The following is a 144,179-nucleotide window of genomic DNA, read 5'->3' as shown; positions in this document are numbered from 1 at the left end:
CGAAGCAAACAACCCACATTGCGAGCCTGAAAAACGAAGTTTGGGGTCTCGAACCGCTCATGTTAGAACCAAAAGAATTGCTCCTTCCTTAGAGCGCACGTCACCCGCCAAATCAAAAAGAAGGCCCGACGCTTCTTTGATATCATGTGCTTTTCGCTGCATTTTTAGCATAGCATGCGTGTGATGATTCTCGTCGGACAGTATCCCGTATCGCAAGCAAATACAATTCGTTTTTATAAACCTGGTTAGTTTTCTTAGGCCTGCCATGTTCCAAATAAATAGAAAATTAAAATCATACCATTGTGCCAACGATTCAAACTGTTGCAGACGGCATACTTCAGTCATTCCGTGTGCGTTCGTCATGCGTTCGTCGTCTGCAGCAGGCATCTCAAGACTTCTCAAGGATCGGAAGCTGTCGTCGCAAATATTTCAGAAATAACCGATTCTGGGCAAACTTCTGTCTTGGTATAAGTTTGAAATCTAGGCTTCCTGTATCTATTCTTCTTAAACGTTTAAATTCCGCGTCCGATTTCTGACCGTTCAATCTTACGGAGCGAAGTCAAGTCCCATGTATTGGTCCATAACAACGCCTCTATACTCCGCTCACACTTAAAGGCCGACCTACAAAATCATTCCCCACAAGGCTGGAAAATCCTTCTCGCCACCCTTCCGATTTCCCCCTCTCCCACTCTTATCTTGAGGGCCGGGGGGGGGGGACTTTTTTTGGTGCTGCATCTTATGGCCGGATAAGCCGGGCCCGGCTCACCCAGCCCCAACAAAAGGAGTCCCCCTCCATCAAGATAGCAGTGGGAGAGGGGGAAATGGGAGAGGTGGCGAAGAGGGTTTTCCTGTCTGGCGGAAAAACTTTTTGTAGGTCGGGCTTTAAGCTGAGACTAGAAGCTCCGCCTTTAGCGCGGGCTTTCTGCCCTTCCTAAGAGGACCCAAAGCACTGCGAAAACCAGCGAGCTCGCGCTGAAGGTGGAGCTTCTAGTCGATTATAGCAAGGGTTTGTTTGGAGCAGTGACGTCACATTTAAAGGGTCAATTGGTGATGGAATTGGTGTGTCTCATCACGTATATTTTCCTGCTATATTTAGCGAAGAAACTGAACGGTTGTATTGTTGATCTTCCCCACTAAATTTAGCTTGGAAATTGGATTGGCGTCCAAGTCACAAAACTAATTCTCCAGCTAAATTTAGCGGATAACTGAATGGGTGTATGGGTCAAGTAATGCCAATTTCCGGTAAATTTAGCGAAAAAACCGAATCGTTTTGGCCATACGAGACGCGCATTTTACCACTAAATTTAGCGGGGAAACTGAGCTGACGTGTAGATCACGTGCCATCAATTTCCCCAAGGTGCATAGGTCACGTGACGTCAACTTACGTCACGTGACGCCACTTTTCCGCCAAATTTAGCGGGCAAACTGAAATGGTGTATAGGTGACGTAACGTCAATCATTCCGCAAAGCGGCAAAACTGAATTGGTCTGTATGTCGTTTCGACTTTATGTCACGTGACATATATTCCCGCTAAATTTAGCCGAGGAACTGAATTCGTGCATCAGTCTCGTGATGTCAATTTTCCCGTTTAAATATAGCGGAAAATGCACGGACGGATAGACAAAAGTTTGGGTTTGGAGGGGCTGGGGGGGGGGGGGGGGGGGGAGGTAGCGTGAAAATGCTTAAAAAAAAGGCTCTTAATGATGCGTATCGAGCATGCCGTACGCTCAGCGAGCGTCCGCCAAGACTGTCGTCGCGGAAAGGTATTTTCCTATCCGGTTGATGGCTAGCAAGCGTGACGCTTGAAAACGCGCCGTCAAAAGAATGATGAGTCCCACATACAAATAGGCGAAATCGGCGCCATTGTTTTTCTATTTGGAGCCAATCACATTGCGGCATTGATCGATAAGGACGCCTATGAGCGAATGGGGAAGCTAGAACCGCGGACATAAGAATCTGCATCCTGCGTTTTTCTCAATTGCTCTCGGTCCTGACCAATGTTACTAAAACCTTCAGCTGGGAAACTCACCCTTAAAACCTGGGCCGCAGGCGTCCACCGAGACCGAGCTAAATACGATAACAGCGCCATCCTTTAGCGACGAGTTGAATCATGAAAGTTGCTTTGCGTAGCTACTGCGACATGGCCCTGCGAGATGGCGCCACCGGCCCTTGCGCGACTCGACGTGCAACCGTGCAGTTCCCGAATCGGGCGCTGCGCAAGGAGGATAGGAGGGTGGGAGAGGGCATGGACGTCAGCCGCGTAGCCTCCACAAGCCATGCAAATACTTTCCATGACGCCTCGCCTCTTTCTCATTTTCCTCCTTACTCTCCTCACTTATCAGGCCAACGTGACCACATCACGTGACCGTAGCTAGCCTTCAATCTGATAAAACCAACCGGACGGAGCGCGCGCAAGCCTGCAAGGAATCCTTCTATGATCAACCATCCATCTCACAAGTGACATGTCACGCGCACCAACTGACACAACATGGCAACAACATTGACCACAACATCGTTTAAACTTTTTATGACTAGGCTTCACCAATATTGCAACGTGCCCCCTCCTAGTACTTATAACCTCCTTGGCGCTGCGGGAGAAATGGCGGCGTTGCGATCGCCATTAGCTCGGTTTTCGAGTACGGATCGGAGCCACTTTTTCAAAGCAGGCTCTATGGCAGTTTCCCAACTGAGTGGTTCTAGTAAAGTTGATCATGACTATGGATCTTTTTCGTTTGCCCTCGTCCGCAGCAACGTAGTTGACAAATCTAGTACGCGAGATAAACAAACAAACAAACAAACGAGGCATTACAACCTGGAACGAGTAAAATAATATATATAGAAAGGAAAACAAGAATGATAGAGAGTCGCGATTAAAACGTGAGCTTCTTCCAGTCGTGTGCCGAGAGCAAAACGATGTTTTCCCGCATGCTGGAAGTTCCGCGATTGAAGCAATCAGCGCCCGCGTAGAAAAGGTCTCAAGTGAGTTTATGTAGTGCTTAGTCCGGACGGCTACGCGAAAGCAAATAATAATAAAACAAATTGTAGGCTGCTAAAAAAATGAAGATAGCGTGGCACACCTTAGTCCTTATCGCGTAGAAAAAACAACACAAATTTCTTCTGACACGTTTTACATCGTGGAATTACAGGAATGGTCCTTCTAAACCCTTTGCAAACAGCAGGGTTCAACGGACCTTTTTTTTTCCAAATTTTTTCCATGTTTTCTTTAATTCGTTCAATCGATGGAGGGCACTAAAATCCCCCTCGTATCGGATAGGCGACTCCAGCGTAGCGTAATAAAATAATGGAGCATTTAAGAAAACAAAGACCGACAAAGACGAACGAGGCAACCGCGAGGTGGCGCTGCGAGCGACAGCAGCGATATGGTCCACGTTGCGGTCCATTTATTTTTAGCGGCCGCGGCGGCTGCTCGCGCTTTCATGCGACCCTCTCGGATCCCACGTAGAAGAATGGAAAACTTCCTCTCAGCTTTATCGATGGATATTACGCTTTCCGTTCCAATTTCGACGTTAGGTCGTGCATTCGTCCATTGTTTCTCTTTGTCTGTCCCAGTTTGAGACAGACTTACGCACCACACAAACGCTGCTTAACGTGTTTTTTTTTCTGTGACCACTTATATGTTGCTATCGCGCTCTATTAGCATACATATATTGTGCGAGGACCTGTATTACTATACAATAGTTAGGTGTGAGAATCGCTGCCTCGCACGATCGCACGTTTGCATTGGGCGCGTTAATCGGGGTGGAGCTTTTACACTCTTAACAAAATGGACCCTCTTCAAAAGTGGTCACTGGATTCTGGGAAAGCAGTGCCATCTGTCTTCTCTGCCTGCTAGCCGGACAGAAAACAGATACAAACATACAGGCAACCAAACCTCGCAAGCGGATTGACTGACCCGACATAGCTGCCCACGGCCCCCAATCCCCATTTCGATCCATTCAAATCTTCGGAGCTTCGAAATGGTCGTTCTGAGCCAGTAGCACCAAGATCGCTATAAAGCATCATTGTACACTGAAGGCGTTCCTCACCAATATAAGCGTTTTTGGCGTATGCAATCCGCATATCAGTCATGCTTATCCCCACAGATCTCTTACAGTGGTAAATATCTCGGTATACACCAAAAAACGCCTCTATAAGGCTACCTGCCACCAACAAACTTAGATCGGCTCAGCAAACAATGAAGAGGTAAAAAAAGAAGCTGTCCACTCAATGAACCAAAATGGCGACCATACGTCTTGGCGCTACTTTCCTGGGATGGCGACCGCACACGGCGAATGAACCAGAATGGCGGCCATACATACTTGGCGCTACTTTTCCTATATATGATCCAGTGACATTCTTGCGCGCCATCTTGTTGGGGCAGTGCTTTCATTATCCGAGTCCGCCATCACATGGACAGGTACTCGGAGCATATATATTGTACACGAGGGTGACGTCAGTGTTCGGCGAGAATTCGGATCTACTCACACGCTTCGTGCCGCAAGGAATGGCGACCAACGACGTTGCTCGACGGGTTAACGAAAAGTGTCTATTACCCCGCGTCCGAAGCACTTGGACACAATTCACGCTTGGCGTTTCTTATACGAGTGCCGCCAACCATCGTTCTTATACGAGTGCCGCCAACCATCGCTGCGGGAACGCGCAATACGGGTTGCACGAGGCCTCGCACGTACAAACCGAAGCAAGGGGCTTTACGTGCGTGAAAGTTCGCGCAGGCGTGCAGAACCCGGGAATTCCATGGGTTCCACGTGCGGTGCCTAAATCTACGCGTCTCCGACTGGTGTGTTCACCGCGTCCAAAAAAGTGATCCCTCGATTTCCGCCTTATGACGTCATACAAGTGTCACGCTGCCGCCGGCCGCGATCCTGGCGGCGGTGTTGGATGTAGCAGACGCCTGTTCTGCTGCAGGTCGCTCTTCGACAATCCACGGAAGCTTCGGCAGCCAGGAATTGAGACGCCGTGACGACAGCGACACTTACGTTTGCTCGTGCTTTTCGCCAGAAATTCTACGGCCAACCACCAGACTAGCGACATCCGACAGCGTGACACTTCAGCTTCTGTGACGTCATTTGATGCCGCTTGGGGGCCAGTTTCGATGCACGGGCGGAGTAGGACGCTAAACACAGCGGTCGGGGACGCGTTCCAGACAATGTACAGTTCGATGTCCACCCTTGCCCGCGTTTCGATCTTTATGAGCACCGTATTGACGTCGTGTAACACTGTATACTGCGTGATGCACGTTAAGGACCTCAGGTTAGCGCGGTGGTCCTATATATACCGGCCGAATTTCTCGTCTACGGTGAAGACAACAGACGCCCACTGGTGCTCAGTGCTCACTAACTTCTCTCTAAACAAACACGCAATACTAAAGCCATTGTAATCTAAAGCAGACTGACGAGCCGCAATTTTTATTGGTTCGGCAAGGGTTCGGGTTTACGGCTTTCGGTTGCGTTCTGGTTCAGTTCCGGGAGCGAAAATAACGGTTCAAACCGGTTCGAACCCGTTTGAACCCGGTTCGCTAAAGTGAGATCATATTGTCCGCGTTGTTTAGGAAATTCGCGCTATTTCCGCCGTGAAACAAGTACCTATATAGTTTTTTTTTTTAGCCTTTTGTTTAATCCACTTCGATTTTTCAGGTGCCAAAATGAGAAATTGCGTTACTAGTATTTAATTTCGACGGAACAGTAAAAGAAAATCATACAATCAATTTGATTGCATGGAATTCACAGAACCGCTTCAGACCGACACGGGTATAGACAATACTCAAAAATACGCCAGCTGTTGAGCCAATCTGCGGAAACGTGCTTTTTTTGTTCGTTTAGCAGTGTGATACACGGGGTTGTGGGACATGCCAAAAAAGACTTTGTGCTCATATGATAGATCTGAAGGCAAAAACACAAAATGTGCAGAAGATCGAGAGATAATAAATGATATTCTACTAAATAATCCCGTACACAACGCCTTACTACAAAATGAAATACATAGAAATGCAATGATATTCCCAATTACGCATAAATAAGTACAGACAAAGATTCCTATATTTCTAATATAAATCACATTTGGACATCGGCTTGCATGAGCTCGAAACTTCGTGATATACTGTCTTGGGGGCGGTTTTACGTGTACTTGTTTTGGGCATTCACGTTACAGCTCTGCTTTATCATGCGCTCTAACATATTATTAGGCGTCCGCATGTCATCGCAATACTTCGATATATCCATACTGCACAACTTTACAATTTGGACATCTATTTTTGATAGTGCTGCGAACATCACATTTTACCAGGAAACTCAACTGTTTAACATGGTTTGCACGGGACCTCATCGCACTATATGCTGGTGGTCATTCCGATTTGTTTTCGCTAAGAAAATAAAATCTGGTGGTGCGAAATGCACGCCGCAGAAGTAACACGTATAGAGGCAAAGCCGCCACAATAGCAGCTAATGTTAGGTCAGTGCAAGTCATGCACTCTAAAAAAAAAGGGTATCACCTTACACCCTTTTGTCCCATGTAATACACCCCAAAACTTCATTTCGACGTACAGCGCCCTATAGTCGAACAGACGGCACCAAATTTTACCAGAGGCTTGATAACGGTGCGATATAACTTATTAAATTGTTAAAGTACGTATCAAAGACCAAAGAAAGAAAACACGGAGCTTTTGCAGTACGGCGAAGAAAACTCAGATAATCTTTTTTGTAGTCAATAATACGTACATCAGCTATCTTAATAAATTGTACCACACGGCTATCAAGCCCCTCGTAAACTTTGGGGCCGCCTGTTCGATTATGTCGAATTGAAGTTTTGGGGTGTACTATATGGGACAAGGGGTGTAATATTACACCTTTGTTTCTGAGAGTGTGCATAGGAGTGACACAAATTATTCCTGCTCCGTGCATCTTCGTGAGGAAGGTCGCGAGCGTCTGGCACCACAAAAAACGCGCTCTTTCTGGCAAGAGTGTTTTTGCAAACAAAGTATTTTCCCTGGCCAAGCTCTCCTCTATGTTAACGTAGCAGCTTGGGCGAGCTGGTTGCTCATTTTTACACACACTACAGCGCACTATAGCAAATAACACTCACTCCTTACACACGAAAAATAAAGCAAAATTTTCAAACAAACTGAGCTGTGCCGTGGATGCGCGGAAGGGCTCCTCGCCCTCCTCCATTTTGGGGGTGTTAATTCGACAATTATATATTTGTGTCACGTGTTAACACTAATCCTCCAAAAAATGTGAAGTTTAAACAAAATGCGGAGATGGAGGAAGCTTGGGGAAGAACGTTGTGAGAAGGACACTCCTGGGAGACATTAGAGCGGCTGGCAAAAGTGGCGCCATTCATGGTTGTTGAAATGCTCGAGACACGTGCCTGCGCCACTTCTGGGAAGAACATGGCGTCTGCAATCACGCTCAGTGCAGCTGCTAGTGCAGCGCTGCGAACGCACCTTGCGATACTTTTGAAACTTGAAGGGGCTATACTCGACTCGGACACATGACAATCGAGTACGTCACAGTGTCACGTGATTCATGGTGCGAAGTCGCGATGTCATCTGATGTACGGTGCCAACAGCGCTGATGAATCCAGTGACGTTTTCAATTTGAATCGACTTGACGCAGTGAGTCACCTGATGTGACATTACTTGCCAGCATATCTTGACACCGTGACTTCACGTGACTACACATAATTAAGCATAGTATACCAATACAAAAGAGTCACGAAACCCAGATTTTCTCATACATTGGAATTATATGTATACAAATCTGTAATGTATCGTGATATATATATATATATATATATATATATATATATATATAGATAGATAGATAGATAGATAGATAGATAGATAGATATATATATAAATACAGCTGCCAATCTCTATTCTCAAATTTTCAGTTTGTAATATTAACAACAACAAAAACAAATATATATATACAGGGTGTTTCCTTTAAGCTTAACGTATTTGTTTAAAAAAAGCCGTGAAAGTTACACTTATGCCGCTTGTGGAGGTGATTTATACGGGCAGGGGGGCATATTATAGGGGGATAATTGTAACGATCAGTTGTCTAATTAATTAAATTCGTTAATTAACTTTTTCATAATGCACATGGACATATGGTTTTAATTAGAAACTTGCTCAGCGTCATCGAAAACCACTAAATCAGTCATTTTCAGAAAGACTTTCGGCGCGTGAGAAGCGTTGTACTAAAGTTACCACTTGTGGAGTAGGTACGTACAAGGCTGGGGCTAAATAAGAGACGGAAAAATCGCGCGGGCGCCTTATCGCAACCACTAGCTTTGTACCTGCTCCACGAGTGGTAAATTTAGTACACTACTACGCTTTTCAAGCGCTGAAATATATATATAATTTTTTTTTTCAGGTTCAGTTCCAAAATGGCAGCTAAGATTTCGGTTCGGTTTAGTTCCCGTTCACCTAAAATAACGGTTCAGTTCCGGTTGGACACTCTCCTAAACCCCGAGATACGAAGGAAAAAGAAATGGACGATTCGACGGTTCCGGTAGAGTGTACTATACCTGTTTTCACCTCAAGAACCGTAGTAAAAAAAGTCCGGCTCCACGCGGAGCATTACTGATTTCCCTCTCCATCTTGATAATTAAGATATATGCAGGTGTATTTTAGATTACATATATGCTATCTTACCAAGACGTAAGAGTTTCGAACGCTAAAAGCATCGCTTTTTCCCCTGACAACCAAATCTCGTTAGAACTACTTCGCGCCGCGTATGAACAATGCGCAAAACTTGCTTTTTTCTTGAGGTGAAAACAGGTATAGAAGGAGCGAGTGGGACGAGCTACAGGCTCCGGTCATGCTTTCACTTGCAGCTCAAAATGTGGAAAGCGATCAGGTGAAACTAATCTACTTCGATCGCAGCGCCACCTTCGCTGCGATCGAGCGACGACACAGGTCAAGGTCATGTAGGCAATATAGCCCCTTAGGGGCTATATCGTGTTTTTTATGATTTTGACGTCAGAGGTAATGTCAAAGCACCACGACTCGACGACGTTACGACGTCATCGCCGACGACGTTACGCGACTCCAAGATGGTGTCGTAAGGCCGTCGTGACATCGCGTCGCGTCGAGGACGACGCCGTTTGGCGACATCATGTCGCCCTTGTAACGTGGTCATGACTTCGCGTGCCACATCGAGGACGATGTGAACGTGGCCGTCGATGCGACGTCGACGCCTCACGCAACGTCAAACATCGCTATGACGTCCCGTTAACGTCGTCCTAACGTCACCGTGGGCGTCAACGTCACGACAAAGCCTTGACGGCGTGTAACGTCGTCGCCTTCGCCAGTATCAGCGTCGACGCGCAGTCACGACGAAGTCTTGACGTCGTTTAACGTCGTCGACGATGACGTTGATGTCATGAAGCTGTCGGGACGTCTTCGCGACGTCGAGTGCCGTCATGTCGAGAACGACGTCCACGAACTGGCACCAAGCGTCCTTATGACGTTGGATTGACAAGAACGCCATCATCTTCACGTCCCGTGACGTTGTCGTCGTCGTCATCAACGTCAACGCTGACATCGTCGTCGTTGTCAGCGGAATAAGACGTCAGAACGCAGTCTTGATCTCGGGTAACGCACACTGTCAACGTCGATGACGACGTTGACGTCAAGGCGTCGTCCTGATGTCAGATGGCGTTGTGACGACAAGTCAGGTCGCGGTGACTTTGTATACGTGACGCGTGGTGTCTAGGTTGTATAAAAAATATAGTCCGGCGTTCTATCGTTTCTGTGGCCTCGACCAGTGAGCCGGTCGAGCTTGGCGTTGGAACGAAACGCGTTTTTCATAAAAGAGACTAATACGAACCACTTCGCTCGTAGTGCCCGATAGGGCGCTACGAGCGAAGTGGCTTGAATTTGCTGTTTTTTTTTCCACATGCGGAGGTACCAAAAAAGCACTCCGGTGGCCTCACTCGTTCTTTCTAGTGCACTCTAGTTTGGGCGGAGTTGTCCGTTAGATTATTAACACAGATTGGTGTTTTATCAGCCGATTATCATTGAGTTCTGTCACGTTTGGTTCTGACAACAAAGTCTTGCAAACAGCGAATGAATTTCTTCCTTCTGGTCCTTGAGGGGACCTCTGAAGTATTTAAATAAATAAATAAATAAATAAACTATATACACGTTTCTCATTTGGCATGACAAACGACTGTGTAGCTCATTGCAATAACCTCGAAGTAAACAATGAAATTCCGTTTGCCATTAACAACCCCCGCTGTTGTCATGGACACTCAAAACACGCAAGCTTACAGGGAACTAGGAGGTAGAATACTGCGACCACTGCCGCTGCTTACATTCCGGCAAATACGAAACCCCTCAACCCCCCCTCCCCAACATCTTACCATACACCGTTTCCCACCCCACCATACACCGGAGGAAACGGGAGCCCAAGAAAGCCCAAGAAAACCGTCAAAGACCGTCTCCTCCCCCTCCCCCTTTCAATCGCCCCTCTCCCTCACCCCAATCCCTACCCGTCTTACTTTATAGTTGTTGATAGCTTTTGAGTTTGCTCGTATGGCTGAAGACGCCGTTTCGAACACAGGGAGGGGGGGAGCGGTAGAGATACAGTCTGGCTTAAGAGCGTTTCTGTTTTTTTTTTTTTTTCTTTTTCCTCTCGTTGGTTTAAAGGTCTGCCACGGGCACAAACACACATACGCGCACGCAGAAACGGAGAGAGATGGTGCAGTGTAGCAACACGGCGTCGTCTTCTGTGGGTCTTTGAGAGCAGCTGCTTGCCGAGGAGGAGGTGATTTCCCCCCTGGTGTACACCTGAAGGACCAAGCTCGTGGGAAAAAAAGACTCGTCTCGTCACCACCAGCACACACGGACTCCCTCTCTGTCTCCTTTTCTCCTTGCCCCGGTTGCTTAATTCGATTAATCAACTTTGTTGCCAATCGACTGAAAAAAAAAAAAAAAAAACTGGCGCGTGTCTTTTCGCGGTTTAAAGAACAACGAAAAATGAGTTTGAGGCTCCAAACTTCCATTCGAAGGTGCAGAAACAAAACCAAGATGATTTAAATGGTGCTTTAATGATCAGATCGCCTTTACAATGATGATTTAAATCGAACGTTTAGCGCAACAATAACCCAAAAGCATATTTGTATTTATGGTTTGTCTATCATTTGATGCGTTCTCTGTGCATTTGTTTTGTACTTAAATCGAGGAATCATCGAGCAAGAAAGATTTATACGAGGATGTACACGAGCATAAAGCAGGGGTCTTCGGCAAATCGGAGCGTTGAGCTTTTTATCTTTTTATCCATTTAGTTCGTCCGTCGCGTAACGCCTTAATGCAAGTAAGTAAAGGCCCGTTCACACTCTTGCGACTTCTCAAAACTGGGTTCCTTAAAACCTTTTACAACAAGAGGACAAACTCGCGCCATCTATTGGGTAGCACCGTAGCAGTGTAAACTTGGCGGTCCGGCACTTTTTCTAATTCTCTCGCGCATTATCCTTTCTTTCTTGGCTCGAAAAACTTTTGTCAACGTTATAAACGAGCCTTTCTTATAGGAATTACGCACATTTGACCTCGGAAATTCCGCAAAACCTTCGCTCTTGTGAAACACAGTTCCAGGGTCACCGCATAGATGGCGTCAGCGTGCCACTGTGTTCCCTCCTCCTAAGAAATTTTTGAGAAGTTTTAACAGATCTCGTCTCTCTCGGTCGCACTCGGTTGCAAGAGTGTGAACGGGCCTTTAGAATGCGAAAGAAAAAACCTAACACTAGAAAAACAATGTCGTATTGCAAGACAATCAGAGTTACAAAAGAAAAAAAAAAAAGAAGCACAGATTTTTTAAACTAAAATACCCAGCTGTGCTTGTTTGACAATGGCGGAATTTACGGAATAAAAAGTATTAATTAAGCGGTACTTAAAATTTACATGAATTCTTTCTTCCGCGTTGTTTTCAGTAATCGGACGGATTGGTGACCAATTTGCCATGTTTCAAGATAGATCTAGTGACTAAGAATCATTATTTTATGGCTAGAGTGATTTAAATAGAAAGAATCCTGTTTCGATCCAATAAATTTGATGTAAAACAGATAAACATAATTTAAATGTCATAAACCTGATTTAGGTTACTTGATTTAAATACCATTTAAATATAATAACCGTGATTTAGGTGACTTTAAAAGAGCCATTATATTTTTCCGCCTTGGTTGCGATAAAAAACCAGACTGGTCCAAATATTTGCCTTTGAGTGAGATCGACGGCGTTACACGACTCCTTAGGTTCCCCAACGACGGTTGCGCAGACCTCGATTGCCGTGGCCACCACCCCACCACCTCGTCGTAGCGGTCGTGACGCAGTCTAGGAGCTGTCCAGAAGGCAATGCCTCCCAGATAAGGACTGGTTCACACAGACACACATGCGACTGCTTAAGACCGCGTGCCATAAAGCCTTTTGCGATCTCTTACGACGACAGAGCACACTAGCGCCATCTATCGGCTAACCGTGGAACACTCAGTTTTCGTGTGTATATTTATATATATTGTTTTTTCTGGGGGGGTTATTTTTTTGTTCTTGGCTCGAAAATTTTTTTTGACGACGTTATAAACAACCATTTCTCATAAAAAAGCATGCGTACATTTGATCTCGGAAATAGCGCTAAACCTTCGCTCTAGCGAAGGTGTTGCAGTTCCAGGGTCACCTCCTAGATGGCGCCAGGCCAACACGCGACGCTGACGTCACGCCACTGCGGTGGCGCTGCTTTCGGCAGGGCGCATGCGCAGACGCTTCACGAGAATCTGGCTCTCGCGCACGCGCACTGCCCATACCTCGTGAGGGCTTGTTTATAAACAGCGCGTTGGCCTACAAGGATAGAATTAACGCCAGAAGCAAGGCCTTCGATCTACAAAGATCAGAACCACCCAATCATCAAGAACATTCGCAGAAGACAAATATCGTCATAACTACTTAGTCTTTTTCGCTTCTCAGGCCTCATCCCTTCTTCATTTCCCCCTCATCCCTCCCTGTTTTGCCAGACGGCCTCAACTAAGAAGCAACGACAGAATCAGCTTTTATTTTCAATAAACATGTTTACTACTATTTACTACTACAAATAAGAGTCTAAAAGAGCTCGGTCCTAAGCAAACGCCGGTGTGTTAACGGGCCTTTACAAGACTGTAGTGCTGACGTCACGCGCCGGAGGCCAGTACGGAGCACGGATTGGGCAAAAAGGCCGCGCCGGAGCTCGGCCGGGGCACGTGCTCAACCAGCGAGGACGGAAATCTTAGACGAACGCTGATGCATCATTCATGTTCAATCTGTGGCCCTCAAGCTGCGGTCACACCGCCCGTGTATCACACCAAAGGCACAATGTGCCCGCAGACATGATTACAAAATTATTTATTTATTGATTGATTAATTTTATTTCGAGTGACCCACCAACAGCTTAACGCCTCCTTAGTGGTGCACTTATCAATGAGTCAATTAGTAGCAAAATCTTAAACAGGATAAAAACGAAATGAAATTATGCCCGGACACTCCTCACGCATGTTCCAAACATGTTTCCTTCTACACATGAATGCTTGGAACATAACTGCAGACAGTATTTAGTATGACCAATGTGACAGGTCCATCGTGCAAGAAAGAAACATCACCTTAGACAGCGTTTACAGCCTGACTTTTGTATGGTAGACGTAGACATCCCAGGAGGATGGGGGAGCTTTTTCCCGGGCTGCACAAACACTCTCCACCTTGGCGTGGGATCGCTTTGCAATAGTCCCTTTGCAAATCTACCAAACGAATTATGGGAATCCTCGGTACGCTCCTACCGTCGTCTCTCCTCCCGCTACCACGTGACATACGTCAGCTGGCGCAGGTCACCGAGGCAACAACGCTCGAGCAGCCGAGTCGGACGAGCGCAGGGAAATCGGGGAGAGGGTATCGCGTTGGCTTCTTGCGACGCTGACCCTTTCTCGTCCCTCTCCATTGTCCCGGCTCCGTCGTCTGCTACACCAACGCTTTGTCGAACTCTGCCACGGTTGCGGTGTAGAATGACTACTGAACAAGCCGAGTCATCAGCTTACACGAAGTGATTCGGCGACACTGCACGACGTGAAGGATACGGTACAAGTATGATACGCGGCCAACGACGTACGATGTTCCGGTAATGGCTACGACGGCTGCTGACGGTAGTCACCGCGACTCACGCGCAGTTGCGGAGGCGAAGCGAGAGAGCGCGTGATTTGTACCTCGCGTTCCCAAAATGTCCTGCCGTCGTGACGCTGCACGTATTGCAACAGGTCTATTGGTGGTATTTTCTTCGCGTGTCTGACAACTTTACAGATTTTGTTCAGCGAGATGCCGGCGGTGGCATCGAGATCGTCTAAATTATTGTGGCTTGCGACGTTGCGCATGTCGCCCGAGGCACCCGAAGGAGTCTTCGATTCTCATCAAGCAATAACACCTAGTAGACAAAGCCTGCGCATGACGTCATCGTTAGTGGATCCCCGACCCACCCCAAGCAGGAAACAGACGGGAGATTGACGAAAGTTTGGGCCGCGTCACAAACGTCGCATTCACTGGCGGCCATATATCTGTGTGCACGACTGATGCGCGCGAGATGATGGCGAGCTTCAACAAATCATTTGCAACGCGACACCATCAAGATTGCCGGTCTTTTATAACAGCTTAATAATGTGAGCTCGTTTTGAGCATGACCACTGAAGCAGACGATGGAGCAGACGATGTCGCAGACGATGTAGCAGACGATGGTGCTCATCCGGGCTACCTAGGGGGCGCTGGAGGATCTACTAGTGATGACGTTTAGAGGAGGAAACGGACAGGCCTTGCCTTCTAGGCGGTATTGTCTTAGCAGCCTATTAACGCGAGCTCGTTTTGAGCATGACCACCGAAGCAGGCGATGGAACAGGCGACGACGCAGAGCAGACGATGGTGCTCATCCGGGTAACCTAAAGGGCGCTGAGAAAATCAACTAGTGATGACGTCTAGAGGAGGAAACGCGCAAGCCTTGTCGTTTAGGGGGGCATTGGTTCAAGCCGCTCCTCGCAGAAGTGGATTTTGATTTCACGTTCTTTGTGTTGCATTCACCCAATCAAGAAGCATGTTTGTTTTAGCAGAAAGCAGTTCGTCGACTTCTACATCTAACAGCGCTGGGGCAATAATCACGTATCGCCATTTCATGTAAACCTCCATTTTTCTACTCTCGTCAACGCGCACCGAGCGCTAATGTCGAGAGTGTGACCGCTAAATGCGTCTGTTAACCGTGACATTCCTTTCGGCTCTCCTTCCCCGTGGGAATACCCCTGGAGCGCCAGCTTGGACATTTACGTGTACATTTTAAAAGATCCCAGAAGTGACCTATAGCCGTTTAACTGGTGGAGGCATTTGCCTCCACCAAGCAGACGCAGCGCAGCGCCAACTAGACCGCGGCAGCGTCTTCACTAGCAGACATGTACACGTTACTGAATCTAAAGTAACTAAATGCCGTTCCTTACTCACTCAAAAAGTAACCAAGTAGGTTTATCGTTAATATTCAAAAGGGAAGGAGCTCGAAAGCAACCCTTTATTTTTTCTTACTCAGATTATGCCGTTTTTATGAAGCAGCGGCCGCTTCCAATATATCTGGGCGTTTATAGTCCCTAGCTTTTTAACGCGTTCAATCATTGGGCGCATCTTTTTACGGTCTATTCAGCATTTTCTTGTCGTGCAAGTTAAAGGCGCGAGCTGGAGGGAGATGTATAGACGATTGCAAGCTGGGCGACTGGCCGCCGCCATGTCTCTGCTCGAGCAGGCACGCCCGTGCGATTACGAGCTTGCCAAAGCTACGTTCACCCGCGCGTTGCACGGGCTTGCACGCATGGGGCACCACTTGTGGCGCCATGCTTGCAATTGTCTATAGACGCTTTGCAGCAGCTGTGCATGGGCGCCGCCATAACTGACCTTCAGTTTTTGTTTCCCCTTATTACGTTTACTTCACTTCATTATTACCATAGCAGGCTAGGTCATTGCCATCCTAGATTTTATTCTGTCTTTCTCCCCAGCATTGGCCTTTGTGGAGGCTCGTCCACACCAATTTCAGTGGCTCGGTATTTCGGTAAAACAAGAGAAGGTCAGCAATGGCGGCTGTATTTTGGCGCGTGTGTAAAGCGTCTATACGTTGGGTAGATTTTCCACTCCAGAACTAATTAAATACCGTTACTCGTCACTCCATCACAAAGTAACAAAACTGCGTTACGCGTTCTTCCTCTTAAAAGGTAATTAAGTCATTACTTCGATACCGAGAAGAACAACAACAAGTAGCTATATGCTGATCATGCAATGAATGCAAAGGTGCAAAAGCACAAGAATAACGATGCTACTCCCTGGAGTTTTGACCTCCTTGTTCCCCTTTTCCAGTGATTATTATCGTTAGCTATAGATACAAGTAACGCGCTACTAGGAGCCTGACCACCAGCGCGTCTTGTAGCATCTTACAACAAGCGCGACGCTAGCACTCGACGTCACCAAGGCGAACGCGTCTGCCACTTTGTAGCGTTTCGTCAAGTTTCAGCGCGTTCTCCGCTCGAGGACCTACTAATGATGACGTAATGCACGGTCCTTGCCTTTTAGTACTACATCAAAGCAGTCCGCCTTCTTCGTTCGGTACGAAAATATCGCGGAAAAGGGGGCAGATATATCGCGCGATGCTTCCCGTTAACATCCACACAACCTTTTTTTTTTTTTTCGTTTTACAAGAGATGCACAATTGACAAACAAGTGGCGAGCGTAGGGTTGAAATCCATTGACGACTCCGAGGAGGGCTTCAGATAGGTTCGATTTTATTACGCGGGTGGTGATATCAAACGCAGCCACTACAATAGAGAGCTTTAGTAGATCGTTCCGATACCTCCGATGATGGCACCCGATAACGATACGACGCATGCGCAAAGGCGGCGGGCGAGTATCAGGTATTGTTATCCTTGTCATCCGTACGCTCGACTATAACTCACGACACGTAAAACCCGAAGGTAACTAACCAAGCGAACTTTTAGTGTGTTTTTTTTTCAAGCACCAAAATCCAGTATTTTTTTTTCCAACTTGTAAACTACATACCAAAAAATTACTCGTCATTATTTGTGGATCAGTTATGGCGGTACCACTTTCAGAGTTGGTGTGTATGGCGCGTGCTTTGCTCACCTTCCGAGGCGATGGACGTCCGCGTGCTGAGTTGTGATCTAGCACGTGCGGGCTGTGAGTGCGTAAGCAATGGTTGATGTCTCGTTAATACGAACCCGGTTAAAACGAATACCCCGCTATCTCGAAAATATTTTCGGGGAAGAACTGGATAAAAGCGATCTATGCATTTTGTCTCGTTATTAAGCGGATACTTTTCTGGGGGAACGGGGGTGCCTGTATCAACTATACATGACTATATACGTAACCTTGGGAAACAAAACGTATATTAAATCCGCCAACTGAGTCACGCACTTTTTTTAGTTACTGAAGGGAACACCGATAAAACACTGGAAAGTACACGCAAAGCTAGCGTCGGTAGAAAACTATAGCTAAAGAACAACAGCAAATTAACGTTCAAAATAATACTTTTAAGCTTTGCTGGCTCATCGGTGGAGGGCGACATATATACTTGAGAGAAGTGAGCGGCTAAAGAAAATCGGATAATAAATAGAAGTCTAATAATGCAATAAAAGAGTATAATAATGTAGAAGACCCGAGACGAGGGAGAGCGAGAGAGGACAACATGGCACGGAAGTCTCAAACACGGCATCGATTTGTGCTTGGGACCTTTGTGTCGTTTCGTCCCTCGATTTTGCTTCCGATTTTGCAGCTGCGACGTTTTTCTCTCATACGAACCGCGTCAGACTGAGAAATTGCAAGTAAAATCGCACCATGTGAATCGGGCTTCAGTCTCGGGGTTTTTGGTCTATTACGTTTAACAAATCACCAACTCGTTCGCCCAGTAACTTTCTGTCCCCTAATAACGTTTCAACGATCTCCACATCGAACCGTTTCGGTCGGAAAATAACCAACGAAAGGAATAAAGGCCAAGTCGGCCCATATAACGTTTTCGTGGGAAAAGCTCCCGGCACCTTCCTTCCCGACCGGCAGATGCCTTCGCTGTGGGAAAATACGAGTTGTGGCACCGATTGAAACCAAAGTCTCCGAAAAACCGCAGTGTGCCTAGATTTCAGAGTGTCTCCAGCCGCTCGATCGGCATCACGTGGTTTATGAGCCGGGTTTGCAACGTAAGCCGCGAGGGGAAGCCGAAAGCGTCGATTGCTCGCAAGGGCCTCCAACCTTTCACTCATCCTCTCTCTTCTATCCACGCGGGCAACATGCGCACGCGCATGAGCAACCAAGTCGAGCAAGAGGTGTCCACCCTTAAACTGCGAACGCTCTCCATGGGTAGAGTTGCTCTCTCTCTACTTAATCTAGGCACTCTACAAAAACCGTTCCCGGATCGCCTCTGAGCAGTCGGCAAGCGACCGGTGCGCAGCGGGGAGACTGGGGTAAACGAGGCAACATTGTGAACCCCACTTCCGGCCCGGAGCTGCTCTCCTCGACTTCCGGTCAGGTTCGGAGCCGAGGAGGAGGCCCCGGCAGCACCGGAAGTTGGATCGGGAACTCGACACTTGAAACGAGAGGTCGGTGGGAAGTCGAAGAAGAGAGCCCGAGTAATAATAAATGAAAGGGAATATAAATCCCCCCGTTAAACGACGGTGTTCCAAGAAGCAGAAAAGAGCCGAAGAAATGTTCGGGATAAAGTGACGAAACCGATGTTTGATTTGAATTGTTGTCCCCCGCTTCGCTAATATTTATTTTGACTCGTTTACCTGCGGCGTTGTTGGTGGTTGAGCGATGAAAGAGCTCCTTGCTTGCTTATCTTATTTGTTTCCGAGTTCATGGTAGGTGTGAAGCAGGTCCCTCGTTAGGCTGACAGTGCGGTGACAGCGAGGCGCTTGCCGGACCAAGCAACCGCCTCCCTCTCTTTACTGGCGAACAAACGCTTTCTTTTATAGAACAGTAAACTCCTCGGTCGCGTTAGAGAGAGAGAAGAATGACAGACACATCTTGCGGACAAAGCGTAATTCAAAGCTTGTCTTCATCATATCCGATGAGCTCCGAGACGCACAAATGTGTTGTGAATCAGCTGGACGCGTGTTGTGTGTCTTTGACGTCATGATTTCACGTAATATCATGACTTCAAGGTCATATACCTTGATCTATGTGTTGATCGAGCGTAACGCCGACGCGGAACGAGTCGCCTTTTCTGACAAAAGCCCAGCCGACTATACCACACTTTTCGTTAATACACCTTTTTTCTGGCGACCTTTTGCAAGCTGGAGCGCGTGCTCAAATGACTGGTCACGAAAGAACACGAGTCCACAGCCAACTATTTCGCAATGTGCATCGAAAGACAATGAACCCGACTACAATGAGTCGACTGCCTCGGCTCGTATCACAGGCCGTTGCGTATACGCTGGCCAAGAACACCGTCCGGTTCCTCGGGAGCTCGGAGCACGTGGAGCGAAAAGCTCGGCCTGAACTGCCCGATCTCGGTGAGCAGCGTAACGGCGAGTGCTCTGGTAATCAATATACTGTGTGATGCACGTTAAAAACCTCAGGCTAGCAGTGAAACTGCACTGGCTAAATTCCTCACCTATAGCGGAGACATCAGATGCTCATAGCTTTTGGGGGCTGAGTCATTTCTCGCTGTCTAAACATATTCAGAACACAAATCATCCGGCTTCTTCGTCTAACCGCCGGCATGCATGCCCATCCCGCCATCCGTGTCGACGTTCCGCCTTGAAGAACGTAAGCTTTCTGTAAGTTTGCAACTACAAACTTCGCTCGAACGATAACTATGCTAATTTAGTTTTCTGTCACAACTCGCCATCATCGGAACTAGGGGGTCTCCAAATCCTGGTCTTTCGACCGACCCGCGGCTGGCCACGGACCTTCCAAAAGAAGCCCAGCCCGCGGCCCACTCACTGCAGACCCGACGCACGCAAAGAAAGGGCGCTGCGACGCGTTTCAAATGTGCAAACGAAGATACCAGAAAGAACGAGAGAAACTGCATTGTAATGCTGGTCCTCTCGCTATAATATTTACTAAAGATTGTCATCCAGCGTCTCCGGTCTTAGTCCCTTCCTTAGTGTCTCTACGTGAAAATTTCTTCGCGTGAAATTAGGTGGAGCTACACACGCTTGAAACTCGAAGGCGCGATTTCGAAAGTGTTCTTTAGTGACCACAAGGCGGTGTTCGTTTGTGTCCATTAACATTGCATACCCACCCAGTTTCGTCGTTCCCCGGATTCCAAACTTGGACGCGCGATTTTCCAAGTGTTCTTTAATTACCACGAGACACTCCTTGTTTGTGTCCAATAAAAGTGTTTATCAGGTTCACGAAATAGTTTCCACTTAACACACAGTCATTGGTTCCAAAACGCTATGCAATTTTCAACCGGTGTGTTGGTTAGTTTAGTACGAAACGCATTTGCGGATTCTATAGGGTCCGCGCTCGCATCTTTACCCTTCATTCAGTCAATCTGCTTCAAAATGACACCTTAGCGCGGCTCCGACGTCAAACCTCAGCTGTCGCCGTGTTTCACTTTACGGGTAGCGTAAGTGATTTTATTTCCCCCCCCCCCCCCCCCTTTTTTTTTTTTTTAAATTACGGCACACCTTTAACGCCTCTTGTTTTTGACATTCTGGCACGAACTAAACGCTGCGGAACCCTGAGACACGTTTCGGACGTCCCCGAAGACCACAGTGTGAAGCGTCGCATCTGACCGCGCACGCAACCGTATGCTTCTCCATTCCCGCGGAGCGGGCCGTTTAAATCGACTGCGACGAGCGATTCTTATCAGTTCTCGTTATCTACGCCGTCCCCCACACGCCCAAGACGACTCGAGGCAACGCTGAAGTGTCCCAGCTGCTGTTGTCGCACGGAGCTTCTTCTTTTTTTTATTATTTATGTATTTTCCCCCATATCGCTTTCGTTTTGGCCCAATCGATCACTTGGTACGCAAACTTACGTTTCTGACGTCGTGCCAAAGCTGGCTGTGGAAGGAATGGTCAAGGCACGCGCAGGTGCTCCGCTTTCCAGAAAAGAAAAAAAAAATGCGCAGTGCCATAGCCTCCTTTATACTGCCAAAGCCTGGCAGTTCGACGACGGAGCCATAGAACGCCCAGTTGCAGATTTAGAGCGCGAGGATCTGGCAGCACAGACCACTTCTCGAAGTCTGGTGTTCAGCGCACAGCTTTGGCAGCGGCGAGGACCCGAAACATGGTTTTCAAACCTGACGAGAAAAGAAGCTGTAGTGCGAAGAACGCGAGGAGAACGAGCGGAGATTTCATCGCTCGGGACAAGTGTGTTTCCGCGTCTCGCCGCAGCGGGGCGCCCGTTGTCTGCCGCTCTTAGGAAGCCTTCATGTGCGCTTTGCTAGGGTGATGCCACCCTTTGTAATACCACTCGCCGACAAACCAGCAGCCATTTTGTTCCTCGGCGATAATCCATGGGGCTTATAACCCTCCCGGAAACAAGCACCTTATCTCAGAAGTTCGGAGCAGCGTTGTGGAACCCACGGAGGGAGGGTTAGCATTTTCCCCCTCGGATGGGATTACCGATGGACACAAAGGCCGCTTTCCGGCGCACGGGGAAACAATGAGAGAAACAAAATGGCGGTGGAAGAGGGTCTGGGAAAGGGAAACAGGCAGTTGGCATCACTCTATGCGAAGCGCACATGAAGGCACCCTAGCCGCTCTACCTTTTCACTTTCGAAGGCCGCGTTTCGTGGCGATTTGCCAGGCTTTGCCAGCATAGAGGCGGCTATACTGTGCCTGTACCGCCTAAAAGTCAAGGCCTGTGTATGACGTCATCGTTGTGAGTCCAAAGATGACGTCAAGCACAGGACTAGTCTATGGTGCAAGTAAATCCGCCGGAAGTATCAATGCCTGTCCCGTTAGTCGGGCGTCTGCTGGTCTTTCTAGTGCGTTCAGATGATGTTCTGGTCCATGCTTTTTCGTGTCTTCGAGTGAGTTTTAAAAATCCAGTTTTGAATTAAATCCCGAGAATATAACGAACTTGAACGAGGGAGATATACACACTTGATCGACTAGAATCTGACAATTTTCGCATCGAATGGCTTCCCAGGAGACTTCTCGGGTCTGCATGCATTGTTTCAGCGCAATAAGCAGGCTCTCTTGCGATGATCAGAAAAAAAAAAAAAGGCTCGAGGTACACCTAAGCACTTCTTATGAGCTGTGAATACGAAAGCATGCACGGCCGCTCTTCCGCTCCCTTCTTTTGTCGACGGTCGAGCGCGCGCGCGCTGGCCTTGGGCGTGGAGCGGTGGAGCCGCTGCCTCGCGGACACGCAGCGCCATGGGGTGGCGGACGTTGTAACTGGCGCGCAGCGGCCAATGGGAGCCTCGTCGACACGCGCCAGCCAATGGGACCGAAACCAAAATTCATCAGCTTTACTGCCCTGAACGCTGTTCAAAACAAGGTTATATTAAGACTTCTGGAATGGAGTTGGCGCCCCGTAGCTAAAGCCGAAAACACCAACAGTCGCCATTTTACTCAAGGCAGAAAACGGATCGACGCGGTCTGCGGCGTACGACTGATGTGATCTTCGCCTTGAACTGTTGTGATGTGCGGCGCTTCATTGAAGACAAGTGTTTGTAAAACAACTGTAGCCGTTCCCGAAGGCGATGGTGGGCGCCCCTGCGTCGTTTTAGTTTACATAAATCGCGCGAAAACGGCAGGAATTACTTTTCACATGTAAGATATTCGCGACTCCAGCGACCTATAGGGGGCGCCACCGCCAAACAAACATGGCGGCTGAGTCCAGGTCGCGTCGGCTCGGCCGGGCCGCCTGAACAGGTGGCGCGTTCAGTTTAACAGATTTTCTTTTGTTTAATGCCCAATTTTATAGGTATTTGAACTGAGACGGTTAAGTGTAGCCGGTGCAGATAAACTTGCAAAGCATAGTTTTGTTTTGCCGGTGTTTTTTTTTTTTTTTTGTTCTTTTCGTGTCAAACTTTCGTTTCGGAGATTTCGTTCAAAACCGAAACTATAGGCTCCGGAGAGACGGTAATATACTAATCAGTTTTGATCATCTAAGGAAAGCGGCGATGACTATAGAATTGTTCCACAAAGAGTAACTTTTCAGCTAACTCGCATGCCTCGACCATGCGACTTATCTGTCCGCGAAATCGAGCTTTTGTGCGTATCCGCGTTACGAAACAGCTCCAGTCGTCTGCTCGGCCAACAACACAGGCTGCAGGAAAATTACGAAAATTAAGCAACCGCTTCTTGAGCCAAGGACCATGTTAACCCGCCGGCGCCCCACTAAGCAGCTGATACTCGTATTTCAATTCAGGTTTTAGTAGCAATCGAGAAGTCATTTGACGAGCGGGTTATGTATTATATTACGTGCTATGGGGGGGGGGGGGGGGAAGGGGGGGGGCACACTAAAGCGATATTAGTATATCCTTCGGGTTGAAATATGAGCTTAGTTGACTAGCTATTAGGTGAGGTGCTGAATAAAAGTATATTTGACAGACGGAGACGTACTACTTAAACTTAGCCAAGTGATTCTATAGCCGGCAGCACGGAGGCAAACTGAAGAGAGTCTTCATTGAAGATCCACGCGGAACCTCTCTGCATTGAACTTTGCTTCAAATCCTGAACGGAGAAATTTAGTATTTTTTGTGGCCGGTCCACCTGACCAATGTAGACGTATATTGCTGCTGGCTTCGACGTCCTCGTAATATAAATATTGGAGGCACGATAGGTCAAAATGTCGTGACAGCATCTAACGTTGCGAGACCTGTCTCCCACCTTTTGAAAACAGATAATTTCCCTCATTCATCATTTGAAAACAGATAATTTCCCTCATTCATCATTTGAAAACAGATAATTTCCCTCATTCATCATTTGCAGCGAGCAAGTTTTCCTGAATCAAGTAATTGCGAAATCAGCCCAACTCCTTCAGTGTGGTCCAGAGGCTTTTTTGGCGAAAAGCAGCCAAGATGAATAGCCAACGCACCGACCGGCGTGGGTGGCTCAAACTTGAAGCTAACCGAACGCAACCAAACTCAAAAAAAAAGCAGCTATCGAACTTTCTCATTCACTTGACTGCAACATTGATGTTTCCTCCAGTATCAGTTACCAAGCAGTCGTCACTCTGAATGTGATTCGAGACAGACAAGAAATCAAAAAGTTTTTCCGTGATTCCTCCCCATCCAAGAAATCGAAAGCACGCGACCGTGTGCTGTGAAGTGAACGGGCTTTCAAACACGTGATGGAAGGAAACAATCTACTGAGGCTTCACCACACTAATGATCACTCAGGCGAACTTAAGAAATATTCGTACCTTCGTCAAATTACCTTGTTCGCCACCGCGCCGACAACACGTCTCCGCGAAAGCCACCAGAGACGCGGAGGGGCGCGGAGCGACCTGGACCGGCTGGTTCCCGGTTTTCCCGCTTGGCGGCGTCCGTTTTGCTGGAGTCGCGAATATGCAACAAGCACGTTGCAACGAATCTCGTTCGCTCGCTATAGCTTACTACTGCATGTGGGCAGGCTTACTGAAGAAAGCTCAATGAATGTGTGCATTTGAATGGCAAAATAGAGCATTCGTGTTCATAGAGCAGCTAAGCGGAGCATATAGCTACTCTGGCCGATCACAATGAATAACGCTAGCTACTCATTGCGATCGATGTGAGCCCCGTTCGCACAAAAACCCATAACACTTCCTAAGGCATGTGCAGATATTAAATTTTGGGTTCGAAGTAAAATTCAAAGTGAATAGTGGTTTTGGCCAAATATTATTTGGCCTTCGCACGCTGACCTTGGACGCTCCGTGTTAACGGCGCGCTGATGGACACGCAGCGCCATGGGGTGAGCGGTCGTGGAAACTGACGAACGCAGCGGCCAATGGGAGCCCCGTCGACGCGCGCCAGCCAATGGAACCGAAGGTGAAATCCGTCAGCTTTACTTCGATCGGGGAAATTAGGTGCCGTTTTCGCGCTTCAAACTGATGACGTCACCTCGCTCCATGCAACCAGTTAATGCTTTCGCATTAAAAAAAAAAAAAGCAAAAATAATTAACTTTTTTTTTTTAGAATATAGCTGCCGAACATATGCGCTTGCATAATAACCACAGTTTAACTTTGAAGATTTTACTACAATGCAAATATCAACAATCACATATCAACATTTCCTTTCTCATATATACATTAGCTGCGCGCGTGTACCAGACCACTATGAGGGTGTGTTTTTCGCCTAAGCGCGCGGCTCTGCTGCGACGAAGCGAGTCGCGAGATCGCGGTGTCAGCTCCGCGGGTATTGTTTCTCCGCGGTACACCGGTGCTTGAGGAGAAGCGCACTCAAGGGGGTTTGACTTGAGCTACTTGGTACATATTGGGGTAGGGTCAGCTGAACAGTTACAACGTAGAAAGAACCGAGAGGAAAAGACATACACACCACTGACTATCAACTTGCTTGCTTTAATACTTCGTCTTCCTCATATGTAGACCTTGTTCTCCATATGAGGAAGACGACGAAGTATTAAAGCAAGCAAGTTGATAGTCAGCGGTGTGTATGCATTTTTTTCTCTCTCGGTTCTTTCTACGTTGTAACTGTTCAGCTGACCTTATCCAGTCTGAATATCGCAGTTCGTTTTAAGGAGGCTATCTAATAGCGTTTTATTAGAAACAACTCTATGAAAATTCGGATATTCGCGTAACCAAGCTCTTCGCACATAGTACTTAGGCATCCCAAAAAAACAACTGTGCTTTATTCATTTTCCGTGGCATCGCAAGAATGACACGTGCCAGACACTTTCAGTTTCCTTTTCGAGAACAGCTTCCTTTCGGCGCAGACATGGAACCTCCAGGAGTTATAGAGGACGCCTAAAGAACGACGTCTAGAATGACCTTAAGAACGGCGTCGTCCTTGAGCATATGATTGAGCGGCGCTGCTTGACATATTTTTATGGCCATCTTTCGGGCACAACGACGCCACTTTATCGCGTAATAAAACAGTAAGGCTTTCGCACGAACAAAAAAAATGCTTTTTTTTTTCTTTTTGTAATACACATTTTTAAAAGCAACAGAACGCTGCAGGCGCACCTTCCAGCGCCGCCTCTTTTTTGCCCGGAGTTAGATGGCCTTCGATCGGTTAACCTGACTTCACCCGGTCGCATGGGGAAGTGTGGGAGACCGCGCCATTCCAAAAGTCTTATTATTTACCTCCTTGGTTCGAACGAGCTCTCGGAAGAGTTGAAAAGCCCGTCCAGCGCTCACTTCCGGGACCAGCCACTCACTTCCGGTGGTTTAAAACCCGTTTGCCCAATGCGCCATCTAGCCTCCCCAATAGTGGAGTGGTCTCGATAGCAGAGACGCTGTCTGCAGAGGCCACTCGGGCGCTAGTCGATCGCGTCGCAGCGCTCGCCGTGCTCTGTGTCCTCGCGTATATACGTATTACACCGTGGTCCCGGTTAACGCCCCCTGCATACTTAATGCCTGTCAGACTGAGGAAAATACAATGGGGGCCGCCGTCCCACAAGCTGCGCGCCGCCGCCGTTGCTTCAGGGTGGAGGCGCCACCTTCGTTGGGGCAGGATAGAGAGCCTAGATTGAAGAGAGGGACCACCTCAAACCATGGGAGGTGTTTGCAGTTTATTAGCGGACCCCGCCTGCGGCGATCGGTCGCAAGTGCGCATGTGCCACGTTTTCGCATGGCGATGAGTACGAGCTGCTTCTCGCAGCTCGTACTGCAAAGGCGGCCCATGAACCACGTGACCACAATCGAGCACTTGAAAACTACGTAATCCCAGGAGGGTAACGCCAGGGCCTTGCGAGCGACGCGTCTTCCGACGTTAGATAAGTCAGAAACCCTAGAAAATATAACAATTTTGAAAAGCACGCCAATTCAGTCACTGAGGCTTTGAACTGACACCAACTCTCAGTTAAGAAACTCACCCTTGAAACCCGGACCGCTCGCGTCCACGGAGACCAAACTGGATTCGATTACAACGCCGCCCTTTAGCGGTGAGTCAAAACATGCAAGTTTCTTTATTTGGCTACTGCAACATGGCACTCCAAGATGGCGCCACTGGCCCTCGTGCAACTCGACCTGAGCAGAAACTTGCAGACGTGCAGTTCCCGGAATAACCGCTGTGGGAGAAATGGCGGCGTTGCGATCGTGTCCAGTTCGGTTCTCGAGTACCGATCGGAGCCACTTTTTCAAAGCAGGCTCCCATGGCGATTTCCCAACTGAGTTGTTCTAGTAACGCTGACTGACACTAAAGATGGGAACGATGGAGGTGTACGTCGGTAGGTATGGTAGATTACCCGCCTGGTAACGGTAACAGTGAGGTCACGCAATGACATTGTTCCGCGCATGGAAATGATCTGCATCGAACATCGTACCTATTTTCTAAGAGTTCCTTTATTAAACTGTTTTAAAACTAATTATAACAGTAATACAACGGTTAAACCAGCTGAACTACGAAATTAGGGAGAAAGGAGTAAAGACAGGTGATCGCTGGACTACCAACTATTTAATAAAGATTCTTCGTTTTCCTCTCATTGTCTACTGGCGTTGTGGCTACCTTCTCTTCTTCCTACTTGATTTTTCTGTTCCATCTCGGATACTGGTTTTCCGGAGGAATCTTTTTTCGCTTTCCTGTAGCGCAATAGATGGTGTACTAACGCAATTTTCTTCTTTATCTTCTATGGCCAAGGCCTCAAGTATTTCACGGGCGAGCTGGTCTTTGTGGTGAGCTAATATGGTACCCAGGTCGAGCTTGGCCTCGCACGTGCATGCTCGACAATGAGCGGCTAAATGCCCCGGCCCTGTTAGGGCTCTTATGTTTGCTGCATGCTCACGTGCTCGATCGTTCACGCACCTTCCCGTTTGTCCAATATACACACGCCCACATGACAGTGGTATGTTATACACTACTCCCTTTTTGCATTGGACGTACTTATTCTTATGTTTGGTGTTGCAAGTGCCGGTGTTGTTGGCCTCCCCTAGATTAACCTTCCGGCACATGGCATATCCCTTGTTTGGTGCCGAGCACACTACTTTGACGCCCTGCCTTGTGGCGATCTTTTTCAATCTATGTGTGACTCCATGAATATACGGAACCACCGCGAAAGGTGATCTAGGAACCTTTTTCCGTGTGTTAGAGTCATTCTTTTGGCTGGATCTCTTGATGTTTTGGCAGAGGTTTTCACATATGGAGGCTAAGAAGGGTCTCGGATACCCGGCCTCATGGAGTCTGGAGACTTGGGTCTTGAAGCTTCGTCCCATCTGATGTGAACATGTTTTTCTGAGGCTAGCTGTGAGAGCTGTGGTGGCGACCCCTTGCTTTACATTTTTCGAATGTTCTGAGTCAAAGGGAAGGAACCCTTTCCCCGATCGCGTTTCGTACCTCCAACAAACGTGTTCCTTTTGGAAGTCTAAGGCCAAATCCAGAAACCTGATAGACTTATCAGCGGGAAGCTCGCATGTAAAGGTGAGGCCCATGCAATTTGTTTGAAAATCCCTAAGAGTGGTGTTAAGGCATCCGTCTGATGTTTCATCAACTGGGGTGGTACATAAAATAAGAAAGTCATCAACAACATAGTCATCAACAATTTCGTAGCTCAGCTGGTTTAACCGTTGTAATATGTACCACCAACTAGCTCAGCTTCTACCCCCTATAACAGTAAATTGTGTGCATTTGGTTTTTAAAGATTCCTACCGCGGGTTTTCGATTATGGGTTGAAAGCACTGGCAGGGATGTCCGAACACCAAGCTCTGGTGTTAACGGTGATACTCCGTCTCATCTTACGATGTACCGCGATGGAAGCCACGAGCTACACGAGCCAATCCATAGTTCGCACTTTGTCCCGTGACTTCACGCTCTCTGCGTCGCTCCGCCCAGCCGGAAAGACACATGACGCCAGCGCCCTTTCTGGTCCATCGTAAAGAGAAAGTGAAACCCAAAGCTGCCTTTGTTTCTGTGTCACTCTTCGAACGCGTTCAAACAGCTTTGTGTCTACACACAAATCATTCCAACAGGAGCCCGGTGTTTTGACGTGCCCGCGCGCTCTCATCTCCTCCTTTCTGTCGGTCTCTACCCGTACAGAATACGTTATTCGTGACGCATTTGATCCCCGTTGTGCCTTTTTCCCTCTAGGCCGCGGACGTTTTCGCTGTACATTTCAACAGGCGCGATGTCCCCGTTTCTAGGTCACGTTTCCGCCGCTGGGTGGCGTCAAACGTCCGAAACTTGTAGACGCACGTTACATCATGTCACGTGACGCGACACAACACGCCACTTGACACTAATTGCGTCACTTCTAAACAGCTTTTCCGTGTCCGTCATCTCTTACGAGTTTCTCCTTTAACTAGGCCTCTGCGTTAGGGACACTACAACGAAATTTCGGCGCTTGTTTTTTGGTCTTTACGCGTTCAAAGGAGCAGTATCACATCGAACACACCAACATCTTGTTAAAGGTGTAGTGCAACAATTTTAGTGTTAAAAAAATGGGCAGTTTAGATTTTTTTTATATTGTTTATCCAAGTACAAGTGACCAAAACGCGTCACCTTGCCCCAAAAAACTGCTACTCCGCTGCGTAATCGAAAAAAAAAAAAGTGTTGATCATAAGTTGCGCGTGGTGGTTACGGGAACTACGATGACAGTTTATAGGTGTATATTGTATGGCTGCATGTATGTATCAGTAGTTGGTGTCATGTACCCTTTCTTAGGAAGCCTTGTTAACGCGTTCGTTTGAAGTTGTCATTCATCGTTTGTCCAATACGTTCGTTCTCACTAATAAATCTTTGAGGATTCTATCAGGCTGCAGCCTTTATTTCTCTGCACTGCACTTCGTCAGTGGTCGTTGATAGATATATAAGGATATCTCAATAATATGGACGCCTCCGTTCCCCCCCAAAATCGTCCATAATGTGAGTTGTCCATATTAACGAGACTAAAATGCATGTATTTTCCCAGTTCGTACCCGAAAATGGTGTCCATATACGAGGTATCCAAACTAACAAGGTCCATACTGACGAGACATGACTATATCAGTGATGTGATTGGCCTAAGCCATTTTGGAGCACCTTTTGGAGCAGCCAAAACAATGTTTTGGAGCAGCAAATGTGGCCTTTGGAGCAACCAAAACAGTGTTTTGGAGCAGCAAAAGTGTTTTTTTGGAGCAGCCAAGACAATGTTTCGAAGCAGCAAAGGTGGCTTTTGGAGCATACATTCTTAGAAAATTAAAAATATTCGTTATAAGTGCTGTACAAACGAAGGGCACTTTGTGCTGTGTTGCGTTCTGATGTGACGTGTTGTGACGGAACCTGCTGCTAGTATTTTTATTGCTGAGACATCCCACAAGTGTACAGGCATGCTGTAGGCATTGCCGAGCAATTCCGAAAAACCGCTTGCCACCGTTTTACTAGTTCCCGACATGCCAGATTTTCGTCAAAGGTAAGCAAACGTAAAACAATGGATTGCAAGCGTCTCGACATGGTGCCTCTGTCATTCAATCATGTTTGCATGCACGTGAGAGAAACTTCGACAGGCATGCCATTGCGCGTGCTTCGTCGCGCGAGCTGAGACAACGGCTGTTGGATCGAAACCGAAACCATGCCACTCCGCGCCGTCGCCAACTGATTCCCAAAATTGTATGCAAAATGTGACTGTCGAGCATACGTCAAAAAACAGTCCAGCGGCGCGGGGTTGCCAGGCCGGCGAACAAGGTACAAACGCACACACACACACACACATGCGCACGCACGCACACGCACACACACACACAAAAAAGAAAGAAAAAGAGAACCTCAGCGCATCGTCGCAAGACATCGCAAGCCAACGTTAAAAAGTTCTTGGAGCGCTTTGTGCAACAACTGAACTCGAGACAACCGAGCGCACTGTGCGGGCTCAGCGTGCAGACATTGCCTTCTTTGCTTTAGCTCACTTCTCTTCACCAACTTTCTTTCGCGGTAATTTTTCATGTACCGGCGTCCCTCTCGAAAGAAAGCCCACCGAGAGAAACCTAGGTAATCAATACTTCGACACAGCAGTCTGAGTTAAGAAGGGAGTTTTGTAGTAACGTATGATTTAAACAAGAACAGGAATGTTGATGAACATGCGGCGGTACTTAGTTTCATTTTAGAAAGCGCCATATCTGCTGCGACGTTGGGACGGCAGCACGTACCCGACGTCGCGCGACCATGGTGACTGGAAGGCAGGGACCAAATATAACGAAAATGAACCCTGGAGAAAGGAAACGAGAGGGACAAAGGACAAACATAAATCTCCAAACACAGCTAGGTGACTGGTGAGCGACCGAAATTTTCGTCATTCTTGTCCAGCTCGCTTGCACCTTAGCAATTAATTGCATTATAATTATAACCAAATATAGTTTCCCCATGCCGTTGCTCTCAGGAGTGAGTGCTTCAGCTCACAAAGTAACTCCCGCCGCGCAAGAACGTGGTCTCCTTTCACAGCATCACCGCGTGGCTGGTACCCGGCACGCTAGCGTGGGAGCCACCGCACACACCCGCGTCTATCGTTGAAAATATTTTTAAAAAAAGATGCGAGACGAGACCCGCAAGACGACGAAAGCGCGAAACGCGGGATGCCGGGAAAGCCATGCAAGACGGGATGGACAATTCATGCAGGGTACTTTGTGAAGGGCGGCTGCTTGCACCACATAACACACGCATGCTCAATTACGGAACTCAGTTTAGTTTCGGTATTGAAAACCGACCGAAATTGGTTTTTTTTTTTTGGCGCAGGACTGGCGCAGCAATCACATCGCTGCTATATATATAGATATATATAGAGAGAGGTAAACTACACGATGCGTCATGAGCCCCCCGACACGTCGCCCCTACACATCAGATGTACTTCCGGAGCACCTGAGGGTGACATTTCTTGGCCCGTTGCGCTCACTCTAATAACAATTTCATGGCACGGCTAGACAAAATATTTGCAGGATATTAAGTCACTTCCAAACTATTAACACTGCAAGTTGGGCTAGTTGATGCTCATGCATGGTGGTAAATTTGCCAAAAAAAACAAACAAAAAAACACAGGGACAGAGAAAGAAGTACACCTGACGAGGAATATGCCTCGTCCTGTGTACTTCTTTCTTTGTCCCTGCGTTTTTTGGCGTATTTACCGCCATGCAACATATTAAGGATAGAGTAACTTGAGCAGAGTATTAAAAGCATAGAATACTTTTTAGTGCAAGCCCCCAATCTCAAATATTTGCCCATCTGTCCATTTCCCCAATACATTCTACAAGGAAATTCAGGTCACGTGACTCAAACACCACTTCAGTTTCCCCACTATATTTAGCGAGGAAACTGCTGTTACGCGACCTATTGGTCTCGAGATCGACCTAGAGGTGGCGCTACTGTCGTGCTATCATCATCATCAAAGCGGGGATAGAAGCATGACTGCCCCTTAGGCTCTCCACGTCCGCGCGAGACACGGTGTAGATTCTTGCGTTTAATTTAATTCATAGTATCGGTGGGAAAACAATTTTAGCAGAATATAGTGCGGCACTGTTCGGTGCTTCAGTGAATATTGAATCGTGTTACCAGCGTACAGCCCAAATTTTAAAAAAAGATCGAGGTGCACCAGGCATTTCTTATGAGCTGTGAATGCGAAACCATGCAAGCCGCTCGTCCGTTCCCTTTTTCGTCTGCTGCATACTTTTCGTTGCCGGTCGGCGCGTTTGCTCCCCTGGTGACCTTGGATGCTCCACGCTGATGGACACGGAGCGCCATGGGGTGAGCAGTTGTGGAAACTGCCAAGCGCAGCGGCCGATGGGAGCATTGTCGACGCGCGCCAGCCAATGGAACCGAAGGAAACTAACTGCCGTTTTCGCACTTCGGACTGATGACATCAGCTCGCTCCATGAGACAGTTAATGCTTTCGCATTAATAATCGCTCGCGCGGACGCATCGTCTGCTCTGGGCAGATGTTGGGAAGCATAGATCACCACGACGGGTGCCTGTCTTCAGGTAAATCGCACCATTTATGTTAAATATTTGCTTCTTTTAAAATAGATGTATCGGTTGACCTGCGTCGAATCTCAACAAAACAATAATTTTAACCCGGGTAACATAATACTGGCACTGTGGGCTGTCAAATTGGTTGTAACTTTTAGCTTTTGCAGTAATATAAATATTTCACATGAAGAGAAGTTTCTGCTGTATTGAGAATTACCGTGCTATTGAGTTCCGCTGCAGCCAATGTTTCCCTTTACTGTGCCATTATGTGGGTAAGTTTTTCGGAGTCTGAACAATTCTATGTTGCGATGAGGAGAAAGTGCCTCTCCTAGTTACGATCTGCAAACTGCATGCTGACGAGACAACTGAAACAAACTGTTCTAATATATCTGACACGAGTGTAATAAACGAGTGTAACCGAGCACCGCAGCAACGTTCGTGTTATCAGATGCTTTTCTCAGTAGTGTGGGTTCACCCGCTTCAATTATCTTGCTAAAGGCTGCGGATGTCAAGAGGTTAATACTATACACTCCGTGCGACGCGACTGGCGCGCGGCCGCGCGGCCGGTACCGAAGGTAGGCAGTGAGCACCCCAGAGAAAACGAAACCGAAACCGCGCCGCGTACGTTGGTACGCGTTGAAGTCGGAGTGGTGCTGTTGTGCTGGGTTCACAGCTCTGGGTTCACAGCTTAATGACGCAGCCTATGCTGCGTCATTAAGTGCTCAATAGTTATGCGTCGTATATCGTGGAGACAAAGTTTCACAGTTTTTCACCTCGCCGATGTTTTGTGGGACAGCGACAACGATGGAGCCGTGCCATACGGCGCGAGAAATTTGGTGTCCCGATCATGTCTGCCACTGTGTAGACACGGCTGACAATTTCTATACTGCCGCTTTGCGCTCTGCGTTTGTTTTCGTACCAGTAACGCCTACATGTGTCAGCGCCGATGGGACGAACTGAAATGCCATCCCACACTCGCGGGTATGCAGTGCCAATTTCGTTGGAGGAATGCCCTCCAAAGAAGTTTCGTCCCCATCGTACGACTCGATGATAATTCCGGACAAATATGGCACGCAATCTGTACTTCATGAAGAAAGATTCGAACGGTAAAAAAGTGACAAATATAAATCTAAAGAAAACAACCATGAAACTCGGAATCACTGGAGAATCGGCGTTTGAGTATGGAAGTTTATGTGGTGTGCTTTCTTTCTTGATCAGCCTCCTTTTGGATGTGGAAACACTGACACCCCGAGTTCTGTAGACAACAATTTTTTTTTCTCGGCTTTAGAGCCACCTATCGCAAAGTGGTTCGAACTGGAAGTACTGTGCACTGGTCCCTCCTACCTGTAAAGTGTGCACCTCCCACGATGAGTGGTATTTTCTGACAGCCTTTGACGGTCAAAGCCAGTTCCCATTTAGTTACTCCGCCCAAACTAAATTTCCACCTGGTTTCGCTATGCCAACTATTTTTGTTATAATAAGTGTTGTGCCAAGTGACGGTCATGTCAAAGTACCTGTGGGCCGAAAATCAGCACCTCGCACAACAGGTTATTACACAACAGCTGACCGCAAAAGTCCTTGGCGGCCAAACCGTGTGTTGGCCGACAACTTTGTTTTCTCGGCTTTGGAACCACCTTTCGTAAAGTTGTTTCAATTGAAAGTACAGTCCACTAGTCCCTTCCTACCTCTAAAGTCCCCACCTCCCCCGACCAGTGGTATTCTATTGACAGCCTTTTCATGGTCAAAACCGGTTCCCATTGAGTTACGCCGCCCAAACCAAATTTTCACCTGGTTTCCCAATGCCACCTTTTTTTTTTTTTTTTGTATAATAAGTGCTGTGTCATGTTACTGTCAAGTCCAAGCACCTATGAGCCCAAATCTGCACTTTGCACAGCCCGCTATAACACAACATTTTGGGTCCAGTATTGGATATACCGTACAGCTTTATTTCTTTATTCGTTAGAAACAACTTTCACGCCTGCCGTTTTAATGAAACTTGGCACACTTCGTGCAGAAACTTAGTGTACATCTCACTCGCCTCCAATGTCATCGTTCCAGCAGTCCTACGTTTACAGCGACGAGCGAAATAAATTTCCCACTCAAAGCAATTATGGTGGCGGCCGTCTTGCTTTTCGGAAAATTGCTTCAACTCCTTTTTTGGCCGCAACTAGAGAAATTACCCCTAATAACGACTAAAACTCAATATATAAGAAGAGTAGAACAGCTAAATGCCTTTGTTAGGTCTGCCCCAGCATTCATGCAACGTCACCCTCAACGTATCGGCTCAAAAAGCAAAAGTTTCGTCCGTGCGCGCTTCCGCCGCCACAGCTTGGCATGCGAAAAGGCGCCGCAGGCTGCTGAACGCGCCTCGCGGTCGAACGCCAGCTCCTCCGCTAGCGGCGCTGCGCGCGTTTTTCAAAGCGCCCTTTATAGTTCCCGCACGGAGTGTATAAATTTATGGCTAAATAATATTCTATTTGAACCGAGTTGACTGTGAAACTCCAACAAACGACTCGCACCGTGACACGGACAGCATCGGCCGCAGCGACACTCTTTTACTGATGAGGGCTAGCGACCTTCTTGAGACCTTCCGATTACCCTCCGCCCTCACCTAACGGATATGCGGACTGGGAAGTTCATCGATTAACCCTCAGATTATTCAAATAATGCTCTAATTGCAATATTATTATTTTTTTTTTGCAGTTTAATAAGAATCTTGTGCTTGAGAAAGTCAGAAAAAAGTAAAAAACAATGCCTGCTTTAATATTTACGGCATATTTCTTTTAGGACACAAGCTTGCACGGTAAACCACTTCAGCATCCTTGCGATTGTCATAGAGAATGATTATACTGTTTAAATATAAACTTAAGAATTACTTCACTTTAAAAGGCTTCCAGTGTTTAAATTTCTCTAGGCGTGTCACAACAAGAAGTTTAAAATGGGAACGCAATATGCCATTTATGACATACTAAAAATAGTAAAAAAACGTGTAGTTTAACGAATTTCATGTAATATGACTGTAGAATAATCAATTAACTGGTTTATTGATTGATTAGTCTATTAAAGGGTGGCAATCAGTCGAGTTAATTTGTTAATGAATCCCCAGCTCGCCTCAATATTCAATGTTTTATAAAAGCTGTGGATTGTGCGAGATAAAAAAAATATGTAGGACCAAAGGTTGTACAATCCACAGCACTAATGTAACAGTAAGAAAGCACAAAACAAACAGAGGGACAAAAACAGACATGTACAAGCTTTCAAAGATGATGGGGGCTGAATGTGGGATAAGGGGCGAGTGGGGTCGTACGATGGGTGCTGGGGCAGGGGGCTGGGACGGGACACAGCACTAAGAATATGGAAGCATCCAACTTAGTATTTCTAGCTTCGCTGAATTTCCACGTGTGGGAAACGATACAACAGAACCTTTAGCAAGGAAAAAAGATGACAAAAAAATCAAACATTTAATGAGGAGGGTCTAGCTCGGTCGGAAAAGGGGCTTGCATAGCCCAGATCCATGCTTCTGAATCTGCACCGGCAGCAGACGATGCACGGCGCTATCCCCGCTTTCGCATGTTTCCAATTTCGGCTGCACAATGGCAACACGGTTCGGTCTCGAGGCAAATACATCAACTCAGTTTCTCCACTAAATTAAGCAGGGACTTGTCACTTGATGTCACGGGATTTATTTGAATTCAGTTTTCCCACTAAATTTAGAGCAAGAAATCAACGTCACACGACCTAAACAATTCAGTTTTCTGGCTAAAGAGAGCAGAGTAATGACGTCATCCCCGTCAAATCTAGCGGGAAGACTGACATCACATGACCTAAAGACCAATTCCCTTTTCCCGCTAAATATAGCAGGAAAATTGATAAACAATAAAGGTTCTTCACTGCCGAAACTACTGCTTAATGGCTTCCAAACAAACCGAAACAGTCGCTCCATAAATACTGTATTCCATACATTAGAGGACTTCAAAGATGAAGGCGACTGCCCTTTCTTTTGTTAAGCTACGTACAAGTCTGCATGCGCACTAGCTATTCTTTGTTTCGCCTTACAACGGACCGCAAAGGATGCCACGAGCCACAGGGATCAATAGGCCCTTTCCGAATAACGCATAGATTATGTGCGGCCGCCATTGGTTGGTCCCGCCCTGCGAGCATGCATGGGACACGAGCGCTTTGTCAGCATTCGGAATGCACTAGAATTGAAACACATTCCACTCGAGTGCTGTGTCCGTGCCTTCATCGCAGACTCTGAACTGATCGCAGGTTTCACGTTAGAAGCGACAAGACCAACTAATGACAGCTGCGCATAATCTACGCATCATTTCTCAATTTCGAAAACGGTGTATTGGTGTCATGTGTTCTTCCGGAGCAACGCGGGGAGCGCAAAGTTACTAGACGTGCTACAAGCTACAGATTGCCTCGTGTAGCTTGTAGCGTCCATTGCGGTACATTGTAAGGTAAAAACAGTATACCATCGAGCGCGATGGTGTGCGTAAATCACGTTTTTGAGGTACGCTTGAGGCGTTGGACTGGTCCAGACGAATGTCCGAGCATATATAGGACTTATCTTTTATTATTCAACAACACGAAATGTCAGTCATTTCAGCCACTGTAATACACCGCTTAGAACACACCGCTTTTACGCACGGTTAACATGGTTCAATGAATGCAGCAACAGAAACTGTACATGGCACATCTTTGTGACCTGAGGGGTCTAAGAGCAATACTAAATCCATTCGTCATAAAAAAGACAATACCAGATCGAAACTGGCTGAAGAAGTGAGATGCTGAAGCAATCTCTTTGGCTTTACTTGAACCCAATATAATAAACTAGTCTAAAAAAACTAAAAAACTGCTCGCCTACTATTGTGTGGCGTCATTTACGTGCCCTGTCGTAAACACAGGCATCAAGTTAAATCAGTGACTCAAGATACAAAAGCATAAGGGACATACAAAGAACAAGCAACCATGTGTAGGCAAAATAAATAAACTTAGGTACTATGCTGTCGAAGATAATGCTGTGAGCACGTGGCTTCATCTAGCGTCTCATTTGCATGGGGACGCATGCAAATCAAAGGCTAAGTGGAGACAGGGACTCGTGATATCAGTTTTGTAAGCGTTGCATGCTAAGTGATATGCAGTTGGCAATAATGCAGTAATGGCACCACCAACCGTCAGCCCATCAAGTTATTTAGGAACACCTGTGTTGGAAGCTGCACTGACTTACGTAACGCCCCACAAAAGGTGGCATATTTGGCGTTGCCTCTACATGAACCGAAGCAAAAGCTCAAGTAGCTTTGGTTGGTATCATACTGCACAAGTGTGTGTGCAAATGAGTCATGTTCGAAAGCAAGGAACTCGAGCTAATACATAGTAACACTGTACCTTAAAAGAAATAACAAAAAAGCCAACAGGATGTTGAAATGTGACAGACAAGTGCCAACTCTAATGCAAACAGATCTCCAAGGACCCAACAGTCCACCGCATCTCGAAGTTATGGTTGCGGGACCTCACACCGAGTGTTGCGATTGGACGTTGAAGGCCGGTTTGCAGATCTGCACCTCGGCACGCTCGAGTGCGTCCGAGTTCCCTCGCAACTATGCGGAGCGCAAGTGCGTCTGCTTCTTGCACGGGGGTTGCGATGATGTCAGAATGCCGAGCTCTTATTGGCCAATTGAAAAAGATAGAGGGTAGACTCCAAGGCATCTAGCGCTGAGGTCTACCCACTATCTTTTCAATCAAAGTTAATCGGAGCTTGGAGTCGTTTCGACGTCACCGAAACACCCGAGCAAGAAGCAGTTGACTCGCTCTCTGCATTATGGCGAGGGAATACACACGCGCCACCTATCGCATAGCGCTGGAATGATTCCGACTTGCGTGCATATTTTTATAATTTTTTTACGCGTCAATCCTTTACCGCAAGCTTGAAATAATTCTGACAAAGATACAAGCAACTAATCTCTTAGTGCACAAATTTTGTCTTGCAAATACTGCAAAAACCTTTGATCTCGTTACACACGGATCAAAATCAGTTCCAGGACTACCCGGCAGAGGTCGCTGGCGTGCCAATCTGTTCTCTCATCGTGATGAAGGAGTGTCGTGCACCTGCGCACACTCAAATGGAAATGTGTGAGCCAGTCTCAAAATGCAAACATTGCTTCGGCGCCCCTTCAAACCCAGCTCGATGGAGACGCTGAATACTGCGACAGCCTCTACACGTTCTCAACACTCGAACCCCATCGTAACAACTGTGCCGGTGCACGACAACTAAAACATACAGTCCAGGATGAAATGGGCATTGTCGCCGACGCCCTGAGGAACGCGGGGCTCGGCGAGCCTTGTGCATCTAGCCATTGCTTCTGAACCAACGACACGGTGGCACCGGCCGGTAAGGATGCCAAAGAACAAACCACAGACAGAGTCAGCCATGCCCTGCATTCGTCAGGCTGTAAGCGACCGTAGTGGCACTATCTTGGCAAAGCGATAAAGAACGGGTTTTAAGTGTCGACGTCCTTTCTTTCCTCGTCCTGCGACGCAGTGCTCGGCCCACCCGCGCCGGGCCGGACAACGCGATTTTGCAGCTTTGCACGGTAGACACGTTTGAGCGATGCACCGACTGACAACCCGAAGAGGGGTACGCACAAACAAAACCGGAACGTAATGCCGCACCGACGGCAGACACCCGTTCCTGCAACGACCGCGGTAAGTAGCGAGACAACAAACACAGACGGGCAGCAATTAAAACAGAAACGAATGGTCACCGTTCCAACCTCGGCCTGCGAGGTCAGGAGGCCGTTAGTAGCATTGGCACTCTCGTAGCACGGTTGACGAGGCTGCGTCACGCCCGGGGCGCTCGTGTCGCGCTCTACTCGAGGCTTAGAGCACTTCGATTTAGACTCTGTCGTGCCGCCAAAACACTTGGCAAGTTTGAGCGAGATTCCACTGCCAGAGCACACGACGGCATCCGAGCGCTTGAACATTGCTGCACTCGGCGTCTGAGCACTCTGGATGCTCCAGATGTCCCTTTAAAATTCTGGAGTAGCTATAGCATTCCTTCACGCTCATTCACTTGGAAAATAATTACCTAAGAGTCGAGTCGCTCTAGTTGCCGACAAGAGTGAGAACGACGGGACGCGTCTTTTGAATGCCCAGCCCCTGGCCCAAGGCAACGAAAAACATTGGCATGCACGCCACTTCCTCAATTCACGTCCAGTGTCTCCTTTGTGTAGAAGCACTCGAAGTTCAGACATTGTTTAACCGCGTCGAGTTGAAGCGCTACACGGCGGAGCGGTCGACGCGGTCCGATGCGTCGTGACATACCCTCAGAGTATGGCTACTTGCAGCTGGCACACTTTTTCACTCAAGATCGGTGCAGAGTACAGAAGTGCAGAAGGCTCAGAGAGTACCGGAGGATCGGCTCGTCGAGTAGAACTCGTTGAAGTCGATCCTGGGAAAAAAAGAAAAATCGCCAAGTGAGTTGTCGGCCGCGTTTCTATCATTCACCACGTCCAGTGTGGTGCACCGGTTTACAAGTGCACAAACCCCCCCCACCCGAGATATTTTCCAAGTAAAGCGCTTCCACACTCGTTTTCACCTCAAGGGCTGTGGCAAAAAATTGGTCGGCGCAAAGGTGTACTACGCTGCATAAATATCGGTAGAACTACATGTGGGGTGCACAAGAAACGAGAGGGGGTGATATGAGAAAGGCCATGCCACGTCCACTCGTCCCATATGCGTTGCTTGCTGCAGCTGGAGATATGTCCGCGGACGTGTGCCGCATGACGATGGCGGGTGCGCCAGAAATGAATGCCCGAGGCTCGGAGTACCGTAGAAGCAATTTTGCAGATTCCCGCACTGGCGTCTCCGAGTCGCATATGTGGAATTATGAGCCAAATAATTCAACGGAAAAAACCTGGGCGTGCTACTGGGCCACTTCAAACGCATTATATGGAGTTTTTTCGGGAAGAAGCACACACGGATGAAAGGAGCCGTCGGCACCTCCGTGGTAGACGCGATAGCGCGTTTGCCACGTCATTAGTGTACCACGATGCAAACAGAGCGTTGTGACGCAAGAGAGCTCGCAAGTTCTTGTTTTGTTATTTCAGCAATCAAAATAACTTCAGATTTATTTTGACACGCGTGACGTCACTTTGGTGACCAAGTTTTCATGATGTCGACTTCCCAACTTTGCACCCCCTTCCAAGTGTAGAGAAAGACGTAGTTCTACGTCCGAGAGTCTGGCTTTTCGCAGAGCTTTACCAATTTCCCTCTTTATGTAGAGAATTAATATATACGTACAGTAAACTTTCGTTAGTTCGACCTCGGTTTTTCGACTTTTCGTTTAATTCAATCGTATTCAAAAGTCCCGGCGAGCGCCTATACATTTTTATGGGAGGAAAAGTTTAATAGTTCGAACTCAGGAAGAATCTGCATAGGATAATTCGCCCGGAGCGAATGCACGCGGGCTCACATTGCACGGCACTACGGCAGAAAAGCCACCAACGTACGGCGAAACGCGGGCCTTTTGCTGCAAAGCCGAACGCACGCAAATATGCGTCTGCTCCCTCTACACTGTTGGATGGACCGTAGCGAATGACACAAGCCAGTGCAACCAATCTGGCGTGGAGTAGCGCGGAGAACATAGCACGTGGTCGGGAGTGAAGACAGCGCGTGCTCTCGCATTTTCTGTAGCATTGTGTGCGGTCCATCTTGAGCGCCAAAAAGCATGAGTTCTTTTTCTTTTGTGTTTTTTTTTTCTCTGTCGTTGACGGTCTGCCCGCCCGGCGGCAAAGTTGACTCGTAAAGCTTTCTCAGCGCGCGCTCTCAAAGCACTTTTCTGTAGCGTCGCGTGCAGTCCATCTTGTGTGCCAAGAGACGCAAATTCTTGTTTCCTTTTTTTGTTGTTGACGGTCTGGCTGCCTGGCACCAAAGTCGGCTCACAACTTATTTTTTTGTGTTTTTTTTTTGGTAGTGCGCAATATTTTGGAGACGTGATGTTTAGTTACGCTGCTCTCCGAAGTATGCTTTTGGACACGTGTTTTAAACGCGGACGGCGGCAGGTCATCCGTGAGTACTTTGGACGATAAAAGAAAGTTTAATTTTGACCGTTTTCTGTCCTTCTTTTAATTCAATCATTCGAATAATTCGACCCAATTTCAAAGTCCCATCATGGTAGAATTAACGAAAGTTTATTGTATGTGCATTTGTAGATTATATATGCTTATCTTATCAAGGCATGCACGTTTCAAATGCCAAAAGCATCTCTTCTTCCTCCGACAGCCAAATCTCATAAGAACCACTTTGTGCGGCGTACAAACAAAGTTGCTAAACTTACTTCTTTTCTTGCGGTGAAAACGAGTATAGGCTTTTTTTCAATTTGTAGCCATCTGTAAAACAGCTGTTCCAAGAAATCAGGAGGCAGCAGCACATTCGTCTAGGTTAATTCTCCCATGCTTGCAAATAAGCTCTCCCTTCCGACCTGCTTTACTACCAAGCTTCTGCACAAACTCAATGTCAACTAGGAACTTAATTCCGACACCCAGAGAGAAAAGAGAAGGCGTATACGAAGCGAGGCCAGGTCGCAACAATGAAGCCAATATCATAGAGTATTAATGCCCCCGTGATTAAGAAAAATACTCCCCAAAAATGTATAAAAATACAAATACTAAATAAAGAAACAAAAATGTATTTAATTACAAGTACAAAGAATACAAAAAATACACCTCCACTAAAAATTAAAAAAAAAAAAGAATACCGTATTTACTCGCATAATGAACGCACTCCCAAGACGGGTACCAACATTTTGCCTTTCCTTTTTCCCTTTCCCATAATAAACGCACCTCAAATTTTTGGATCCACAAGCAGTGATGGAAGTGTCATTTGACCTTTTGGAGCAGGCCTTGTAGCAGGCGAAATGTTGTTTTGGAGCAGGTAGTGGCCCTTTTGGAGCAGGGTCCGGCATATGTTGGCATATTACTTGAAAATGAAATAATGCTGCATCGCTATATAAAGCCCATCTCTATTATTGGAACACAGCGCCTGTCGCCTTTTTAAGATAGGATATATAAAATTCAACAAAGTAAACACAAAAAAAAACATTTTTTTTAAAATAATGTTTATCTGCGCATCAGAAAAAAAAATACAATTAAATATGTCACACTGAGTTCTGCTGGTACAGGATATTTAGTTTTATCAGCCTGCACTTCTTTTAAGGTATCTGCAGCAGCATCTAACGACCCTCACTGTTGTGGAATGTTTTAGTTCACATTAGAGTTGTCTTTCGGGCAGCAGCTTCAAATATCGCGGTATCTGATATTCGCTTCAAAAATTCCGATTCATTTTCGATGTGCTGGCGAAGTCACGATCGGATCACGGCGAGTTAACCCGTTGAGTGCGCTCCTTGGCATGCACCGACGCGCTGCAGAGAAGCGACACCCGCGGAGCAGACACCGCAGTCGCGCGAGTCGCGCAGTGCTTTGTGCTTCGAAAAGCACGGTGAGGCTTTACCAGCACTACATCCAGAGTTTGGTGCAACTCAACTATAAACCAACACGCGTCCCTGACGTCATGCAGCTGCGGTGGCGCTGTCGACGGCACGGCGCATGCGCAGACGCTTCACTTCACTCGAATTCCGTTTCTGCGCGTGCGCAGTGCCCACACCTGGTGTGGGCAAACGCGGGCTTGTTTGTAAACAGCGTGTCGGTCTATACTTCGTTTCAGCTTCGGTGCGAGCGCAGCCGAAGCTACAAGCGCGCGCATGGAGCCCGTAACGGTGCACACACTGCACGAGCCCACGCGCGAGTCAGGAATGCATAGAGCATTGGGCTCGCGCTAGCTTTGACTTCGCTGGTAGCTAGCCCACGGGAACAGGGCGGGCCAACATTAAAAACATCCACAAACTCGGCCTTTTTTTTTTTTTTTTTTTTTTTTTTTTAAATAGGCTGCTTAGTGGGACGGTTCTTCGCTTACCCTCTGCGGCTTTGGTCTCAGATGTTGCTAACGTTGTTCTTTTCAATGATGATGATGATAATGCGCCCTCGCAGTTTCGGTTTGCGTAACAGTTGCGGCGCGCAAAATACCGCGGTACCGCCACGCGCTCTGATAATACTTCAATTTTTATCTCTTATTGCTACATCTCCTCTCGGCGCGGGCATGGCGCAATTCTTTGGTAAAATGACAATTTGGCGCTACATGTAGCAGGATTGCGTCCTTGGAGCAATTTGGCGCAATTGGCGCAGCACTTCCATCACTGCACAAGTCTCGAATCGCATCCAATTTAGCTAGCCACCAAGCCAATTTTCTTTTGCTACCAAGCGGTCAGGCCAAGTCGAGCTAAGCCAAGCTGCTCTCGTAATGGCTGCAAGTGTGTAGTTGCGGAAGTGATCAACCATGAAATCGAGAGGCGCACACACTTGACTAAGAATCGCCCAACCCCGGACATTCTTCGCCTATCGAATGCCCTGATGTCAACAAACGCCGTCGTATGAGGTCCACTTTCGAACAGTGAAATCGTGAAAGTGGTTAGGCCTAAGAATGGTCGTGTTTCTCTCCGTGCCGAGTGAGCTTCGTAGGGTGCTTTTCCTTCGACAAAAGGAACGCTGAAAGCGCCCTAAAAAGGTTCGCAGTTTATAAAGCATGGTTACTGTGGCACGCTCCCGGCCAGCCATGGGTGCACCTCCATCAGTGGAGACGTGCCACAGTACCTTGCTGTGTCATATTGGCACCTAATATGACATTTGCACAAAGTGTGTAAATGCAGAACTTTTACCCCGCGTCAATTTTTCGAGGGAAAAAAAGTGTGTTCAATATGCAAGTAAATACAGTATATATATATATATATTTTAGGAGGAGAGTGGAGGTCAGTCACCTGTGCAGCATCTCCACCAAGCTGTTCCCACGGCCCGATCGATCTCCGCCCAATCCCTGACGGATGCCCTCCTTGAGCGTCGACAGCGAGGTGTTGAACGACTCCTCGACCTCCACAATCTTCCTGTCGAAGGGTGTCTCGGGCCTTGCGCTGTCTTCGTCTTCGGCTATGTACCCGAGCTGGCTCTTGGCCGCTTCACACTCCGACGCCTGCTTCTGCTGTGGGCCAAAAGGAGAAGGCGAGCTGACGCCCCACTCCCCCAAAACACGCCCCACTCCCAAATGTGAGCTCCCCCTTTAGACTCCTTAGAAGAGAAGTTCTCGAAACTTTCTGCACTAAGGAATCGAGTGGAACTGCCTTCCGGCACCTTTTGTAAACAACTCATGTATTTATCAATTTAAAGAGGCAGAAACGAATAATATTTACTAACGTCACACCGAACTGACTATATTCTAACCAAAGTGTTTACCACATTTTCTGGTGTACAAGTAACATTTTTTTTACGAAACTTCCGTCGGTGCTCTTTATAAGACGATGCAACTTATATGTGCATTTTAGTGTTAGGCAAATATTCGATTTCAAATAGTAGTTCCGAATAACACACTACTCGATATTCGCTTCAAGATGAACTGCGATGTTCATATTTTTCCAAGTTTTGGTCGTGGCGAGTTACCCCGTTGAGTGTGCTTCTTATCGTGCACCGGTGTACTGCGGAGAAGCACCGCCTGCGGAGCTCGCTTCCGAAAATGTTGCTTCTCCACAGCGCACCGGTACTCGGTAAGAAGTGCCCTTAGCTGGGTAACCGGCCGCGATCAACACTTGGAGAAGTAGGGATATTGCAATTGCGTGCTTGGAGAAAAGCACACTTTTGAAAGCGGGATGGTGTTTGCACATGCCTGGTGCATTTAGAAAGAAACGGAAACTTTGTGGGTGTTGATAACTACTCTACAGTAAAATGCTAAAAATTAAGCTGTGGCTGTTATGCAAGAGTACGCATCTTAGGTACGACACCCTGACAACCTGCATTCATTATTTGTGAGTATTACTTTTTTCACTTTTAAATCCGAAATTGAAGAAAGAATAGTTGGGTATAGCAAGAATTGTAAATCCACTCAATTAGGTATAGCTGGCCATCTCTATAGGCTTAATTTCATGCCAAATTCATAGTTTACTTGCCATACCAAGGCAGGGCTTTCTGAGGTGACAGTTTATAAATATAAAATTAAAATTAGCCTATAAATGGACATGTGGAAGCTTAGGAACAACTTCCACGAGTTTAGCTTAGTTTTCATCCAAGCGTGGAGCAACAGTAGCAGAAGGCTTAGAAAAACTATTCAAAACTCGATTTGAAAATATTTGGCTAAAACCACTCCTCGCTTCGACTTCAAAATCCACTATTTGCACGTGACTAGCTATTTGCACGTGACCTTCATACACGCCTCCCCTGAATAAAAGATTCAAAGCAAATAACCAAAATAAAGCGTTCACGAACGTGTGTGCAAGATGCCATTTGTTTTAGGCTTTTGCTTTAGAACAGTTACTGCTGCAGGGGCCGGCGCACGTAAGGCACTTGAAACATCATTCCCAGCATTCTCCTTGATGCTTGGGTAATTTAGCAATAGGTCTATTCAGTAGATTAGTTATCATTCAATAGGCACCATTTTCAAAATCAGTAGACTCTCAGGTAGGTAATAAAAATTTCTCAAAAATTTGCCGCTGTGCGACCCGCGTCGGCTGCACCGCCCTCTTTGTCGTCATTCCAAGCGCTTGTGCACCTTGTTTCCTTTCCTTCCGCTCTCCCAGTGTGCTTGGATCCGCTAGAAGCCCTGGTGCACGGCTTCTAGCGGATCCAAGCTGATCCACTAGAAGAACCACTGGCTCTGCATTTCACCGAACATAAAACAGTAATAATGAAGTCGAAACGCAACCCGAAAGGCTCGTGGGAACGCATCTCCACCGCTTAAGTCAACGGTCCATGTCTGAAAGAGAATGTGTGGTATGGAACGTGGTTATATACGCATTTGAGCATCTGACCGCAGTGCCCTCTCGTCTATAAACGTTGAGCCAATGCATGCAAAGTTTAACGCGATTATATACGCATTTGACCGCAGTGCCGTCTCCTGTATAGACGTTGAGCGGCTACATGAAACGTTTCATCCATGACATCCCCAGCTCTTGAGTTACTACCAGATCTCAGAGCCCCCTACTCGTCCCGCATGCTAATTCAAACCAAATTCGTAGCTTCCTGGAGTTTGAATTAATGCGAGTCTACAGGGGCTGTAGCATGAATGGAACCTGGAAGTGACAACTTTGTTCCGGTTCATTTCCCTTAATGATTATTCTGCAATTACCAGCAGCTGAAGAGTAATCGGTGGAACCTTAAAGCTTTTCCACAGATTAACTCTTCAAGTTATTTACGAGAGTACGGCACTATAAAAAAGTCAGTTTGCTCAGGCAAAACGCTTTACTACTCCAGGTCCTCGACCCGAACAGTGTCTCAAATGGCCATACCAGTATTGTAAGCATCACTAAAGTTTTCCCCACCATGCCTGCATCTTTGTTGCATCAATCGAAGTATGCAGATGAACGAACCATTCTGATAAATGGGACTAAAAATAAGAAAGCAAGTAAAGGACAAAATTCGGAAGAGCTGGGTTTTAAGCTTTTCGTTACCTTATTACCAGCAGTAAGGAGATCCGGAGTTTGAATTTCGGCTCTGCCAAATTTCGTTTCTCAGCTGCTCTCTTATCTTTATTCCAACTCTCCACTGCACTTCCTCATCATGTCAAAATAAATCTTGTTGATCCAAGTAAAGATTCGATCGAGTAAACTAGTGACCAACGGTCTCTGGGCGGCCACTCACTATGAAGGAGGCGAAGTCGAGGCACAGCCCAAGGATGCCGTAGATGACCTTGAAGACCGGGTAATTGGACAGCATGCACAGGCTCATGAAGGAGTCCGTCAGCTCCGTGTGGAGCTGAAGCACTTCGTCAATCGTCTGCACCTGCAAACCCGCACCGTCAAACTCAAACCCGAGGAAGACTGGTTTATTCCCAGTTACACTACAACAGACCTGTGAATAGAAACAAAACACTCGCAGATATCATAGGTCAAAGGCAGATTGCTCTTCAGAATCCTCGTAAACTAGTAATCCAGTCAAACAAGCAGTGAAACATTACGGGCCTTAATTCCATCATTAGTCGCTCTGGCAAACTAAGAAATAGGCAGCAACCTTCTCAAAAATCTTCTAATGAAAAAATATTTTTCAAATTTGCTTCGAATGCATTAGACGTCACGCGACATGGTCAACGTGTCAAGCTGTGATGTCGCGGGAGCGTGTGACTTGATGCCACGCGACATGGTCATAGTGTCGTGTGACCCAGGGTCACGTGGCATGGCTAGTGACGTGACGTCAAGTTGTAGTGTCATGCAACATCGCGTCACGTGGCACAGTGTCACATGACACCGTGATGTCATGCAATGTGGCATCACGGCACAGTGACACGTGGTGCCACGCGATTCGACATTACGCAATACCATGACTCGATATCTAACAACATTGAAACCAGCAGTGCTGACATGACCTGCCATAGAGTATGCACGGAGAGGGGGAAAAATTTTTGGGAGTAAGGGTACAGTTAATAAACAATCCACATTTTAGAAAAGCTCCATCAATTTATGCGACACATAAAATACAAAAAAAAACAACAAGGCAACGAGACGTCTGGCAAACGAAATGAGCTCACCCTGCCCATCTTGTCCTGGAAGACGTGCCAGGAAGGTTCGACGACCTCGACGGTGATGAAGTACTGCAGGTTCTTGACGAAGTCCACCATGCGCTGGCGCAGCCCAAAGGCTCTCGTGGGGTACGGCGTGCCGTGGCGCTTGCTGCGCTTGTCCAGCACCCATGCCCTGGCGGGAGGTGCCGGAGAGAGAGCCGTGAGGGGTGCAGCAACTTCTCCGGAAGTACCGTCAACAACCTCACCACAGTTGTACGGTAAACGACGAAAAGTGTGTCAACCGCAGTCATTGAAGAGTTTTAGAATAGCGTACGCAGAAGATTTGTGTATGCAAAGAATATCGTCGTCGCCACTGCCCTTGCGCCGAACGGTCGAGCAGAACGTGTCGCTTTTCTCATGAAACTCGGCTCTAAAATGCACTCTGCGTTAAGACAGAAATTGGGAAGCATTTAGAAAGCACGTCTTCAGTCGGATATTAAAATGCGGCAACTAGACTCTCTGCTGCCACTGAGAAATCTGGCCCGTGCAGTACAACAGATGAACCCGGCGGGGCCTTTTGAGGTGTGTTACACAGTGGTGAATGCACGAAAGCATGCCGGCATTGTGTGAGCATCCAAACCAAGATTCCTGGGTTCAATCCCCGGGAAACCACTGCCAGGAGATACTAGAAAATGTGCAAATAAAAATCATTACCATTATTATTATTATTAAGTGCACTGAGCTGGTTTGGTGTGCTAACACACAGTAGCTAGTTTCCTTCCCCCAGAGTTATTCTGGCAAATATGCAAAGAGAAAGTGCCGAGAATGCTGCAGCAAGGACAGAGAAATTCAACCAAAGGAAGTAGCAGCTAGGATACACTTGCGTCTAGGCGACTTCAAATAAACATGCACTAGCTTACATCACCAAGGACAATACCAGAGAAATAACAATGACATTATCACCTGCATCGCCAAGACATGCTGGCAAGCTTAAAAAATAAAAGTCACTCACTTTGATAGCATCCTTTCCACATGTGTGCAGTAGAACAGGTATCTGAATACCATTTGGTAACAGCCCAGGCTCTGGAAGGGGCAAAAAACAAACAAAGTTGAACTCCAACTGTATGGTTATGCAGAGCTGCACCACCCATTTAGTGCCTTGTCTTCTTTTTCTGTTTATTTGCTACGCTAGGCCATTCAGCATTAGTTCTATACTTCATTTCAGCTTCCGTCCGAGCACAGCCAAAGCTACGTGTGGGCGAAGCTAACCACACGCCGGCAATAGGTCGCGCGATCTCGCCTGCACTTTTGTATCCCTCCGCTGCGCCGCTGGTCGTCCGCGCCGCTCGCGCTCGCCGAGTATTTTGTCTGCTACGGGTGTATCAATGGTATCGTCTGCTACAGGTTTAAAAAGTGACCTTTCACGTTCTGAAATTTAGTCACAGGGGATGTCAGTATGTAGGCTGGCCGCTGGCGTCTGTGTCCGAGCTTTCCACCTGTTCGGCATTTCGGCATAGTTTCGAGATGTAAGTGCACATTGCAAGGTGCCCAATGACCCGGCTGTTGATGTTTCCTTTTGTTGTCTGGATATACCAGGGTTTGAGGAGCAGTCCTTTCCACCAGCTTCTCGGCGTTCAATGTGATCGGCAGGTAAAGGCGTGCCCTGATTTCACCGCATATCAGGGAATTGTAGTGGCCCGGACGCTTTTCTTGTTTACAACGCATTCGCGGTACGACGCGGCCGAAGTCTCCTGCCGAAGTGGAAAGTAGACATTCATCACGACCTCTTGCGCCTGATGCCCAACACGCCTTTGCAAAAGGACGTTTTGAAGCGACTCGGTGAGGAAAGCAACGAACAAGCAGCGAAGCACATGATTCGGCCATTACGGGAACGAAATCACAACCGAGCGCTGCAGCCGTGTTGCCAGCGGATGTATGTGTTTTCACCAAACCACATGCATTTACATATATTAATTAAAACGTAAACTTCAGCTATTTCATTCCTTTAGTTGCAAATCATTCTCAGCAGTACACATCTGGAATATTGTGCGACATTTACGCACAAAACAGTTGTTTAAAAAAAATTACTTTCGCGGACTACTTTGCGATGCGTAGGAATGCTCTTCTCGAACTTGCGAACCCTTTGGCTGCACTCGGACGAAAGCTGAAACGAAGTATACTTTACTCTTCATACATAATCATCGTGCACAAGACAGTTGTTCAGATTCTGCAACTTCCCTCAGTTAAGATAGAGCCCTTGAAGCCACACGAGGTCACATACGAGCTGGAGCTATCGAGTTTTAGTAGACCGTTCCGAAGCCTCCGTATCATTACCAGAAAGATCTACTAAAACTCAATATAAGCTCTCTGCATGGGTGTACCTTTAGCATTATCTGAGAATGTTTTGTTTCATGGACCATGTTTCATGGACCAGGCAGGAATGGCCTCCATACCACGATTACTTAAAACACATCGCTGCACTCCGTTTCATCTTACAATGAATCGCGACGGTCCCTATGAGCCATCCCCAGTCAATCCAGCATTGTAGACGCATCGCGCGACTGTGTGCCTCGTGTGTCGATGCACCTCTTCCCAAGGTAACGTGACACTCACGCTGCATGGGAGTGGCTACGCTGGCTCGAAGTGTCCACCGCAGTCTGTCGTAAAACGAAACAGAGTGCGACGGGATAGAGGAGTGGTTTGTGGTTATATGCGTTTCCTCTCCGACACAACCTGGTGCAATAAATCAATGTTTGCTTCCTGAGAATGCAACACCAGCGTGTAAAAATAATTAAAAAAAACACGATGTAAGTAAGGTAGTAGCAGCTAACAAAAAGGAGTACTAGGAGCATTTCATTGCTAGTTTGGGCTTTGCGGTGGCATGCCAATGACACGGCAGCGTTGCTAGTATCTAACGAGGTGTCAGAGAAAAACGATCGCAAATGCAGAATGATAGACATCAGGCGTTTCATATTTCCTTGCACTGATCTGTTGGTTTTTTTTTTTTCTGTTTTCTGTAAATACCCCCTCCCCCTCCCCCTCCCCCTCCCCCCTCCCCCCCCCCCCCCCCCCCCCCAATATTAGAAACCCCGTGCAAAAAGATGCACGCTCTTGCGCCTGAAACACAAAGGTAAAGGGGACGACTTGCCGTGGTGCTGAGCACTAGGTTGAGAGGCCAGTTGACTTCGTAGTTGAGCGTGAAAGCCTCATGGCCACTGATGCTCTCCTGGCACACTGTCCCATGGACTGCACGAGCCGCGGCAGAAAAAGAAAACGACACACATGAGGAAACGACGTTGACCTTCGTTTGAGAACGGCAACAAATAAAAAAAACACAAATGACAAGTGCAAAAAAAAAAAAAAAAGGCGATGCCTTCTTTTTAGTTTCTGCCAAAGGGAATGCGATAACATTTGAGATCCTTTGCACCTCTTCGGAAGCCCGTCAAGCTCGGTGCTCTCGGTCCGCCTCGGGGCGGCACCGTTTTCGCACAAATTCTTCGTACATTGAATGGATGTGTAACAAAGTACACCAATCCACATTTCCTCGTTAAATTTAGGGGAGAAATAGGATCGGTGGATGACTACGCGCAAATTCAGGTTTTCCTGCTTTCTTTTTCGGTGGCAAACCACATTCCGGTACATTTAGCGGAAAAATTGAATTGGCGTGCCGTAATGTCTTGAGAAATAAGCCATTTAAAAGCGAAAGCACATCTGGTGAAAATATGGAGTGAGCTAACTTTCAATGTGCGATCAAACAAAGTTTAGGAAAGGCTAGTTTTGGACCCTGTGGCCTGCGAAACTTGCGATTGAAGGGAGAGGCGATGAACCGAAGACGACTGTCCTTTTCAGTCAGCAACGTTCACTTATCTCCCGTCGCGGCTAAGTGACACCATTTGTGCCGAGGTCACCATTGGCCAGGGCCCTGCAATTACAGTGGGCTATCTTTTGGTGTTCCTGCCAAAAACAGGGGGCGGGTCATCTTTTGGGGTGGGGCATCCCTCGAGATATTACGGTATATTTATAAACCGCTTCGGGTTTTGCGCTAAATATTTGCAACTCCAATGCCCTATAAGGTGGTGCGGTGGTAGTTCCAAGATGGCGGAAGAGACTGGGATTTATTTTCCAGGATTTCCCGTCTGCCTGCTCACCGACGCTCATCAGCGCGCTAAAAATGATTTCTTTCTCTACAAATGCGAAGCGGTTAGGGCAGCATATTACAGGTGACGGAGATGTTGATGAGCGGTAGGAAAACGAGCATGCTGATATTTAAAAGTTGCAAAAACCTCAACTCTCAAAGCTTTGTGGTGGGCGAGCGCGTTTTACGCACCGGCCACGTCACTGTTTGTGGCAGAATACTTTTGAGGGTGATGGAGATATCGTGTTAGTGCTTTGCCTGATCATTAGTGCTCTAAAAAGTGAGCCGCGCACGGCGACCGTCAAGCTTTGGAAGATCAGCGTTTACAGTATTGATGTCTTGGTGTCACAGGCTCACAACTCGCCACTCACCATCTCGGTTTTAGTGTATTGCAACACGTGATCGAACTGCTCTATGGTTATTGATAGGAAGTTTGTTACCGCACGCTACCGTGCGGTGTAGCATTATAATTATAAAGGAAAAGCCAGCATCAAGAACCCATTGTTGTGAGACTGTTGTAGTTTTTCTGCTACACACTGGTATAAAAGATGCTCAACTTTTTACAGGTCCAATTTCGAAAGAGAACTTTCAGCCTTTACACTCTGGTGAAGAAGGGAGATAAGCGGAGCTGCTTCTGTACTTGGCGATGGCTTTCCAGGCGAGCGATCTGCTCTTCTTTTGCAAGGGAATTCGAAGCACTCGACGAAGTGGAACTTTAAGCAATAGCGGCTTCGCGGTGGTTGCGGAACCATTCACGCTGCTCTGCACATCACCGCTAGTTCCCCTTTCACTTTTTTTCCTCTGAAGAAAGGTTGCTGCCATCTATGAGCTACGGCGGCAACTAGTTGTCTGGTTGCCGCCATCGCTCATAGATGGCGGTAGCTGTCCAGAGTTCGGTGTCATCATTTCTAATCCGGCGGACACGATCCTGGGGAAACTAGCCCTTAACAGCTCCGCTGTGAAAATAAGTTTGGCTTGCACGGTATTTGCAACACTCAGCGAAAGACACACTTGCATGTGCTCGGATTATACGACGTAGAGGGCTTCTGCATTCAATTCGATAAATTGTTTTTTCTTTAGAAATGTGTGGGAACCTCCCAGGACTCTCGACCTCCATCACATTCAATAGATAGCCGAATTAACCGAGGCCGAGCTAATGCCAGTTTGCCACGCTAAGCTGACTGGCGTTGGACCGTACGACAGAAAAAGAATGTGCGTTCTTCACTTTCTCGGGTAAAACCTATCGTTGCAAGGACCCCTGCCCCCTCACCTGCGCTGTCGCTCGTCATGATCTTCTCCACTTGCGTCAGCAGACTCCACTCCAGCACCTGGTGCCTGCAAAGCGGGAAAAGACATCTCTACAGTGCAAGCAGCGACCGCACGTCTCGTCCGCAGCCCTTCCTCCGTTTGGGCTATGGCAAAACCCCCGCCACTTGGAACACGGCAAAACTTCCGTCACCCCGACTACAGTGTCGGCTGCGTCCACCTCTGCTGCCGTGCCACCGCCGGCACTGCGCTTCACGCGTGTGCTACCGCCAGGCACCACACTTCCCGCGCGAGAGAAAAAGCCCCGACCCCGCGTCCTCACTTGACGCAGTCCCTGTAGCGGTCGCTGGCCACGCTGCTGGTGGAGAGCGCCAGCTGCAGTAGCACCTCCAGCCGGGTGGGCACAATGTCGTCGAGCTCCTTGCTCAGCTCCTCCTCCGACATGTCCATGAACTGGACCACAAAGTCTCCCTGGTCCATCAGGAAGAAGTGCTTCACCGACCTGCAAGGGGCACCGGTCCCTTAGCACCAGGTAAAACTTTCGCTAACTGGAGCTCGGGACAAACGCTTTTCATTCGTAAATAAAACAGGTGTCAATCTGCGTTTCACGGACTCGAGACAAAGCGCTGGCCTACGGGTCCCTGGGTAGCAGGTTCGACTCCTGGCCAAGGTGCCCGCAATCCAACGGGGTGTCATCACGGAGAAGACGCTGCTAACCGAGATTTCGGTTGCACGTCGAGAGATCACTAGGTGGTCCACAATAATCCTCGGTCCTCAGGCGGGGCGTACCAGATTCCCCTCGCCGAAATGCCAAATTTGCATTTATGCTTTACGGCGATAGCTGTTATGAAGACCTCCCAGCTGCTTTTGCAGCGTTGTCGTCTCAATAGGCCGAAAAGTCGAGTCGAACCCTTGGTCGAGAGGTGGCGGGCGCGCTTGTGCTTGGCGTCTCTAGGTTGCGGGAGGAGACGGGTAACAAACAATTATTTGTCCTCACCAACGATGTTGCGGGGCCAGCGCCTGCCTAGGAGTGTTTATGAAAGAGGAGCTACGTCAAATAGCGTCAATTCTCCCATGGATTTCAGTGAGAGTGCACGAGAAGGTCGCCCCAAACTTGGGACACATTCCAAGGAGGAAGTACAAGACTCGTCGTGTCCAATCAGGGCGTAAACGTCTGTGCCCACCGACTTACCGTCGCCCCTTCTTTGCACACTGCGGCGAAAAGCTGCAGATGTTTTATGTGGGTGTCACAAAATATGACCCCCCCCCCCCTTCCCCACAAAAATAAAATTGAGTTTGTGAAACACGTACGTGAAACACATTGTGAGACACATTGTAAAACAAATTCTGGGTTGGAAAAACAAAACAAAGAAGTCGCCCCTTTGTCGTAGTAGCGTGGCAAAGGCAGTGGTAACACAGAATGTGGCGTGTTAATGAGGAGAAACTGTGTACACATGTGGAGACTGGATGGTGCAAAGCGGCCCTCTGTAGTGCAAGAAAAGCGCGCGAGTGCTCTGTAGATGTCTCACATGTGGGTGCCACCTACTGCGGTTGCAGTGCAAATGCTATTTTCTCTAAGCCTGTTGAATTGTGAGGTGCAGTAGACTGTGCATGAAGAAAACGGAATGATTGGAACGCAGCGGCACCGAGTAGAGCCTCGGCGCCGGCTCGCGGCAAAAGAGAACCAAATACTCAAAGCAAAACGGCGTCTGCTTTTTTTTCTGGTGCTCTCACTGTGCTTTTTTTTCTGGGGAAACTTGGAGCAGGCTCGTTTCGTGGAGCAAAGCGTCACTGCATGTCTGAACACGAGATGTTTTTCTCCCACTGCTGGGAGTTACACGGGGGCACTCGAGGAAGAAGTTCGGCCGGCACGGCAAAGAGACGAGAGCTGTGGCAGCGTTTGACTGGCAGCCGGCCTGTCGATTTCTGTTGCTGGCACCTAACCGGATATGGTTAGGCATCAGCCAGATACCAGATCCTACAATAAAAGTGTTGCTCTTAGATGTTGACCTCGGGATAGAAGCATGTTTCAGAATTGCCCTATCAAGTCTCGTAACAAAAATATTGTTCCAAAAAAATTGCACGGGCGATTACGCGATTCAATGAGGATGGACAGCATCAGCTGGTGCCTGCACATCAACGTCGCTGTCTCTCACGGGCGCATTTATGGTGTAGAGCAGTGTCTGCTTTCTCTGGTGTGTGCTTCGGCTGCCCATCCTTGCGCGACAAGCTTAGAGTGCCGAGCAGATACCAAATGCTCACATCTGGCAAAGGCGGGTTGCATACCCATCGCACGTGGAGAGATGCAGTGCTCGTGCAGCACGAGCACTGCATAGGCACGTAGCCCACACCCTGAAGTCAGTCTGCTCACTGTTCAGGCATGATGACGGAAGAACCTTGCGGCAAGCAACAGGCAAAGACACTGGCTCAAACGAAAAAAACCAAAGCAGATTATGCACAGAATGACTAATGCATTCGATCCCAACAGCCAGAGTGAGACCCAGCGACCGAAAGCGAGAAAGAGCAGGTGGCACCCTCTTCCGACTCCAAAGCCAATTGACCAACTGCGATGAGCGCTCGCATGCCTGCAGATGCTTCATTCATTTTTTTCAACACTGGGACTGTCCAGTACAACAAGCTTAACACAACTGACGCTGCAAAGACATTTCTTTTTCCATGGAAAGCTTATTTATTAACACACACCATCTCGTCTAAGCAAATAAAAAAAGAAAAGACTTCTTGGAGTCAGGTGTTACTTTAAAAAAATGCAGAAGAAACCCAAAACAGAAAACAAAAGAGAAGAGATTGAAAGGGAAACAGACCAAAAGGATCTCACCTCAGCCTTCCCATCAGGTCAACCTTCTGCATGAGCAGGTCCAGGAGAGTGCGGCTGGCTAGTTGGTACGACCTCTCTATCTTCTCCCCATACTCGCGCTCGTCCACAGAGTAGCACAGGCGGTCTTCGGGTGACGACTTCGGTTTCTCGCCTGCGTTCACACGGTCGCCGTTAGCCACCGACAGAGTTGGCAACGAAGTAAATGCGCCATGGTAGAACCTTTAGACCATTATGCACCAACTAATGTTTGCAGACAAAGGAGCAACGGAGTGTTGGCAAGCCGGCAGTTCCCCGTCAACAAGCCATTGGAAAGCGATGTAGTTGGCATTAGTGCGAGTCCCTGTGATCGTTGTTTCATTGGAATTGCCAATTTTACTTGTTCCTAACAATGACAGGAACTTTAGTGGCCTCAGTAAAATGAAGAGGCTCAATACTCCGCAAAATTTCACACAAATAGACATGTACGGCAATCCATTCCGCGTGGATGCTGCAGAATGGACGCAAAAGCCCAATTCACATGATGAGGTTCTGCTCGCAAGTTTCAGTAATGTATATATATATAAAAAAGGTCATGATTGATCGTAATTTTGGCTTTTCTAGGATGCTTATAGCACACAGACTCTGTCTGTACCAGAAAAAAAATAATACTGATATCCACTTCAAAATTCCCTAAGGTCGACGGCGGCAACTCATGTGTGCAGACGGAAAGGTGCGGCACGTGTTTGGCTGCTGAGGACTCACCGCACTGCAGGATGACGTTGTGGTACTTCCCCGTGATGAGGATCTTGTCCTGGATGGGCCTGAGAAAGTCCGGCACCATGTCGGGCCTCAGGGCATAGCGGCTGTTCCAGTAGCTGACGCGGAGCACAGTTAAGGAGCCACCACTCCAGCGCACCTTCAAAGTCCGTCGCCACGCTTTTTCGCTCGACCCGTTAAACGACGCCGAACTTCCCAAAAAAGTTTTTGAAGTGCCTGGATAGGACAGCATGTCACAAAACGCATTTTCTAAAAACGAAAACAACCGCTAAAGTGGAAGTACCAGACGTAGCGCGAAGAAGAAAGAACGAAACTGAACCGCACTTCCACGAAGTACGTACGCGAGAAGATGGCGGAAAAAAATTACGCAGAATGTGCGGTGCGTTTTAAGCTCCTCGCACCATCGGGGCGACAAAAGTCTTGCGGCCACAACACCAACCGTCACTGCACTAATCAAGGCCGCTGTGCCAGCGCAGGGGATACGGCACTACGATGCAATTTACTTATAACGATACCACATGTAACAATGTATGACTTATAACAGTCGGTTTCAGGAGTTTCTAGACTAAAAATGCTCAGTTTCTAGTCGAGGTAAATTGTTTATCGGTTATAACGATTAAATTTTCAGGTTTTCTCATCCTCGTTCCAAGTGGATCGCACTGTGCTATGGCGTCTGAAACGAGTCTCCCACGGGTGTGTATACCGCGCCCAAAAAAGCGGTCCCTCAATTTCCGTCCGATGCCGGCCACGATCCATGTGGCGTTGTAGCAGCGGTGCGGAATGTCGCAGATGCCCACTCCGCTGCAAATCGCCCTCCGGCTCGAGTCCACGAAAACTTCGGCAGGTTGTTTAGACACCACGACGACAACAACGCTCGCATTCTCTCGCGCCTTTTTTTTTTTTTTTTTTTTACAGCGGAGCTGTTATGGGTTAATTTCCCCAGTATTGTGTCCGCAGACAAGCAGTGTGTCGACACAAAACTCCAGACAGCTACCGCCACCTATAAGCGACGGCGGCAACCTTTCCAGCCTTTTCACTCTGGTTTTCACAGGAGTGGAAAGGCTGAATTTCTCCAGGCGTCGTTCTAGATTTCGTCCTCGAGGTCGTCCTAGACGTCGTCTTTGGGGTCGTTCGAGGGGTTGTCCTCGAGGTCGTCCTAGAAGTCATCCTTGAGGTCATCCTAGATGTCGTCCTCAAAGTCGTCCTAGAAGCCATCCTTGAAATCGTCCTACATGTAGTCCTTGAGGTCATCCTAGGCGTCATCCTCGAGGTCGTCCTAGAAGTCACCCTTGAGGATGTCCAAGGCGTTGTCCTCTAGGCACTGTCTCAGACATTGTAAAGGTAACAGCTTCGCTAGTGTAACAGCGTCGCTGATCCTCCATCTTCACGTGAAGTGGAAGGGCTCTATATTTTTCCGGAACTTCTACGTCCAACGGCACGACGCTCTGGCTTTTGTGACGTCCTTCATTGCCACTTCGGGACAGTTTTCAACGCGTGGCTGGAATGGGACGCCAAACGCGTTGGTCGAAGGCTTCTTGTAGGCACCCCAGTACAGTATAGACCAAGAAGTGTTCGCGCGCGTTGCATGCCGGTCACGGGCCGGCTTCTTCTATCCGCAAACATGGCGTCGGTTATGATTGTCGACGTAGACGGCGTGGTGGAAGCTCATCGTTCCACGTACGTAAAAGCGCTATCCTTGACTGTGAATTTTCGTTATGTGTCGCTATGATAACCCAGCACGTACAGTCGGGGACAAAAGTCCCCCGGACGCACGAGCTGCGACTGAAACGCATTGCTCTGCCATCTGCCGGCAAGTCGCCTGGTTTCGAGATCACACAAAAGCGCATGTGCGTCCTACTGTGCCGGCAAGCATGTGCGTTTTTCCACTTTTCTGCGGCACGGCGCCTAACTCGGAGTCGGGCGCGTGGTACCACCTCAGAGATAGTGTTTGCGGCTGGCGAGCGTCTGCTACACATTCCAAAACTGGAGATACCGCCTGCAGCATTGCGCCGTGTAGGCGCATCTTCCTTTATAACCAGCTGAGCTTATCGCTCAGTTGAGCAGCCGTGACTCTTTACTTGTTGTTGTTGATTTTTATTTGCATCAAATACAGCGTACGGTATAGACCACTTACAACGTAACCGCTTACAGTGCAGGACCGGGTATAACACGGCTTTTTTAAACCACCGGTTCGCCTCCCATAGAACTCCATGTATTTACATACCGCTTAAAATGCAGGCGCGCGAAGGGAAATACCGGTTATAGTGCGGTTTCTGGAAGAGCCCGGCAGCCGTGCCGACTGACCGGCACAGCGAGCACGCTTCCCTTTGCGGCGCTAGATAACGGCTCGAGCCGCGAGCGGCACTCGCGGGGCAAGGAGGTTGCTCGAAGAAACCGGGAGATGCGAAGAGAGAGGCTACAGTCGCCATAGCGACGGAGGGACGCATGCACGTGTCGTTCTCGTGCGCGCGTCCCTCCGCTGCGATGGTTGGAAACAACCGCATCGACAGACCAATCGCAGGTCGAGGAGAAGTGTTCGCGCGCGTTGCATGCCGGCAGTGCGTACACACTATTGGCTCTCTCCTTTCCCCCCCAACCTCTATTACAACGCTTCTCCTCTTCTCCGGTCGCGGGCCGGCTGCGTCTATCCGCAAACATGGCGTTGGTTTTGATTGTCGACGTAGATTGCGTGATGGAGGCTCATCGTTCCGCGTAAAAGCGCTACCCTTGACTGTGAATTTTCGTTGTGTGTCGTTATGATAACCCAGCACGTACTAGAAGGGAAGATCCACCTACTCGTGCGGCGATGTCGTGGCGGCACTCTCAAGATGGCAGAAACGCCCGTGTCGTCGTGTTTGTTTACTTCGACTAGAGTGGAGCTTTCTGTGTTTTCGAACATCGCCCGGATTTCTTATTTGGAGCATTTCATGCCTGTGCTCAAATTGAAGGTATACTGGCGCGTACCGTATAAAGGATGCGAATTTTCACGCGTTTTCATCGCCGGAGAAAAGTGATTAGGGTTAGCAATCCTGAACGCTCGCAACGTCCGTCCGCAACCCGCGACGCTGTTAAAAGGCTGCGCCAGGCAAAAGTCGCTCATTTCTTTAAAAATGTGTGACACACTTGAGACAGAACTGTTCTAGTCTGGTGAAATAAAGACTTTCCTCAAACTAAGCTTTATTTTTCACCTAACATAAAGTAAATTCTTTAACAAAGGTAAGTAGTCTCATGGCATGTATTTTGGCCTGAGAAATTAATGTTTTGGTTATAACGCGGTACCGCTTATAGTGCGGATTTTTGCGACTCCCGCGACATACGTTATATGCGGTCTACACTGTACATGATACTGGAGGCGTGTGGAAAAAGCGGTCACAAGACCAGCTTGGCAAAGCCACAGGCCCCCACAGTGACATTTGCAGCACTAAGAAGAAAATAATAGGTGCCATGTCAGTAAGCGCTATCTCTGAGGTGGTACCACGCGCCAGATTCCGAGTTAGGCGCAGCGCCGCAGAAAAGCGGGAAAACACACATGCTTGCAGGCACAGTAGGTCGCGCATGCACTTTTGTGTGATCTCGAAACCAAGCGACCCGCCGGCAGATGGCAGAGCAATGCGTTTCAGTCGCAGCTCGCGCGTACTGGGAACTTGTGTCCCCAACTGTACTAAAAGGGAAGGTCCACCTACTCGTGCGGCGATGTCGTGGCGGCACACTCAAGACGGCAGAAACGCCCGTGTCGTCGTGTTTGTTTACTTCGACTACAGTGGTGATTTCTAAGCGTTTGTGTTTTCGAACATCGCCCGGGTTTCTTATTTGGAGCAGTTCATGCCTGTGCTCAAGTTGAAGGTATTACTAGTGCGTACCGTATAAAGGATGCGAATTTTCACGCGTTTTCATCACCGGAGAAAAGTGATTAGGGCTAGCAATTCTGAATGCTCGCAACGTCCGTCCACAACCCGCGACGCCGCTACAAGGCTGCGCCAGGCAAAAGTCGCTTATTTCTTTCAAAATGTGTGACACACTTGAGAGAGAAGTGTACTAGTCTGGTGAAATAAAGACTTTCCTCAAACTAAGCTTTATTTTTCATCTAACATAAAATAAATTCTTTTACAAAGGTAAGTTGTCTCATGGCATGTATTTTGGCCTGAAAAATTGATGTTTTGGTTATAGCGCGGTACCGCTTATAGTGCGGATTTTCGTGACTCCCGCGACATATGTTATATGCGGTCTACACTGTATTATTGGACGAGAGGTCGGCGGTTCGATTTCTGCTGGGTAACAGTCCTGCACAAAGAGCTGGCCATGGCATCCCATTTCCGTAACATTTCGCAATGCCCTAAGCTTGGAAGCAAACCCTAAAACACAATCTGCGTTACAAAAATAAAAAAATTAAGTGTTTTTTAAAATTTCTTTTATTTTGAAATAAAAGTGCACGTTTCAAAATCGCTTGAACAAGTTTTACAACGTAAATATTGTGGTAAAAATTTTAAATTTTCCTTCAGTGAAAATTTTATTCTGCGTTAAAAGTGTCTATCTATTTGCACTTAACAACAAAAAATGTTCTTTGGGGAGTTTGGCGTCACTTTTGTTAAACGTCGATGTGATTTACTCTCGCCCTCGGCTGGTATTCGAATCAGCCGAGTGAGGATGCGTGGACTGGAACTTTGGCTTGGAAGCTTATAAAAGCATATATAATAATAATAATAAATATTTATTTTCAAGTGCCCAAAAACAACCAACAGGTCTTTTCTTTGGTACACATAATAAATGAGGAATTAAAATAACAGAGACACGGCAAAAATACACAAACGTTACGAATTGGCAACAAGTAGTTTCATTTTCATCGCGAACACCCGAGAGTCGCTAAATATATCCACTTCAGCATTGTTGATGCGGTTAAAAAGCAGTTGGCAGCGTGATAAAGGCGAGAGATCACAGACAGTATTAATGTAAAAAGTACAATGATTTCTAGTGGGTCGGGAGGGAACATGTAAATTAACATCACTTCAAAGCGAGCCACAATCAGATACACCGTTTACTAACTTAAAAAAAAAGACTAAGTCACGTTCCGCTCTTCTTAAAAAAGTTTCGTTGACAAGTTTGTCAACGAAACTTTTTTAAGAAGAAATGCATAATCAAAATAGAAGCGACGATAAGAGTATCGATCATACACAATGCGTATTAACCTCTTCTGTACATTTTCAATGTTCAATGCCTGAGTTTTATTTAACGCATTCCAAGCTACTGAAGCAAATTCAAGTCTAGACCTGACTAGGGCACAAAATAACCGAACCAAGGAAGCCGGGTTATTAAAGTGCTTCGTAATACGAGATAGAATACGGGTAATACGAGATAGATATGTATAGAACAAAAAAATACGGTACCAAATTTTTTGTTCTATACAACCTGCATAAGTAGGGTACTGTGTTTTCGGATAGATCTGAAAAAATCCAAAAAACACTCACCAGTAATTTTTCGTTAATTCGGATTTATCCGAAAAACTCAGAATTTCGAGGTCACACTGACAAAATAAACAGAAATAAAGACGGAGTTTTACAACAAAACTTTGTAAGATCACAATGTCAGTGGTCCCGAGGAGATTTCACTTCAGTTTTATTTGAATCTAGAACTACTGACAAAAGGGTTTTGCCTTTAAGCACGTAGAGGTTCCTTCGGGAAAACGGGTGACGGTACCCGAACCTTGTTTATTTTGTTTTCGATTTTTTTTTTTTTTTTTTCAATTTAACATTTTAAGATAAACTCAGAATTTCAAACCATTGGGAACCTAACAAAAATAAACTCCAATAAACCCCGAATACCCAGCGAAAAGTAAACTCCAATAAACGCCGAATACCCAGTGAAAAATAAACTCCAATAAACCCCGAATACCCAGCGAAAAGTAAACTCCAATAAACGCCGAATACCCAGTGAAAAATAAACTCCAATAAACCCCGAATACCCAGCGAAAAGTAAACTCCAATAAACGCCGAATACCCAGTGAAAAATAAACTCCAATAAACCCCGAATACCCAGCGAAAAATAAACTCCGATAAACCCCGAATACCCTGCGAAAAATAAACTCCGATAAACCCCAAATACCCAGCGAAAAATAAACTCCGATAAACCCCAAACACCCAGCGAAAAATGAACTCCAATAAACCCCGAATACCCTGCGAAAAATAAACTCCGATACACCCCAAATACCCAGCGAAAAAGAAACTCCGATAAACCCCAAACACCCAGCGAAAAATGAACTCCAATAAACCCCGAATACCCTGCGAAAAATAAACTCCGATAAACCCCAAATACCCAGCGAAAAATAAACTCCGATAAACCCCAAACACCCAGCGAAAAATGAACTCCAATAAACCCCGAATACCCTGCGAAAAATAAACTCCGATACACCCCAAATACCCAGCGAAAAAGAAACTCCGATAAACCCCAAACACCCAGCGAAAAATGAACTCCAATAAACCCCGAATACCCTGCGAAAAATAAACTCCGATAAACCCCAAATACCCAGCGAAAAATAAACTCCGATAAACCCCAAACACCCAGCGAAAAATGAACTCCAATAAAGCCCGAATACCCTGCGAAAAATGAACTCCAATAAACCCCAAATACCCAGCGAAAAATGAACTCTGATAAACCCCAAATACCCAGCGAAAAATAAACTCCGATAAACCCCAAAAACCCAGCGAAAAATGAACTCCAATAAACCCCGAATACCCTGCGAAAAATAAACTCTAATAAACCCCGAATACCCTGCGAAAAATAAACTCTGATAAACCCCGAATACCCAGCAAAATTGAACTCTAATAAACCCCAAATACCCTTCGAAAATTAACTCCAATAAACCCCAAATACCCAGCGAAAAATGAACTCCGATAAACCCTGAATACCCAGCGAAAAATAAACTCCGATACACCCCAAATACCCAGCGAAAAAGAAACTCCGATAAACCCCAAACACCCAGCGAAAAATGAACTCCAATAAACCCCGAATACCCTGCGAAAAATAAACTCCAATAAACCCCGAATACCCTGCAAAAAATAAACTCCAATAAACCCCGAATACCCTGCGAAAAATAAACTCTAATAAACCCCGAATACCCTGCGAAAAATAAACTCTGATAAACCCCGAATACCCAGCAAAATTGAACTCTAATAAACCCCAAATACCCTTCGAAAATTAACTCCAATAAACCCCAAATACCCAGCGAAAAATGAACTCCAATAAACCCCGAATACCCTGCGAAAAATAAACTCCGATACACCCCAAATACCCAGCGAAAAAGAAACTCCGATAAACCCCAAACACCCAGCGAAAAATGAACTCCAATAAACCCCGAATACCCTGCGAAAAATAAACTCCAATAAACCCCGAATACCCTGCAAAAAATAAACTCCAATAAACCCCGAATACCCTGCGAAAAATAAACTCCGATAAACCCCGAATACCCTGCGAAAAATAAACTCCGATAAACCCCGAATACCCAGCGAAAAATATACTCCGACAAACCCAAAATACCCAGCGAAAAATAAACTCCGATAAACCCCAAACACCCAGCGAAAAATGAACTCCAATAAACCCCGAATACCCTGCAAAAAATAAACTCCAATAAACCCCGAATACCCTGCGAAAAATAAACTCCAATAAACCCCGAATACCCAGCGAAAAATGAACTCCAATAAACCCCAAATACCCTTCGAAAATTAACTCCAATAAACCCCGAATACCCTGTGAAAAATGAACTCCAATAAACCCCGAATACCTTGCGAAAAATAAACTCCGATAAACCCCAAATACCCAGCGAAAAATAAACTCCAATAAACCACGAATACCCTGCGAAAAATAAACTCCAACAATCCCCGAATACCCTTCGAAAATTAACTCCAATAAACCCCGAATACCCTGCGAAAAAATAAACTCCGATAAACCCCAAATACCCAGCGAAAAATAAACTCCAATAAACCCCGAATACCCAGCGAAAAATGAACTCCAATAAACCCCGAATACCCTGCGAAAAATAAACTCCGATAAACCCCGAATACCCAGCGAAAAATAAACTCCAATAAACCCCGAATACCCTGCGAAAAATAAACTCCGATAAACCCCAAATACCCAGCGAAAAATAAACTCCGATAAACCCCAAATACCCAGCGAAACATAAACTCCGATAAACCCCAAATACCCAGCGAAAAATAAACTCCGATAAACCCCAAACACCCAGCGAAAAATGAACTCCAATTAAGCCCGAATACCCTGCGAAAAATAAACTCCCATAAACCCCGAATACCCTGCGAAAAATAAACTCCGATAAACCCTGAATACCAAACCCCGATAAACCCCGAATACCCTGCGAAAAATAAACTCCGATAAACCCCAAATACCCAGCGAAAAATAAACTCCGATAAACCCCAAATACCCAGCGAAAAATGAACTCCAATAAACCCCGAATACCCTGCAAAAAATAAACTCCAATGAACCCCGAATACCCTGCGAAAAATAAACTCCGATAAACCCCAAATACACAGCGAAAAATAAACTCCAATAAACCCCAAACACCCCGCAAAAAATGAACTCCAATAAACCCCGAATACCCTGCGAAAAATAAACTCTGATAAACCCCAAATACCCAGCGAAAAATAAACTCCGATAAACCATAACACCCAGCGAAAAATGAACTCTAATAAACCTCGAATACCCTGCGAAAAATAAACTCCGATAAACCCCAAATACTGTAAAACGCTTAATGTTCGCGAGCCCTCAATTTTCGCGAATTGAAGAATTTGCGAAATTTAAGGGCGCGCGAAAATTTTGTTTCTTAAGATTTTCAATGCAGGCGTCTGGAATTCGCGAAATTTAGTGGTCGCGATTATGTCATCTGTGACCGATTCGCGAAAAATAGGGGCCGCGAAAATAAAGGGTTTTACAGTACCTAGCGGAAAATAAACTCCAATAAACCCCGAATACCCTGCGAAAAATAAACTCCGATAAACCCCAAATACCCAGCGAAAAATAAACTCCGATAAACCCCAAACACCCAGCGAAAAATGAACTCCAATAAACCCCGAATACCCTGCGAAAAATAAACTCCGATAAACCCCAAATACCCAGCGAAAAATAACAGTGATGTGATTGGCCTAAGCCGTTTTGGAGCACCTTTTGGAGCAGCCAAAATAGTGTTTTGGAGCAGCATAAGTGGCCTTTGGAGCAGCCAAAACAGTGTTTTGGAGCAGCAAACGTGGCTTTTGGAGCAGATATTCTCAGAAAAAATAAAAATAATCGCTTTAAGTGTTGGACAGACGAAAAACACTTTGCTCGCCGCAATCAACAAATTATAGTCAAGTTAGACCACCTGGGAGTCTTTCAACATGTAACTGAAATGCCTTTGACATGACACATTTTGCAATGCTTCAGTTAAATTATACAGATTTATGTACGCACTATAGTTAAATAAGAACCAAACTGCACATATTAAAATTTATTTGAAAACGACCAGCTTAGTAGTAAATAGCACAGTATTAGATAGACTAGTTATATAATAAATGGAATAAGTCTCCAACTGATTAAACATGTATTTACTACAATGCAATGCAAAATTGTCACGCGAGCGGAGATGGCTCTTCGATCGAAACCATGTCACTCTGCTCCGTCGCCAACTGGTTCCCAAAATTGTTTGCAAAATATAAATTGTCCAGCATACGACAAAAAACAGTCCAGCGCTTGCCAGGCCATCAGGCAAGGTACAAGCTAAACACACAGAGAAAAAAAAAAGGAACCTGAGCACATCGATGCAAGACATGGCAAGCCAGGATCAAAACGTTCTTCCGAACTCAAGGCAAACAAGTGCGCTGTGCGGGTTCAGAGTGCAGACATTGCCTTCTTTGCTTTAGCTCACTTCTCTCCAACAAATTTCTTTCGCGGCAGATTTTTCACGTACCAGGGTTCATCCCGAAAGAAGGCTCACCGAGAGAAACCTAGGCAATCAATGCTTCGACACATCAGTCTGAGTTAAAGGTAGATTTTTGTAGTAACGCGTGATTTAAACGAGAACAGAAATGTTGATGAACTTGTCGCGGTACTTATTTTTATTTTGAAAAGCGCCATATCTGCAGCGACGTGCGGACGGCAACACCCGACGTCGCGCGACCACGGCGACTGGCAGGCAGGTACCAAATATAGTATTCCCACGGCTGTTGCTTTCTGGAGCGGGTGCTCCAGCTCACAAAGCAACTCCCGCCGCACAGAAACATAATTTCGTTTCAAAGCATGATGACATGGCTGATACTCGGCACGCTAGTCTCGGAGCGTCTGCACACGAACATGTCTATCGCTAAAATTAAAAAAAAAAAAAAAAAAAAAAACGCGAGACAACGAGAGCGCGAAACGAGAGACGGCGGGAAAAACCACGCAAGACGAGATCAACGATTGATGCAGGGAGCTTTGTGTCGGGCGGCCGCTTGCGCCACCTAGCTCACACGTGCTCATTTACGGTACTCAGCTTAGTTTCGGTTTTGAAAGGCGACCAAAATTGGTCATTTGGCGCAGGCTTGGCGCAGATTACTCATATTTTGGCAAAATGTAGCAGGATGTAGCAGGGTTAGCCCCTTGGCGCAATTTGGCGCAATTGGCGCAGCAATCACATCACTGAATAAACTCCGATAGACCCCAAACACCCAGCGAAGAATGAACTCCAATAAACCCCGAATACCCTGCGAAAAATAAACTCCAATAAACCCCGACTACCCTGCGAAAAATAAACTCCGATAAACCCCAAATACCCAGCGAAAAATAAACTCCGATAAACCCCAAACACCCAGCGAAAAATGAACTCCAATAAACCCCGAATACCCTGCGAAAAATAAACTCCGATAAACCCCAAGTACCCAGCGAAAAATAAACTCCGATAAACCCCAAACACCCAGCGAAAAATGAACTCCAATAAACCCCGAATACCCTGCAAAAAATAAACTCCGATAAACCCCAAATACCCAGCGAAAAATAAACTCCGATAAACCCCAAACACCCAGCGAAAAATGAACTCCAATAAACCCCGATTACCCTGCGAAAAATAAACTCCGATAAACCCCGAATACCCAGCAAAAAATAAACCCCGATAAACCCCGGATACCCAGCGAAAAATAAACTCCGATAAACCCCGAATACCCTGCGAAAAATAAACTCCGATAAACCCCGGATACCCAGCGAAAAATAAACTCCGAAAAACACCCTCCCAATTTCACGAGAAATAAACTCCAAAAACACAGAATCATATGTATAAGTGACGTCCTTCTCCAAACGGCGGTTTTCACAAAAAAGGTTATATACACGAACTCATCTCTGTTACGTCACAACGCGGCGGTGGCGCGTCGGACGCACTTCCGGTCCGGGGCTGTGGGCGGAAGTGCCCATTTGAGACGTGTATTCCTGCGTTGTTTTGAAAATAACCGGACAAAAATTTGCCTTCTCGTCAGAATGCTGCGACTGGGGCTGTACTAAGAGTGTCGAGAAAGGTTTGAAAATCAGTTTTCATGCGCTCGGTTCGTCCGAGAACGCGGATATGTCCTGTGAAAAGGGAAAACCAGACGCCGTCGGACCACGATTGCTTGGGCGGGAAGCATTTTGGGTTAAATTCACGGATACTACTGGCCATCAAATTTTTTTGTTTTGTTCGAAAATGAACGCCGGAAAACCGTCAAGTTGTACGGACCACCTGCGAACTACGTTCAGTGCGTCTTCAAGTTCAAAAGGTCGCCTGATCGTTCGAACTGTCGTCTGCTCTTTCAAACGTTTCTGCTTGTCGTCTGCTCTTTTAGAGGACACCAACCCGTAGACCAAACGTGGGCCTGGTACTTGCGATAACAATTAAGTGCAGGCCTCAAAAGACTTAAGTTTGAAGGTTGGTAAGCAGGCTCGACAGTAGATACAAGAAGATGTTGATCCTTGTTACCACTGGCCATCACCGACTTGTTATGCCTGATTCACTTGGTTAGATTCTGCATGCGATTTTCAGTATCGACGTCAACCATCTCAGCTATGGTTCACGCTTTTGCAGTCCGAGCGACGTCGCTACTGAAAATTGCGAGCGAAATCTCATCATGTGAATCAGGCTTTAGCGTACGTTCTGCGGTGTCCATGCGGAATGAATCGCCGCATATCAGATTAATCACGCGAAGTTTTGCGGTGTAACGAGCCTCGTTAATTTTGCTGACGCTACTCAAGTAGTCAGACATCGTTAGGAGGACGTAGAATCAACAATTCCAACGCAAAAAAGAGCGCGGGGACTCACACCGGCGCCGACAACATCGCATTTCAATGGTTTGTTTATGGGCGACAGCAAACTTTTTGCCCACACCCCCATCGCGCATGCGCGGCGCCGGTGGCGTCCGCTAGGGGCGCTCCGGGCGCTCCGGTTTGTTTGTAAACATGAGTTGGTGTATATAGTACAAGTTGCACTTCTTTGTGCAATCGGCGGTGTCACGGCAGCCGTGGACTTGTGCCCCCCATGCTACGAACAGTCTTCAGAACGCTGAAAGAGCAGGCCATCGGCAGGTGCTCCGCCGTTTCTCGTAAATTTCGATACGGCCCACATCTCGCACAGTTAATGTCGATACTTAACGTAAAATATCGGGCAAGCCCCCACCTCATTTTCATTGAAAACTGAGTTAGTCTAGACATGGCTCGTTGTTCGGTCAGATAGGGCGCTTAGCACATAGTTTGCAGAATTCCCAAGTTTGGAAACTGTTAATAGTGAGCACTTGAATGAAGCGGGCACTCCTGCAATATTTTACGTTATAAAGAAAGAAAACAAAAGGTATGAGTCTCAACTGTATAAAATGCACTGACAAAAACTTGAAAAAAAGAAAACCGTGACTCATGAAACGGAAAATATGGTATATTTGTAGATACACCACCCTTTCATAGTGACTAAAAGGCAGTGAAAATCTGTCGTCTGCGCATCTTTTTAGAACAAGGTCATTGTCATCTCAGCAACACGAGACAAAAAGGATACTTGTCGCTCTGGTCGACAGACATGTCTTCTTTTTTCACTTGGCTCTTGTCACAAACCATAAACTGCAAAAAACAACAACAAAAAGGTTTTCGGGCGTTTGTAAAGTGAAGCTCCAGATTACGACCCCGTACTACAGTTGAACCTCTTTATAACAAACACTGTTATAGCGAATTATCGGATATAGTGAACTTATCACGAAGTTTGGTTGGTCATGCTTCGTTTGGATGGGAGTTCTAGTTATATAACGAAACCGAAACCATGAAATCTGACGTGCTATCGGTTATAGCGAAGCAATTCCTGCTTTTCTTGCGTCACAAAATATTACGAAGGTTATTAAAAAGTAGAAAAAATACAAAAAATAATTTCAAAACGAAAAATATTGAAAGTTTAGATCGCCCGATGTGCAAAAATGCGCGTTTCGGGAGGTAGCGCCACCTATGAACCATTGCGCTGCTGCTGGCCTCTATGCAAGGCATCAAGAACCAGTGCAGACTAAAGTCAACCGCCAACCGCACCACTCGTAGCGGAGCTGCAAATGGCAATGAAGCAAAAAACTGTCTTTCTGGAGACAAGAATGAAGGTTTCGAGGGCGGTGGACAGCGGTCGGAAGAAAAAAGACATCACTACGGACTTCGAGTTCACACCAAGCACGATATCTACCATCCTGAGTGCAAGGAAGAAGATCGAAGCCTGCTATGCAAACAACACTGTCAAGACTGATAGAAAGAGTCCTAGGCCTTGCCTCGACCCAGACGTGGAAGAGGCTTTGTTTTCAAGGTTTAAGGACGTAACGGCGCGAAATTCGCCAGTGTCTGGTCAGCTTCTTCAAATGAAAGCAATCAGTCTGGCATGTCTGTCAGGGCATGATGATTTCAGCGCGAGCAGCGGTAGGTGAAGAGGCACCATCCCAAAATTACTTTTTCAAATAAATGGAATAATAGATCCAGCTAACGTCGTTTCTCGTGTTGCGAATTGATATCCTCAAGCTCCGATATATTTTTGTTTAATGCTGCTTAGTGACAGGTAAGGATCTCGTGGTCCGCGATAGCGCGTTTTTATATCTTAGTGCTGCGCACGTTTCTGCAGCAGCTCGATTGCGGGAACGTTCGCGTCAATTTTTGTGTGTACTTTTATAACGAGTAACGCACATAGCAAACAAATTTCTGCTTCCGATGCTAGCTCGTTATAACGAGATTCGACTGTATTTAGATTCATTGGCAAGACAGCTTTGTCAATGAGCCCAACAAAAAAAACTAGTTTCTGTAAGACTGACCGAGAGTGCCTTATTTTCACTAACAGAAAAATTTCAAAGGACACATTGGATTCATCAGTTTTGTAAGCGACTTATAAAACCCTTCTTTTTTTTTTGCTTGACAAGAACTTCGCATTGCAGAAGTCACTAACGTAACACTTAAAGCTAAGTCAAATCAATCAACGCGGCAGATTTTCTAACTTGATCGGTTAGTCTAACAGAATCCTCCCCAAGATTTGGCAATTACAAACAATATCAGAAACCAACCTTCCATGTGTCTGTCTGTCTTAAATGTCCCTCTTTCCTTATCCAAAACATAGAGCAGTTTCCTCTAGGATTCAACACTGAAACAAGCACGCTGGAGCTAACTGATGCAGCCCGTGAAACCGAGATTTAACAAGTGAATTCAACAAACTGCCTGGACACACAAAAGGGGATAAAGTATAAAAGTTCTCACCTCATGGTTAGGGTCTCTGATGTGCCCCCTGTACACCCAACGCTCTAGCATGTCAAAGTAGGACACAGAAGCCTGCAAAATATATTTTCACAACACATTTCAGATTTTCTGTTCAGGCAATCCCCCCCCCCCATAAGAAGTCACCAATACGTAAAGTGCCTATCCCACACCCCCGCAAGTACCACAATAAACAGCCCAACACCTGCAGACAGTAAACAGTGGTCTCAGTTGAAAACAAGAGATGCAAAAAAACCTCAAATGTAAAAGCATTAAACAATACCACCGTGAGGTCACATGATGTCATGTTTAGGCATGGGCGAATAGAGGATTTTGGGTCCGAATTGAATTTGAAGCGAATAATGATTTTGGCCGAGTAATTTCGAATCGAATAGTTCCAATAGTGCAAGCAACAAATACCACAATATTTTTAAACTATAGTTTTATACTTGCCCTTATTTGTTATTAAAAGTACTCTAATTGTCAATTTCAAGTGTATTAAGTTTGGGAGCCCGAAATGGTCAAAATGGTCGGAAGCTTGCGCCACCTGGCCAGAAATCCAAGCCAGGCTAAGTCAAACCCGTTTATATCGAACTCGCAAAAAGAGTCTACCAGTTCAATATAGTGGGTAATTCAATATAAAAGTTTTAATGAATTTGATTCTCAAAAATCCACATTCTGCTAAAATATTACACAAAGAAGTAGTCCCGCATCTTCTGCTGCTTTTTCTTCGTTGCATCGGCGATAACAATATTTTTCTACGCTATCGACGGACTCCCAAACGCTGAGGCCGCTCGCTGCCTTCTGTGTTCGCGCATTATCGCCGAACTATGCCGAGAGCACGGAGCACGTCCGAGCGGGAGCACCTTCTCCTGCAGAGCACCGTTTTGCTCTGCCAGTTGGCTTTCCTCTACAACAGGTGGCTGCGTTGGGGGAAATTCAAGTAGCAAAGCAAGATGGCTTCTTTTTTTTTTTTTTTTTTTCTGGGCGGCAGCGCCAATTGCTTGGAAGAAAAAATATTATTCTCTTTTGCGGACGGAGTGGGGAGAGAGAGCCCGGAGGACCATCTCTCCGCTGAAGCTATATTTTCTTTTCTTTCCTGCGGCCGATGCGGCCGCCTGGGAAAAAAAGAAAGCCAGCGTGCTCTGCAAGCTGGCTTTCCCCCAATGCGGCCGCTCGCATTGAGGGAAAGCCAGCTTGCAGAGCAAAACGGCGCTCTTGGCAGTTCGATATATTGGTAGCGGCTGCTATTTTTGTTCGATGCAACCATAGTGTTTGCTATATATTATCACAGTAACATTACTGTGCACAAAGATTTCTCGATATAAGAAATAATTTGATGTAAACAGGTTCGACATAGTCGGGTTTGACTGTATTTAGAAAGGTTGAATAATCCTATATTGTCGAATATTTATATATTGTCGAATACTTATATTCGATTCAAAGCAAATGCCAAATAGAACAGAATTCGATTGGCTAATTGTAATAACCGAATATTCGCCCAACCCTAGTCATGTTACCATGTGACACCACGAATAGGTCACATGATGTTTAACGTCTTCTGAACAAATTCATACGATTGCTTCTTAAGCACTGCATTCTATGCATCCTAAGACTTTAAGAGATAAAGATTGCAACCACTTCCCTTTCAGCGAGATAAAATGTCGTTGTCGTGATGTGTTTACGGGCCACAGGAACCCATCTTCTCCAAAATAATTTTCAGCATTGCACAATGTATCATTGTGCAGTTCTTGCATGTGTGATCAATAAACTCCCATTTGTCACGACATTGGGCAATGACCAGAGGTACGTGGAAGGTTTGATTGGAGCTTGCATTGTGTAACTAGGCATCTCAAATTATTGATGTATCCAACGAATTCGTGACCCCTCTGAATTCAATATATTTGGGTTTGACGGTAGTGCTTTGCTTAAAAAAACATTGCTATGACAAAACTAATTAATGTAACACCCTCTTCTTTGGGCTGTACAAGAACAAAAGGGGAAAAGGAATATACTTGCAGCTTTTATTAGATGAAGGCAGATGTCCCTGGATTTGGCATCCCTGACAAGAATGAAACGAAAACAAAACGTTTCTGTACATTCAAATGCAGAATATGCAAAGTGCCATATGAACACACTTCAGATTACTTTGGTCTGTACTGGAGTATATAGCATTGAAGAAATAAAAAACAGCTTCAGCTTGCATGACATTTCTTTAGAAACAAAATTTCTACCATTTTTAATTAACATTTTAATAAAAGAGTGTTTAAAAAACAATAGAAAAATTGGCTAATCGATTTTTAACATTTTATTTACAACTTTTGACAAAAAAGAGATATCTTAAATCTGACTGTAGTTATGACATTAGCATAACAAAGAGCACACCTGTGCCAAAAACTACCGGAGATGGGTAAAAAACAAAACAATAATCTCTCTTTAGGAACCCACTTCCACACCTAATTGAGCTACAGAAAATAAACTGAAGAGTTATTTCTGGATTGTGCTAAACAAGAACTTTAGAAGTACATTTCACTCGAATGAACAAGTAGGAAGGGCCTGAGTGTCGATGCACTCAAGTGTGCTTAGGCACGTGGCAAGTGGGCACAGAGGAGATTTTCTGACCCGACACTACATGGCTCGTGACTTGCATCACGAGCCATTTACACAGTTGCAGATTTCCACAAAACGGGAGGACTCACCCCGTAAGCGATACGGTCCTTTTGTGTAAAGCTCCGAGTATCTTGCCGCCATAGCAGTTCTCCTGAAACACGAAACGTACCCTTCTCTCAGCGTGTAACCGACAAACATGATGTTAAACGTGAGTGTTTCTTTCAGCAGCCCACATCCCCTTTTGTTCTGCAACACGAAGGGAATGCACGTGAGGAGGAGAGCAGCAAGTCAATAAATCATGCATAAAAAAAAAAAAAATTCCAAACACTCCCCAGGGAGAATTGAACCCAGAGCCCCTGAGGCTGCGAGTCCAACGCTCGACCACAGCACAGTGGTGGAGGGTTCCGAGGCAATGTTTAATAAATGTGTTTCTTTCGCTAACCGACACCACCAAACGCGGCAGAAAGGAGAGAACGGCATTTAGCTGGGGACAGAGAAGTGAGGTAGGCCCGATACGCTACGACTGAGGCCAAGCGAAGGAACGAAGTCTCGACGAAAAGGCGGAGCAAACACGACCGTCGCCGTCGTCACAACTCCCAGCTGGGGTAACTTACACGAACCATCCCCTGCAGAGCGACCTGCAGAACAGGTGTCTGCTGCATCCAGCCCTGCCACTGTGCCACCGCCAGGATTGTTGCAGGTAACGAGACACCTTAGCAACGTCATAAAACATTGCTAAACGGTAAATGCTCCAACGCACAAACCAGTCAGAGATGCCTGCAAGGCACCGTAAACATAACCAGTCTCGAGCAAGTTACTTATAAAAAATAATTTATTAGTTACTTCCAGAAAAAAAAAAAGTAACGAAGCTACCCTTAAAGTCACTAAACAAAAGAGAGTAACTCGTTTCGGTTATTCTTTAGTTACATTTCCATAACACGCCCTGGGAATACTAGGTTTTTAGCATCATATTCACACACATCTATAGACGGTTCGCGATTCATGAGAGACCATATGCCCACAAGTTGGCGCAAGGCGGGTGCGAGAACTTGAGATGTTGAAACACATCGTCTGGAGACGGCAAGGAATGACTGGATTGCACTCATCCAATGACATCTTAACCATTAAAAGAACTCATAAGTTGTGTTAAAAGTGAAATCATTTCTTCCGAAAAAAAAAAAACAAAAAAAAAACTACAGATACAACTTTCATTTTTATAAAGAAGTAATGCGTTAAAGTTGGGGGCCACCAGAATAGTGACAAAGTCAGAGCGACGGGTCGGGTCGTCACCAGAGTCGGGCGTGACCGACCTTGCGGAGGGTGCGGACGACGGAGGCGAGCGTCTCCATGTACGCCAGGGCCGGCTGCACGTAGAACCACATCTTCTGGAGGGTGAGGCCACCCCTGTTCACCAGCTGGTGCTCCAGTTGGGCCACCAAGGTGAACTGGTCGTGCAGCAGGTGGCGCAGGGCTGCCGCCAGCGCCTGGTTCACCAGGCCCTGCCCGGGCTCCCACTTGTCTGAGGCGAGAAGAGAATGGACGGCAACCTCCATTTCCAGGGTCCCACGATGCTTAGGACGAAGTATTCAAAGGGGACGTCCGAACGACATTGGGTTAAAATGTATCTTGCTTCGCTCAAGCTTACTGGCACTAGTGCGATCCAAGGATGCTCGCACATGATGCTGCTTACCAAGAAACTTCTTTGTCGCCACGATTTCAAGGATGAACCTGCTTGCTTGCGGATGACTGTGTCGTTTATCGTAAAATGACGTCTTGCCACAATACTATAGTGCTACAAAATGACCTTGACTTTATTATTAGCTGGTGTAATATTTGGCAAATGTCCCTCAAGGTTAATAAATATAAATACATCTACTTCTCTCGTTCCTACTTCCGAGCCTACGCTCCTCTTAATAGTGTTCCTTCAGAACAAACACATATAAATATCTCAGTGTTCTCCTACCCACAAACCTTTCTTGGGATAGTCGTGTTCATTCAGTAGTGTTCTGCTAACCGAAGATTGGGTTACCTCCTCCGTAACTTCACATCCGCCCCTTCTAACTTGAAACGGCTCTTTTACATTTCTTTGGATCAATTTAAATTACAATATGCATCTTCAATCAGACACCCTCACCTTTCTATGTTAATTGACAGTTCTGAGACAGTGCAAAGCCGAGCTGTCCAATTAATTCAACCTGGTTATTTACGTTTCATCAGTGTTTCCCTAACGAAGTCAAATCTTTCTCTCCCACACGACAATAATGATGACTTTCAACCCGGAATTTTTTTTTCATCTTTGCCTTCTGCAGTCTTTTTCGCCAGCGCTAAATCAGTGTCTTCTCTCTCTTCCAACCTACTCTTCGGCAAGACTAGACCATTGCAACAAACTAACGGGCTGCAATGTTTTTCCACAGCGCATCACAACACTCTTCTCCCCGACACAATTGTAGACTGGAATGACCTTGCCGAAGACACTGCTACCATTGAGGACCCCCCTCGATTTTGTGAAGTCATTTTAAACATTGTGATTTAACACCCACTCCCCTCTTTAATGCTTCATGACCCTGAGGGTAATGTAAATAAATAAAGTAAATAAATATTTTCCTTTCAGTCCTTATCAAAACTTGATAACAGGGGTGAAACTCATGAAATGTACTTGGAAGCAGCCACGGGAGCAGCTGAAACAGCTGTTTCGGAGCAGGTTGGGAGCAGCTGAAACTACATTCTGGAGCAGGCTAGGAGCAGCTCAAATCAGTTTTCATTGCACTTCTGCTTGTGTCTTAGATGAGCAAGGGAGCAATTTCAATTCTGCTTAGCAGCACAGATGAATATGAGTGGTTTGGATCCTAGGTAGATACGATAACAGTGTAACAGATGCGAAAACTTGGCCTTAGTGAGAACCAAAAAGCAAGTACCATATGTTTCTGAGGATAGTGTCCTTGATATTTTCCGAGTGGCTTTCAGCTGCTCAAAATGCAAACCAGCACAGCTAATAGCACAGCCCATGCGTGCTCGACATGGTAATTATATGTGTGAACCACGTGACGTGCGTATGCAACGGACATGCAGTTGCGCGGAGGAACAGGGCAACAAATTTTGAGTTTATCCTATTGTATATCTCAATGTCGAAGCAGCAGACTATGATTAACGGAGCTATCGTATTCGAAGCGATGAGCCAGAGCAAGATTAAAGTAAGCCGAGCAGATCTACCGCTCGCGTAAGAGCTGCTGACCGGCGAGGCTTCGGATCGGACTGCGTTTCGGTTCAATCAATTCACGATTTATCTTGCAGGAATGCGGTTCCAACTTCTAACTATGAAGCACTAAAAGGAATCTTTTGCTAATGTGTTTTCAACTGGCTGACGTCCGGAACCCGGGCCGCAGAGCCTCAGGCAATCTGGCGCCTTAATGACTCGACCTCACCTCGGCCGACTTGCTTAACCGCTTATGGTTGATTAAGAATCCAGTCGCAGGTGATGTAGTGCTTGGAATCCAACCCCCGAGTTTTTTCGCGCGCTACCGACTCGGGATACACAGGGAAAATGAACGGAACAAAAAATTGCAAGGCCGACCAAACTAAAGGCGCTTATTGTTGCCAATTGAGTAGGTAAAAACCGAAACCAAGACAAAATATAATTAAATAAAATTTTTTCACCGCACGTTGTGCGATTTGGAGCACAATGGCACAAGGTATTGGCTGTGGCGCAGTTTCCACAAAATGGCGCAGGATGGCACAGACAAATGAGCCTGGCGCAAAAAGGCGTAAATGGCGCAGCCTGGATAAAGACACGGGTGCCACATTACTGACATGGTCAAGGGTAGAACCCGAAGCGATGATAGTCAAAGGCTGCTTGCACACTGGGCACCAGTACTACATGAGCACTTGATTTAGGCCCCGGGTTCCTCAGGGATCTGTTCTAGGGCCATTGCTATTTTTAATTTATATTAACGCTCTCCCGGTTAACGTCTCCTCGTCTATGTGCCTGTTTGCTGACGACTGTGGCCTTTATCGTGAAATAATAGATAATCATGACACCAGTGTTCTACAGTCCGACATTAACACTATCATCGAGTGGTGTGATTTATGGTCAATGAGCCTTAACACTAACAAATGTAAGTCTATGCGTGTATCTCGACAATCTTCTGACAATCCTAACTATTTTCTTGATCAGGTTTATATGGAGCCGGTGTCGTCTTATAAATACCTCAGCGTGCACATAACATCTGACCTTTCATGGAGGAATCATATTCAGTATGTTTCCTCTAACGCTAACTGCATGTTAGGTTATGTTAAACGAAATTTTTCATTAGCTCCAGTTGCACTAAAGTTGACTCTTTATAAAACATTAATTCGTCCAAGGTTGGAATATGCAGCCTCTGTCTGGGATCCTGGAGAAGTCACCCTCATTACTGCATTGGAAGCAATTCAAAACAGATCAGCTCATTTCATCCTTTCTAACTACCACAACACTGCTAGCGTGACTGCCATGAAAGCTACTCTATCATTGCCGCCTTTAGCCTTGCGCCGTAGCATTTCTCGCCTTTCTTTATTCCATAAGATTTATTTTCACAATTCTATCCTGCGCGACAAATTAACATCCCGTCCTTTTTACGTTTCTTCTTGCAACGATCAGAATCACAAGATTGGTATTCCAATTTCTAACACAACAACATTTCATTCATCATTCGTCCTTCGTACATCACGAGAATGGAACCACCTTCCCGGGACAATTGCCACCATCACGGACGTGACCTTTTCAAAACTGCAATTACTAATCTTTTATTTGTTGAGTGTGTTTAACTTATTTCAAGGCTTGTTTTCCTTTTCTGTATTTTTCTTTGCTCTCCCCCTCTGTAATGCCTCTGGCCTTGAGGGAAAATTAAATAAATAAATAAATAAATAAATAAATCTCTCGATGAGCATTCAAGTAGTGGCTCGAGCTCAATCCTTCCAATGACGAGAATTCCCGGACTCTATCAACGTGCAGAGCTCGGCAAGTGCCCTGCACTCTACCGACCCCAGAGCGCGTGTGGTTCTGATAAAAATCGGCGGCATACAACTAGCCTCAGATCATGTGCCTGTTTGTTCTGGCTGCGAGTTAAGGGGGTAAACATTGCTTAGTTTTCTCTCTTTTATGCCACTGTCATTGCGTGGAAAGAAAAACAGACGCATGCTTCTTAGGTTATGAACGTCAAAAATTAATTCCAAATAATATTTACTATGATTGGGTGTCGATTGAAAAGTTTACCCAGATTAAACGCTCCCTTTTAATCCATTAAGTAATCAATTTATCGGTTTGATTGACCTCCCGAGCATAATAGCTAAAAAAAAGTGTCAAAATACATATATTTTTTTTCCTATTCCTTACTATGCCATCTATAGTAGAACGTGCGGTCTAATTTAAAAAATTGACCCGCTAGAATAAAAAAAAAACACAAGGGAAACCATTATAAGAACAAAATATTTTGTAAAATATCTTTAAGCCTGATAATACCTCCAGCTTATGATCACAAAAAATCATAAAACATTCTGCCGCGGAATACAACGGAGCTACAGATAGACAAGTTATAAAGCAAACATTCCTTACTTTCTTCCCGAAATTTTTGAACATGTTGTATGCTCAAAAATTAATTGATTAAAAACTGATCGCGATTAAAGCATTACTTAATTGGAAGGTTAATCAATCAACCACTTAGCCCTAGTATTCACTAAAAGAAAATCAACTGTTCCACTGCACCTTCAAGGGGCAGTCGTTTCAATTTGTTTAGAAGACATTGTTTTGGGGAGTGAACAAGGACATATTGTTTTCTAACTTCCCTGCTAAATTTAGCGCGGAAATTGACATGACGTAACCTGACGTCAGTGGGAAGTCGTGGTGTCACGTCCCTGGTAAATTTAGAAGGGAAATGCACGGATAGACGAAGGAAGAACAAATTGCTGGGGTTGGGAGTTCCATAAAAAAAACATTCCACAATTAAGAAAAAAGAAAAAAAAAAGGAAGGAATGTTTAAAAGATACTAGGATTGTTGAGGAGTGAAGAGCTACCAAGCTAGGTACGATAACAATGAGCGACAGTATTGTTTTAGTGCAATGTTGCAAATCTTGTGCACATTGGCCAAAAAGATAGATTGATTATGATCCAATCCAGGAGATTTTCGATTAGATAATTCAATTACTTGACCTCGAAACTATGTCAACGCTTGTTTACGAGGTAATAACAATTTTCGACGTCCGAGTCACTGCATTTTGCGTACCGGATACGATAACCACACTACCTACAGGCCGGAGGACCGTAGTTCACGAGCAGGCTGCGTACCTTCTAGTTTTAGCCGAAAAACATCAATAAACATCTGCTAGTGACAAAAATACAAAATCGGTTAGAACCGAAAAACACCAGTCGTTGAACGTTTCCGCCCTAGTGACTGCCACTTTCTTTGAAACTCCTCCCCGCGAAGGTTCGTCAAACGTGTCATTCGTTGGATCCTATGTCCTTCCAGTGTCTATTCAGAGGTTGCTGTGGATCTTGAAAGAACTCTGCCATAATCAGCGTGGTCCACAGCCACTGAACTTGGAGAACACGCCTCTTCGCCTGGGGAACGGAGATGCGTTCATTGTTATCCGTTTAGTTTTCAAAAGCTTCCGGGGCTGCAGGCCCCGGAAGCTTACCCTGTCTCGGGTCCAAGTGCAGATTGTTAATCCGTGCGTAGAAATGAAGCTGTTAGAGGAATTGATGCCTTATGAAAGTAGCTGTCAGCTGGTCGTTTGAAACAATCTGCAGTATGTTGCTTTTTTTCTTACCGCCAGTATGTTGTGACTAGCGTCGTTGATCCCGTGTGTTTCGCTAACTTAGTTTACCCGACTGGCCGCCAATGTCCCAATGTTAAGGAATTTCCCCTGTTTGGCGCATATGTGAAGCGGGCATTTTCGAAATTGTGAGTTGTGACCTGCAGGATGCGTGCCACCACGACGGATGCAAGCCTCTCGAAGTATGCTTGCGTCCACTATAAAAACGGAGTGTAAAAACAGATCCTCTCACGGGAAGAAGAGTGTATAAAATATAAAAAATAAAATCGGAACTCTGAAGTGGGGGTGTCCAATCACATTTTTTTTTATTGATAATTGCCGATTTTAGCCTTGTCATGAACGCTCCAATTGAAATACACCGGTGTTTCAAAAATAAATACCGAAGAACATTTGCCTTTCTTTTTCATTAATATACACCGGAAAATACATACCCTATTTATGAGACAATTACTATTAATATTTCATACGTAAAATTCAAGTATAGTTCAAATATGAGTCTAGAGACTTGTCTAGTCGCAAACAGACACCCCTTTCCAGCTAAGGCAAGTCGTGGCCCTTGTCTGTAATAATTTAAAAATAAGTAACAAGCATGAATTCTGCGACAGGCATACGATCGCAACTTAAAATACAAAAACTAGCCACCATTTCACTTCATCCTACATTAGAGATATTTGTCCGTAAGGGAGTTTGATGGTTAGAGGCAGTCTTTCGCAAAAAGGGCTAAAGAAGCGTGACCCCCGAAAACTCCAAAATGCAGTTATAATCAGTAAGACCACGTGCCCGATACTGCAACGAAATGTCGGGACGCAAGAAGAACAGACCCATGACACCGGGGGAAAAAGACGCAGCACTGACCTTCGGCGAATTGCATGACCGTGGAATAGCTGGCACAGAGGGGCAGGATTCGTCCGGCGATTTCCTTGAGAGAGACGTCTGGAGGGCGCAAGGCGAAAGAAAGCTCAAGAACATCTTAAACAGACGCGTCAAAACCAAAAAATGAGAGAGAAAAAAAGAGAAAAAAGAAAACTAACTGAATTTGGAGACTAAAGACACACAAACACATCAACTGGATTAAAAATGCACATAAAGACTGGTTACCCAAAATGTCTATTACCGAGAAAAAAAAAGTATGGCAAATTGCTAGGCCAGCGGTTCTCAAATGGGGGTCTGTGGATTCTATGGGTTCAGCGAAGGCAGTCTAGGGGTCCGCAAAGCCCCGCTTCATCAGGCAAGCCCAGCAATAAGAGTTCTTTTTGTCAGATTAAGAAGAAACATTCCAATTTTCGGGCGAGTTTTCTCGTCTGTATGCCATGAGAGAAGTCTACTTCACACCCGCCCATATACACTTATTAAATCATTATCATAATTAACCTATACATTTCCCTTCCCCTCATCAGGAACGGGGTCCTCCACCATCTCCGCCGATCCACAAGGGGTCCGCCAAACATCAATGGTTGAAGACCACCGTGCCAGGCAATTGTGTTGCACACGCGAAATGTTTTAGCATAACAAGCGTTTATGTCGTCGTATACAGCACATCTAGCCCATTCAGCCAGGCACCTACGTTCACGGCACTGTTCGTCGGATAAGTGAATGCATGGCAAGTGTACGCTTGAAACGATAATTCCGTTGATCTTCCAGAACCTTCCAACCCACTCCCCTTCCACCTCGCCATCCTTGCCTACCTCTCTTCCCAGTCATTTGACTTCCCAGTTAACCAATCAGCCTCAGGGCTCTCTCCTCCTTTCCCACCCGTTAACCAATCAGTGTCGAGCCTCGCGGCAATGCTTTTATCCAGGCTTCACTCTTGGACTTCACGAAATGCCAATTGCGTAGCCGAAGAATGTTTCACATTAAAGGGAAGCTACGGAGCTTCTTAAAAAAAAATGAGTTAGAACTGAATTCTAGTGTATTTTTACCCCGTGAACCCGAATACCCAAGCCATTTGCTGCGCAAGTATTGTTAAACGCAAGAAAAACGCGAAAGACAGCCGCTGCACGTGACGTCATCGACGGATCTTTTGGCTGCCCAAGGCTAGGGAGGCGGGGCTTCAGCCCTATTTTGAAATTGCTCGTATGGCTCCCCGGCACGTCGCATTGAAATATAATTGTGATATCTGTTATTCTAATGGCCGAATGAATGCAATTCAAGCGTTTTTTCTCAAACGTAGAAGTGCCCCATCTTCCCTTTAAATCATAGAACAAATAAACGGCGAATGCCGGAAACACGGACGCCCGAGAATAATCTAGATTCTTGGTGCCTCGGGGTCGTGCTCCAACCTCTGCAATCATCCACTTTTTGCCAAAGTTTGACTGAAAAGTTGCAATTACAACCGCAATGGGATCGATGCTAAACCTGACTCGCAGATGCCACTCAGGTTGCTGAGAGGAGGTCCTCCGGTTCTCCTGCCTTCAGCGAAAGCATTTCACCTTTGATAACACTACGATGTCTTCAAGCTTTGAGCGTTCGCGCACAACCGAAGTGTGGCAGAAGGCAACGGGCGCAACCTGGAGGCAGGACATAGTCCCATCGTTCTCGTCCTGTCAGCAGCCCCGACGTTCGAACGCTACGGGCAGCGTAAGTAACGAGGTGGCCACGCTGCGGGCGGCTTTTCAAAAGGACGCCGTCACAAACACAACAGAGACACCGGCGACTCGCACTGCGGTCTAGCGATGATTTTTGCTCCGCCGCCTGTCGAAAGATATGCATGCGCACCGGCTGTGTCGTCGATGGAGAACACCCTTTTGCCATGAGGGTCCAGCCGCGAGTGGATAGAAACGCCGTCGCAACCCTGGAAATGAAAAAAAAAAAAAAGGGTTTTACTCGATTGTGGCATTGTGATGTTCATTAAAGAGACACTGATCTCCCAAAAACATTCTTTTAAGCGTTGAATAGGACAGCCGTGCCCCCCACCTCCCCCCCCCCCCCCCCTTCTCTCCCAAAAGTCCTATCTAGGTGCTTTAAAAAAAAAAATGTGAATATTGGAAGTCTAGTGTTTTTTTAATGTGCACGGCCATCATCTCAAATAAAAGTATTTTGCTTTCATGTTTGTTTATGGTGCTGAACATAAAGGAAGATCACACGGAGAGAAACACAAAAAAGGCACACACTGCTGGACTAGAAACTGCTTATTAAGATTATTGCTTTCTTTATCTATCTATATTACATGTAATTTAATTGATATAAAAAAAAATGAAAGACATTTACAAATCTCTGTAATGCGAAATTAGAGTGCAGCTCTTGAGGAGGAGAGGGGAAGGTACGGAGGGGAGGGTATGCCCCTCCTCCTCCTAAGTACCGTTTCCTCCTCCCCTCCTATTCCTCCTCCTCCATTTCAGTTTCCCCGCTAAATTCAGCGGGGAAAATGACACCACATGACTTGGTGCCATGTCACCTACGAACAAATTAAGCTTCTCTGCTAGATTTAGCAGGAAAATTGACACCATGTGACCTTAACACCAATATCAGGGAATGGAATTGGTGCTGAAATCACGGGACATCAATTTTCCCGCTAAATCTGGAAGAGAAACGGAATATTGGTCTTGAGATCACGGGACGTCAATTTTCTCGCTAAAAACAGCGCGGTTACGCTGACGGCGACGTTGCTTAACCCCGAAACAGGCCCCTTAGAGCTGCGCTCAGAATGTAAAGTTAGCAGTTGCCAACACAGCACTCACTTATGAGCTTAAAGGGGCCCTGCAATCATATTTAAGCGTCTACCTTTTTTGCAGTTTCCACGTCTCTTGGGGTTCGGAAAAGCCAGCGAGCACGGAGAGAGTAACTAAATATCAGTGCATCATATTTTAACCTGACGACGCGGAAACCTCCTCCACCGACGGTGGCGACCTGTGGTACCGAAATCGCGCAATATGTGACGTCTTTGGTCCTGGGCTTACTACTAGTCAGAGCCGCTAAAAGCTTTGTTTTAGTCGAAATACAAAATATAAGTGGCGCGAACCGTTTCAATTATCTATAAAAGTAGTTTTTGTTCAGTATTTTAGATAAGAAAACAAAGAAATGCAGTTTATAAAGTATGGAAACAAGAAATGACCCGTCGACATACGCGCCAACAAGCGGTGGAAGAGGCGGTGCATAGTAGAAATGAGTAGTGGGATCAGGCGCAGACGCGGAAAGGTACCGGATGTATGCGGCGCCGCTGCGGGCGTACGGACTGGGTGATCCGACCGGCTCCGAGCGTTCCGAAGGCCTTCGGCGTGCAGCTTTGTTTTGCGGTTTGACCGTTTCGCGGTATGGCAGCGCGAAGTGGCTCCCATTCTTAACTGATCTTTACTTCGTGTTTGATGTCGTTTGTGGGCAATGAAGTGTCATGCCGAATTAGTGTTTAATCGCGCAGTAAATGCAATCAGAGCCGCTCTGGCTGCCCACTGCATACAGCCTATCCAAATTATGCTTTAGTGGCGCCCTCTCGCGCCGTCGACACAGGGTGCGGCAGTTGTCAGCGCTCGCCTAGCTCACTATCCCTCCTCTAGTTCACGGCCATACAAGCAACCAGGGACGTCATGAAGGAGGTTATTTTTTGCTTGTTTTTTGTAATTTTAATCTGCCTACAACTTTAAAACTAAAGCGAAATTCGAGAAAAGAAAAGTTTCATTAAGTTACTACGTTCAGTGCGCTCAGGTTTGGTGCAAATTAAAAACCAGTAAAAAAAGACCTTGCAGGGCCCCTTTAAAAAGATCTGTCGACATCAGGTGGGGAAGAGATCCATGATGCAAATCTCCAGGCTCCAAGATGCTGGTCATCCCAAAACACTACTGGTGTCGATATGCGAAAATATCCACAAAAAGATTGAGCGCCAACCTGAAGGCAATGAGGGAACAAGAAGCCTCGAAAACCTTTTGCTGTATAGTACCCTATATGCTGGGATCTCCTGCTGACTAAAATAGAAATCGCTGGCTGGCAGGGCATTTGGGTGCTATGCTCTGCACCAAACAAAGCCTATTTCATGGGTCGTGAGGTAGACAGGAAGGTCAGCAAGAAAGAAACAAGCTGCGGCACATCTCACAAGACCAAATAACACCCAATGTGAAAAGGAGGTTTTATATCGGATCCCACTCTCATCCGGTCGTAGTTACAATGGACAGAATGGAAGGTGGATCAACGACCGGACGAGAGAGCACGCGCCTTCAGCGAAGGCTATCACAGCAGCAGGACAACTTTTAGCCCGTCGTGCATGCAAGTGTGTGGCAAAGTTTTCTAACATTAATATTCCGGCAAGAAACTGCAACAAGTTTGTTTGGGAAATGCTAGAGGCCCTTTCCAGTGACGCGAAGGTAGACGAATGAGTGGAAGGCCACACCTGCTGTGGAAGGATGAAAGAAGACAAAGACGTTCTGCTTGCGAAGGGCCACACTTAGTATGAAAGAAGAGAAAGATGTTTTGCTTACACGATAAAAAAAAAAAAAAAGCAAGAGAGGGAAATGGTTTTTAAATAAATGAAACGTAATACAGATAGATAAAGAAAAAGATGCTCTCAACCAAACAGTTGCTAGCCCAGCAGTGTGTTTGCCTTTTCTGTGCATCTCTATGCGTCCTTCCTTCATATTCAGCTCGAACCATAAACTAGCAGCGAACCAACTAGCTCAGCTTAAAGCCGTCGCATTGCTTTCTCAATCTGAAACGAAGACAAATAAATCACCACTCGGCCAATGAAATGCGTGTCCGAGGATGAAATATGTACATGTGTAGAAATTTACAGAAACTTTCTTGACATAGTGGTGGTTCGTCGCTTTATTGAATCCGTTCACGGAATTAACCGTGAAAGAAAACATGCAAAGGAGCTTGGTTAAATGCGCACGTGACTCCCTAAATAAACAATTTTAAAGGCAAGAAACAAACCGCTTGATAAAGAGAAACGTGCAATGAAGAATTTTAAGCAGCCGACATGTAACAAAATGATCTCTGTACTTCCATTTGCTGACCACATATTAGGCATCGATGGGAGACCAAAACAGCCATTCTGGGGTCTCCGAAACTTGGCCGAGCGGATTGCATTAAAGTAAGTAAACTTATATTACTATGAATACCCGGGTGCCAAAGACGTTCCAACTCACAATCATGCAGTTCAGCAAGTCCTTGATTAGCCTGTACTCCTGGGCCTTGATGGGGAGTGCTCCGATGGGTCCGCCCTAGAAGGGACGTGCAACAAACTGGGTCATCTGGTCAGTTGACAATGCCGAAATTCCCCGACGATGCGAGGACGGCAGGGAGGAGCTTCAGTTGTCCCGCCTCCAGAGCGAACCAACCTTCTACCATCAACAACGCTTCAATGTCTCGTGCAGCTCAAGCGAGCAAACGCAGTTGAAGTGCATGCTGGAGGCCAGGTGTCCACAAGACACACCTCATCGTTCTCATTCTGTCAGCAACTACCGCTATATCCCAAGAGATGCCTCCCCCCTCCTCCTCCTTTTCCCACCCTCCCCTCCCCTCCCCTCCCTCCCTCCTCCTCCCTCCCTCCCTCCCTCCCTCCCTCCCTCCTCTCCTCCTCTCCCCTCTCCCTCCCTCCCTCCCTCCCTCCCTCCCTCCTCCCCCCCCCCCCCCCCCCGATGGAGCTAATAACAAACCAGGTCTATAGGGAGTTTTCTGCCAAAGCATTTTACGCCTCAAAAGAGGGACGCTCACCTGCGTTGGCTTGACGGGCGCAAAGTCGCTTCCAAAGTCCCAGGAGAACATCCGCAGCTGAGGCATGCTGGGAGAGGCAGGGGGTTCTGGAGTCGTGGAACGGCACAGAACGGCCGTGGAACACCGGTGGACAAGCAACGCCAAAGAGAGGAGCGGGAAGAAAGCAACGAAAACCATAGTGTCTATGAGAAGCACCATATAGACTTCTCTCGTCTACCTTCATCCCCGGCCACGTGGTTCACATATCCGGTATGGGGGACGAAAGAAAAGCAAGACGTTACAACCCGGTATAAGTAAAAAAGCAACCCTTCCCCCCCCCCACCTATCGTGGCAAAGGTGGTGGTAACACAGAATGCGATACAGCGTCAAGCAACATGCAGTTTCAGCACCACTGTTCCTGGCACCACGGCAACTCCAACAAAATACACACACGCAAAAAAAAACATGCGTGTTCAGCAGGAATGCTAAAAGCCTGGACCTCGCTTGGCACATTGCCAATGTTGCTCTATGTTTGACCCCATGACGTGACCCGAAGATACAGTGTTTGCACGATTCTAACACACTTTTTTCACCAAAATCAGTGCCCAAAACAACACGCGTGTTACAATCAAAACCAAAACTGAAGAAAAGCGTAATACTCGGTAGAAGGTGGCTAGCCCCATCACCATCGTGATCGTTTGTCTACATTTGCCATTTTGGTATTCGTATCATGCGCATTCTCTCACATCTATAGACTTGTGTCGACTGTATTAACATAGAAAAAAAATTCCACTAGGGACTTTTATTTAAACAGAAGGCCGTTGCCCCAGAGGGAAAGGATAACGACGGAGCGGCACTACGTGGCCTGGCGATCCCAGCGAGCTCGCAAAATGTTGTTTGGAAGACCACTCTCCCAAAGGCGACAGTTGTGCACTCGTACAAGCGCAAGAAGCTTTAGAGAAAAGCAGGGATCACCTCTATGGACAGCAAAGAATCATCGTTAAACTCTGACAACGGCGATTTGTGCATGGCATTTAATTTTGTACTGGCGTTCGTTTTATAAAATCAATTCTATGAGGTATGTGTTCAATCTTCATTCTTTTACCTGTGCGGTAGAATCGGCCACAATGCACTTTTTCAATATCTGATATCTAAATCTGCCTGCACGTTAGAATCCGGGGATCATTAGAATCGTGCAAACACGGTAACGGTAACTCAAACCTACTCGAGCGAAACACTTGGCCGACGCTCATCGAATCGGCGAGGAAAGGAGCACGGCGTCGGTGCTTATCCGCCACTCGTGATCAATTGGTGGGGAGACGAGCGCTGCGCCAGTGGTTGGCTGGCAGTTGCGCTTTCGTTTTCCGTCTCGGGCACGTGAAACCGAAAACGGCTAGGTGCCAGTCACGTGTCACATTCTGCGTTAAAAAATATAGAGGAAGCAAAACGAAAACAAGCGACAGTCGCAATGAAAACGTGAATACCTCCCAGCTATGTGGCTAGAGCAAAACAATGTTTTCCACCATGACAGAGGTTCTGCGATTCAAGGTGGCGATTCCCGCGTAGGAAATGCCCGTACTCGGTGTTGACTATTTTGTGCTACATGGTCAAGGCTAGCATAGCCTCTGTAGTGCTGTAGCCCCGCAGTGCTGCAGGAGCATGTATCTTGCACTAGTGTCTCATTCGCACATGCTCGCCTGCGAAGGAGACGTCAAACGAAGCCACGGGCGCACGCAAGTAGCTTATACGGCGTTGTAGCACTGAGGAAGCTCAGCTAGCCTCAATAATGTGACGCAAAGTAGTTGAGGCCGAGCATTATGACATTGTTTTTTCTTGAAAGGGGGCACCGGGAATCGCTGCAGAGGACAGGAGGCGAGGTTGCACGAAAAAATGGCCTAATCTCGAAGGGATCGACAATCTGTGACGTTTTCGTAACGCTACCCTCAGGAATATTATGCGAGAAAGAAATGAAAAATTCTGCAGTTTTTTTTTTCTTTGGGAGGATGGGGGAAGGTGGAAATGAATGGGTGGGTGAAAAACAAGTGAGTGTCACTGCACATGGTTTATATGCCTGCCCGTTTTTTTTTTTTTTCCCCTTTGTGAAATTTGGATAAACGAATTTAGCCACCATAACATGTAGTTAGTAAGATATTCTTGAACATTTCTTTGTTTGGAAAAGGGGGGGGGGGGGGGGGGAACATGGGCTGAAAAGTTTGAGAGCCAGATGCAATGGTGAGTGCACATGATTGGCATGCAGCATCATTTTGCAATCTTTTTTTCCGTCCATTAAATATTAGTGTTTCGCGGATATTCAAAACGTACTTTTGAATAATACATTGTTCAATATTCACAGCGATATTAATAATTTTCTATGTGTTGATTGTGGCGGGTTATCCTCCAGAGCGTGCTTCTTACCAAGCACCAGTGCACTGCAGAGAGGCAACACTCCTGCATGCGAGCTCCAAGGTGATGCTTTTCTGCAGCACACCGGTGCTCAGTAAGAAGCCCACTCAATGGGGCTGAAAAGCTGCGGAAAACACTTCAAAAAGTACAAATATTGCAGTCACATGCTTAGGAGGAAAGCCCACTTTAGAAGTGGGACGGTGGACGCGCACGCCTGTTGTGTCTAAAAATAAACGAAAACTTTCTTGATACCGTATCTACCTTTACGAGTCCAGCTAGGTTTTTATTTAAGCACGGTGCACCAGTGCAAGGCTTAGGGAAAGTATTCAATCTTCAATTAAAAAATATTTAGCCAAAATTACCATTCATTTCGAAATCAAAACCTACCATTCAAACATGCCTATTAAATATGTTTAACGAGAATAGTTGCCATAAGATATGGGCACCTTACGGTACACAAAGATGTTCGACTGTCTTTTTCAATAATTCGCCCGAGACTAGGAAAATAAATAAAAGAACAAACACACATAACATTAAAAGGCTGGTTCAGACATCTGCTTTTAAATGTGACCGAGAGCACTGCAAACAAAATAACACCTTGGCGTCGTCTGCTAGTAGCCCTGACCCACTTCCGGTCTGTGCATGTTCTTAAATTTTTCATGCGTTATTCTTTCGTTATGGGCTTGAAGTATTTCTGGTAAGGTTGCAACTGACCATTGCTAACAGAACAGCACTGCCTAGATTCCATCTTGCAAATACTGTAAAAGTGCCAGCCTAATTCAGGGCCGGAAGCATTCAAGTGCCATTGGGCGCGTTCAGTAGCGGCCCCGGAGTCAAGGAGTCACTGACTCCTTCCACTGGACGGCCAAAAGTCACTTCCGGTGCACGTAACTCCGGGGCTTCGGAGTCAAGCTCCGAAGCACCGAGTCCGGAGACGGTGCACGTAGAGTCAAAGGAGCTAAAATGACGTCATTTCCTGACTGGTGACAATTTCCGGCGTTAAAAGAGGAAAAAACAAACAATATGGCGGAATAAGCTGCTTCGGTTCTGTCGCGGGTGCGCGGTTTGCTCGCTTTTGTTAATGAAAAGTGCTCAAGGTAAGACGAATAACGCGTTCGATTATCTTTTTCAGGTAAGGCTCTTTCGGAAAATGCATTGGACCGTATCTTGTTTGGTTTGAATGTTCTAATAAACAACGCAAACGTTCATTTGACGCCGTGTCTTGATCACCGTTGCACGGAAACTTGGTATGACGATAGTCCTGTCCGCGCTCAACAGAGCAAAACAGGGTATAAACGCGACTTTGGAAGCCGGTTGGACACTCACGCAGAGCATGATACCGATTAATGTTTTGTTTGCGTAGCTAAATCGGGGTGCACGTTGACTGAGGCTCGCTTCGGCCGACAAAACCTTGATCGCCGAGCGCGGCCGAACTTCCCATGTGTATACGAATACATTTTATAGGAAGTTCGTTACGAAGGGCAGAACAAACTTATGGCCGTATAAAAGTATCGCAACCGGCGGGGTAGATTCGCTGAGCTCTGTATTTTGCGTGTACTGACGACGATTTTTGTCGGCTTTTATAACAGTAGTTGCCTTTGCGCCGCCAAGCGAAGGGCTCGATCGCGTTGCATCGCTTCGAACAGCAGCGCTGATGTGTACAATCAACCGCTTTTTCTTCAACGACCTTGTCAAGACTTCTTCAATACCGGCGTCAAATAAAAGCGATCGTGCTTGCCATCGTCTGCTTCCAGTTTATTCGGAGACCGTCTGGCACAGGGGAGGAAGCGGAAGTTGCGTGGAAGCAGGTTTGGAGCCGCGGGTTTTTTTGCCGTTCAGTAGGCGCTCCGATGACTCCGACTCGAGGCACTCCGTTCGGAGGCAAGGGAGGCGCTACTGAACGCGCCCATTGGCATACAGGCGCCATCATGCTTCAACTCCGAGCAATGTGTCACGGTGGGACCCAAGAGTCATAACACGGTCGGCAACACTTAAACGCGAATATCTACTAGCCTTTAGGCCTGAGGCGTCCCTTGTACCTGCCCGTTTTTTGTTGCTTAATTTTTCCAGTCTTGCAGTGTTTTCACCATGTGTCAAAAACTAAAAGCATCCAAAGTTCCCTTCTCCTTTCTGGAGCACAAACTGTTCGACGCACGTCGCCAACAACCGGCAACCAGATAACGTGCGGAGACTTACCACTTTTGCTGTGGCGCTCCGCTGCTGTGTGATACGACGACGACGACGTTGAACTCGTCCGAGTCTGAACCACGCTCGCCGTCTTCTCTATCTCCTCCTTCAACTGAAAAACAAACAACCAAAATAAAAAAAAAATGTATGGCAAATTGCTACGTAGTTATGTTGCACACGTGAAACATACTAGCATCGCAAACCTTTAGTGATACTCCGAGTTTCAAGATGCCAGACGCCTATGTTCACGGCAGTTTTCATCAGATAAGTTTAAGGCATAGCATGTGGACACTTGGTGGTTGCTCCTAGAATGAAGCAATACTACCACTAATCAACTGATAAGCCTGGCTATCTTCAGAGCCTTCCAGGTGCACACGGGTGGCACTGGTTTAGCTACTCCTCGCCCACCCCTCTAGTCACGTAACCTCGCCGTTAACCAATCAGCGTTGGGCACCTCACTCCTCCTCTCCCACCTGTCAACCAGTCAGCGTGGAGCCTTGAGGCCACGCTTTTATCTGGGCTTCACCTTTATCTGGGTTTCATGAAATGCAGAACACCTAGCGAAAGAATGTTTTACGTTAAAAGGATAAAACAGAGAAACAGCCTTGACTGCACTGCCACGCGAAAGGAGGACCTCAACTGCACAACAGACTGGCTCCGACAAGACGCATACCACTGTCAATCTTTTTCCCAGTTCCTTTAACTTTGCACTCAACTCAACTTCGACCGTCGCATTACAAAAAATCACGGCCCTTTCTCGGACACCGAGTTAGGTTGAAAGCATGAAATGCTTTCGTTGAAGACCCCGCAGCCGTGCCAAGCAAGGACTTTGTGCCACTGTTTTAACAGGATTACAAGTACCTTGCTGACAAACGACGACTCCCTCATCAACGAGCCGCAGTCTAGGTACGGCGCCTAGAAAGCGTTCTGGGCCGGTGCATTTAGCGTCCCGTACCGCCGAAGCGTCAAAAAATGATGCCCTAAGCGGCCGCAAATTATATCGCAGCAGCCAGAGTGTTATGATGTTAGAAGTTTGCGACCTAGGAGTTCCAACAAAACAGAAGTGATTGCAAGCGTCGCCGTTGCAGTGTCCCGACTTCTGGCTCTTCCGTGAACCGTCGAGTTGGAAAACCACCTGCGGCAGGGCACGCGTCTGCCGGATCCACTCAGGGATTGCGGCGCAAAAGAGCACGAAGCAAAAGTGAAATTACTGGGCGGGAAGTCCAGGGACCGTAAACAAGGACGCAGCACACGCACCGGTCCGCAACACATTCCAGGCGTCACAGCCTTGGTGTAACCCGTATTTGACGGGTTGGGGCAAAACAAAAGCCGACTACACCTGGCACGACTGCAAACGGAGACGCCCGTACCTTGAGAAGGTCCTGCTTGCCGAGGTCATACTGGTGCGCGCCCATCTCTCTTCCCGGCTTCTGTTCCTTGGATGTCGAGTTCTTTGCTGCCCTCGCGACTGCGCCGCCATCGCCGCCCTGTGCCAGTCGATTCCGGTCATCCTCTCGGAACTTCCTGCGATGCACAGCGGCATCCACCGTGGCCGTCTGCCGTTCTTTCTTCTCCGCCGCGACGTGCCTGCCGGTTTCCGCCTGCTTCGTGGGGGAAAGGAAGGGCAATGGGTGGAAATGTGAGGCAGCACAGAAGTGGAAGGGGATTGCCCGTTTCTACCCAAACAGCACTGTACTGGTGTACAATCGTGTAGTCACTACTGGCTGATGAGCATTACACCAGGCTAGCAGTGGTACAGCACTGGCCTAATTTCTCATTCGCAGCAGAGACACCAGGCACCCACTGGGGCCGACTAACTTCCTGCTGTCTATGCATACACACAACGCAATTACTTTTATGCAGGAGCTTATCAAGAGATACATGTACCATGGCAGCTCTATCTGAGATGGGCAATCCCCCCAGTCTTTAAAGGCATAGACCAGGGGTGGCCAGGCTGACCCAGCCTAAGAGCCGCAAACAAAACCACGAAATTTCCAAGAGCCGGGGGGGGGGGGGGGGGGGGGGGGACTTGTTTAGAGTAATAAACGAAACTCGAATTACTTTCGATCTATTCGAGTTCAAAGAAACACAAGACTGCCAAACCTCAACATGTCTTTCGATTTAAAACCCGTTTCATTTCTCTTTTCGGGGAAGTGCTCATGTGACCGGGAGGGAGGCGGGGGGTGTGTGCGTGTGTGTTTGTGGGGGGGGGGGGGGGGGAGGGAGGGGCGTAGGGGCGTAGGGGAGGGAGCCGCGAGCCGCACTTTAACACACAAAGAGCCGCATGCGGCTCGCGAGCCGCAGCTTGGCCACCCCTGGCATAGACCAACACGCTGTTTGCAGTGAGTCAGCGCTTGCCCACACTAGGTATGGGCATTGCGCGTGTGCAGAAACAAGATTCATGGAAAGAAAAGCGTCTGCACATGAGCAGCACAGACTTAAGGGCCACTGCTGCGGCGTGACGTAAGAGATGCGTGTCGGCAAACACGCATCTCTTAACACAAACAAACCCACCTTGTGTTTGTTTTATTTCGTCTTCATTGTTTTTGGTACTTTTATAGCTTTTAAGATCATGAACCAACTGGCCTAAATCCACGTCAAGGAACACACATTTCTTTATGTCGACAGCCAGGGGACTGCTTCCAGTCTTAGCATTGAAGAAGTGAAGCAGTGCAGAAGACTGCGGACCCAGAAAACAAAAAAAGTTGGTACCAAGGAGTACTTGACACTTACATATGTATCACAGGATGGCTCAAATTTTTTAGGGCTGTGCTTAGACTGGAAGGATGCTTTACTGGGGGGCAAGAGAGCCAAGGAAATTCGGGAGCTCGGGAATGCACAAGGGCACTTTGAGGAACCCAGATTGAGAACCCACACACTATATTCCACTTCATCTTACAACGAACTGCAGTGGACGCTAAAAACCATTCCAGAAAGTCCAGTGCTGAGAAAGTGTTGCATGGCTACATGCACCGCGAGTCGCGCGCCCTTCCCGAAGGGCTCAAGGGCAAGCGACACCTGCGCGGCATTGGATCGGCTTTGTTGGCTCGTACAGTCCTCTGCTGTCCGCCGTAAGGTGAAACGGAGCAAAGCAACGTAACAGACAAATTCAGGCTTACCTCATTCCGCGCAGCTGGCGTCGTCCGCCGGTTCATGGTGTGAACAAAGTCGGCGTTAAGTCGCTGAAAAATAAGAACAATACACTCTTTTTGGAGATGCAGGGCCATCTGATAGTTCAAAAAGCAGTTTCACTTTTGAGAAACTAAAGGCGGTCATGAAACTGCATGTCATTGGGCATCGTCAGTCTCGAGCGTAAGCGGCAGATGAGAATTGGTTCCTCGATCACATCGTAATTATCTCTCGATCTGTTTCAGTTTTGACGGTGTGAACGCAAGAACTGACCGGCACAAAGCACCGACCCATTCTTCAAAATGAACGCTCACGCAGCTGTTGTTAACTAATACATGCGTCGCATTGTATTGACATCTCGAAGGGACAGGCCTCAAATATCCTTCGCTTGATGCTTGGGAGAGTTGGTTGAACATGTTACTGACTTTACGGCACACAAATAGCACACACACTAGTATTTGGGACAAAACACAACACTGTGTGTATGCTGCATCTTGTCCTAAATACTAGTGTGTGCACTATTTTTGCGCTGCAAAGTCAGTAACTTAGTAGTATCGTCAACTACTTCCTTCATCAGCATCAAGGCCACCACTAGTTTGGCGCAGATGCCATACACCGAGGATGGATGCTAATGGCCGTACCCTTTATAACGGAGGGCAGTAACGGAGGGCAGCTTGCGCCACCTAGCCAAAAATTAAGAACCAAAAATATGATTTCTTTCCTTTGTCAATTTGCTTACCCTCCGCAATTTTACAACTACTATAATCAGGCGGTGTGGGATATCACCAGGATGACCTTGGGAAGATCAGGCAATCAAAACAACTAAAAACATCACGTCCTCTCTCCCAGCGAGAGTCACCAATTTTCCTCTAGTAAAACCTAGTCGGCATTACCCCGGCGCTGGGCTCGCTGGGAGACAGGGGTGGAGACTTTGGGCCGGAGCCACGCAGGAGGGAGTCCCAATTTTCCTCTGTCCCGCCTGTCCCCAACGTGTCAGTCAGTTGTACGTCATTCAATTCTCCCTAGATAATTTCCACCAGTCTTTCAATCTCCTCTTCGTTATTAAAATGCCCTTATCATCCATTCTCATCTGCAAACCCCAGTGCTCAGGCCAAACCCAATGATCCCCTACCAAGAGGGCGGGACCAATCCCTGTACACCTTAACACCACATGTTCTCTTGTCACGTCTTCCCCTTAATATACGGCACAGCACGTTTCCATTTTCTCAAACTTTGTCCTATATGTCCTAGACCTCAATACTCCCGTTCTAGCCTCGAATAACAACGAGCTCCCCCGTGAATTATCATACCAATATTCCTTCCTTATTTCCTGTTTCAGTCCCCTATACATAGTTAAAGCTGATTTTCACTGCATTCTTTCCTCCCACATCTTTCTCTTGGCTACTTTTACTTCCTTTTTCAGAGGTAGTCTGCCTTCCACCAGTACTTGACCGAGATGACGATACTGATCAAAGTTGCCGGACTGAATTTCAAAAAGGGTTTATAAGACACAACCTTGTCCTGGTTTCGGGACGTCGCTTGCTATAGTAGGGTAAAACATAAAGATGGTGCGAGGGGGAAAAGGGCGCGCACGAGAAAATCCGTTGTGTAAGGCAGGTCGCTCCTTTCCTCTTCAGGTTTCTTAGTTTTCACCCTTTTCACCCTTGCACTCTCTTCGTTATGTTGTATCTGACTCTGACAAAATTACAACTTTCAGCGATGGTGGTACCACGGTATGAGAATTGTGCTAGCTAGTTAGTGGACGACAGACCTCACAATAAAGATGTTTTTAACACCTTCCTGGCATAAAATACTGATATAACGATAGAATATTCCTCGTGTTTACCAAATGCAGAAGTTGAACTTTTTATGCGCACCCTCTACAGGCTCCCCCCATCAGAACAGATTGACACAGTGGCATAGTATTTGTTGTCATTGCTTTTTATGCTCCAAACTACCGATAAAAAAAAAAAAAAAGTAAAGACTAAATATGTGCAAAGATAGGTGCTGTCAATGTTGATCGTGCGGGACGGTGCTCTCCAAAAATGCTAACAGCTAGAAGCAAGGCCGGGGGGAGAAGCTGTATGCAAGCACGGAATCTTACTGGAAAAAAGTTGGCTACTGACGCGTCATAGACCTAACCTTGTACTGTCGTTCTACGCAGACCATCCAGACGATGGCTAATTTGTTAGTCACCACTGCGCCTCCTATAGGTCGTGAAAGTTGCGAATAGTAGTAACAGAGATGTTTGCACCACCTGCCTGCAATAGTTTCGGGTCTATAAAATAGCACATTCGTGCAAATGCTAAAAACGAGACATACGAAAACGACTGGTTTTGCAAATGCTGCCGAGAAAAAGACTGCACCCGAACATTCACACGATGGCCAAGGACCCAAGACAAGACAGAACGAGAACCCAAGAAAGAAAAACACAAACGCTGACGCAAAAGTCATCAGATTGCCAAATGTGCCAATGCGGGCCAGGCAAGTGCTTCCGCTGTCGATGTTGTCAGTATTAAAAGAGAGAAATACTGAACAGCGAAAGGTCACAATTCCACCCAACGCAAAAACAAAAACGTCCATAACAAGCAAACTCGCGTAGAGGTATACAATATTGAGCACTATCAAGCTCGCGCCCAACTAATTGAAGACGATTGGAACGTGTGGCTGCCCCTAGTTTCCGCTCAAATCCAACACATATAAAACCCGAAGCAGACTAAGGCCGATGATACCGTCTTCGATTTGCTCAGCTCCGTAAGAACACGAACACTGACATAAACGATAACAACAACAAAAACATGTAGTCCTCGAGGGTCCCAAACAATCTATGTGGTGGCGTTCGTCACAAGCCCGCTGCGAAGCTACGAACCCGCGCTCTGAGGCTCCACTATGCAAAGAACAAACGATTTTTTTACATGGTTAAACAATAGACAACGGGTGCTTCTTGAATAAAACGAGCAATATTTGTTTTCGTTGCATGGGCGCTTGGCCAGCGGAAACGCACATTTGAACCTCAAAAACAAAACAAGTTCTCGAAGCGCCAGGTCTTCCACACCGAGAAGTCACCCAGTAGTCGCGTCTTTTTTGATGACCGGTGTAGCAACGGTACATATCAATTTATCCGGGTTCGGATGAGGGCAGCACCGAAACCAGTTAGGCAGTCAGACGCTCGAAAAGGAATTTTAACTTACGTTGAAATCGGTGAGAGATCTTTTAACCGCCTTTCATATTGATCGCGTCCCATGGAGATGGTAGATTCGGCCGATGCAGGGACTCGAATATTTCGTCAGTTTAGTACGCAAGGGGTGGCCAGATGTCGCCAAATGGATAGATAAATACCAATAAATACTAGTGGTGCATCACCTAGCCTCTCCTGGACTTTACGTTAGATTGTATGCTAACCCATTAATTTTCTGTGCAAATTAAAACTTCCTTACATATGTGCCACCACGCTGGATCACGCATCCCCACACCGCCAGAGCGGCCTCCAGGCGGCCATCTTGCATGAACAAAATCACATTTTCGCGAGCGTTGCAGAGGCCGCCGGCTTCGTGCTCAAGACAGGTTTTCCACTCGTTCGTCGCCATTCGCCCTGTGAAAACGATGAAACTTGCATTTGAGATCACGTGAAAATCGTACGAAAGGTCAGCGCCGCAAGAAAAAGATTCGTCGAAAGCAAGTTTCGCCGGTCTCGCGGCATGATCGAAGCAAGGGACTCAAACCGCAACCGTAACCGGAATGAAATCGTTATTTGAAATCTATGGAAACCGTCACCGTACCGTGAATTATTAGGGAGTTTTAGGTAATCGTTTTTGCACACCCGATACGGTACGAAATGCGCATGTCAGTCTTCAGATATAGCGCATGCGCAGTTTTGCCTGGGTTGTGCAAAAACGGTTCCCTAAAACTCTCTATTTACCAATAACCGATAATAACCGGGAAATACAGGGTGTCACAAAAGAAAATTTACACGGTCTTTTTTACCGCAAAAATAAACTAAGCATCGCCGAGCGCTCATTCTCCGCCCAAAGGTAGAGCTGGAGGTCACAACCAGATGCCAAAGTTTCAGCCCGATCCGATAACTTAATCAATAGTTATAAGCGATTTTCTGAAAATTTCAATGGGAAAATGGCGGCCGACGGAGTTTTCAAACACATGGGGCTCTATGGCGCCAGAAACCGAAAACGGGCAAAATTCGGCTCCATTTTCCCATTGAAATTTTCAGAAAATCACTAATAACTTCTGATTAAGTTATCGGATCGGGCTGAAACTTTGGCATCTGGTTGTGACCTTTAGCTCTACCTTTGGGCGTAGAATGAGCGTTCGGCGATGCCTAGTTTATTTTTGCGGTAAAAAAGACTGTGTAAATTTTCATTTGTGACACCCTGTATATATCAGTTTTTTTCAAGAATGACTTCGAGAAGGAGGTGTCGTGTCCATTTGACAGAGTTACCGTCAGCGGGTGATCCATATAATCAAGGTTAGGGGTGTCGCGAACTTTTGTCGAACCAGATTTTTTGGTCGAACTTTCGGGGTTCGGCTGGGTCGAACCGGTTCGACGAACCTTCGAACTTTTCACCAGATTCGACCGGTTCGACTTTGTGGACCTTGATACAAGCATGTCTAGGTTTGGAGAATTTCTTTTTTTATGCAAAGGGTTATTTTATTGTGTGAACAGCTGCAATTAAAAGAAACTAATTCAATTCACTGAAGAAGTTAATAGCTTAAATTTTAGTACTGTATTGACTGAAATAGCCGATCAGCGCTGCACTTAATTCATCTCTTAGCCATTACCATCCAATCCGAAGCCAACTGGCCAGCCTGTCGCGCATGCGCACACAAGTCGAACCTCAATACAAGGTCGACGACACCCCTAATCAAGGTACAACTCGTCGAAAGCAAGTGTCGCCGGTCCCGCGGTGTGATCAAGGCTTCCTTGGCACGCCGAAGCGCCGCGGCGAGTGACGACGAACGAGTAGAAAACGTGTCTTCGGCACGCTGCCGCCGGTCTTAGCTACGCTAACAAAAAACAACAAAAATCTCTTGCAAAATGGTGTCCGGCGGCCGCACTCGCGGAGCTGGGATGCGAGATAGAGAATAGGGGTGTCGCGAACCGGCCGAGGTTCGAGTTCGACCAGGTTCGACTTTTTCGAACCTTTTGCGCAAATTTCGACGAACCTTGTATTGAGGTTCGACTCGTGTGCGCATGCGCGACAGGCTGGACAGTTGGCTTCGGATTGGATGGTAATGGCTAGGAATAAATTAAGGGCACCGCTGATTAGTCATTTCAGTTAATACAGTACAAAACAATTAAGTTACTAACGTCTTCACTGACTAAAATTGGTTTCTTTTAATTGCAACTGTTCATAAAATAAAATAACTCTTTGCATAAAAATAAATTCTCCGAACCTAGACATACGTGTATCAAGGTCTGGCCACACTGTCCGCAAAGTCGAACCGGTCGAATCTGCTGAAAAGTTTCGAAGGTTCGTCGAACCGGTTCGACCCAGTCGAACCCCGAAAGTTCGACCTAAAAATCCGGTTCGACAAAAGTTCGCGACACCCCTAATAGAGAACAGTGGGTCGCACTAGTGCCACTACGCCAGCTCTGAGCTAGCTACGCTTCAGAGTAACGACACGGCCATATTGTGGCTTAAAATCATAATTAGGGGTGTCGCGAACCGGCCGCGGTCGAGTTCGACCAGGTTCGACTTTTTGGAACTTGTAGTGGAAAGTTCGACGAACCTTCTATTGAGGTTCCACTCGTGTGCGCATGCGCGACAGGCTGGCCATTTGGCTTCGGAATGGATGATAATGGCTAAAAGTTGAATTAAGCGCAGCGCTGATTGGCTATTTTAGTAAATAGAGTACTAAAAATGAAGTCATTAACTTCTTCATTGATTAGAATTATTTTCTTTTAATTGCACCTGCTCACAATATAAAATAACCCTTTGCATAAAAAAAGTCCAAACCTAGACATGTTTGTATCAAGGTCTGACCACACTGTCCACAAAGTCGAACCGGTCGAATCTGGTTAAAAGTTCAAACTAGGGGTGTCGCGAACCGGCCGCGGTTCGAGTTCGACCAGGTTCGACTTTTTCGAACTTTTAGTGAAAAGTTCGGCGAACCTTGCATTGAGGTTCGACTCGTGTGCGCATGCGCGACAGGCTGACCAGTTGGCTTCGGATTAGATGGTGATGGCTAAGTGATGAATCAAGGGCAGCGCTGATTGGTTCTTTCAGTTAATTCAGTACAAAAAATTAAGTTAACTTCTTCAGTGATAAAAATTTATTTCTCTTAATGAACCTCTTCCAAAACCGACGCGCCCCATCGCGGCGAAATACCACGCAGTGCACTCTGGGAACTAGTTGGCCACTCAGTTTCGGTTTCGACTGAGCAACTTCATCTCATGCTATCACGCCGCGACCGAACGCGCGGCTTGCGTTTTCGATTATCTGACTTTTCACGAACGTACAATACACTCATTCTCGATCGATACAAAACGAAGACCGGGGTACTTTCCTTGGTTCCCGAAACACCGGATATTCTGCGTGCGTATGCGAACGTAGTAAGTCGTGGCTTAGTCACCTCACCCCACGAGTGCATCTTTGAGCTCAATGTCAGTAATCCCGTGTAGTACCAGTGAACTACAACTGAAATTTGTTCGTCTGGAGCCTTACACGCATTTTATTTGCCAAACGTCCGCTTCTTGTTACTTCATTGGGCGAAAAGCAAGCCGCATCCTCACAGGGTATCAAAGTTGAGGCCAGCGTTTACGCATGAACTTTTAAGGAAACGCAATAAATTCGACCTCACTACTGCACGGAAGTTACTATGATGTCTTCCTCGTGTCATCGTATATCTCCCACTCAAATTTTATGCTGATAGAAGATTAACTTTTCGCAAACGCTGAGACCGGCTAGCTACGACGGAGGCCCTAACAAGCGTCCCCTACTCCTCGGTAAGCCTTTTTGGACCAGCTTTTACTGACGCCCGAGATCTGTGCCGGGAACGGGTTGTCTGAAATTATCTCGGCATACTCAGGCAGGAAGAAAGAAAACACATAACAAATATTATGGCCATTAGCAACCGTCAAATGCGCTTTGAATTCGTTCGAGGAGTTGTCTGAAGAATGTCGCACCGTGCGCCGGACGGGCATGAACCCCAATGCGGTGCGCATAGGGGTTCATGCCCGTCTGACGCACTTCCGGTGAACGGTGCGACATTCTTCACACAAGTGCTCGACTTTTGCATTCTTAAAACGGTCAGTATGCGCGAATGTGCCTATATGATTGGAGGATAACTTTATGCGCATACGCGATGTTGAATATTAGTGAAATGCAAGCGGGTGGGGACTTCACTTCGTGCAGTGCTGCGGGTCAGTACAGATAAGAAATAAGAAGTGTGTTAAAATTGAGCTTTTCAATGGCACCTCCGAGTTTTACCTAGCATACTCAGGTACATTAAGAAAAACAGTAATTGCAAAAAGAAATATTTCGTCTATGGACGCACGAAGCAAACAAACTTCCTGATCAACAACACTAATGTAAAGGCGCGAGCTCGATGTATGCATACTTATTGTTTGCTACAGCTTTTTGATTCGTACACAAGCAAGATCCCCGAGCTTCGCAGCGTCAAGACTCCCAGCACTGGCTCATCCATATACCTCGATTGGAAGGCTCAGGTACAAAAATACATACCTAACAGGAAGGCTCAGGTACAAAAATACAACAAGCATGTGTTAAGACAAGCTCTACGTCTCGGGCTTGTGCTAAAGCTTCGAGGTCTGGCCATTTAGGTTAGTTTAGAGACCACAAATGACGCTCTTGGGACCAGAAAACAATATCTTATCGACGTGTCGATCGATACCGAAACCATGCCACCCCCCTCCCTGGCCAACTAGTTCCCAGAGTGCAACGCGCGCCGTGTTGCATGCAGGGCTTTATGGAAGTAGTCTATTGCAACTGTTCATAAAATAAAATAACCCATTGCATACAAAAAAAAATTCTCCAAACCTAGACATGCTTGTATCAAGGTCTGGCCACAGTGTCCACAAAGTTGAACCGGTCGAATCTGGTGAAAAGTTCGAAGGTTCGTCGAACCGGTTCGACCCAGTCGAACCCCGAAAGGTCGACCTAAAAATCTGGTTCGACAAAAGTTCGCGACACCCCTAGTTCAAACGTTCATCGAACCGGTTCGACCCAGTTGAACCCCGGAAGTTTGACCTAAAAATCTGGTTCGACAAAAGTTCGCGACACCCCTAATCATAATTGCCAGTAGGGGTGTCGCGAACCGGCCGAGGTTCGAGTTCGACCAGGTTCGACTTTTTCGACCTTTTAGTAAAAAATTCGACGAACCTTGTTTTAAGGTTCGACCCGTGTGCGCATGCGCCACAAGCTGGCCAGTTGGCTTCGGATTGGATGGTGATGGCTAAGGAATGAATTAAGGGCAGCGCTGATTGGTTATTTCAGTTAATACAGTACAAACAATTAAGTTAACTTCTTCAGTGATTAGAATTGGTTTCTTTTAATTGCAACTGATATAAAATAAATAAAAAAACATTTTGCATAAATTTTTTTTTCTAAACTTAGACATGCTTGTATCAAGGCCTGGCCACACTGTCCACTAAGTCGAACCGGTCGAATCTGGTGAAAAGGTCGAAGGTTCGTCGAACCGGTTCGATTCAGTCGAACCCCAGAAGTTCGACCTAAAAATCTGGTTCGACAAAAGTTCGCAACACCCCTAATTGCCAGTTATCTGAAGCTTTATCGGAAATCACAGGAAACGCTTTTTAGTCCTTCACAAATGTTTAAACAGTTCCAGACAAAGCAAAGCAATATTACATGAGCTTCCTAACACCGAATCGAATGCTGAGGAAGCCGCACTTTTGAATCATGAGGATCGACAGTTGCGTCTGCTCTGCACAAGCCCCAAAATGGCGGCGCCCACAACAATGTTGGGGGGCTCATTTAGTGGCTCTAGGCCGCACCAAGCGGGACAGTGCATCTCTGGTCAACGTTGATCTGGTAATACATTTCCGCTCAATTTAAATTTAAGATTAAAGGAGCCCTGACACCCCCCCCCCCCCCCCAAAAAAAAAAAAGAAAAAAAAATGCACGTTAAAACAATGCAAAAAAAAACAAAAAAACAACAACTAACGCCAAAAAGAATAATAATGTTTGGAGTTGGGCTAGTTGGTTTGACACATAGAGATCACACATACTAACTCTAGAGGAAAAGGTCCGCCATTTTACCCGATTTTCCCATACATTCTGGCTGCCGCAAGCGGCGGAGCATGCAGGCAGACCCTCGGGGTCCCAAACACGGTTACATCATCAGAGCAGTTTCGTGAACTTCAACAACCCACGAACTTACCGGTGGAAGGATATTCGCGTTCCTTTCGAAGCTTTCTCTTTGCATAGCGCGCAGATGTACGGCCTCGCGTTAACGTTAAACTAAACCATATACCCGGCTTCGCCGGTGGGGCACGGGTGGACGCGGTTGAGGAATACGAAACTGCGAACCACCAGATTTCCGAGATTTCGACAGAAGGGAAGTTAATGCAGCGTAATGACCTTATTGCTTTTTATAAGCGTTAGAATAGCTCAGAATTTAGTTTACAACGTTAAATTATCACTGTTTTTATTGCTGAGAGTTTTCACTCTTCGCGTTTACCATTGCGACTGCCGTCCTTCAGCTGGCAACGTTGCTTTCTTTCTCTCGTGTTCTGTCGCTCTCTTTTGCGATCTTTCACTCGGGACCCCGGGTGTCGGCGCACGGGATTTGCCACTCCTCCTCACCCACCTTTACCCCCCTGGTTTGACACTGATGGTATGCTGCGCTGCGTAGTTACGCGGAAAAAACACTGGAGAAATAAAGTTAAAGCAGAAGGACAGACAAAACATGCATGAATTGGCGCAGACTAATCAGTTCAGTTCCGAAAGCGCTTATTGGCCTTTGGAAGAGGGAGAATGGGGCTAAGATCGGTGGCTTACAAGCCTGGATCTATGGCCAAGGGAAGGGGTTGAGGGGGGTTACAGATAGGCGGTGAGCCCCGCATCGTGGATGAAATCCACAAGCGTGGTCATAACCGCCCGACGTTTGTCGGGAGGGCCCTGAGGATGGACCCATTCCTCCATGCTGGATACGTCTGGTGGTATGTGTTTTCGACGAATCTCTTCCAGCTCCGGGCAGTCCCAGAGTAAGTGGCTTTGGTCGGCAAGAAGGCTGGGGTCTTGACAGAAGCTGCAATGGGGTGATGTGGGTGGCTTGGTCCAATGCGTCCTGCGTGCCGGTGTGCATATGGTGTTTGTGATTATCCTCCGGAGCAGCACCGTTGATCCCCTGCCCATTCCGCTCGGGAGCGGATTTACGCAGGGGGTCAGGGCTGCCCTCAGGGTCTGTCTTGAGGATTCTTTAACGAGCTGTTTTGCCTCCTCAGGGTCGTAGTCTGGGTCTTCGCCATCGTCGCCAAGCTCAGGCGGGAGCGAGTACCCGTGTTCTTGTAGGTGACTTGGCACACTACTCGGCTCGCGGGGGGAATCCAGATGCGCGCGGGCCATGCAGTGAGCTTGTACGTTGCCCTGAATGTCTGTGTGGGCAGGTATCCAGGACACTTTGATGGTTGTACCGGCTGCAATTAGGTCGGAGGCCATCCTTCGGATTGCCTTAACTCGCTTGTTCGGGGAAGTGGCGAGAGCGACATTCTATTAATGCAGCCGCAGAGTCAGTAAAAATGTGTAGGTGTGTCGGTCGGACTTCCTTCTCGATGACGGTGCGCAGTGCCAGTTGGATAGCTCCAAGTTCTCCGCCCTTGACCGATGTGCCGCCGGGCAATGTTTCGGCCATGGTGATTCCAAGGCGGGGAATCACAACCGCAGCGGAGCAAATCGGTTTAGGGAAGGAGACGAAAGCCGCATCAGTGTATACTGCGAGCTTCGCATTGGTGTCCGTCCACTCTTGGATGAGTTTGCAGTGCTGTCGCACTTGGCAAGCTTGCTTGCCAGGGCGACTGGGCCCGGCTCCCCTTGGTACCGGTCGGTCGTCCACGAGGCACACATCGTCGCTCCAAGGAAGGTCAACCTCCGGGAGAGGGGGAAGGGCTCTGATATCTAAGCCGATCATCTCTAGGATTTGTCGTCCGGAGGCTGAGTGTTGGAGTCGCTTTAGATGAGCTCGTGCTCTCTCCTCTACGGTTCCTCGAGCCGTGTTGAGCTTCGCGTGTGCCTTGAGCTTGTCTAGCGGTGTATATCGGGGGAGGCCAGTGACAATTCGAGCTGCGTTGTTGGTAAGGATTTCCAGTTTCTTTCATTGTGTGTTGGTAAGTCGGTAGTGGGGGGCACCGTAGCAGATGCGGGAGACGATGAGGGTTTTCACCATGCGGCGGGCAACTTCCTCGTCAGCGCCTCCTCTGGTGCCACTGATCCTTCTAATGACGTTTAGTGCTGCCTGGCACTGTTGGGTGACCATTGTTAGCCAAGGCTTTGCGGTGCCATCCACGTGGAATTGGAGTCCTAGGATGCGTACCTCAGGTGCTGATCTGATCGGTTGGCCCGCGAGAGTCAAGTGAAGAGTTGAGCTGATGTTCGCGTCCCTTTGCCGTCTGGGGGCTACGACTACGTAGGTTGTCTTATCCGGCGAGGCGGTTAAGCCTACGCTTTGGAGGTGACTTGTCACGACGTCGATCCCCCGTTGGAGGATGCGCTGTTGTTGCGGAACGTCGCCGCGCACTGTCCAGAGGGAAACGTCGTCCGCATAGATGGTGAAGTGGAGGTTGGATACCTGTTGCAGTCGACCGGGGAGACGCGCCATGGCCAAATTGAAGAGGAGTGGGGACAGAACTGACCCTTGTGGAACTCCTACTTTGTTCGGTTTTGGCGCTGCCAGGTGTTTGCCGATCCGGATCGCGAAGGTGCGAGTCTCGAGGAAAGACTTGATGAAATTTAGTGCGCGGCCTTCAATGCCGAGGGCGCGCGCTTCTTGGACGATTGCCCCGTGTGGGACGCTGTCGAAGGCTTTTTTGACATCGATCGCGACGACTGTTCTGATTTTATTTCAAATTTCTGTGGAATGGGCTTTGGAATAAGATCTTTGGAGAATAGGATAAGGCTTTTCTGCGTGCCCAAGCCTGTTCTGAACCCTGTCTGCGTCGGATGAAAGGCTTTCGTCCGCTCCAGGTACCAGGAGAGGCGGCCAAGTAGCATTCTCTCCACCAGCTTGCAGACGCAGGAGGTGAGAGAGATTGGACGGAAGTTGGCTAGGGTGGTCGGCTTCTTGCCGGGCTTAGGAATTGGAATAACAGTGGAGAGTTTCCACTGGTCTGGAATGTTGCTGGTGCGCCACACTTCGTTAATGTCTTCAAGAAGCCGAGTTTTTGTGGCTTCGGGAAGGTTTCGGAGCATGGCGGTGGTTATTCCGTCCGGACCTGGAGCGCCGTTTGGTTTCCCGTGGTGCAGAGCGTCTTCCATTTCTCCTCTGGTGAAAGGTTGGTTCATGGGGTCCTTCTCGTTGATCTTGACCCTTTCGTATGGGTCCCCCACAGCTGGTGGGGTGCTGGTCGCCGCTGGCTGGGGAAAGAGCGTGTCTCCAGTCTTGCGCCAGTGTTTCAACCGTCTCGTTTGTCGTGAGTGCGAGCGTGAGGGTCGCTGCGCGATCCCTTGTTTTGCCCAGCATGGCTCTGCTGACTGCCCATAGTTTTTGAGCGGATGTTTTTTCCGAGAGCGAGGCACTGAACTCCAGCCACTTTTGCCGATCGAGCTGAACCGCATATTTGAGGGCAGCTACCGTGGCTCTTGTGACCTCCCTCAAGGCTCTCGCGTTTTTTGGGCCTCTCCTGTAGCGTTGTAGAGCCCTCAGCCGCCGAGCCCAGAGATTCAACAGGTGAAGGTCCGGGATGGGAGTGTCGAGATTTATTTGTTTCTTCGTGGTCGCGGCCAGGAGGGCCTCCTTGGTGGACTCGAAGACCGTTGGTGCTGTGCTGCTTTGGAGTTTGCTCCGGTACAGGTCCCAGTTCACGACATGTACGAGCCGTTTCCCGGGCTTGGAGGCCGCCGATCCGTTGAGGGCCAGGACTATCCTGATGGGCAGGTGATCGCTCCCGCGAGTGTCGGCCTCCGGCTTCCAAGTGTGGTTGGCCGTGTGTGGGCTGTTTGTCCAGGTGGTATCTGGGGTGGTGTGTTTCTGCCGAGCGTTGCAGCTCAGCCGTGTCTTCATCCCTGCGGTGTTCATCAGGGTGTAGCGGTGGTGGGTCATTTCATCCAAAAGGTTTTGGCCTGCCGAGGTGTCCTGGGCGTAGTCCCATGCTGTGTGTTTGAGGTTGAAGTCTCCCCCGACTATCTTCTGCTCTTTTGGGTAAAGGCCGTCGAGGTGAGCAATCCATCCGTGGTCCCTGGGTTCCCTGATGGAAGCCCCAGGTCGGTAATACACGGACACCAGAATGACAGGAATGTCTTGCTGGGTGGTTCGGACGGCTACCACTTCCTGATGTTCCGTGCACCATTGTTGAAGGTCGATCTTGTGCTGCGGCCAGTGTTTCTTGAGGTAGACCACGGCTTGCCCTTCCTGGCCTCCGAACTGGTCCGCCCTAACGGACGGTATCGAGGGATTTGCGTAGGACTTATAGCCGGTCAGCTTGAAGGTGGTACAGTAGACTTCTTGCAGTAGGTAGGCGTCTGGGCGTTCCTGTGGTTTGTTATGATGCGTGGCTTTGAGTTCTGCGGCACGTAACCGCAAACCTCGGCAGTTCCACTGGGTAACGTTTACTGCCATGCTGGGGGGTTAAGGTTGCTCTGTACGGCAGTGCCGGTCTGGGCGGCGATGGCCGTGAAGAGCTGGAGCAGCATGGCAGGGTCGATGGTAATCGTTGTAGGAGCAGTTAGCTGGGGCGCAGGCTGTTGACTGTTTCCCCGCTTCTTGCGGTAGTCTTGTCGGATGCGCTTTGAGTTGTCTTGGGACCCCGGAGGAGTGGTGCGCCGTCGCGCCGCCTCTCGAATTTTGCGGACAATATCAAGTCTCCTTGGGCAGTATTTGTCTGTAGCCAGGTGTCCATTCTTTCGGCACATTTGGCAGAAAGGGATGGGGGAAGGGCAGGTCACGTTTCCTTGGTCGTCCATTGTCTCTTCGTGGGGCTTGCCGCACGTGGAGCAGACCTGGGGTTCTGGACAGATGTCCGGCTTGTGGCCGATCTTATGACAGTTGCTGCAGGTCACAGCTCGTGCCCTGTACGGGTATACCTGCAGGACGCTGCGCCTGTACCAGACGTGTCTGGGTATATGGGTTCCCTGTAAGGTGATGAGTGCAGTATTGCCTCCTCGGCTCATCGGCCGAGCTGCCACAATCACTGACCCCTCAGTCTCCAGGCCTGCCATAAGTGAAACATTGTTTTCTCCCTGGTCGATGCCATAGATGACACCGCGGATTTGGTTTTCGCCGACTGGCTTGTACGCCTGGATGGGTAGGGGGGGGGGTTTCCCAGCAATATGGATTTCGGTAATGCCAAGAAGGGTTTGGGCGGTGGCCTTGGAGTTTACCATGACGGTTATTGTGTTAGTTTCCTTGGTGGTTTTAATGGAGACCGCACCCGGTGCGAGCTGGACGGAGGCGGTGATGGCCTCCATTAGCCCTTTCTTTGGGAGAGTTGTGACGTCTGTCTTGGTCTTTGGGCGCAATGTGATTATGTGGCGCTCTTGCGTCTTGGGTTTAGGCGGGGAGTCCACGGTGCGCGTGTTGGATTTTGCGCTAAGGCGTGCTCTCTTGGCCGCTTTTTTCGAAAGCTTTGTCACCTATGGGTGGGGGGAGTTGTGATCGTTGTCGCTGTTTTCTTCTCTGTTAGCTGTGAAGGTGAACAGCGACGTTGAGGCCGCGGCAGCGCCGTCAGAGCAAGAGGAGAGCCCACTTGAGGAAGGATTTTGGGCAGCTGTTGTCGCCGACGGGGTCATTTCTGACGACCCCGCTTCCATGTCTTGGTCGCCGGGCGCGTGGTGCTCAATCGCGACGTCGGCGCTGTCGAGTTTTTAGAGCGCAGCTCTTAGGGGCCCGTTCCCGGCTTGAGCGGCGTCGGCGTCGGCGTAACCAAGGTCACCCCAAGGTCACGCGGCCCCCAAGGTCATCCCAAGGTCACGTGACCGCCAAGGTCACCCCAAGGTCACGTGACTCCTCCCCCAGGGTCACGTGACCCCCAAGGTCACGTGACACCCAAAGTCACGTGATCCCGAGGTCACGTGACCCCCCCCCCGAAGTCACGTGACACCCCCCAAGGTCACGTGACCTCCCCGATGACGTCATCATCATTGATGACGTCACCGGCATCCGCATCGTCATCATCACTGATGACGTCATCAGTGACGTCACTGATGACCTCACCGGCATCCGTGATGATGACGATGACGATGCGGATGCCGGTGACGTCACTGATGACGTCACCGACATCCGCATCGTCATCGTCATCATCGCTGATGACATCATCGGAGTCCGCATCGTCATCATCACTGGTGACGTTATCAGTGACGTCACAGATGACATCATCGGCATCGTCACGTGACCCCCCAAGGTCACGTGACCCCCCAGGTCACTCCACCCCCCCAGTACCCAACCCTCCTCCTCCTCAAGAGCTGCGCTCCAATTCGGTGTTACAGGGAGTTGTAAACGGCTTTCATTTTTTCTTCGGTGATTTTCGTGACGGGATGGTAGTGGTTTGCTCCGTGTTAGGCTTGGGAGTGGACGAGGCTTGGTGTGATGGATCCTTAGTCAAGCCGAGTTTCGAGTTGCGTTTCAAACGGACCTCAGAAATCGCCGTCTGGAGGCAGGCGTGCATGTCTGCTTCGGATACTTGTTCCAGGTAGCGGCCTACCATCGATTTGCAGAAGTTGAGCATACCTTGCGGCAGGGCCTGGGCGGGCTGCCGCCGGGATGCTGTCATGGCGGTGGATACGGCCGGTGTTGGAGCCGGCCGGAACCATGGCGAGGAGGCCGAGCTGATGGGTGTCGCAAGTCCTGGCTGAGCAGGTGGCTGGGCCAAGGACTGGCGTAGAACTGCAGCAAATGTGGCTGCAAATTTGTCGACCATGATCGACTTGGGCGCGCTGGGTTGGGTTGCGGAGCTTCGAAAGGACACGTCTTTCCTAGAGTCACTAAATAAGCTGCGCTTAGAGTATCGGCACTCCGTTCCCCGACGTTGTTGTGGGCGCCGCCATTTTGATACCCTCTGCTACGGTTGCTGCCCTTCGACTGAGTCGCCCTTCAGAGGGACGAGCCTTAAGTAGGCCCGGCCCCCTGGCGACGGAACCCTCTCGACCCACGGAGAAGTGCGCGGTTGAGCCGAGAGGGAACGTCGGCGGGGTTCTCAGCCGTTGGGAGCCAACGCAGCCAGCTGCCTTTATTCGTCAAAAGTAAAGTTGCCGTTAAGGCTTCCAGAAAACTAAAAGTACGGCCGTGGCCGCGCGTAAGGGCGAAAACAAGCGCCGCATTGTCACAATACACTAGAGTTCTTGGTGGGGCACACAAGAGTGCAAAAAAAAACGGCGAAGAGTTCTCTTCGGTAGATGCCACTTGGCGTTGAGCTGATGACAGCGATGTTGCCTCTTGCTACACAAACACCGAGGCCAGTCAAGCTGGCGTCGGAGAACACGACGTGCTGCACCGCCGGGGGCACGAAGGGGACCGCGGCGGGCAGCATGGTCAGTGTAAAAGAGAAAATCTGGACCCAGTCCAGTGGTGGTGGGATACCGGTAGCGGCCGCCTGGTGGAGCGGGCGCAGGGCGTGGAAGTGACCTTGGTACACAGAGAAATAAAAGTTCCAAAGTCCAGCAAGGCGCTGGTAAGTCGAGGTGGGTAGTGGGGCCTTGAGGGTTTGTAGGGTCCCGAGGAGGTCCTTGTAACGGCCGGGAGTGTGGCCGATGGTGCCAGCTTGCCCATCGAGAAGAAATCCCAAAAAGCGTATGCGCTTGACAGGCGCGAATTGAGAGTCATCCGGGTTAAGTCGGAAACCACAATCAAGGAGGTCCTCCACGAACTGGTCGGTCTTGAGTTGGAGAAAGTCAGCATCGGAATGCGCGAAAAGAAAATGTCTATATGGGACCAACACCATAATCCCCGGGCTCTGGCTTCTCGTGTGATGGCGGTTGCTAGGTGCTGCATCACAAAGGGTGCGATCCTGATACCAAAGGGCAGAACCTTATACCTGTAGTACCTGCCGTCAAGGCGGAAGCACGTCAGTGGTCTCGTGCGCGGATGCAAAGAAAAATGATAAAAGGCATCCTTAAGGTCTATTTTAGTAAAAAAGGGGGCCTTTGGCAAGGGGCACTGAGTTAGAACGTTCGGCAAGGGTGGAAGGCAGAAGGTCGGTGCAGGTAAATGGGGTGTGAGGTGAGAACAATCGAGGATGAACCTCGAAGGAGTCTTTGATTTTGGGACGACTTGGATGGGGGATAGGTAGGGCCCCCGCTTGGCCTCCTCGATCACACCGGCTTGAAGCATGGACGCCACTGCGTCGCGGAGGACGGGTAGTTGGGTTCGAGGGGGGTTGCGCGCATTGAAGACTGAGTTCTTTTTGCTCCTAATAATGAGCGCTGATGGGTCAAAGGGGGGCGAAAACCCAAACGTGACACTTACACGTTCCCAGTTGACGAGCGGGGGGGGGGGGGGGGGGGGAAGGCTTGCCCGCACTGGAGGGTGCGGGGCGCCGACGGCCAGGAAGGCTGGTCTGCGGCTATCCTGTTCTTCGTTGTTGTCGTCTTCGGGGGGGGGGGGGGGGGGGGCGGGAACGGCTCGTGGACATGAAGCCATTTGAGGATTCGTAATGCTGCGTCCTCGAGGCTATGGGACTTAAGGCTCGTCCCTCTGGAGGGGGACTCAGTCGAAGGGCAGCAACCGTAGCAGAGGTTATCAAGCCCTCTGCTACGGTTGCTGCCCTTCGACTGAGTCCCCCTCCAGAGGGACGAGCCTTAAGTAGGCCCGGCCCCCTGGCGACGGAACCCCCTCGACCCACGGAGAAGTGCGCGGTTGAGCCGAGAGGGAACGTCGGCGGGGTTCTCAGCCGTTGGGAGCCAACGCAGCCAGCTGCCTTTATTCGTCAAAAGTAAAGTTGCCGTTAAGGCTTCCAGAAAACTAAAAGTACGGCCGTGGCCGCGCGTAAGGGCGAAAACAAGCGCCGCATTGTCACAATACACTAGAGTTCTTGGTGGGGCACACAAGAGTGCAAAAAAAACGGCGAAGAGTTCTCTTCGGTAGATGCCACTTGGCGTTGAGCTGATGACAGCGATGTTGCCTCTTGCTGCACAAACACCGAGGCCAGTCAAGCTGGCGTCGGAGAACACGACGTGCTGCACCGCCGGGGGCACGAAGGGGACCGCGGCGGGCAGCATGGTCAGTGTAAAAGAGAAAATCTGGACCCAGTCCAGTGGTGGTGGGATACCGGTAGCGGCCGCCTGGTGGAGCGGGCGCAGGGCGTGGAAGTGACCTTGGTACACAGAGAAATAAAAGTTCCAAAGTCCAGCAAGGCGCTGGTAAGTCGAGGTGGGTAGTGGGGCCTTGAGGGTTTGTAGGGTCCCGAGGAGGTCCTTGTAACGGCCGGGAGTGTGGCCGATGGTGCCAGCTTGCCCATCGAGAAGAAATCCCAAAACCCGTATGCGCTTGACAGGCGCGAATTGAGAGTCATCCGGGTTAAGTCGGAAACCACAATCAAGGAGGTCCTCCACGAACTGGTCGGTCTTGAGTTGGAGAAAGTCAGCATCGGAATGCGCGAAAAGAAAATTGTCTATATGGGACCAACACCATAATCCCCGGGCTCTGGCTTCTCGTGTGATGGCGGTTGCTAGGTGCTGCATCACAAAGGGTGCGATCCTGATACCAAAGGGCAGAACCTTATACCTGTAGTACCTGCCGTCAAGGCGGAAGCACGTCAGTGGTCTCGTGCGCGGATGCAAAGAAAAATGATAAAAGGCATCCCAGTTGACGAGCCGGGGGGGGGGGGGGGGGGAAGGCTTGCCCGCACTGGAGGGTGCGGGGCGCCGACGGCCAGGAAGGCTGGTCTGCGGCTATCCTGCTCTTCGTTGTTGTCGTCTTCGGAGGGGGGGGGGGGGGGCGGGAACGGCTCGTGGACATGAAGCCATTTGAGGATTCGTAATGCTGCGTCCTCGAGGCTATCGTTCTCGTCCGCATCCTCAGCATCCAAAGTGGTGGAGGAAGGCTCCGATGGGGTGGTGTCGGATGATGAGGTCTCGGTCTCGTCTCGCGTGGTGGAGTGCCTGGGAAGGCCAGGCGACTCTACTGCAAGTTGGTGTGCAGGTATTTCAGCTTCCCTGATAGCCTGGGCTAGGATATCCTCGGGGAGGATAAGATCTTGCAAGATGGCCAAGGTTGGTGTGCCGTCCACGATGGTCAAAACGGACTGGGCGTTGCCCAGAATGAGCTGTAGCGGCGCGGGTACTCCAGTAGCCGCGTCGTAGTACGTCAAAAGTTCTTGGCACTCAGGAGGGACCGAAACTCCTCGTGGGAGTGGCACAGGGGACACACTGGTCACCATGGCGTCGACGTCTCCAGTGGGAAGGTCTGAAGTGGAGGTCGTCGAGGCCAGTGCCGGGAAGCTCAACGGGGAAGGCCCGGTTGTTTCGGCACTTAGAGTTGGATGGTGCACAGGTCGGCTCTCCGGGAGAAGGTCCTGGGAGGGCTGGGCCTGGGCGGGAGCACCCGGGCTCGCGGCGGGGTCGCCGGGAGGACTTGGGGGCTGTCCCTTACTTCTTAGGCTTTTTCGGGGACTTGGGGGGACGTTGGCTCCTGGTGGTGGGCCGGTTGGTTCTTGTAGGGCTGGAGGCTCTCTCAGGTGAGGTCGCTCTGGGCTGGAGCGGTCGGCGTGCGGGGACTGGGGGTCCCAAGAGAAGCGAGGCACTGGGGTCCGCGTATCCATCCAGTGCGGCTCCCCAACCGGACTGGGCGACGTGATACAAAAGTCGTACTCTGTCGAAGATTTTGTGCCTGTCCCGGTTGGGGAGTCCTGTGCACCTACAATCCCAGATCTGCACAAAGCACTCAAGGAGCTGCAGCTCCGTGATTTCGCGCTTCCCGATGTGGGGTGAATGTCTTGAGGCTTGTTGGATGTGAAGGAAAGCCTCCGCAATGTCCCTTTTCGTAGGGGGGTCGTGCACCGTGAAGACGCGCTGGCGGCCAGCGACTTGCACATTGTAGGGCTGTGCTGCGGCGAAATCAAACGGTGCATAAAACCTCCCGGGGTCGGGGGGTGCGACCCCAAAGGGCTGTTGCTGCTGGAGCCGGGGGTCCGGGGCGGCGACTGCGGCCGCATGGGTTGCAGGGGTGGGGTTAAATTCGGATTGCGACACAGGCGGCCAGGGGTCGGCGGGAGGGGGGATGGTGACCGGGGGCTGGGAGTCCGGTGGGCCTCCTCCGAGTCGGAGCCCGCCAAAGCTTGTGATGGGGGGCTGCGCGGTCTGGGGGGGGGGGGGGGGGGGGGGGGGGGGACGGCCTGGGCTGCTCCGGGGTGGTGAAGTCCCTGGGCCAGGACTCTCCCAACGGCGTTTGCCACGGCGTCAGCCATCTCACGTTGTGATTCTTGCTGCTGCCTGTGTGCGTCCTGCAGAAGTCGCTCGAGCGTTTGATTGGCGGCGAGACGGTCAGCATGGACAAGTTCCTCAATCCTCTGCGCGTGGGATTCGAGTGCTCTAACCACAGTTGGAGCATCGGACTCGTTTTCCGAACTTTGGTCGTCATCATCGGGGCGAGTAGAAGTCTTGGGCGGCATGGCGCGCACAGAATGGTAGCGGCGGCCAAGAGAAGAAGGTACGTCCCAGACGTATCTGCCACACTGTTTTCGTGGGGGGGGGGGGGGTCTATCTGGGATGGAGAACGATACCCTCTGCTACGGTTGCTGCCCTTCGACTGAGTCCCCCTCCAGAGGGACGAGCCTTAAGTAGGCCCGGCCCCCTGGCGACGGAACCCTCTCGACCCACGGAGAAGTGCGCGGTTGAGCCGAGAGGGAACGTCGGCGGGGTTCTCAGCCGTTGGGAGCCAACGCAGCCAGCTGCCTTTATTCGTCAAAAGTAAAGTTGCCGTTAAGGCTTCCAGAAAACTAAAAGTACGGCCGTGGCCGCGCGTAAGGGCGAAAACAAGCGCCGCATTGTCACAATACACTAGAGTTCTTGGTGGGGCACACAAGAGTGCAAAAAAAACGGCGAAGAGTTCTCTTCGGTAGATGCCACTTGGCGTTGAGCTGATGACAGCGATGTTGCCTCTTGCTGCACAAACACCGAGGCCAGTCAAGCTGGCGTCGGAGAACACGACGTGCTGCATCGCCGGGGGCCCGAAGGGGACCGCGGCGGGCAGCATGGTCAGTGTAAAAGAGAAAATCTGGACCCAGTCCAGTGGTGGTGGGATACCGGTAGCGGCCGCCTGGTGGAGCGGGCGCAGGGCGTGGAAGTGACCTTGGTACACAGAGAAATAAAAGTTCCAAAGTCCAGCAAGGCGCTGGTAAGTCGAGATGGGTAGTGGGGCCTTGAGGGTTTGTAGGGTCCCGAGGAGGTCCTTGTAACGGCCGGGAGTGTGGCCGATGGTGCCAGCTTGCCCATCGAGAAGAAATCCCAAAAAGCGTATGCGCAATTGACAGGCGCGAATTGAGAGTCATCCGGGTTAAGTAGGAAACCACAATCAAGGAGGTCCTCCACGAACTGGTCGGTCTTGAGTTGGAGAAAGTCAGCATCGGAATGCGCGAAAAGAAAATTGTCTATATGGGACCAACACCATAATCCCCGGGCTCTGGCTTCTCGTGTGATGGCGGTTGCTAGGTGCTGCATCACAAAGGGTGCGATCCTGATACCAAAGGGCAGAACCTTATACCTGTAGTACCTGCCGTCAAGGCGGAAGCACGTCAGTGGTCTCGTGCGCGGATGCAAAGAAAAATGATAAAAGGCATCCTTAAGGTCTATTTTAGTAAAAAAGGGGGCCTTTGGCAAGGGGCACTGAGTTAGGACGTTCGGCAAGGGTGGAAGGCAGAAGGTCGGTGCAGGTAAATGGGGTGTGAGGTGAGAACAATCGAGGATGAACCTCGAAAGAGTCTTTGATTTTGGGACGACTTGGATGGGGGATAGGTAGCGTCCCCGCTTGGCCTCCTCGATCACACCGGCTTGAAGCATGGACGCCACTGCGTCGCGGAGGACGGGTAGTTGGGTTCGAGGGGGGTTGCGCGCATTGAAGACTGAGTTCTTTTTGCTCCTAATAATGAGCGCTGATGGGTCAAAGGGGGGCGAAAACCCAAACGTGACACTTACACGTTCCCAGTTGACGAGCGGGGGGGGGGGGAAGGCTTGCCCGCACTGGAGGGTGCGGGGCGCCGACGGCCAGGAAGGCTGGTCTGCGGTTATCCTGCTCTTCGTTGTTGTCGTCTTCGGGGGGGGGGGGGGGGGGGCGGGAACGGCTCGTGGACATGAAGCCATTTGAGGATTCGTAATGCTGCGTCCTCGAGGCTATGGGACTTAAGGCTCGTCCCTCTGGAGGGGTACTCAGTCGAAGGGCAGCAACCGTAGCAGAGGGTATCAAACCCTCTGCTACGGTTGCTGCCCTTCGACTGAGTCCCCCTCCAGAGGGACGAGCCTTAAGTAGGCCCGGCCCCCTGGCGACGGAACCCCCTCGACCCACGGAGAAGTGGGCGGTTGAGCCGAGAGGGAACGTCGGCGGGGTTCTCAGCCGTTGGGAGCCAACGCAGCCAGCTGCCTTTATTCGTCAAAAGTAAAGTTGCCGTTAAGGCTTCCAGAAAACTAAAAGTACGGCCGTGGCCGCGCGTGAGGGCGAAAACAAGCGCCGCATTGTCCCAATACACTAGAGTTCTTGGTGGGGCACACAAGAGTGCAAAAAAAAAAAAAAAAACGGCGAAGAGTTCTCTTCGGTAGATGCCACTTGGCGTTGAGCTGATGACAGCGATGTTGCCTCTTGCTGCACAAACACCGAGGCCAGTCAAGCTGGCGTCGGAGAACACGACGTGCTGCACCGCCGGGGGCACGAAGGGGACCACGGCGGGCAGCATGGTCAGTGTAAAAGAGAAAATCTGGACCCAGTCCAGTGGTGGTGGGATACCGGTAGCGGCCGCCTGGTGGAGCGGGCGCAGGGCGTGGAAGGGTGGCCGCCTGTGTCGCAATCCGAATTTAACCCCGGGCCTTCCCCGTTGAGCTTCCCGGCACTGGCCTCGACGGCGCGGACTAACAACTGTTTAATTTCTTTCTCTTTTTTCTCCCCCCGACCCGTATTTCTGAAATTGCGGCTGAGAAAACGAATGGTTGATCTCTTGAATTTGTTGGCTTCTGAACTTGATGGTGTTTGCCGTAGCTGCCTCTTTGATATACGAACTGGATGGTGTGTTTTCGTGGCGTTTACCTGGGGCCTGATGTTTGCTCCGAGATGTTTGGTATCTTATTGAGTAGATCTATTTCTTCTTGTCGCAAAGCTAGTGACAACTCACTGACGCACGCTCCGTGTCTACCCGAGTCCTTGTGAAAAGCCTCGATTATTTCACGCTTTGTTCTGTCCTTTGATCTGGCCAAGATGGAAGTAGTGTCAAGGAGAGCTTTGCAGTTGCATTTTGAACAATGCGCTGCAAGGTTGCCAGGTGCTTGTAGTTGTCCGCATGCATGGTTGTGCTCCCTTAGTCTCTCGTTAAGGCATCTCCCAGTCTGCCCGACGTAGGATCTTCCACACGACAGTGGTATTTTGTATACCACACCTTCGACACATTCAACCAATTTGCTCCTGTGTTTTACTTGACACAGCGCCTTGCCGTTAGTCTCGTCCACTTCATTGTTGACCTTCCTGCATAGTCCTTTGAGCCTGAAAAGGGGCGGATAGTGACACTCTGACTTCGTACCTTGCGGCGATATTTTTTATCCTGTGTGAAAAATTGTGTATATAAGGCAGTACCACCTGTGGTCTTTTGTCCAAAATCTTCTCCTTTGTTTTGCACTTTCCTGTGAGTGTGGAAATACATTTTTCTGCTACAGCTACCAGTACGGGTTCAAGATAATCGCTTGCGTGTAGTCTGCTTGTCTGCCTCTGTCAGGGGCGGATCCAGACCTCCATTTTGGGGGGGGGGGGGGGGGGGCGGTTCCTCGGCGTAAAACGGGGGGGGGGGGGGGGTGTTTATATTTTTTGTGGAGTCATCGTTTTTACTAAACTCTGATAACATAATATAGATCTTGAGAGCTTTTGTATCGGCTTACCTGTAGGGGATGAACTCTTTGAGCTTTCTGTGGCTATGCACACCAAGGCACACGCTCCCGTACTTTTGACTGCATAGCCTCAGAAAGCTGGGCATCTGGCCAACGCAATGTCTCTGCTCGTGCGGAAATTCACGTGCAATTGCAAGCTTACCAAAGCTATATTCACGTGCACGCCATACGTGACTGCTCGTATGGGGCACCAGTCAGGACGCTACACTGTAGCGTCCTGACTGTAAATTTGACCGTAAAATTTACGGTCAAATACCAGGCAGCTGATGCTGCCAAACTTGTACAGTAAAAATAACGGTGCACTGTAAATCTGGTTTACGATAAATTTAAACGGGGACCGTAGAAATCTACGGTCGGCCTTCAAATTTGCGGTAAAAAAAATTTACAGCGCGCCGTTATTTTTACGGTGCAATTTAAACGACGAGAAAGGTGGTAGTATTCAGGTGCATAACATCATTGTATAGTGATGTTATGAACTCAATGATGTTATGAACCTCGACTGAACCAAGCACGTTTTGAAGGCTTTCAGCAAGTTGGCCGAACTTGTATTGTTTGTACAAGAAATGCCGACGTTGAAATTCATAAATGGTTTTTTGAACTGTTGATACCGGCATAAGAAGCGTTCCGTTGAACTTCAGGTACAAAAAAAAAACAAGGTCGTATTTTACGGCCTTCCTTTTTTCTCCTGCAGACAGAGACATTAACACGTCGTAGTTATCATTAGGGGATTGCATCACGTTAACAGCACCGTCTTCATTAGAATCCGCACTAGTCGACCGAGTCGAAGAGTCCTCAACCTGAAGCGGGCCTGCAGGCGATGCGCCGTCGCCCAAGAAACCCGTCACTCGTAAATGCGCCCAGTTCAAATGTGCCGTGATCGAACTATGATTTCACACCTTCTGACAGCTGGAGCACGAACACGAAAACAAAATGCTGTCGGTGATGGGGCCTTTTAGATGTTTTAGCAAAGCCTTCCTTGTGTGGCACTCCTCTAGGCATGGTGGCAAAGTGCACTGAAAGCTTTCCAAACTCCTCGAAACAAACCAAACTTCCCTTAGGCGTACCAATGCCTATGTCTTCTCAAAATATGACACCTGAGAGCATCATACATAACAAACTGGCGACAGCATCCTTCGTCCACACACTGAAGAATTCGAGAGCTGAAAACGTGCTCATCGAATTGCACAACCATCAAGCGTGCTTGAACAGAAACTACAAATTCTGCAAGTAAACATCTTTTAGAGTGTTGTATTTATGCCACCATTACACTATCCTTGCCAATCAAGCAGCAGATTGATAGTGAAATACCTGCCTCGAGTATCCAGTTGCCTTCTGCTCCAAATTTTCAGGTGCACAAAAATCCGGGAATGCCACAAACGAACGAGGACAAAATGGCGCGGAGACGGGTGGGAAGGCGGGAAAATGAACTGTACGTCAGCGTTTTCCACTTCTTTCCGCGTTGTCCCAACCAACGTTCCTTTCTTTTGTTTATGCTTCTAGCTAGTCGCATTGTTGCTTTACTGTTTGCTCTTAGTTCTCTTTTTTTTCCTTTTTCAGTTAAGGCAGTTACGCTCTGCGTTGGCGCGGCTGGCGCGGACAAAGAAAGGAGGTGAAGGGGCGAGAGGAGACTCTCTGGGTTCCCGCAGCTTCCGAAAGGTCAAGAGTGGTGACCAATTAGCGAAGCGCGTCTTTTCTTTCTGTTTTCTTGCTCCATGAAGTTTTGCGTTTCCCTCTCGGTTTTTTTGCTCGTGCATTTCAGATAATTCCTCTTCACGGCGTACTTGTAGTTTTTATTAGCGTATAGCGCCGTAAATTTGACGGTTACTTTTTAGAGTGTATGCTTTCGAAGCTAAGCGCTTGTGAGCCCGAGCATGCTGGGCGCCGATAAAAGCTGCGCACAATGCCTGGTTACTACTACTGATATGTCAAAAAGCACCTCGACCGCACGAACACTCGTGTGGGGGAAGCTCCAAAACTAATAGATTGCGTTTGTCCAAAGTGAAGTAGGGTAAGATGGGCCAAATGAGACGCAGGGCAAAATGCGACAGTTGGAGTGAAGGCATCCAACGAAAGTTTTTGTTTAGTGCCAGCTATCACCTAGACACAAGTATCAAGCTTCACTGAGACGTGCCTTAGCCTGTTCACTCTGCGTGAGCCATAAATGACTGCCTTTGGCAAGTCCTTTCCGGAGAAAAAGAAATGCCGATTTGAGATTGCCGAGTTTACCGCCCGTCAAAGAGGTGCATAATTCCGCGCGAGATTTCGCTTCGAGAAGTACGCCCCGGTTGGCACAGACTTTCTACCAAGGTATAATTTAGTTTCATTCCTAAGTTTTATTCGCTTATGCAGACCAAATTTGAGTGTTCAGCGTGCTTTTTTTTACGGAAATAATTATTCGCGTAACGGGATACGCGCGAGACAAAACGCGACAATGTGGCATTGTATGACGCGTGTGTCAATAATGTACCAGTTTCCTGGTTGTTCCTGAGTCATATTTTCCTCTTGGTGTCTAGGAGGATCAAAACGTACAAAAGAAAGACAACAGGGGCTTCATGGCGCATAAGTAACACTACGAATGCTCTTGAGAGTGAAGCAACAGCGTCACTCCCTTCGCGTTGCCGCCACACTTTTTGGCGTACCAAGGGATGTGCTTCAAAAGCGAGCAAAAAGACAAAAAAAAATATAAAAAAACAATAACTCCACAAAAAAAAAATGGCGAGGCGTTTGGGGGGGGGGGGGGGGGGGGGCGATCGCCCCCACCGCCCCCCCCCCCTTGGATCCGCCACTGGCCTCTGTAAACTTTCTTAGACTTTGTGGTGACACGATTTTTGTATTGCTCGCCACATGCATCCTGAGGCAACACTCCTCTTTACTAACTTTGTGTGTCCAGAGTCATACGGCAGAATTCGTTTTTTTCCTCTAGTTTTGTACATCCAGCGTGTGTGTCTGTACTCAAAAGTCATGTGGATGTCCAAGAACTGAAGGCTGCCTTTCTCAGGTAACTCAAAAGTAAATTCCAGTCCTCTCTGCGCTTCTCTAAACTTCTCCATGATCTTTGAGCGTACCTTGTCTGTTAGTTTGTGTATTGGAAAACACACCAAAAAATCGTCAACATATCTAAAGCACTTGCTGACTCCATTTTCCTGGAAAAACCCCCGTAGTTCTCTATTTCCTTTTGCCATGTACAGGTCACATAGGGCTGGCGCTATGCACGACCCTATACATATGCCCCCTTTTTCAGTGTATACCTTCTCTTTGAACATGGCATTTAGAGAACCTAAATATGTTCTTAAGAGACTCAGGACTTCCCTATAGTGCTGATTCCGCACTGGTTTTGAAACCTCACAGAGCCGTATCCGTCGATGCCCTCTTCCACCACCTCGACTGCTGTTTCCTGTGGAATGTTGTAATACATATCTTTTACGTCCACCGAAAAGGCTGTGATGGGTTGTGCTGTTTTTAAAAATTCAACCACTCCATCGGAATTGCGGACCAGGAACGGATCGTCTACTTGGAGAAGTGATAATTTTTTCTGTATCTAAATCGCGTCTCGCGCCGTCAATATTGCTCTACAATGTTGTTGTGTTTTTTTCGCGTAAAAGTAATTTTTTGACACGCGTGTCCCAACCAAACTTACAAAAAAGATGTCCATCCAACCCGGTTCTTTCAAAACCACCGATGTTCCTGACCAGCAGTATGAAGAAACGAGGTAAATTGATCATCATTCAGTACTGGCGGAAAAGGAAACCTGGGGCCGTTTGCTCGAAAGCGCTAACCGCGGCTAAAGTTAGCCGCAGTACCTAGGAGAGGGATTTTAAAATCACGTGACTGGCTCGGTAGGGATGCGGGGAAACATGGCGGTGCCCCGGCCACATTTTTTAGATTGTCTTTTGATTCCGGCCATTACTAAGCCTAAATGAACGAGATAACTGTCGGCAACGGCTTTGGAAAGTGGATTGCCTTGACTCAATCGGCCGGGTACTGATAGCACACAAACGCCTCGTTGAAATTTCCTTCCAAGTTCGAAAGAGGACGACGAAGTTCAGTCCTAAAAACGACAAGGAAGAAGTGAGCAGTGAAAGGTGGGCGGTACACCGGCAGCATGGTTGGCCAGCATGGAAGAACTGTATATAACACCATCATAAATTGAAAACCTGTAATTCGGCTCCAGTGAACATAGACCTATTAGTAAATTACCCAAGCACCGAGGAGGACGCGTAAAGTGTAATTCTACGCTCTGCGCACGCTGGCCTTCCTCTTACAAAAGATTCGAAGAAATAATCGTAATAAGCTGCTTTGACGAACGCGCGTGCAAGGCAAAATTTGTTTTAGACTTTTTGCTTTAGAACAATTACTACTGCAGACACCAGCACGTGCAACGCGTGTAACTACACTCGTAGCATGCAACTCGGTGCTTGGGACGCTGCCTGCTTTTGGCCGTGTTCCAAAATCTATTTCATCTTACTCCAGGGTAAGGGTTTTGTACGTTGGCGACCCAAAACCTACCCGCGTCCAGCGCTTTTCAATCTGTGTTGTCACGTGACACGACCCTCCGGAGTAACTCGGATCCATTTGAGTAAGATTTGGAACACAGCCTTTTTGTGCTATCAATGCCCGACCGATTGAGCCAAGGCAATCCACTTCCAAAGACGTTGCCATGCCGACAGTTATCGCGTTCATTTAGGCTTAGGAATGGTGAGAGTCAAAAGACTATCTGAAAAATGCGGCGAGGTCATTGCTCCTGCTTTGCGATTTAAGTGAGGTAAGGCAAACCAAAAGCCTCCTGCACCATTCGTTGCTGACTAACGCGGCCGGTATTGCAGCTACAACGACGTATTAGTTACAAAGCGAGCGGCGCTCACTCACCGGGGCACCGCCATGTTTCCCCGAATCCCTACCAAGCCAGTCACGTGATGTAAAGCGCAGATGTGGAGAAACTCCCGAAGATCCTTAAAAGACTCTGCAGGGAGCACTACATCATCTGCATAGATTAACACAGAGATTCTCTGCAGTACTTGACTACCTTCTTCACGGCAACTGATGATTCCGCTCTCTTCTAGTCCACCTTTCATCCCAGCTAAAGACAGCACGAACAGTACCCTCGTGGCTGGTCGAATTGGTGGACTCCTCACCCTACGGCACCAACACTGGTGTCCATGTACATTTCCTGCAGCATTTCCCTCCACCTCTCGCCCATTCCGACTTGATTTAGCCCCAGCCACAGCAGTTTATAATCCACGGAGTAGTAGGCTTTAGAAATGTCTAATGGAAAATTCAGCAGGTAAATTTGTCGCGATTACGGAGCGCTTTTTTCTTCGTATCTTTATGCATGTGCCAAAGCGAGCTATTCGCGGCGAGATGTTTGTGTGGCGCCTTCCTATGGTTACCTCTCGTGACGTCATTACCCTGTGAACAACAAGTTCGATGGTGTTTCTAATTAGCAGGGTGGAAGCTGGAAATCATTGCGCTTTTAAATCAATACTGCCAACACCGTCAAAATCGAAGTTCTTAGGTTAGTCTTCTTTCCGTCGATGAGGAATCCTTTGCTGACGTCAAAGTCAGCATTCGGCCATTCGTGGAGGACCGACCACCGCGACGCTTTCGATCGGTCACATCGCCAATACTACGTTAGCTGAGACTGCAACCAGAGCCACATGCGGGAAGGCACGAGGTTACTGTTGTTAAAAGTTTTACCGCAGAGCAAGCGCTGGCGCAAGAAATGCACGTCTCAAAGCCAGGACCGCGGGCTAGCTCGCGCCTTTTGACTGCATAGCATTCGCTGCTCTATACGCGCGAGCATGGATCGGCTTTGGATCACTCCCAATCTATTAGCAAAATGTGCCATAAAAAAGCCAGATATAGAGGTCCCATAAATAAACGCGCACTTTGTTGCATGCAAACATCATCAAAAGTAATCTTGAAAAAAACAAACAAAAAAAACTGACTGTGGTAGCACGTTAGGCGGTAGAAGAAAAGAAGATAAATAAGCGAGATTACAGTCGCGCGCTTCTGAGAACAGAACAGTTCACGAGAGGACTTCTGTAGCATACCCTACCAACCGTACAATGGCGGAAAAAGCGAACGTATTCGGACAGTCCGAAAAAATTCCCGAGGAAACAACAGCGCCAAGAAGCATCCCCACTTCGCACGAGGGAACAACGCGAGAGTCCCGACTACACCGCAAGAAGAAGCATTTGAAGCCCAAGATAGACCAGCCGGCCGAGGATGCTGCCCAGGCAAACGTGGTGGAAGAGGCTCCAGTCTCTGAGACGACTCCGGTGGCCGATGCAACTCTGCCTCACGACGAGTCACCAGAAGATCATCCGCATCCGGAACCCGAGGATCTCTCCAAGCCAGCTCACAGGGGACTAATTTCGCCCGCCATGCGGGACTTCCTCCAAACCTCGCCGGCAAAACGTCCCAACGTCAGCGCAGAGGGGGAGAAGAGAGACGTCTTGCCGACTCGTCCCGTTCCGGATTCAGATGGTAGGTTCCAATTTTAGAAGGAAGTGAGGTGCCTGGAACGCGTCTTCGACTGGTGTGTTTAAAGGGACGCTAAAGCGAAATTTGAATTTCCCAAAATAATGTAGTAGGAGAAACCAGAAACACCACTCGAAAGCAATATCTCGAATGGATGGCCGTATTTTTGTAAAATAAGGATGCGATTGAGTGAGAATCGCGACGTCGCGTTTCCTGCAGAATTGCTTAGGAGGAGGGGAAATGGCCTTGTTTCCTTCTTTCTTCGCGCCCTCGCGGAGTCAAAGTGAGAAGTGGAGGAAGCGAGAATCGCGACGTCATGGGCTTTTTTGGCCTTGTTTAAGCGCGCTTTTCTTTCACAAGATACGACGATCCTTCGGAGATATCGCTTTATAAGTGATGCTATCGGGTTTGCAGCGCCCCACCTAGCGCCTCCGCGTTGATTTCTGAAATCAAAATTTCGATTCAGGATCCCTTAAAGGCCCGTTCACACTCTTGCGACCGAGTAAGACCGAGAGAGACCAGACCGGTTTTTAAGCCTCTTGCGATCTCTTAGGACCAGCTCCGCTGCAGCGCATCCGGTTCTAAGAAGTCGCAAAAGGCTTAAAAACCGGTCTGGTCTCTCTCGGTCTTACTCGGTCGCAAGAGTGTGAACGGCGCTTTAAGCGCACAACAAATGACATCGTGAAAGCCGTTGTGTCGTGCTGTCGTGTGTCTCGATCCTGGCGGCATGACGCTCGAAATACCGGCCAAAAAAGTGCGAGCAAACGTGGGTGCTGCTGTCGTCGCGGAGTCCCCACTCCTGACTTAATTTAAAGGCCTGTTCACACTTGCGACCAGCGACTAGCGACTGTTTTTTTTTTTTCTTTATTGCGGAGCGACCAAAACAGGTCGCTAGCGATCGGTTTTCGGGTAGTCGCTCCCTGACCGATTTTTCAAGTCGCAAAAACGAGTCGCTGGACGGCGGAGCGAATCACAGTCTCGTCGGAAGTGATGCGTGCGTTTGTCTACATCCGGCACTGCTTCCCGCGGCAAATAGCGACGCGCGCACGGCGGTGGTAGCTGGCATGCCTGCAGCTTTTGACCCGACCACAAGGATCGGGACAAAAAGCTGCAGGCCTGGAATGAGATCGGCGACATTTTCGGCATGGCAGGTACAGAGCGCGACACTGTTAGCGCGAACAAGCGAACGCCGGTTTTTCCAGTTTTTCTCTCCGAAACCAAGGGACGTCATCCAAGTTATTATCGCTACGAATAGAGCTCATTTAGTTCTATAATGTAAGCGATAAAATTTCGTGCTCGCTTATACTATTTAAAAGTAAAATGCAAAAATGCGCCAATGTCGTGTTCGCGCTAACAGTGTCGTAATGTGTACGAACAATATCACGGTTGAGATAGCGCAGATATAGCCATGCTTTTACGTTCCGAAGCACCATTAAGCTTTTTGTTTTTTCCTGCCGGCGCCTTTGATCAGAATAACCGTGCAGCCGGCTTGGGAAGGTGTTGGTTATTATCCGTTAAGTTGGCAGCGAGCCTGGCGACTCGTCGGTCGCTCAATCGGGTGTGGACACTGGTGGCCGCCAGTCTCTTGTCGCTAGTCACTCCAGCGACTGTCCCAAGTCGCAAGTGTGAACGGGCCCTTAAAGCTTCCGTGGTGTGCCAATTAAGCAAGAGGGCGACCTGTAGCAAGATCAGGCATTTCCCACGTCCGCCACCGCTGCTGTATAACACATTTATGACGTCGTGAGTCGGATATGAAGGGATATTGTTTAAGACGCTGTAAAGATCCTCCTCATCCCCCAGGGTGAGGGGGATCTTCTGCCTTGCGGAATCTCGTGCCAGTAGGTGCTTCACCTCCAGCACGAAGTTCTTGCCTTTAATAAGCGTAAAGCCAATGCGTACACCGCTTGTCCTTATATTTCTTTATTTTCGCCGTGACCACTCGGATCAATACCATTCTCCGTTCACCTTACAGAGCCATTAAATAAGCGACGCTTCAGAGTAGCGCTACTTCAGTTGCCTTGGTGCTTATAATCATGGTTGCCAGTTACCTGAAGCTTTATCCGAAATCATACGTAAGAAACGTTTCTCCGTACTCCGGAAATGTTAAAACAGTTCGCGATAGAGCAAAACCATAACAGCTGAGCTTCCGATCACAGCGTCCAAAGCCGAGGACGTCGCATTTTTGAATTGTGACCACCGACAGTTGCGTCTGGTCTGGTTCTTAGCACCAAGATGACGGAGCCCACTAGCTGACCGGGAAACGGAGTGCCCAAACTCGTTTCGCGATGAATGAGCAACGGAAGCGTTGCTCATCATTTAGTGGCTCTGGTCAGTGGCGGGTTCAGAAGGGGGCTCCGGATGTCCTGACCCTCTTCCTGAAATCTGCACGTCTTATTAATTTCAGGGTGGAGAAAAGGGGGGGGGGGGGGGGGAGCATGGGTTTTCTCAAACTTCTTATATGCTGATCGCCCTCCCTCCCCTCTCTCCGGAAATACCGCCATCCGCCTTCTGGCTCTAGATCACTCCCTATGGTTAGACTGCGATGGGAGGTTTGCTAGCTCTTGCTGGACCAATCAACCAAATCCCTTTCATCACCTGTCCCAACTCTCCGCGCGAGGATGTAAGTGAGAGCGTGATCACATTGCAAAGGATCGCCGCATGTCTGGTCCAACGTGCTCGTAGCTTCCACCGCAGTCTCAACTAACGGGTGAACGGAGTATAATGTTCTGCAAGACGCTAAATACTGATTTAACGTTTCGTTTGCACCTCCCAGGAAGGAATCCGAAAGCGGAACGCTCTGTTTTCCTCACTACCTGGAGAACGTTCCAGCCGGCACCCCAGCTTACAAGCGTTCTCATCAGCGTGTTGATTACCGTGATGCTGATTATACTGCTGCTATTCTATTTATTCACGCGAAGCCAGAGCACTTCACCGTCGCGCATTTGCTCCAGACCGAACTGCAACGTTGCCACCGAAAACTGGACCGAAACGCTGTAATAACACCGGATAAACTATTAAAAACTTTTTGTAAACCGATATGTTACTCGTGATTAGGGTGCCGTGTTTTCTGTTTCTTTCCCGTCAAATTCGGGGGCATTTTTCAGGGTTTATACTTTTCCCACAAATTCGGTGTATTTTTGGGTGTCAATTTTTAATGCCGGACATAACTTGGGTGGATATATACGGGCTTATAAGGACACGGGTGCGTGGTACTTGAAACTCCAGGCAAGATGCGCTTACCCTAACATTTAACCTAACACACATACGCACAAAAGAAAAACGAGAAAAAAAAAAAACAGAAAAACAAAACAAGGTAAGCTGCGTGGTTCCGAAAAAGAAAGCAGCCTCGCGGACAGTTCGGTAAAGGCCGTGTTCCGTGTCAACAGAAAATAAAGCTGTGCGTGCACAATTTCTTTCCGGGAACCTATGGCTTATGAAAAACATGGTGACTCTGCTGGCAAACCGGGGATAGTTGATAATTATGCCTAAAACCCAAGAGGAAAAAGAACCTTTAAAATCGAAGCAAAAAAGTCACATGAGAAGACATCTTCTCTTGTGCCCTTCTTCTTCGACTTAAAAGTTTCCTATTTTTCCCACGAGCTTTCAGCAGTTGATTCCAGTGCATGCGAATGAAAAATTAGTTATAATTTTTTTATTTTATATTTACTGCAATGTGAAGTTTCAAACTTTTGTATATTGTGTGGAATTGTTTGTTACGCCCTTGAGTAAAGTATCAAATCTCTGCCTCACGAGGGCGATTCTGAGACCTGCTGAACCGCAGTGCTTTTCCATCTCACCTGAAAAAAGCTAGAGCCATTAAATGAGCTGCGCTTAGAGTACCTGCACATTGTGCTGGGCGCCGCCATTTTGGTGCTTGTGCAGGGCAGACGCAATTGCCGACCGTCATGATTCAAAAGTGCGACTTCTTCAGCATTAGATTCGATGTTAGGAAGCTCATGTAATCTTGCTTTGCTCTGTCGCGAACAGTTTAAGGGGGATTCAACCGCTGTTTATTTGTACCCTTTTCCTCATAGATGGCGCAGAATTTTTCCGGAACAAACGAGTTACGTGCTTGCAGCTGCACATGCAAGTCGGCCACTCGAGGTGGGCTTGGGCCAAGGGCTGTTGGCCGCCGATCTCGAGCTAGATCTTCTTCGCTCTGCGTCCGCCGCTGCAGGAAGCGGCAAACGGGCGGCGCGAGATACGAGCCAGCATAGACGTAGATTATAGTGGCTTACATAACGTAGAATAAGCTCTGATTTCCGACTGGATTCTAAGTTCCAACAACGTTCGAAATTATTGAAAGTTCAGGGTGCGGTGGTGCGGCCGTTTCGACCACCACATTTAACACCAATGCCAATTTGCAAAAAAAAAAAAAAAAAAAAAAGACATTTTGGAGTTTAATTTAAAGCTGGAAAACAAAAAAGGAATAAAGTGGCAGTTTTGCACTTTCTATGTCATATACCGGCCTGCTCTTCGTCTGAATACTGGTTTGCAAACCCGCTCCCAGGTTGTGTGGAGTAAAGCCCATCTATCCTGGGAAAAGTGGCGTCAATCATTTTTGTGAAAATGCTCGAGAAACGTGCCGCGCGCCACTTCTGGGAAGAACTAAATACACTAAATGAGCTGCACTTAGAGTATCGGCACTCTGTTCTCCAACATTCTCGTGGGCGCCGACATTTCAGTGAATGTGCAGTGTAGACGCAAGTGCCGATTGTCATGATTCAAAAGTGCGACTTCCTCAGCAATAGATTCGGTGTTAGGAAGCTCATATAATATTGCTTTGCTCTGTTGCGAACTGTTTAAACATTTATGGAGGACGAAAAAACGTTTCCTGGGATTTTCGATGAATCTTCAGATAACTGGGAACCATTATTTTAAGCCAGAATAAGAACAAGTGTCGTTACTCTAAAGCGTAGCTTATTTAGTGGCACTACATATAAAAGAACATGGCGTCTGAAATCTAGCTCGCTCAGTGGCTGCTCCGCCATGATCTTCCCTAGTGCCACTAAATAAGTTACGCTTCAGGGTAACGACACTTGTCCATATTGTGGCTTAAAATCATGGCTGCCAGTTATCTAAAAATTTATCTGAAATCACAGGAAACGCTTTTATGTCCTCCACAAATGTTTAAACGCTTCGTGACAGAGCAAATAATTATTACATGAGCTTCCTAACACCGAATCAAATGCCAAGGAAGTCGCACTTTTGAATCATGACGATTGGCAGTTGCGTCTGCACTGTACAAGCACCAAGATGGCGGCGCCCACAGAAATATTGGGAAACAGAGTGCCGACCCTAAGCATAGCTCATTTAGTGGCGAGGTCCACACTTATGCACGTCCAGAGGTGTGGACCTCGTCGAAGAAGTCCACACTTCTGCGCGTCAAGTCAAAAGCAACAAGAAGCAGCCGTTTCCCACCCGTGAACTGTACCAAGCAGTTCTCTGTCCAAGCGAGTGGCACGGCTCTACTACTCGTCCACAATCGCGCGCCATGTGCACAGCAGCTGACGAGACTGGCAAGGGGTATGGTAAGAAAGGACACTTTCCGTCTGTCTGCCTGTCAGCGAAAGAGAACCACTCAAATACACAAAGCCATGTTGCACTCGACTTATCTTCGTAAACTCCATAAATTGAAGGCGCTGCCCGCAAGTGGAGACTAAATTCATTTGATAAAATTCACGCTTACAAGTACCGCCAACCATTGTTGTGGAAACGCGCAAGACAAGTACGAGGAGCGGGTGCTCCGCTGCCATTCGCTTCCAAGGGCCGCTCATTTCAGTACTGCGCCGACAACTTCTTCGAAGGGCCGCTCGAGACACGGGCCTCGTGCACTGGCGCATTTGATGCCACTTGCACGACAAACGCAAACACATCGAAGGACTTTACTCCAGTCTGTCTATGCTGGAAAAAGCGGTGGAGAAACTGCATCGTGACGTCGCCGGTGGGAGGAGCCTAATCTCCGTCGCCAACCAACTACATTGGAAGAGAACTGCACCGTGACGTGTCCGGTGACGTCGCCGAATAGTGGCGATTGAGTTGAAACTACATCGTTCTTTTTTTCCCTACAGGGAATTTCGGAGAATCGCCGAGTAGGCTAGCGTAGGGCATTAGGCTAGCGCACACCTGCTCGGAGCACATGGAGCGAAAGCTCGCGCTGCAGATCCAGGGATCGTGGGTTCAGTTCCCGTTACCGCCCGTTTTGATCTGCTGGATGAGCATCGTACCGGCGTGCGATCGTGTACTGCGCAATGCACGTTAAAAACCCCGGGCTAGCAGTCGTACTGCACTGGCTAAATTGCTTATCTACAGTGAGTAACAATGCCGCCATGTCCAGGCAGACTTACTTCCTGCTGTGTAAATAACTAACGAAAACTTTTACTTTTTGACTATATTTGACTGCGTTAGTGCAACTTATCTCGTGCTGCACGAGAAAGAATGTACCTTCTGGGGTTAAATTTACGGTGAAGTAGGAAGCAAAAAAGAAGAAAAGAGAACCTTTCCCTCAAGTTGGGTTCGTAGTAGAAGAGGGGGAAGAAGAAAATCAGTTGTTAGTCCCACGATGTGTATGGTCTTTTCTTTATGTGTATGCTTATTCTAGTTCAGCTGGCCTGGTCTGAAGTAGTTGTTTTAAAATAAAGCATATATATAGCTCTCTCTACCTGAAGTATGAACAAACTAGCTCAACTTAAGCCTGTTACCGTTGCTTGCTTGGCTTTTCGCTCAGCCAAATCGCTTATATGGGGTGCACTCAAATGAAAACACAGTCGTGTTAGATCGTGTAAGAGTATTAAAAATATTTATCGATAACACCGCTGAACTTGCATCGCTCAAAGAACTTCCTTGTTTGTGAGCGCCTTCTCTGCTTGAGTTTGTTGCAAACACAGCCACTTCGGTCCGAGGCAATCGATGATAGCGTTGGTGCCATCACCAAGTACGGGACTCACAGAGCACTGGTGAACACCAATGTTTTCGTCGCTCCCGACGGTTCCCTGGAAGCCGCCAGCGGCGTAAAAGCGTAGAGCTGCGAGGACTTGTTGTTCGACCGTCAGCACACGGGACCCTTCAAGACAACGCTGGAGCTTTCCGCGAAGCTGGTCACACAGCCAGCGAGTCACCCCTTTGGTCAACCGGTATTCGCTCACAAACCTCACATCGCTCGGCTCGAAAGCATCCCGGTGATCTCTAAAAACTCGATCCGCTGGCGAACCCAACAGTAGAGATGCATATGTTAGGGTCGCCATAATTTACGATGCAGATTGATCTTCGGCTTCGCATCGACCACTCAGTTAACTGCATCGTCAAAGTGGATCGTGACGACATTTTGACGTCACTGCCAACTGCATCATTTTACGAGCATAGCTCGAACTGCATAGGGAAAAACTACATTTCAACGTCATGTCACGTGACCCGAGAGAAGGGCCAATCAGTACCTGATGCAGTTTTCAACATCATGTAATTGGCGTTCCAGCATAGACAGACTGGATGAGCATCGTACCGGCGTGCGGTCGTGTATTACTATGGCGGGATGCAAGTTAAAGACTTCAAGCTACCGGTTGTACTGCACTGGCTAAATTGCTCACCTACAGCTGGGAGACAAGTGGCACGTTGAGGCAGACTATGTTCTAGGCTGTATAAACAAACGCACACCCCAACTTGTTTCGAGGCAGGTAAGTACGTAGCACCGCTTCATTCCTCCGTGACATAGTAAGATCACTGTTGAAAGAGGTGTTCATAACGGACTATATAATAGTGAATTCCCGAGGTTATTTATGAAGCCGTTAAAGTTATTTAGAGGTTCATTTGATTTTGCCTAAAAATTAGAAAGGTGAAGAGCAAAAAAAAAAAAAAAAAAAGGGAGCGACGAGACAAGCGATGGGGGCGACCCAATTTTTGCTATCGCGCAGCCGCACGACGAGGCACACCGCATGCATGAAAGCGACAGGAGCAAGCGATCAATGCGATGAGCGACGTTTTCTAGTAATTCAAGAACCGAACAGCGTCACAAGCGACAGTGAGAAATCTCCATCGCTGTCGCCGATGCTAGTCTTCTTGCTCGCTAAATCGCTTACATGCGGTCCAGCCTTAAATGTCTGAAAGCGAGAGACACGTGTCACGACTGAGTGCTGTGCTGCCACTCACTTCCAAGTGCCTGTCATTTCAGGGCTACACTGCCATTTGCTTCCAAGTGCTGCACCGGCCTCCTGCTCAGGCGCTTTGATGCCACTTACGAAACTAGCACGAAGTCATCAAGGGGTTTTTGGGCGGGGTTAGCCATCCGGTGTGTTTGCCGCACCATTCTTTTCGGTGCCTCTGCAGTCCACAGTCACTTCACAGTCACAAGTTGGGACACCATGACGACAGCGGCACTTGTGCCTGCTTGTCTTATTCACCAGAGATTTGAAGACCAGCTGCAGACTTTCGACAGCACGACACTTTCGGTTTCGTAACATCATTGTTGCTTCCTTGGGACAACTCTTAATACATGGGAGGAACAGGATGGCAATTGCACTAGTGGGGAATACGTCCAGGCACTATACCTGTACTAAAACTTGCTTGAGCACTTGTTTATTTAAGATTATGTTTACACTTGCAGCATTACCTCGGAGGCGGGGTTCCCCTACTAGAAAAAAAAAAAAACTTGACTGGGCCATAGGCAAGGCCGAGTTCCACTCGCGCTGCTGATCCTGTTGGCCCGGTGCCTCTACAAGGGCGAGGACATGGTTAATAGGAGTGTGACAGGCCAACCTTCCAGGCGTGACAAAGTATGGCGCCGTTGGAAGGAAGCCCATTACACCTGTCAAAGTGGATGCAATTGCAGGTGCGTACCCTGCTGCATATCCGCCTTCCCGGCTCTAAACTATGCAGCAATTGACAGTTTCAGCATCGTGCATTATATAGGTTTTGTAGACCATACGTGGAAATAGCTCTTGGGTATCATCATCATGCCGCTCGGAGCCGACATGTGGTGGGTTTTGCTATCTTGAATGTGCTAATGGCGCTATACCTCGTCTCGCCTCAGCATGAACTAACTGCGAAAGCTGCGCAAGCACAAGCGGGTAGCCTTGACTGGAGCAGCCGCTGACGCGTGATCCAAAGCATTTAGCTTGCACTTTTAGCAGGAACGGCTAACAATGGTTGTTCAATATTCTAATGTTTGTTGAGCCTCACGAATACACAGTCAATTTAGTTGGCATTCAAGTAGCTATCTCCTTTTTTAATTCGGTGAAGAACAAAAAAAGAAACACTTGCCAGTCACTATTTCCTTCAACTAGGAAGTTTTGTTTTAGTGATAAACATGCTATTAAAATATTTAAACATTATTTTCAGACATCATCTTTGAGTGTATACCTGTCTTGGCAGCAGTCACTGCCGAAAAAAAAAAAAAAAACACTCTTAAATTCTAACGACCACAGCTGATTTAGAACTTTCTCGGCTCCGTATACTTTCTTAGAGCTGCCAACAGAGTGATTAGGGGAAAGAGGGTAGCACTGTGTGCCCTATAATGAAAGAGCACATTATGTAGTGTGCTTAAAGGAGCTATGCAACAATTTTTGTACTTTGCGCAAATACCGCTTAAAACGGATCCCAAACGTTAATGACCTATGAAACACGCGTTCGTTTTTCACCCCACGCAATAGTAGTCCCAGAAAAAAATTAAAGAAAAACGAGCAGCGTTCACCCCCTCAACTCGCAGCTAGAACAAGCGGCCACGTGATCTGGAGCCGATTATATGCCGCCAGTGTTGATCATAGCCACGCGCTGGGGTTGGCAAAGCGCAGGACACGCGCTGAGTTCCACACATTGTTATGGCTCGGCTGTTGTCGTCGTTGCAGCGATTGGACACGGGTCACAACCCGAATGCTTCCCGAGCTAGCAATTATCACGAGCCCAAGTCGAGTGCACACGCAATGCTTGGATCCAATCTATGAACCGCATTCAAATATCGTCACTTAGGTGTACTGCGATCCCCGAGTTACGTCATCAAATTTTGCAAAGGAGAGATTGAATGAAAATGATCGCTTTTGTCCTTAAAATTACACCGCAACAAAGGAGTTTCTTGGCCAATGGCGTTGCGTGTGAGCATTTTTGAGTCCCAGGTGTGCCAGTAAGCTTGTGTAGAGAGCAAAACATTCCAATTGAATATCGTTGCACAGCTCCTTTAAAGGGATACTGATCCGAAATCTGTATTTCATCTAAAAATGCAGTGGAAGTGTTCAACTGGAAGCTACAAACCCCAAGACATCACTTTTATAACATTATGTTGAATGGATATGTTGGATACAATATGTTAAATAAATTAGAACACGAATGCTATGCGAAATGGCGCATAATATTCGTTTTTTAATTTGTTTTCTAGGTATTCAACTGCTAATAAATTTTGTGAACAGATCGTTCCACAAAGCAGCCATCAACACGTACACACCCTATTAACCCTACCCAATTTTTATATTTTATTTCTAAAATTGTCACTTACATCTAGCGATGCGTGCTTGGAATTCAATACACTGTTCATCAGGTTGTCGGCAGGCCTCTTTACGATGTATAATATGTGCACTACTTTGGTATTTGTTGATTTTTCTGGAAACAGGTGCCAGCAGGTACGGGCATAGACAATCGTAATTATATTCGTGCATCTGTACAACTTTTTTTGTTATTTTATTTTAAAGCTTGCTATTTAGTTTTGAAAGAACTTCGTGGTTCCCATGGCAAAGTTGCAAACATTATATTGAGGGTTCCGCGTTTTTGGTTTTTATTTTTTTTTTTTACATTCGGCGTACTTTTTTGTTGTTTACTTTAAAATTCAATTTTCCGTTTTTTTTTTCAGTGTATATTTATTTATTCCGAAAAAACTTTACCGTCTTTTTTCGGTGAATATGAAAGAAAACACGATCGGACACCAGATCAGATGATCCTTGTAGCTGTCATATTTATGATCAGTAAAAGAATAACGGAACATGTACATACGTGGTCTTGGCTACAACTTCCGTCAGGACACACTTCAAAATCGCGGGACTCGCGGGCATAATCTTTAGCGCGCTTCCTTTTCCTTCTCATTCTGACGACGTGACTGTCTGAAGTGATGACCGTACAAGAACCAGCGGAATGGCAAAAAAAAAAACAACAAAAAAAACATTTATTGTATTTCTGTTTTTAACCACAGGGAAGTTTGAGAGAGGGTATTAAGAAAGGTATTAACGGCGTTCCTCGATGTCCTCTCAAGTGCATGAAGCGAAAAACCTTATACCAACCGACATCCGAACTTTATTTTTTAGGCCCGGGAACTTCACTCACTAAGCCCGATCACAGAAAGCACACATGTCCCGCGGCCAATCCAAGACCTCTTTTGTGGCAGGTTGAACCTTGGAAGAGGGCAATCACGAAGTCGTCACACCATGTCGAACCTTGCAAAGCCCTCTCTCTCTCTACCCCCTTCCCCCACCCACCTCAACGCGGCCCTAAAAAATGGAGCTTTTTTATTTATAGACTTGAGCGCGTTGGTAATCTGCATTGACTTAAAACGAAAGAAACACACGCGTGTTTCCTTCGTTTTAAGTCAATGGAGCTTTTTTGGTTAAGACCGAATTTTAGAAAACGGATTAGACGTAATTTTATCGGTTTTTATTGGTTTCGACCGAAAACGCCGAATCTAAAAACTCATTTTTCGGTAAAAAACGAATTTTCGAAAATGAATTTGGCGTACTTTTGTCGGTTTTTATCGGTTTCAACCAAAAAATCTGAACCCTAATATTTTATTGATGCGCTCAAAACCAGTCCAAGTTTGGAGCTAATGCCAAGGGATCTAAAAAAAATAATGTGACCAGAAAAAATGTCATTTATTATGTTGTGAAGCTAGGCCTTGCAAATGTTAGCCGAATCAATCGGGTCCACTAATACTCACCCGTGTAGGAAGGTGTCTTTAGTGCCCATGCTTGTTGTTTAATCAGACCTTGAACATGATTCATTACTACGGAGGACTTGCATAAAGAATGAGTTTTCTAGTTAACGGTGGTGTTCCTTTTAACAAACCACTGTATTAGTTGAGTAGAAAATAAGAGTGAAGAAGTGAACTTTGGTCTTTAATGGCAAGTAGGTTCATATGGAATAATTTTTGCTTCAGTGATGGCTCAAATATGCACGACACTGAAGGGATTCTCCTTTCATTTGACGGAGACAAGGGTACCACAAGAGCCAGCGAGGGAAAGGGAACGGGACCTCTTGGTGTCAACGCCTTGCCACCTGCGTGGCTGTGCCCCAAACCGTGCAGCTTTTGCCGTGGTAAACAATTAGTCCATTTAAAAGTTTTGCGAATAAAGGAAACATGACTCACTTGCATGCCTTGCTGTAAACAATCCAATGAAGCACTGAAATATGCGAGTTGCAGAGAATGTCACAGGTAGGATAGATAACCTCTAATAATAATTGGGTTGTGTGTGTGTTTATACAGCCTAGAACTTGGTCTGCCTCACAGGGGCGACGAGTCTCCCAGCTGTAGATGAGAAATTTAGCCAGTGCGGTACAGCCGCTAACCTGGGGTCTTTAACGTGCATCACGCAGTAGTGATACACGACCGCACGCCGGTACGATGCTCATCCAGATCGAAACGGGCAGGGGTGGGGCTCGAACCCAGGATCCCTGGGTTCTGCAGCGCGAGCTTTCGCTCCACGTGCTCCGAGCTGGTGTGCGCTAGACCACTTGGCCACCGATCCCCCTAGATAACCTCTACATTCTCAGAGTTCTGTGGACGGGGCTGCCCAAAGATTACACAGCTCAGGATGGCGCCCCGCTACAGAGCACCAGCGAGAAGCGGTCGCCGAAAGGAAAAAGGTGGAGTGGCATACAACGGAGAAGAGTCTCGCCGCAGCGGACGCGAAACACGAAGGAAGTATGTTTCGGGTCCTCACCACTGCAAAAAGCGGTGTGCTGACGTCCAGGTTCCCCAAGGAATGGCTCTTTAATGCTTTGTGCTACCAAATCCTCACGCTCCAAATCTGTGACCAGGCACTTTATGACTCCGTCGTCGAACTGGCAGGCCTTGTGAGTTTAGAGGTGCTATGGTCATACTCTAATCCACTTTACTTTTTTTTTTTTCAGGGGGAGAGCATCTTTTTGTTTGCATTCTTAAAAAAGAGGGTTAGACTGTTATGATTAAATTGGTGCGGACAACCACTAACAAGCTCCGTTTGCTGTCGTCAGGGCCTACGCTATTCTTATCAATGCCGATCTTCGCAAAAGAAAACAAGATGGGGGAAGGGACAAGAGCAGAGGAAAGCCGCACCGTTTGCGTGGTCGATGTAACTACTCACGCTGAAGATAAATCACATGTAACTATGGTTGTTTAAGATAAATCTGTTTGAAAGGGCGTCTTCGCTATGCCAACCTGTAAACATATTTCTTTTAAAGCTGGAGACCAAGTGACATAAGTATTATCCGCTGTCTTCTCAATTGGTTATTTCAATATTTTATTAGGAGTACTTGGCCATGACTTAAAACAAACCAAAGACCAGATTCGGGCTCATATTCGAAGGCGGTTCTCTCCTGCCAAACTTCAGAAACATTTACCTAAGCAAAGATGATAAACAAATAACTATTAGTTTATAGCGTCCCGCCATTTCTGCATGCAAAAGATGCCTATATCGGTACAGCACACGAAAAGTTATAGGATACTTTGTAATGCAGAGATGCTTTGTACTCAGATGGAAAATTGTGATGATTACTACCTTGTAGTAGGCCTTGTACATAAAGCGTTCCCTCACATGCACACATATTTTAAAGCAATCTTTAAGCCCTATCTGAATTCCATCGTGGCTTGCTTTCATTACAACTAAAAAAGGAGCACAATAAGACGGGGACGAGAAAGGAAGAAACAAGTGCTCACTACCAACTCGTATATTCAGAAAAAAAGTCTTCCCTTCCTCCCTTGTCCCTCTCTTAATGTTCTCTTTTTTCATTGCCGCCACGAAGCAGCTATCCCAGCAAAAAAATTTATAGTGCTTTCTTTGACTGTACTAGACACTCTCAGTAGATAAGCCCCAGTCTTGCCTAGCACCTAGCTTATGCAGGGTGCTGCAGAACAGGTACAGCTAGACTTAGTACCCTTCCCTCTTTCCTCAGTAGGGACCGTGCCCCTTGTGCTTCAAGTGCCTCTCAGTGCACTTACTTATTTATTACTTATGTTCCCTTTGAGCCTTAAATTGATATTCTTTTAAAAGAAAAAGCAGTTAATAGCAGCAGCAGCCTCCCCCGCCCCTCCACTCTCTATCTGTCTCCATGGGAATATTTTAGGTTCCTCCTGATGGCTAAAATAAGTTTGAATGCAATGGTCTGCATTTTTATGGTGTCCATCTGTAACCTGATACATCATCAAGGTGTCTACCAACCTGGAATTCTCAAGGAAATCGTCAAAAAGTTGGCTTCATCAGGGAAAAGGACCACTGAAACAAACGAACGGAACGGAACAAAGCTTGACGGTTGCGCATGGGCACGACTCTGCTGAATAACGTTTCCGAAGTATGATCTTTCGACCCAGAAGTGGAATACACAGAAAGAATAAAACACTTAACGGACGAACACAGACGCACACAGTTCTTTCAATGAGCAACGAACATTTATGAAATGCCCATGATGTCATGGGCATTTCGTAAATGTTCGTTGCTCATTGAAAGAATGCGTCTGTGTTCGTCCTTTAAGTGTTTTATTCTTTCTGTGTATTCTGTAGTTTTCAACGCGCTCTCCTACGTGTACCCAGAAGTGGTCAGAAAGTTTTTATCAAAATAGTCAAAAGAAATTCTAGAAAAGTCAAGGAATTTGAAATCAGTAATTTGGAAGACACCCTGATGCACTGGTTCCACCGTACGGAACACTTCACAATCAAGTGAGAATTGGGGAAAGCGAAATATAGAAAGGCAGCAACGGGCGTCTGCTTCACTTGCCTTCACTCTGCTGCATGGAATTTCCATCGATAACACTGTGGGCACTTAACATGTCCTCGAAAATTTTACTTTGCTCACCTACAACTTCGTCTGACTTCCAGAACTTATTTCTTATCATTCGCTTTTTTTTCCCCAGGACCCAGTAAAGACTTTCGGAAACCCAACGTTACTTTTCACTGGAAAGCACCCATGGACATCTGGCAGCATGTGCGTTGTCTGCGAGGACCTATGAATCGACGTCCTGGATCAATAACGGTTACTGTTTTATTGTTTTTCATGTGTATTTGGTGAATATTCCAGCTATAATACAAAGGTTTGTGTGTTCCATTGTGTATCCAAACTTCTGTTAGATTTTTTTTTGCATCTGTTGATCTGAGGATACAAACCATAAAAGAAGAAACTGCAAAACAGTTTCTTCTTTTATGCAGCAACAGGACGCTTGCCCAGATTCGTGATAAGTACCATTGGCCGAGACTCCCGAAAACCATCCATTTGCATACATGGTCGTGTCGTGAGTGCCAACGACGTAAGAAGCCTTCGACGAAGCCAGCAGGACTCCTGCAGCCAATATCTGCCCGGACTACGCCCTTCCAGCAGGTCGGGATTGATTTACTTGGTCCGTTCCCAACATCGGCGCAAGGAAAAACCGTTGAATTATCGTCACGACCGATTATCCTACACGATACGCTGAGACGAAAGCCCTTCCGTCGGGAACAAGCGGTGGAAGTCGCCAAGTTTTTCGTCAAACCTATTCTCTTTTGACATGGCGCCCCCGAAGTCTTGATAACCGACCGAGGGTCATCGTTCTTGGCTCAGCTCACGAAAGAGATTCTTCGGCTCAGCCACACCAGCCTTCGTCGGACCACCTTGTACCATCCGCACACCAACGGCCTAACGGAGCGGCTCTACAAGACGATCGCCGACATGCCGACATGATCTCCATGTACGTCGACGTAGAGCACAAGATGTGGCACGAGGTGTTACCATACGTCACGTTCGCCTACAACACTGCAGCTCAAGAAACAACCGGGTTTACACCATTTGAGCTGGTGCATGGCAGAAAAGTGACGTCCATGCTGGACGTGATGCTGCCCCATGACCCAGTGGATGACGGATGCGTCGATGCCCATGCGGTCAGTCAGAGAGCAGAAGAGGCTCGCCAACTAGCTCGCCTTCGAATCCACAATCAACAGCGGGTCGACGCACGTCGGTATAACCTTCGTCGCCGGGACGTCCACTTTCAACCCGGAGACCGGGTATTGGTGTGGGCACTGATAATGACGCGTCTTGCTCAAGTCGCGAGACGCGCCCCTTGGTAGGCGCTATTTTGCACAAAGATGTTAACATTTTCGCTCGAGAGTGAAAGTTACGTTACTCAAAGGCTTTTATTAATTGTTCATAAATGTATCCCATGAGAGCGCTAGTTCCTCCACGTTCTATTTTAATCAGTTATTTATGGCTGTGCATTAACGCACAAAAAGGTATCTTAGTTTAGACAAAAATATCTTGTCTGTAGAGTAACATTTTTGAGCAATTTTCGCTAGGCACAAGTACCAGCATACATATATACTTCGAGAGTGTAGTGTTGGTTCTGTTTCTAATGAGATTATAATTAGCAAGGCGTTTTCAGATAAGACCGACAAAGCATGTCCGGTCGACATTTTTAATTCTCAGAAAAAAAATATTTTGTTGTTTATGCACCCGAAAAAACGTCTCCGAACTTGTTATGTGAAAAAGAAAATATATTTCCCAGAACAACGAACACAAAGTCGCTTTTGGTCAATTACGCGCTTCAAGACTTGTGCGAAGTCGACATTTTGAATAGCTATAAAACACAAACTGTTAACTTATTATATTTAGTGAAGACCGGACATAACAGGAAAATGAGCTAAAACAACTCTTGTTGTTTCCAAAGTATTTTTAGTTTATACAATAAGAAATACAAACATGACACATTATGCAAATTTGTATAAATTCGAAGCTTGGTAACTACGCCAAAAAAATTGAATAAACTTCCAAATTTTTAATTATGGCTGGTACACGTGTGTTCAACATCCTTAACAGTTTCAACTCAATTTAAAAATGCACATATTTTTCAAAAAGTCACTTAAACGTAGGCATGTTACTCATTTTGCTATACTTCAAAGAAAAAACTAGATAGAAAGGCCATCTTCAATTTTTTTACAATATGTAAAAACCCAAGTCTCTATTGAGTTTCATCACGCCTCTAAAGACAAATTGATATTGTTGTAGTTGGCAATGACGGACGCTTTATACGGCTGAGTTAGCAGTAGTTCCGTATCGTACAGAAAGACAAAATATGACCGATTTCAAAGAAGGGCAAGAAAGGGGCCGAAAAATGTGTCTGAGCGCACTGTACTGTGGCAAAAGTTTGTTAAAATCAACTACTTATAAACAAAATTTCAGTTGTATACATTATATAAGGACTT

General features: G+C 47.5%; 1 protein-coding gene across 2 annotated transcripts; it reads right to left on the bottom strand.

Moving 5' to 3' along the window:
- Nucleotides 1-37,603: 37,603 nt before the first annotated feature.
- LOC8041439 (gamma-tubulin complex component 2) lies at nt 37,604-99,360 on the bottom strand. 2 transcript variants are annotated; one of them, XM_029986332.4, is made up of 23 exons: nt 99,290-99,360; nt 96,089-96,151; nt 94,340-94,573; nt 92,979-93,081; nt 88,401-88,486; nt 87,833-87,907; nt 84,477-84,552; nt 82,617-82,694; nt 76,268-76,476; nt 75,047-75,108; nt 74,367-74,409; nt 72,351-72,422; nt 70,642-70,703; nt 57,612-57,724; nt 56,871-57,021; nt 54,357-54,536; nt 54,039-54,103; nt 51,782-51,879; nt 49,646-49,716; nt 48,661-48,826; nt 47,778-47,918; nt 44,915-45,132; nt 37,604-40,495 (listed from the first exon to the last, which is right to left on the bottom strand). In XM_029986332.4, the coding sequence occupies exons 2-23, from the start codon at nt 96,122-96,124 to the stop codon at nt 40,444-40,446; spliced, it is 2,391 nt and encodes a 796-aa protein (XP_029842192.2). In that variant the 5' UTR covers nt 96,125-96,151; nt 99,290-99,360; the 3' UTR covers nt 37,604-40,443. The 2 variants fall into 2 exon arrangements, with proteins under 2 accessions (XP_029842192.2, XP_029842195.2); XM_029986335.4 differs by having other exon boundaries at nt 94,340-94,570.
- Between the last annotated feature and the right edge of the window lie 44,819 nt (nt 99,361-144,179).

Source organism: Ixodes scapularis, unplaced genomic scaffold, assembly GCF_016920785.2.
Source record: "Ixodes scapularis isolate PalLabHiFi unplaced genomic scaffold, ASM1692078v2 PGA_scaffold4__175_contigs__length_147842914, whole genome shotgun sequence".
NCBI classification, from domain to species: Eukaryota; Metazoa; Arthropoda; class Arachnida; order Ixodida; family Ixodidae; genus Ixodes; species Ixodes scapularis.
Note: the sequence above shows the minus strand (reverse complement) of the source record. Positions and strands in the feature narration are given on the sequence as shown.

What these genes read in the sequence shown, in the direction of transcription:
- LOC8041439 (XM_029986332.4), bottom strand. Translation starts at nt 96,124, where the DNA reads ATGAACCGGCGGACGACGCCAGCTGCGCGGAATGAG. An exon ending in TCTGTCGACCAGAGCGACAA is followed by an intron (nt 57,725 to 70,641) that starts GTATCCTTTTTG and finishes GCTCCGCGTCAG; the next exon opens with CTACTGGAACAGCCGCTATG. An exon ending in CATGACGAGCGACAGCGCAG is followed by an intron (nt 51,880 to 54,038) that starts GTGAGGGGGCAG and finishes CGGCTCGTGCAG; the next exon opens with TCCATGGGACAGTGTGCCAG.